At 40.7% G+C, this 144,179-nt stretch overlaps 2 protein-coding genes across 12 annotated transcripts; one reads left to right on the forward strand and one right to left on the reverse strand.

Moving 5' to 3' along the window:
• The first annotated feature begins 28,301 nt into the window (after positions 1-28,301).
• On the forward strand, positions 28,302-94,092 carry cep162 (centrosomal protein 162). Of its 4 annotated transcripts, none has more exons than XM_062981102.1 (28): positions 28,302-28,451; positions 42,663-42,755; positions 49,242-49,365; positions 52,403-52,516; positions 55,364-55,513; positions 56,604-56,790; positions 57,173-57,240; positions 57,465-57,547; positions 59,206-59,233; positions 60,215-60,337; positions 60,997-61,188; positions 64,216-64,297; positions 64,944-65,232; positions 67,041-67,296; positions 68,099-68,241; positions 69,515-69,742; positions 73,519-73,656; positions 74,645-74,757; positions 75,405-75,510; positions 76,743-76,869; positions 77,963-78,126; positions 81,539-81,643; positions 83,060-83,290; positions 84,565-85,223; positions 85,711-85,852; positions 87,518-87,616; positions 89,512-89,646; positions 91,502-94,092. In XM_062981102.1, exons 2-28 carry the CDS (start codon positions 42,696-42,698, stop codon positions 91,709-91,711), a joined length of 4,356 nt encoding a protein of 1,451 aa, XP_062837172.1. In that variant the 5' UTR covers positions 28,302-28,451; positions 42,663-42,695; the 3' UTR covers positions 91,712-94,092. The 4 variants fall into 4 exon arrangements, with proteins under 4 accessions (XP_062837172.1, XP_062837182.1, XP_062837180.1 ...); XM_016998143.2 differs by lacking the exon at positions 28,302-28,451 and adding an exon at positions 28,459-28,560; XM_062981112.1 differs by lacking the exon at positions 73,519-73,656.
• Positions 94,093-96,207: 2,115 nt separating this feature from the next.
• On the reverse strand, positions 96,208-142,648 carry mrap2 (melanocortin 2 receptor accessory protein 2). Of its 8 annotated transcripts, XM_062981136.1 has the most exons (7): positions 142,460-142,600; positions 127,247-127,350; positions 116,129-116,262; positions 109,637-109,701; positions 103,415-103,551; positions 100,534-100,633; positions 96,208-98,525 (listed from the first exon to the last, which is right to left on the reverse strand). In XM_062981136.1, exons 5-7 carry the CDS (start codon positions 103,542-103,544, stop codon positions 98,138-98,140), a joined length of 618 nt encoding a protein of 205 aa, XP_062837206.1. In that variant the 5' UTR covers positions 103,545-103,551; positions 109,637-109,701; positions 116,129-116,262; positions 127,247-127,350; positions 142,460-142,600; the 3' UTR covers positions 96,208-98,137. The 8 variants fall into 8 exon arrangements, with proteins under 8 accessions (XP_062837206.1, XP_062837217.1, XP_008119910.1 ...); XM_062981147.1 differs by lacking the exon at positions 127,247-127,350 and having other exon boundaries at positions 142,460-142,593; XM_008121703.3 differs by lacking the exons at positions 109,637-109,701; positions 116,129-116,262.
• Positions 142,649-144,179: the final 1,531 nt, after the last annotated feature.

Consider the following 144,179-nt stretch of genomic DNA (forward strand, 5'->3'; position numbering starts at 1 on the left):
GACATTTTAGTCAAAACATTGACCACACAAATGCATGATTTATGCATGAGACAATGTAAGTACTGCACTGTAATTCTTACCAAAAAGGAACCACCTATGAGTAGAGAAGCAAAGGGTGAGTGCTTAGTCCATCCTAGATGAACGGACATGACGTACCAATTCCCTCTGCTCTCTCTGCCCTGGTGCTGCTCCTGCCCTTTCTTGAATGCCTGGGCAGAAAAATCATGGTAGTAGCAGCCATAAGCCATTGGCCCCCTGAAGCAATGTTGGCACTTCCCCATATTGGTGGAATAACCCTTGATAATTTGGACCCCAAAAGCCTGTCCTCAACTTATGTGGCCAACTGATATATGAGTATAAATGGTATTTATTTCATGTCCAGGTCTTATGGAGATGGAATGCTTCACTTCCACAGTTGAATCCAACAGAAATGGGAGGGGATATAGAAGTAGGAAAGGCAGTCCAACTGTGGAGGTATAACATCTGCGGTATATTGGAAGAGAAATCACCCACAGCTCCTCTGCAAGCTGTTCTGAGCAATTTTTTAAAATAAAGATATAAATATAAAGTGTCATAAATAAAATAAAATGAACCTTCAACTCTACTTGGGGGTGAAAGACACCCACTCCCTTACTTGCCTATTCTAAATTACAGATTTCACGAGCCGTTATTTTTAAAATACCCAAACCAAACGAATTTGTTACACAAAGCAAAAACAATTAAATTAGCAATCATCAGCAGCATCTATGGAGGCCAAAATCCCCAGAAGGACATGTGCACAAGGACATTTGTTACAAGAAAGCGGCTGCTGTAGACTTAGAAAACAGTCCTTCGCCACTGGTCAAAAGGAGCAAAGGCAAATGGGTTTTGGTTTATATACAACCCATTTTTGTTTGTTTTCATTATACACCCTTACTGATTTTAACCATCTGTATTTGCTAACTTGTTTTGTTCTTTTATACTTTGGAGTACAAACAAGACCATATGTGCACTCATGCTGCCGACTCTTTGGCTCATCACACTGGCCTATGACTGAAAGGTTATGTTTACATTTGTCATTCCTCTGGATGTGAATTTCTATAAAATTTGAAATATTTAACATTGGTATATTGATGTTTTATCAAAGAAAACATAAAGGGTACACATACAGATGCTAGCAGTTTCTATTAAAACCTATGCATCCCTCTGAAATACAGTATACAGTATGATGTGAATTATTCTTCTATGGCAGCCATACCCTTCTGCAACTGAAGCTGAAGCTTGGGAGCCACTCAAGTCTTTTAGAACTCCAAATAATTATACTGGGCTCTAGATGTTATAACATATTAAAATCATATAACCTTTGTCACTCTTGGCTCATTGGGATTATGTATGTGCAGATGTCTGTATGCATGTATGTATGTATGTTTTCTGATCAATATTTCTATGTATACATATGTATGTGTATGGAATGGGAAAGGAGTTCTGATTCATTTTTTGCATTCAGATGTTTAGAATCATAAAGCTGGAAAGAGCCTTGTGAGCTATCAGCTCCAATCCCCTATGTTCAGGATTTCCAACTAGTGCATCTCAAGCAGGTAGCTCTACAGCTTTTTTTCTGAAAATCTCCAAAAAAAGGAGACCACACCAGCTCTCCAGGCAATGGAGCCTATTGCCAAATTTCTCTTACTGCCAAGATGATCCTTCTAATGTTAAATCAGAATCTATTTTCCTGTAACGTAAAATTATTAGAATGGGTTCTATCCTCTGGGGCAGCAGAGAACAGGCCTATACCAGTGACCGTCCTTGAGACATTTCAGCCTTCTCTTCACTCAGCTGAAAATGTTCAGTTCCTTCAACCTCTCATCATATGTTCTATTCTCTAGGCCTCTTATTATCCATGTTGCCTTTCTTTCAATAAACTCAACTTTTTTATATCCTCCCTCATGTAACTAGTGCAGGATATAGTGGGACTATTGCTTCCTTCCACTTGGAAACTATGCTTTTATTAACACAGGCTAAAATAGCATTCACCTTTTTTTAACAGCATCACACTGATCATTCCTGTTCAACTTCTGATCAAGGAGCCCTTGATGGCGCAGTGAGTTAAACCCTTGTGCTGGCAGGACTGATGACTTGAAGGCTAGGCTGCTAACCTGAAGGTTGCTGGTTCGAATCCAACCCAGGGAGAGCGCAGATGACCTCCCTCTATCAGCTCCACTCCTTGCGAGGACATGAGAGAAGCCTCCCACAAGGAATGTAAAAACAACAAAAACATCTGGGCATCCCCTGGGCAATGTCCTTGCAGACGGCCAATTTTCTCACACAAAAAGTGACCTGCAGTTTCTCAAGTCACTCCTGACATGAAAAAAAACTTCTGATCAACAATAATTCTAAGGGCAGTTTTATATGTAGTACTGTAGTTACCACCCATCCTATACATGTGTGTTTGGTTTTTACAACCTAAATGTAGGACTTCGCATTTGTCTCTACTGAATTCTATTTTATTAATTTCTGCCCTATTTTCTCCAGGTGTTTGGGACTTGAGTTTCCAGAGTCTCTGGGCCCTTCCACATAGCCATATAACTCAGAATATTAATGCAGATAATCCACAATATCTGCTTTGAACTGGATTATATGAGTCCACCCTGCCATATAATCCAGTTCAATGTGAATTTTATACAGATGTGTGGAAGGGGCCTATGAACACTGCTAGTAGCTAAAGTCCAAAACTCTAGATGTCCAGAGTCTGGGGATCCCTGTTCTAGTTTATCAACATCTTTTTGAATTCTGTTTGAATGTTAGCCACCACCTTCAGTTTTGTATCATTTGCAAACTGATCAGGATGTCCTCCATCCCACAATAGAATCATAGAATCATAGATTTGGAAGAGACCTAATGGGCCATCCAGTCCAACCCCCTGCCAAGAAGCAGGAAATTATATTCAAAGCACCCCTGACAGATGGCCATCCAGCTTCTGCTTAAAAACCTCCAAAGAAGAAGCCTCCACCACAGTCTGGAGCAGAGAGTTCCACTGCTGAACACCATCTAAAGTCACTGATTACAACACTGAAGAGTAAGGGCCCCAGGACAGAACCATGAAGCAGCCCACTCCACACCTCCTTCTGGTTGAAGCACAGCCATTGATGATGACTCCCTGAACATGATCTTCTAACCATTTATGGATACATTAGATAATTTAACATTCCATTTCACATTTTATTTATTTATTTATTTATTTATTTATTTATTTATTTACAGCATTTATATTCCGCCCTTCTCACCCCAAAGGGGACTCAGGGCGGATCACATTGCACACATAAAGGCAAACATAACATGCCATAACATAGAACAAAGACAGAGACAAGATGCAGGCACGGGCTGGCCTCGAACTCATGACCTCTTGGTCAGAGTAATTTGTTGCAGCTGGCTTGCTATCCAGCCTGCGCCACAGCCCGGCCTTCATTTGCAGATCAAAATATTATGGGAATCCTATAAAATGATTTGCTGGAAACCAGGTAAGTATTATCCACAGCATCCCCACCATCTTCTAAACTATTTTATTTTAAAAAGCTAAAAAAATCTGTTCTTCATTGGAAATGTACACATTCCCTAAAAGTGTAAAGCAAAGTAACAGACTCAGAAAGTTGTTGTTGCTCTTGTTGTTACATGCCTTCAAGTCATTTCTGATTTATGGCAACCCTAATGTAAGCCTATCACAGGCTTTTCTTGGCAAGATTTATTCAGATGCGGTTTTTTGCCTTCCTCTGAGCAAGTATAATTTCTCCACAGTCATCCTGTGGGTTTTCATGGGTGAATGAGTGTTTGAACCCTGGTCTCAGTGTTGTAGTCCAACCTTCAAACCAGTACACCATGCTGGCTTTCAAGACTGGGGAGATCCATGTTCAAATGCCCATTGAGCCCTCAAAATCATTAGATGACCTTGGGCTGAAGTGTGATGAGAATAAAAATGAGAAAGTGCATTTATTGCAAGGAAGACAGCAATTAATTTAATGTAATTAAAATTTGATTGAAATGAATATAAGTTGCTAACCCACGCATCAGATGATTAAAAATGTAATTAAAATGAATATTAGTTGCCAACCCTCAGTATACTGAGCAGTACAAAGAAAACTTTGTGTAAATAAGAATCAGGTCTGTAGTGTTTTAAAACCACATCACACATTGGGGGCACAGGCAGCCCTGTGTTTGATTGTAAATTATGCCTGCAATTGTAATCTATCTATCCAGATCAAACATTCTTTGGCACTGCCTTCCCAAAGATCCAGTTGCAGCAACTTTGTCGGCATCAAGTGAAATCAAACATGGCTTGCGAACAGAGGTTTAGTGATGAATAAATCATCTCAGAAAGCTGGAGAGAGAAACAAATCCTCTGATATACCGGTGTTATGGTCCTTGCCTTTATTTCTCCTACGGTTTTTCCTTTAAATTTCATTTGCAGTGCTGGGGTGACATATGTTTTGCCTTATTCAGTCATTTGGAGTACAGGTGTACTGCTGTGTCTTTTGATGGAGTGTTGCTATTCTGGAGCACTCTGTCCAAAACACAATCCCACACATGCAATCCAACCCACCGAGGATGAGTCAGACTTCATGTCATTGCCACAACAATTATTGTACACTTTTTTTGCACAAAGTTGCCGAATATTTATCATTCATCACAAAACTCGGCACCAAAAGCAACACATTTCCCTACTCTGTGTGTGTGCCTGTGAAAACCTTCAACATTATGTTTTCCTCAGCCTTAAGGAATTTCCAATTTACAAAAGCTTGTACTGTGCAGCCTTTGTCCATGCCAAATTCAATATCAAACTGGGGGAAAAACCTGTAAAAGCACATGAACTATAATAGATGTGAAAAAGCACAAAGCCATATGTATGTTTGTGTACAGATCTCAAAGAAAGACATTTGCTGAATGGGTTTCCAATACATTAATGCCTAAAGTTGAACCAATATGAAGCAAACTCTCAGTAATCTGAAAAAGTATCAGAGGGTCAAGGTTAAAAAAAATCATAGAACTGGAAGAAAGTAGATTATTAAACAGCTCTGTGCTACAATTGCTTTCTTTGTTTCTTGCTTGTTTTCATGAGTGATGAAAGGAGTCTCCTTTTTTCAACCATTTATTTCACTTGTGAATTCATTCACATTGTTCTCAATGCTCTTGCCATTTCTGTTGTTTTCCTAAGATAGAAAAAATGAGAAAACTGTCATGATGAACCAGCAGCCACAAGAACAAGGAGCAGCTGGTTTCATTAGTGATTTTGAACACTTACTCAGCAATATTAGTGAGTAATGAGTTTCCCAAATATCCATTGGTAAGACACAATATAATAAAAGGGTTGTCCCTATTTTTTGTGCGGATACAAGCATTGTATAATATCTAAGCATCAATTCAAAAACTGTGGTGCCTATGCTTTTACACAAGTTTATGTTCCTATTATCCATATCTTCTGAGATTTCATGGAGATAAGCTGCTGGAGCCAACCTAATAAATAAAGCCTAATTTGGAACAATGAATGGCTAACCAAGTACCTTCTCAAGTATTTGTCATTTGTAATAGGATTCTCAGGTCTCAGGGTCTGGACCTTCTTCTCTGGCCCTCAGGATAAGGATGAATTTCTGTGTAAGATCGCTGCCTTGAAAAATGTATTTATGTCTATTTTCTTCATTGTGTATTGGTGGTTTTGGTATGAATAGCATACTCTATGGATCTGGGACTGTGACATATCAACCTCATCAGACAGTCAGCAGCAGGAAGCAGCTGCACTCCACTTCACTGCGAGGCATGGGGAATCTGGCTCCTCATGCCTCACATTGCCAGGAGGGCAATCACATGGGGAGAAGCATTAGCACGTGTGGTGCACACGTGGTGCACGCGGCTTTCCCCGTAGATTATGGCAACACGGGAAGCCTTCCGCGTTGCCATGGCAGCATGCCGGTTCCACCCTCCTTCACCCACGGAGCCAGGGTGACATCGTCTGATAGGAACCGGTTGGCTCCATGGATGACCGGGGCTAGAATAGCATATGCTGCCAATTCTAGTCCCATATGACGAGGTCATTAATGTGTAGGATCACATAGAGTCATCCCTAAGTCTTGGGGCTGAAATCCCAAGGCCTGTGATAGTCTTGAAATGACAATCCTGTGTTGAATGCAAGATTAGTGTCTCCACATGCAATATGGTCTTTCAAGAATGATTAGTTCCAGAATTTCTTGAGCAAACAGGAAAGACAGAAAGCTGGTACGAAGAAGAAAACACCAGAGGAAATGGGGATATTGAAACAATGTGAAACTATGTGAGCTAATACTGCTGGTAAGATTTACAGCTGCCTTAACTCCCATTGTCCAGGGGATCCATTTCCTCTGATGAAAATATCTGCTATTACCACTATTGCCCACTCACCGTGCCATCATACCTTAATATTCTAAGACTGCATATAGGAGATGGGATCGTTGTATGTCTGCAGAAGAGGGCTCATACTGCAAATTGTATTGTGTTCAAAGATTATGATGCTTGGGCTCTTGTTGCTGCTAAATTGATTTTCTGATGGACCTCCCTCTATGCTCCCAATGTATTTTTTAGAAGCATATTAAAAGCATCTTTGGTGTATACCACAAAATGTAATGGTTTGTAATGTGTTAATGGACCCAAACATATAGCTTCCTGATTATATATTCCAGTACATATGGTATATCTGTTGAAAGATCTATGCCTGGTGCATTATCCTGATGTCTTCTTTGCTGTGTTCAGAAAAGAAAGCTAACCATTTGGTATGGCTCTGTTTCAACAGATGGAATCTGCATTAATAAGTGTTTTAGTACTGTATTTAATTGTTCATTTGGATGTGGTCCTAAACATTACAGGTGCTCTCATGATCCTTTCAGAATACAATGCTGGGCCCCGTTTAAAGAGAGAAAGCTGGTGACACAGTACCGTTCAAATGAAAATTCTTGTAAAAAAAAGAAAGAAATATGATTAAAAAGGAGAAGTAAAACAGTGTGTTCAGTTACTTTCCTAAAATCTGATGACTGTTTCTTAATCTGCCCTGAAAATTCCATGGAACTACGCAGTAATGGAAAACCATTTGGTAACTTTTGTAATAGGCACACAATCAGGAAAACTGCAGAATGATTTAACAGCATCCCAGTAATGCACTTTCCTGGCAAATAGATTACTGCTCTCCCCGTCAATTTAGATGGGATGTGGGGGGGGGGGGGGGGAATCAAGTCTCTCATAATGGAAAACATTTATTCTATTGACAAGGGCCAAATTTAATAATTTACTACAATGTTTAGAAATTCTGAAAATTGGTTCGCATATTATGAGTTTTAGATGCATCATCTTAAAATGTAAAGGAAGGAGGAAATAAGGTGTCAGAAACACATACACTGCATAATCAAATTGATCAGAGAAACAAAAATTATCACACCTTTCAACAGTTCACATATGAAAACTGGGGCATAAGTAAGCAACCAAAACCAGAGTGTGGTCAAGATAACAAATATTTTAAATGAGGAAGAACAATTTACTTAAGGCACCTCCTGATTGTCACGACCCAGGCTGCAGAGCACCAATAACCATACACAGAGGCCAGAATCTATCTAATATCTTTATTGAAGGAATATATAAAGTTAATAAAAACAAGTGTAGAAAATAGTCCAGAATTAGACCTTTCAGGAAAGGTCAGAAATAGTCCAAAAAAGCAATGTCCAATAAGAAATATTAAGGTCCAAAGTTGTAATCCAATAACCGAAACACCCACTTTGCCAAGCAAAGTGAGGGGAGATGACAAGGTCCTTTAGTCCATGAAACTTGAGCGAGGCTAGGAATTACTTGATACTTGAAACAAGGCTTGAACGTGGAACAAGGTAACTAAGAACAAGAACAAGGTCCGTGGAATAACTTGATAAAATCCGTGGAACAAGGCAAGGATTGATCCTGGGAAACAAGGCAAGGTCCGTAGATAAACCAAGGCTGGGAAGCAAGGCGAAGGCTGGATAGCAAGGCTAGGCTTGAGTAGGAGCGAGGCTTGAATCGGAGCGCGCTGTCCAGACACAACTCGCTCCGTAGGCTGACGAATTGACTCCGCAAAGTTACTACGCGGGTAAAACACCTAAATAGAGTCTAACTTTCCCGCCGAAGCAGTTCTCTGGGAATCAGAACCGAAAGCTAACTCTGAGACCAGATGTGAGACTCCCCAAAGATTCTCACGAGAAGCAGTCTTAATTGGCCACATTCTTAGCTGCGATCCTCGCACTCCTGCGCGAAGCTGATTCCAAACTTCTCTGTTGTTTACAAAACTCCCGGCGCAAGAACACGGGAGAAGTAGGCTCTGGGCTTGTTTGACATACTTCTGGGAGACAACTTTCTTGCAGGTGCAAGGTTCCCAGATCTGCCTGGGAAAGATCTGGCTGAGAGGAATCCAGTTCAGACTGGGAAGGTAAAAAACCCAAGTTTTCATCTTCATCAGGAATTGCAATGTCCTGAGCAGGACTACAAGGCCCATGGGTCATCACACTATCCCCCTCCTCAAGGCCCCTCCCAAACTGGGGCCCTCTCCCTGAGGCGCGAGGTCGCGGTTTGGTGGGGTAGGTCTGATGAAAGCGACGGGTTAGATCAGGAGCATGGACTGTGGAGGCGTCTTCCCAAGAGCGTTCCTCAGGGCCAAAACCCACCCAGTCAATGAGATATTGTAGGCGGCGGCGGTGAAAGCGAGAATCCAAAATGTCCTCAACCTCGAACTCCTCCTCCCCATTCATCAAAACAGGAGGGGGGGCCGGTTGGTCTGTATCAGGTCGAACACCATCCGCCGGAAGGAGCAGGGAACGGTGAAACACTGGGTGAATGCGCATTGAACGCGGAAGTTGGAGTTTGAAAGTCACGGGGTTTAATTGCGCCACCACTGGATAGGGGCCAATGAAACGGGCATCTAACTTCCGGCAAGGGCGGTGGGAGGGCAGAAAGCGAGTGGACAGGAAAACCCGATCTCCTACCTTGATTTCGGGGCCCGGCTGGCGATGTTTGTCAGCGTGGCGTTTATAGTCCTCCTTGGCTTGGTCCAGTTGCTGGAGCAAAAGTTGTTGCACCGCTGTGAGTTCCTGCAGCCAATCCTCTGCTGCGGGAACTTCTGAAGTTTCAATGACAGGGGGGAAGAAACGTGGATGGAAGCCGTAGTTTGCAAAGAACGGCGTTTCTTTTGTAGAAGCTTGAACTCCATTGTTGTAGGCAAACTCAGACAGTGGTAACAGAGAAGCCCAATTGTCCTGTTGGTAGTTTACATAACAGCGAAGATACTGCTCCAAAGTGGCATTGGTGCGCTCCGTTTGCCCATCTGTTTGGGGATGATGGGCTGAAGATAAGCGAGAGTCTATGCCCAATAGTTTTTGTAGTGCCTTCCAAAAACGAGAGGTGAATTGAGATCCACGGTCTGTGACTAAACTCTTGGGCAATCCATGTAATCTGAAAACATGTTGAAGAAATAGATCCGCAGTTTCTTTGGCCGTGGGGAGGCCTTCGCAGGGAATGAAATGGGCTAACTTGGTGAAAAGGTCCACCACCACTAAGATCGTGGTGAATCCACAGGAAGGTGGTAGGTCAGTGATGAAGTCCGCGGAAATTATTTCCCATGGGCGAGATGGGGTAGGAAGGGGGTGTAAAAGCCCTGAGGGCTTCTCCCTTCGTATCTTGGAGCGCTGGCATACTGGGCAGGTGTTGACATATTTTTCCACATCCTTGCGGATCTTGGGCCACCAAAAATCCCTTAGGATCAAATGCATAGTTTTAAATAGTCCGAAGTGTCCTGCTGGTTTGCAGTCATGACACAGACGAAGCGCTTTTTCCCTGCCCGGTCCGGGTGGGATATAAACATGATTTCTATAGCAGAGTAGCCCATCTTTAAGCGAAAAGGGAAAATGCAGACCCTGGCGAAGTTGGTCCTGCGCCCAGGCATCTGCTTGCTGACTAGCCCTGATTTCTTGAGCACAGATGGGTCCTGGAGTAGGGGAAGTTGAACCAATGGGAATGGATTTGGTGTTCCCCACCGTGAGCGTGGCAAAGTTCTCGGGTTGTAGCAGTTGGGATTCAAAGGTCTCCTTGCGTCCTGCAGCGTATTCCGGTTTACGTGACAGGGCGTCTGCTTGCTTGGTTTGGGCTGGGGTCACATAATGGATCTGGAAGTTGAAACGTTCAAAGAATAAAGCCCAACGTTGCTGCCTCTGATTTAGTTTGCGGGCAGTTCTTAGATGTTCTAGATTACGATGATCAGTGTGGACTTCAATGGGAAATTTGGCCCCTTCTAGCCAATGTCTCCAAGTTTCAAAGGCTGCCTTTATGGCCAGTAGTTCTTTTTCCCAAATGGTGTAATTCCTCTCTGGTGTGGTTAGTTGACGAGAATAAAAGGCACAGGGGTGGAGATGATCTCCCACCGGTTGTAAGAGTACAGCCCCAATTGCCACATCAGAGGCGTCCGCTTGCACCACAAAAGGGGTTCCAGGATTTGGGTGCTGTAGAATTGGCTGGGAGGTGAATAGTTTCTTTAGTTGCTGGAACCCTTTCTCTGCTTGATCAGTCCAGCGGAAAGGCTGCTTTCCACGGATGCAGCTAGTGATGGGATCGGACCAGCGGGCAAAATCTGGAATGAACTTGCGGTAATAGTTCGCGAACCCCAAGAAACGCTGCACCTCTTTCTTGTTAGTTGGCGCCCGCCATTCCAATACTGCTGAAACCTTGGCTGGATCCATGGAAAGCCCTAGAGGCGAGATGCGGTAACCAAGGAAATCTACCTCTTGTAGATCAAAGGCGCATTTTTCCAGCTTGGCATAAAGTCCATGATCCCGCAATCGTTGTAACACCATTTTGACGTGGTTCTCATGTTCTGATTGTGATCTGGAAAACACCAAAAAATCGTCCAGGTAGATTATCAAGAACCTGTCTAGATAGTCCTGAAAAATGTCATTGACAAAATGCTGGAACGTTGCGGGGGCTCCGCATAAACCGAAATTCATAACTCGGGACTCAAATAATCCGAATTTGGTCTGGAAGGCGGTCTTCCACTCGTCCCCTTCCCTGATGCGGACTAAGTTGTAAGCCCCCCGAAGATCCAGTTTGGTGTAAACCTTGGCTCCTCGAAGCCGATCCAGTAGATCCGAGATTAAGGGCAGGGGATAGCTGTTCCGCTTGGTGATATTGTTCAATGCTCTGTAGTCCACCACCAAGCGTAGTTCCCCTGACTTTTTCTTCACAAACATCACTGGGGAGGCGGCTGGGGATTGAGAGGGTCTGATGAATCCCTTGCGAAGGTTTGTCTCTAGGAATTCCCTGAGAGCTTCTTGCTCTGGTTCAGTCAGGGAGTAGAGATGCCCTCGCGGGATCGGGGCCCCCTCCACCAAGTCAATGGCACAGTCATAAGGTCTATGTGGGGGTAATTTTTCGGCTTCTTTCTCATTGAATACATCCCAATACTCGGAGTACTTCTTTGGCAAGGTGATGATGGGTTCGGTGTCTGTGGCATGGCATACCTTGGCTACGAGGCAATGGTTTTGGCAGTACGGTGAAGCAAACTGCAGTTCTCTGTTGGACCAGGAGATGTTAGGGTCGTGGAGAGTCAGCCATGGAATTCCCAAAATCACAGGGAAATGGGGAACCTCGGTGACAAAGAAGGAAATCTCTTCCATATGTTCCCTTATCCACATCCTGGTGGGTTCCGACCACTGACTTACGGGGCCCGTCTTGAGGGGGCGGCCGTCTATGGCTTGCACCACACGGGCATTCTTGAAATCATGATATTGTAATCCCAGAGAGTCGGCATACTCTCTATCGATGAAATTGTTGGTAGCTCCAGAGTCTATCATGGCGTGGATCATGACGGGTCCCCTTTTTGCTGACCATAAAGTGACCACGAGAAGGAACAGGACCCCGGTTGGCGGCTCTTGGATGGATTTTTTGACCGGGTTGGCGAGCCTCTCTACACCCGGTCGTTGGCTTCCCCCGCTGGCTGTGTGCCAGTCGGCTCAGACGCCTTTGTCTCCGTGGAGGACGCCGCCGCAAGACGGGCGGCAGGCTTCCCTTTGGCTGGGCACTCTCTGGCGAAGTGGCCCCCGTTCCCGCAGTACCAGCAGAGGTTTAAGCGTTGACGACGGGCCTTCTCGGCGGCATCTAGTCTGGGACGCACATTGCCCAACTGCATCGGCACCTCCTCGCCTCCTCTGGGGTATGGGGTTGGCGGTGGGGGTCTCCACACTGGACGTGGCTGAACGCTGGCGGGAGCGGGGGGTTTTGCCCCGGCTCTACTGCCCTGGCCTCGAACCCACTGTTTCCTGTTGGCAATCATGACTTCAGCCCGTAAACATTGATCAATGAGTGCCTCGAGGGTCTGGGGAGGGTCCACCTTGGAGATTTCTTCCAGCATTTCAATGTTGAGACCCTCCCGGAATTGTCCCCTGAGGGCTACATCGTTCCAGCCGGTGTTGTGGGCCAGCACTCGGAACTCGGCTATATACTGAGACATAGGTCTGTCTCCTTGGAGAAGGCGTCGGAGTTTGTGACCGGCTGCCTCCAAATTGTCCTCGATTCCCCAAGTCTCCTTGAGGTGGTCCAAGAAGTGTTGCGCTGATCTTAGGTGTGGAGAGGTTTGGTCGAACAGTGCCGTCGCCCAGTTGGCCGCTGGCCCGTCTAGAAGACTGTAAACCCATGCCACTTTGATGTCTTCTTGGGGAAACTCGGCAGCACGGGCCTCAAGATAAGCTTGACATTGGCGACGGAAGACATGAACCTTAGAAGCTTCTCCAGTAAACTTGGTTGGCAACGCCATGGCCGGAAGACGAATTCCGCGTTCCTTCAAACCCCTTATTTCTCCATCCTGTGCATTGAGCTTATCACGGATACGATCCACCTCTTCCTTGTCGATGGTGTAGGTAATCGGCTGGCCGCTCGGCCCAGGTACGACTCCGGTAGACATTCTGGCCGAGGTTAATTGGTGCTTAGGGTGGCGGAGTCAAACTGTCACGACCCAGGCTGCAGAGCACCAATAACCATACACAGAGGCCAGAATCTATCTAATATCTTTATTGAAGGAATATATAAAGTTAATAAAAACAAGTGTAGAAAATAGTCCAGAATTAGACCTTTCAGGAAAGGTCAGAAATAGTCCAAAAAAGCAATGTCCAATAAGAAATATTAAGGTCCAAAGTTGTAATCCAATAACCGAAACACCCACTTTGCCAAGCAAAGTGAGGGGAGATGACAAGGTCCTTTAGTCCATGAAACTTGAGCGAGGCTAGGAATTACTTGATACTTGAAACAAGGCTTGAACGTGGAACAAGGTAACTAAGAACAAGAACAAGGTCCGTGGAATAACTTGATAAAATCCGTGGAACAAGGCAAGGATTGATCCTGGGAAACAAGGCAAGGTCCGTAGATAAACCAAGGCTGGGAAGCAAGGCGAAGGCTGGATAGCAAGGCTAGGCTTGAGTAGGAGCGAGGCTTGAATCGGAGCGCGCTGTCCAGACACAACTCGCTCCGTAGGCTGACGAATTGACTCCGCAAAGTTACTACGCGGGTAAAACACCTAAATAGAGTCTAACTTTCCCGCCGAAGCAGTTCTCTGGGAATCAGAACCGAAAGCTAACTCTGAGACCAGATGTGAGACTCCCCAAAGATTCTCACGAGAAGCAGTCTTAATTGGCCACATTCTTAGCTGCGATCCTCGCACTCCTGCGCGAAGCTGATTCCAAACTTCTCTGTTGTTTACAAAACTCCCGGCGCAAGAACACGGGAGAAGTAGGCTCTGGGCTTGTTTGACATACTTCTGGGAGACAACTTTCTTGCAGGTGCAAGGTTCCCAGATCTGCCTGGGAAAGATCTGGCTGAGAGGAATCCAGTTCAGACTGGGAAGGTAAAAAACCCAAGTTTTCATCTTCATCAGGAATTGCAATGTCCTGAGCAGGACTACAAGGCCCATGGGTCATCACACTGATCTCCTTTCTTTTCCTACCATCTGAGTTAATTGAGTTAATTGAGAGCAAATGACTTTGGCATTTTAAACTCAGTTTGCAGCAACTGAAGTAAGCTGAGGACAAAGGGGGAGGAGAGAGAACCTAGACCGTTTTAGTTGTAACTGGAAAAGTGAGACAACAGAGGATGAATGAGAGTTACAGGCTTGGTTGATGAACAGAATGCCTTGGATGAGTATATCCAGATTTCAATAAGACCTTTGACAAGATTCCTCCATTATATTCTTGTGAAGAAGCTAGTATAATGTGATCTAGACAATGCTACTCTTGGGTGGTCTTATCATTGGTTGACTGACTGAACCCACAGGGTGTTACTCAATGGCTCCTTTTCATCCTGGAAAGAAATTATTAGTGCCACTAGTCGTCATGTGCAACTCATTGCCGGTCCACCACCTTCCTGTAACAAATCTGTGCCCTGCTATTGATGGGCAAAACCTGATCATGCCCTGATCATATCACGGTGCCACCACTGAGTGACAACAAGGTGTTTGGTTGTCTGTCTCTCCCCCTCTTCCCTTTTCCCTTTCTGAGTCAGTAAAAGTTAATTTTGATTTTTTTTTAAAGTAAACTTTACAGAGACTGTAAACTTCCTTTAAGCAAACTAATTTTAAAAACTTACTGAGCTATGGAACTGTAGGAAGTCAGAGTTCCCTCCCCAACAGGAGGTCCAGCTGCAAGACCACAGAGTGGCAAAGCACCACATTTGCAACATTACAGACAGCACAATAGTGCAACAGTGCGGATGATCATCTCAGTCAGTTTCCAGGATCAGTGCTGTAGCATGGGAATTTTATGTGATAAAGTCTTTTGGTGAAAGAATAAACAACATGCTAATCAAACTTGCAGATTACACATTTGGAGGTATAACTAAGGAGCCGTGGTGGCGCAAGGGCTTAAACCCTTGTGCCGGCTGGACTGCTGACCTGAAGGTTGGGTTGCTGACCTGAAGGTTGCAGTTCAAATTCGTGAGACAGGGTGATCTGTCAGCTCTAGCTTGCAGGGACATGAGAGAAGCCTCCCAGCAGGATGGTAACACATCCGAGCATCCCCTGGGCACCATCTCTGTAGATGGCCAATTCTCTCACATCAGAAGTGACTTGCAGTATGTTCTCAAGTCACTTCTGACACAATTTTTAAAAAGAGGTATAGCTAATACCCCTGAAGACAGGATCAGAATACAAAATGATTCTGTCAGATTTTATTGATTTATTTATTTGCTCTATTTCTACCCCGCCTTTCTCTACCCCGAAGGGGACTCAAGGCGGCTTACATGGAAGCAATAATTGAATGCCTTAAAAACATATAATACAAACATTAAAATTAGATTAGATTAAAAACAGTCAGAGCATGGTCCAGGATAACTCCCAGGTATTTTGGTGTGCTGCAATTCTCCAGTGGGATTCCTTCCCAGGTAATCCTCAGAGTTTGAGATGCTTGTCTGCTCTCAAGATGAAAAGCACACGTCTGCATATACAGTACTGCTTGTATATGAAGCAAAAGCTGGGTGCTAAAAATAATATCATATGAAAGCTGACTGGAACAACCTGGGGATCACAACCAGATACAGTGAAGACATTTGCCCTTGCGCTTTGCTACTCTGCTGCTAAGTACGCATACCCATCCACTGTTCAGATATCAGCCAGCACGCCAATGCCTTAAATCAAGAAATAGCTTTCTAAGATCTGCAGAGATACTCGCAGGAACATCTCAGCAAGTGAGAGTCCAAAAGTGGCAAGCTAAAACCCGGAACCTCAGTCAGTGGCTGATACCAGATGAGAAACTCCTTCCTGGGCACACAGAAGACTGGGCGACTTGGAAGGCGCTGAACAGACTGCGCTCTGGCAACATGAGATGCAGAGCTAATCTTAAGAAATGGGGCTACAAAGAGGAATCCACAATATGCGAGTGCAGAGAAGAGCAAACCACAGACCACTTACTGCAGTGCAACCTGAGCCCTGCCACATGCACAATAGAGGACTTTCTCAGAACGACACCAGATGCACTCCAAGTGTCCAGCTTCTGGTCATAGGAAATGTAGTGCAATGCCAAGTTTTTAACTTTGTTTGTGGTTTTTCTATACATTATAACTTTATTCTCAATTTGCTTGTGACACGATAAATAAATAAATCTAGAGGCTTTGAAAGTGAGTGCTTTGATGGTATATTTCTGCATGGCAGGGGGTTGCACTGGATGGTCCTTGGGATCTCCTCCAACTCCATGATTCTATACTTCTGTGTAGATGAATCTAGGATTGTATTGTCAGTAAGTTTATATGATTATCCTATTTATGCTGCTTTCATTAATTTTATACTAATTTCACTTTGTTTCATTGCTCGTTGCAAATTTTCATTTAAAAAATCATGCTTACTGACATTTCTTTCTGAAACTGTTTTCATATTGGTTTTATTGCTTTTTTGTTTTTGTACAGCAGAGAAATGTTTTGAATAAAAATGGCATAGCTACAACGGTTGTGGGGTCTCTTAAGCAGTACACATAACTTTAAGCTGAGTGAAGGCAAGTTGGCAACACTACATGATGGCTTGTCACCCCCCCCCCCCCAAAAAAAGAAGTTTGTTTATGCATCAAAATGTATAGCCAGCTGTACATATAACTTTATTGTGAGATGTTTATACACAGTGGCAATACTTCATACTTGTTCCTGCATCAAAGTATCTAAAGTTAGACCACAGCTTGGAAACGTTATTGCAACAGGTGTCATGTTTAAGAAAATAATTCATAATTTCTTTGCTCATTAGTAATGTAACTAGTGGTTAATTTCTAAATTTTTAATTGCTTAGAAATGGTGATGCATACTTTAGAAGAACAAAGATGATCTGTCTGGGATTCTCAGAAGAAAAATTTGATCATATGCTGTTTATTATTACTTTAAAAATACTGAGCAAAGTGAGTGCAAATATTTTTTTTACAGGCTGAAGAGTGACCTCAAGATGTGGGAAAGTTGTCCATTGCTTATGTTATCTTTACACCCACTTTGGAGGGCTTTGAGGCTACATTTCCCCTGAGTTATGACAGATAGCGCCACCCACCTCAGCTCTTCCTGCCTCTGCCCTAACAGAACCTCTTTGTTGTTTTATCTAATCAAATTCAGAGTCTCCGCTAGAGTTGGCTCTTCGGGCTGTTCCAAATGGTTACAGTTCTGATTTCCCAGGCTTCAGAAGAACTAAAAATAACCAAACAAGAATCTGAAAAGGAAAACCAAAATCCCAGCATGCATTTTAAGTAACCTAGTTAGAAATAAGAAAAGCTTGCCCATAGGAAACAACGATGGCAGTACTGATATCTGCATTGTGGAGAAACAAGCCAAGAGAAAGAGGAATCAAGGATCAATGGTACTTGTTTAAGAAGAACAGACTTCCAACAACAGTCTAACTGAAATGGTTTAGTTGGCTTGAAGCTTAGCAGACTGGCAAGACATTCAGCCACAGGTTCAGGAAACATGATCACTGGGTCACAAAAACTTGCACATATGGGGTCACAGTGCAAGGTGAATGTGGTGTCTGTCTGTTGTCATGGCAAGCCACCATAAATGTCACTTTTGCATCACATGTAGTGACACTGTGCATGCTCTGGATAACAGAGGTGTGGTTCAGTATGGACAGCTTTACAGATACAGAGGATTTGCAGCTATTTTTCATGTGCCCATATGTACAGGCCCTGAATGTGCCTACCAGAATAGACAATGCCCTTTATTAGAGACCAACATGGGTGAGCTCCTGGTGGCGCAGCAGATTAAACTGCTGAGCTGCTAAACTTGCTGACCTAGAGGTCAGTGGTTCGAATCTGGGGAGCGGAGTGGCAGAAGCTGCTGTTAGCCCCAGCTTCTGCCAACCTAGCAGTTTGAAAACATGCAAATATGAGTAGATCAATAGGTACTGCTCCGATGGGAAAGTAACGGTGCTCCATGCAGTCATGCTGGCCACATGATGTTGGAGGCATCTACGGACAATGCCGGCTCTTTGGCTTAGAAATGGAGAAGAGCACCAACCCTCAGAGTTGGACACGACTAGACTTAATGTGAGGGGAAAAACTTTACTTAAGAGACCAACATGACTTATTTCTGAATTTCCAAATGCAGTGTTGTTCTCCAATACAGCATAAATATGAAGATTTTGCTATCAGGCAATGATTTTGTATATATGCAGAATGGGGGAAAGAAAGACAATAAGAACCCTTGCTACACACACAGGATTTCCATCATGTTTCTAACCCAAAATTGAATGTGTCAAACACTGGGTTGCATATGCAAGGCTATGGCCCCATCTATACTGACCATTTAATGCAGCTAGCTTCAAACTGTAGTGTACAGACAACAAACTCGCGTGCAAATGCATGAAAGAAAGCCCTTAATGCAAATCAGTGCTCTGTGCTTTCTCTTATCACCATCCGAGCCTCAAACTGATTCCAGGACTTCCTATGTAAACATCTGCCAGTGAATACCAGTTTGAAACTGTATTAAATGGTCAGTGTAGATGGGGCCTATGTTCTCCTTGCCCCTGCATTTCTGATATTCCTCAAAATTAAGTCTCATCATTTTAAATATACTGTATAACATTGTCCTATAACATGTACCTATCTATAAACTTTCCAGATAAGAGGAATCTGGACTCCACCCCCTTAAGAATCACATATCCCTTATATTAAAAAAAAATAAGTAGCTACATTAGTCCATGATCAAGAGGTTCACAGGTGAGCAATACATCTATTAGGATCAAAACAAAATCCATGAGTGAAGAATCATCTGGTCTGATATCTTGTGGAATTTCAGTGAATCCTAATAAAAGTAACAGTGATGCTTGTCGGTGGGTTTTGTTTTATCTGGTCTGTGTAAAAGATGGCTATTTGAAAGACATAATGATATTATTAAGTGCCATCTACATCTAAGGTCAATCAGCACATTATGCCCATGCTGTTCATAGGCTTCCATGCTGAAGATGAGAATTTTTGTCCTGTTTTCAATTGCAGCTCTCATTTTCTAGTAGTTAGAAGAGGTTAATCTTTTGTCATTTTTTTTGATAAATTTTGAATATGTCCAGAGCCTTACAGAGTTCACAAAATTCTAGAACATTTTCATTTCTATTCTACTGCTTTGACAGCTCAGTGCTGAGTGCTTAAAAGCTATTCTCTGGCTGCTTTCAGTGACATGTTTTCAAAAGTTTAGAAATCTTCACAAGCAGAGTTTCTATGACACCAAAGCTGTTACTGATTGATCAGGGGGGTGAATAATTCTGGCTAGGACAGTCTCCTACTTATTTAGTTGCTTTTGTTATTGAATGTAGTAGCAAATCTAATCCTTGGGGGTGTACTTGTGTCACTCTTTGGGAACAATATTTTCGCTAACTACTGCCCTCTCAAGCCCCGAGAACCAGTGTTAGGCTGTGACAATAAAAATTACTAAACTTTCCGATTAGTATTTTTTTCATTTTTCAAAACTTGAGTGCCTTCCAGGAATCTAATGGAAATTCTGAGCTCAAGATGACTAGTACATATGCAGTAAGCTTTTCTCCACCACCACCACAACTCGCTCCATCATTTCCCTTAGATATAGATGCCATGTTATTTTTATCGCATAGTCATTTAAGGAAGCAGGGACGCTGGTAATGGACAACTAACACAGTTTAAGGAAAATTCTTCGTTCACTTCTGTTTATTTATTTTTCATCCAATATGAAACTTCCAGTTTTAAAAAAAGAACCACAAGGCTTTGAAAATATCTCAAGATTTATTATCATAATATCTTGTTTCACATATTTGCAAGTTCAGTTCTGAAATACTATCTGATCAGATGCCTCAGCTAGGCGCAGTGTTTTTTTTCCAGTTATGGAAATAAAATACAAAAGAAGAAGCGAAGAGATTTTTTAATTTACATCATATTGTTTTACTTTTAATATGCTAACATAAAACATCTTGTTTAACAAATATGGTTGGAAATACACATGAGCAGCACATTTATTGGGTGGATCTGGGATTTTTAAAAGCAGATTTCTCTGGGGTTTTATATAAAATAAAATCACCATTCACTCAATGGCATTCGTGCCTCTCACAAGCACGCTTGCAGATCTTAATAAACATCAAGGGGAAAACACCAAGGTCACCTCAAGGGGCCAGACACATCTGGCTGCTGCTATTTTCCCATTCAGATATTTAAAAAGACCAAAAGCAGCACCATGGTGGAGAGAGGACAGAAGGTCGGTGCTTCTTTTGGGTTCTCCTGGGCCACTCTTTTGCCACTCTACTCAGAGAAAGGGATGGCTCATTTTTGGGTAAGAGATAAGGTATAATACTTAAATCGACCTGCTACTAAATCAACCCAAATTTTTGGAGTTGTTTTTTTATAACTAAAATTTCTAGATATATACAAGTGTAGGGTAATCCTAAATGTACCAAAACTCTAAAGGTCAAGGAAAGCCTTCATCTATATCTAAATCTAATCTAATCTAATCTAAACTAATCTATCTAATCTAAATCTATCTAATCTAATCTAAATCTAAATCTAAATCTATAATAAAAGCAAAAACACGTATGTGTGTATGTAGCACGGATGTCTGCTCACACAGACAGCCTACAGCCTCCACAAACAGGCTATAGTTCCCAGGGTTCAGAATCTAGCAAGTCACTCTTTTCCACTGACATTGAGGTTACAGCGAGCGCCATGAACATGCAGCCCAACTCCTGCCAATGTCCTTCCCAAACACTACAGCCCACCACCCAAGGAATGCTTTCGTTTGAGGACCATTTCATCCTAGATTTTGCTTTTTCTTCCATCACAGGCAGGCATCCCAGGGTTCTCCATTGCTGTGGAATTTGCACCGCCCCGCCCACTGCCCTTTCCTTTCCAATCTTTCTGCGCAACAAACACAGCAGAACTGAGCTGCAACTAAACTTACTGGAGGAGTTTTGGGATTGACTCCACATGGTGGAAGTTGTAGTTCACCCTGCATCAAGTCAGAGCACTGTCACTCCTACTGGGGAATATAGAGGAGTTGTAGTTCACCTACACCCAGAATGCTATGAACCCAAATAACGATGGCTCTCAGCCAAACTTGCCATGCAGACCCGATATGCCCAGATTTGACTACTGGTGGGTTTGGAGGGGAACTGGCCTGGAAGTTAAGGAGTAGTAGGTACTGGGATTTATAGTTCACCTGCAATGAATGAGCATCACACTTGGCACACAGAGCCCCCATAACTAATACAACATATTGGAGAAATTTAGGAAAAAGGGAGTTATAGTTCACCTGCAGCCAGATAAACACTGACCCCCACCGACAATGCACTAGGACCACACTTCACACAGAAAAGCCTCATAACCTATCAAACATACTGCAGGTGTTTCTGGGAAAGGGCCTTGATTTTGGGAGTTGTACTTCATCTCCATCCAAACACCACTGAACCCAGCCAATGACGAATCTAGACCAAACTTGGCACACAAACTGAATATTGCCTGCTGCGGATACTGATAGATATTTCGGGACAATTGCCCCGGGAATCTACAAATTGCAGTAGTTCACCCCCATCCAGAGAGTACTGCACCACACCTGGTACACATGCCCAAAATGGCCAACGTATAATACTGGCAGGGTTTGAGAAGGATTCAGCCACAATTCTGGGAATTGTAGTTCACCCACTCCAAACAGAATACATAACATTAAAAGACAAATAATACCATTCTCAAATGACCTGGGCATCGCCGGGTCCCCAAGCTAGTCTATAATAAAAGTGAAAATATGTTTGTGTGTGTGTGTGTGTGTGTGTGTGTGTGTGTGTGTATGCATTTATGTTTGCAGTAACTTTGAAGACAGCTCCCACTTCCAGCGAGCTCTGTGACTTCCACCAATGATAAATCTGGACCAAATTTGGCACACAGACTCATCATGACCAACTTTAAATACTGGCAGGGTTTGGGCACATTGACTCAAAGTAATGGGAGTTGCAGTCCACCCACATCTAGAGAGCACTGTGAATTCCAGCAACTATGGATCTGGGCTGAATTTCGCACACATATCCATCATGACCAATTTTAAATACTGAGGAATTGTGGGAGGATTCACCCAGGGTGATGGGAGTTCCAGTCCACCCACATCTTTATGCATTTTCTAATGATTTTCTAAAGATTCATAAAATCTAAAAGCAAACTGACTACTTCTAATGTTTACCCTTACAAAAGACCTAACTCGGGCATCACCAGGTACTTAAGCTAGCTGAGAATAAAACACATGTTCAAACGTCAGTCTTTAATAAAGCATAGGAACAAGGCATTTCTACTCTTTAGCAAAATAGTTTCCTCAAAGAACGGAAAAGACTTAATACTAAGTCGCAAATCCTATCAACATGAAGTCATAGTCAAAGTATAAGTTCTCTGCCTCATAGTGCTGTGGTGAAACCAAATAGGAATTTGAAATACTTTGTAATACCAATGGGTGGTGCAGATGTGATATGTAAGAAAAAGCAAGAAATAGAGTGCATCTTTGAAGCTCCAGAATATAATATGAATTAAAATAAAGGGGCCCGAAATGATAAGCACACTGAATTGAATTAGCCGCTCTGTTGGATCTATGTTCTTCAATACGGCAGCCGGATGAGCAAACAGAAAGACAGTTCAGTTTCTGTACTTCGAAGAGGAGCCTGCTGTGGAATGAAAAACAAAGCCAAACTCTGGTTTCCCTTCTCCCACTGCTCAGCTCTAGCCTCAGGCTTCGGGCGACTGAGCCACAAATGTGCCAGAGGACCACCAGCTCAGTCTCGGCTGAACAAAGCAGAGACAGATGAAGCCATGCAGAGCAGCGACACTGAGGATCCATGCCAAGAAACACATTCAGCCTGACAGTACTTCTAAGATTTCTGATCTCTTTTCCCCTATGAATGTGCCAGTAGAATTTAAGTTTATTTCAGTATTTGATAACAACAAAAAATTAACACTCAGATTCCACTATTTTCATTTCAAGTATAGCTTATACAACTATGCAAAGTATATCAGAGCCCTGGGCTGCATTCCTAAATACACTTGCTATGGAATAAAAAGTAATAAAAATGTAAGATAGTATTATCTGGGTGCATCCACATTGCAGAATTGATTTGACACCACTTTAACTGTCATGGTTCAGTGCTTCTGGGAGTTGTAGTCTTACAAGGCCATTAATCTTTTCCCAAGAGTGCTGGCACTTCACAAAACTACAATTGCCATGATTCTATATAATTAATCCATGGTGGTTAAAGGGATGTTAAAGTGCATTAATGCTGCAGTGCAGATACATCCTTAGTTATCCACACAAGCAGCTAGAAGCTGTTTTAACATCTCTGCATATTCAATTGAAAGATGAAAAACAAATCCAAACCTATAATTACAAACCCAGTATCAGTGTTGTGTTTTTACAACAACAAAAATCAGAACAAAACCTTGATTGCGTGTGTGTGTGCACGCACACACGCACACACACACACACACAATAATAAAACTAGCAAATATTTGATTCTCCAGAACTTTTCTTCCAATTTATATGATACAAAATTTGTGTTACCTGGGAAAGTGTAGAGTCCAAAAGGTGTTACTACTGTTATATTGTTCTCTCTCTAGCAGATTCTGTTCTAAATGAAATTCCTTTTCTTTATCAGATTTTGATATTGATGAGAGAAAGGCCGGTAGCCACAATTTTGATTCGGGAGGGGCTGGGATTTTGGTTTATGGGGGTGGGTGGGAGTAAGGCCTTCTCAAGGACCATTCTGAAAATTTCAGGGGGGGGGTGTGTGATCGAGATGACCACCCCCCCCCCCAGGACTTTGTAAAAGATAGTTCAAAAATCAAGACTTTATGTTCTATATTCCATATATTTATAGTAGAAGGTGATTGAGATTTTTTACTGGAGTTTACTGTGACTCTCTGCACAAAAGGTGTTTGACCTTTTAGCCTGAGGCAAGAGATAACAACTTCATGAATTGTAAAATCATGCTGCTAAAACTCCACTTTTATGAATTTCCATGCTGGGTTCTCCAGATGTTATGAACTTCGTTCTTATCAAATATTTTCAATTGTTTATATCATTCATGATTCCCCTTTATGAAATGTAACTCACTTTTATGAATTCTCCCTTATTTCCATGAAATCTATCTATCTGCCTATATGTATTTGTACTCTTTGGAATCCCCGGAAAATATGTATTTTTCCCAGCATGGTTTATATTCCAACTTTATTTTATTTTTCATTTTATTTCATATAATTGTCGTCATGAAATCAAATAGGAAATATTTTGAACTCAACCTGAACCCCAGAACTTATCCCATTTCCTATGACCCAGGCTTCCCTTCCCAAAAACAAAAGGATAATCTGCCACCGCTAAACCCAATCAAATTCAAATTGCATGGACAATATAGGGCTTGAGTCGCCGAATTCGGAGTTTGCTGACCTAAAGGTGATTCGCCCCAAGGCAAACATTGTCATATCTCACCCAAAGGAAAAACCAGGACACCTCAGGAAGGCGCCCTGCAGAGCCTGTCAATATGGCTCATCACCACCCATCTTTGCTTCCATCTCTGACACCCCAAGGCATATCTAAAATCTGTATACGTGACAGAAACCCGGACACCCTTGATTGCTGCCATTAATAAATTAAGCACCCTTTAGAAATCAGTCTAGCAGGATTTAATCCGCCAGTTCCTGTCCTGTCACCTCATTGTTTCAATAACTCCCGCCTTCTCTTTCCTGATTGGCCCGAGTAGAGACAAAAGGCAGCTTCCTATTGGGCCAACGGAGCAAGGCGGGAAACGAAAGCCCGCCTCGTTCAACCTTCTAGCCTATCAACGATCAGATGGGCGGGGAAGCAGGGCGGGAAATTCAAAGGGTTGTCAGACTGAAATTTTGTATAAGTATGGCTTTATTTTGATTGTATGGTACCCTAGTAGACCGAATGATCGCTACTAGAGTCCTCTTCAGCTGAATTGCTCAATAAAGACTCCTTGGCGGATTTTCCTTCAACTTTGGCGGACCTTCTTCATTTCGGCTTCAGGTTGTATTGCGGCTCATATTTTCCTATTGGCTCCGCCAAGGTCCGTTCTCTCAGGACCGGATCGGGTCTCTCCTTAAGGGCCCCGATCCCCTAAAACGCGGTCGATAACAGGGGGGGGGGCTGAGGCCCCTCAAGCCCCCCCCCCTGCTACATGCCTGATGAGAGATAAAGTATTAGAGAAATTAGAGAAAGACTGGAAACATTTGACTGACATTTAGCAGCTGTGTGTTTGAGAATAATAAAATGGACTTGGCGAAGAAATGGATGATATTCATGGTACAAAATCAGATACAATCATTTTATAATTTCCATTTTTAACCTCTAAAAAGTAAGTCGGAAGCCACTTTCTTAGTTTTAATAGGTGTATATATACTTTGGAAATACAGTAGAGTCTCACTTATCCAAGCTAAATGGGCTGGCAGAAGCTTGGATAAGCGAATATCTTGAATAATAAGGAGGGATTAAGGAAAAGCCTATTAAACATCAAACTAGGTTATGATTTTACAAATTAAGCACCAAAACATCATGTTAGACAACAAGTTTGACAGAAAAAGTAGTAATGTTATGTTGTAATTACAGTATTTACGAATTTAGCACCAAAATATCATGATATATTGAAAACATTGACTACAAAAATGGCTTGGATAATCCAGAAGCTTGGATAAGCGAGACTTGGATACGTAAGACTCTACTGTACTGTGATTTGACCCCATTTTAATTGCCATGGCTCAATGCTACAAAACATGGTAGCTGTAGTTTAACAAAGTCTTTAGCCTTCTGTTTGCCTTAACAAACTACAGATCGACCCCAGGATTCCATAGCATTGAGCCATGGCAATTAAAATGGGGTCAATTCTACAGTGTAGATGCACCCTATTTTAGGCATGCAGCTGGCCTTCTGAATCCACTGTTGTTTGGTTTCAGGAACCTTATGTAAAATGAAGCCTCAATTCCCATTACGTACAACTGTGTAGCGAAATGGTAGCCCTTACAAAAATGTATAAATCAAGGTTTGGTTTCAGGACATTTTTCTTTTTCTTTTTTGAGGGGCTAAATTTAAAACCTTGAAAGGTTGAACCGGTGGATACAGAACCCATGGATACAGTGGGCTGACTGTATCTTTATATAATCTATTTGATCTATTTTCCTTCCCTTCTTGTTCTGGACCATTCTTTGTATCCTTTTCCTTTGCTTGCTTAGAAATAAGCAGTTTTATTGAAAACGTTAACCTTGTAGTCGTACAAGGGCCTTCGATTTTATTCATGTTTTTAATTGGGTTGCTGTGAATTTTCCGGGCTGTATAGCCATGTTCCAGAAGCATTTTTTCCTGACATTTCGCCCCCATCTATGGCAGGTATCCTCAGAGCTTGTGAGGTCTGTTGGAATCTAGGCAATTGGGGTTTATAGATTTGCAGAATGTCCAAGGTGGGAGAAAGAACTCTTGTCTGTTTGAGGCAAGTGTGAATGTTGCAACTGGCCACCTTGATTAGCATTGAAAAGGCTTGCAGCTTCAAGGCCTGGCTGATTCTTGCCTGGGGAATTCCTTTGTTGGGAGATGTTAGCTGGCCCTGATTGATTCATGTCTGGAATTTCCGTTTTCTGAGTGTTGTTCTTTATTGGGGATTTTTTAAAATACTGGTAGACAGGTGTTGTTCATTTTCATTGTTTCCTCCTTTCTGTTGAAACTGTCCACATGCTTATGGATTTCAATGGCTTCTCTGTGTAGTCTGACATGGTGGTTGTTACAGTGGTCCAGCATTTCTGTGTTCTCAATAATATGCTGTGTCCAGGTTGGTTCATTAGGTGGTCTGCTATGTCTGACTTCTTTAGTTGCAATAATCTGCAATGCCTTTCATCAGGGGTCCGCAAACTTTTTAAGTGGAGGGCCGGTTCATGGTCCTTCAGATTGTTGAGGGGCCGAATTATCATTTGAAAAAAAAATACAAACAAATTCCTATGCACACTGCAAAAAAACACCCCCAACAACAATTATTTATTTATTCATTTATTTATTTACTACATTTATACCCCACCCTCTCTCACCCTGAAGGGGACTCAGAGCAGCTTACAAGTTGTATGTACATACAATATATTATATTATTAGCATAGCACAATATTAGCATTATATATTACTATATTGTACTATACCACTATATTGTAATATTATTAGTAATATTACATTTAATATATAATATATAATTAATATTATTATACAATATTATTATATTGTATTACTATTATTAGCCACCCTGAGTCCCCTATAGAAATACTGTAATAAATAAATAAATATTATATTGTATTACATTATAATATTATCAATATTATATGTATATACAATATATTATATTATTACCATAGCACAGTATTAGTAAATGAAAGAACAATACAATATTTAAAAATAAAAACAATTTTAACCAACATACTGTATAAACCTAACAGGATTTCAATGGGAAGTGTGAGCCTGCTTCTGGCCAATGAGATAGTCAAGTTAAGTAGGATTGTTGTTGTTGTGTGCCTTCAAGTCATTTCAGACTTTGGGCGAGCCTAAGTCTAAAACTGAGGGCGGGGGCCAGGTCACTGACACTGGAGGGACGCATCTGGCCCCCGGGTCTTAGTGTGGAGACCCCTGCCTTTAATGTTCCTTGATTCCTGTTTGGGCATGGCTGTGTTTGGTGGTTTCTAGTAGACTTGTCCACAGCTGCATGGTATATAGTAGACTCCTGCAGTGGTGAGAGGAAACACTCAACAACAGGGGAATTCCAGGCAGGAAGCAGCCAGGTTTTGAAGCTACAAAGCTATTCAATGCTAATCAAGGTGATTAATTGCAAGATTCACACTTGCCTCCCACAGACAAGAATTCTTTCTCTCACAGATATATAAACCCCACTTGCCTAGACCTCACAACCTCTGAGGATGCCTGCCATAGATGTAGGCGAAACGTCAGGAGACAATGCTTCTGGAACATGGCCATACAGCCCGGAAAACTCACAGCAACTATGCCCCATACTCTTCCATATCATAAACTCTGTATATTGAAACAGTAATGAAAATCCTTCCTCCAAGGACAATCCAGATGCAGACAACCCATGTTGATAAGTGTGTATTAAGTATTAACCTCCCAGCTTTGACATTTTCCCGCGCTGATTCTGACAGGGAACACCTCCCTCTGCATTTTGATTGGTTGAGAGTGTCGGAGGGCGGGGCGGGAGAGGAGGATCGCTATACCACGTGACAGAAGGAAGCGAACGTGCTCTTGCGCTCCTCCGCCCACGCAGTCTCGCTCAGCGCTGTGGCGGCGTGACGTCACGGGGCTCGTATTAACCAGTCGCGCTATGGTGGCCGAGCGAGGTCTCTTTCCGTTTCCTAGGAAACCTGCGCGCTGACGCCTAAAGCAGGCGAGAATCCCATTGACTCTCATTTTGCCTGGTAGGTGAAACCCGGAGTGGGGTGGGTGGGCTTCCTAAAGCGAGTTCGTTCCCTAATGTGGGTGCTCGGTCTGTGGGATGCCCTTGCGGCTTCTCAGCCCTGCGAAAAAGTAGGTGGATGGTAATATTTGTGGGAAAATTGATGGCTGGGCAAAGCGAGATTGGGGAAAGCCATGGTGAATCGGGTTGCTGTGAGTTTTCCGGGCTGTATGGCCATGTTCCAGAAGCATTCTCTCCTGACGCATCCTCAGAGGTTGTGAGATCTGTTGGAAACTAGGCAAGTGGGGTTTATATATCTGTGGAATGTCCAGGGTGGGAGAAAGAACTCTTGTCAGCTTGAAGCAAATGCGAATGGTGCAATTAGCCACTTTGATTGGCACTGAATAGCCTTGCAGCTTCGAAGCCTGGCTGCTTGCTGCCTGGGGGAATCTTTTGTTAGGAGATATTAGCTGGCCCTGATTGTTTCTTGTCTGGAATTCCCCTGTCTGAAATTGGAATTCCCCAACCTCTGAGGTTGCCTGCCATAGATGTGGGCAAAATGTCAGGAGATAATGCTTCTGGAACATGGCCATACAACCCAGAAAACTCACAGCAACCCAGTGATTTCGACCATGAAAGTCTTCAACAACCCCATGATGAATTGCTTTTCTAAGAAATGATTTGAACAAGGGGCTGAAAGCAGCAGAAGGATGGGAATGCTTCATCCTGGAAAAATAACAACAGCAACATATTTATATTTTACTTTGGGACTCAAAGGGGCCACAATTTTTTTTAAACATACCATTAAAAACATACAAAAAGTACAGGGTGTTTGAAAAAGAACTCCCTATTGACAATTTAAATTAAATGGTGAATAGGGAGTTCTTTAAAGACCCTGTATCAAACTAGATCCAACTTTTCATTGGGACTTAATAGTAGTCAGAAATAATAATAATACTTTATTTATAGGCCACCATATCTCCCAAGAGGACTCAGCGCGGCTTCCAAATAAAAAGGCAAACATTCATTGCCATTTGTAATGAACAAACACAATAAAAAACAGTACAAAGTAAATGTAATTATAAACACATAAATTATTAAACAAGGAAATAAAATTAATACTTAAATAATGTAATTATCTAAACCAGTGATTCCCAAAGTGGGTGCTACCACCCCTCGGTGGGCGCTGGAGCGAGCCAGGGGGGTGGTGATGGCACCTATTAGGACACGGGGGCGGAGCTAGAGGAGTGGGCATGGCTTCTTCCCAAGAGCCCAAGACAGGGCTGAGAATCTAAACCTCCTGAGGCACTTGCTGGGACACAGAGGGCGGAGCTAGGGAAGGGGGCGGGGCCTCTATATCTCTCCTGAGAGGCCTTTTAGGACTAAAGAGTGGGGTAGGGGTGGGATCTAAACAAACATATAAGGTCCATAAAAACGAGCACTACTGAAATGCATAAAAATGAGTAAAAAATTTAAAATGATTTATAGCAGTCTGCAAGGTCGAGGTAAAATTGCCAAAGTGCCAGTAAGGTTGTCCTTAGTAAAGATGAAGGTTTTCCCCCTGACATCAAGTCTATTTGTGTCCAATCCTTGGGGGGGGGGGGTGCTCATGAACCGATACCTGTTGACACCTCCAAGGTCATGTGGCTGGCATGACTGCATTGAGTGCCGTTATCTTCCTACCGGAGTGGTACTTGTTGATCTACTCATATTTGCATGTTTTCAAACTGTTGGGTTGGCAGAAGATAGGGCTAACAGTGGGAGTTCATCCTGCTCCCCGGATTCAAACTGCCGACCTTTCAGACAGAAAGTTCAGCAGCTTAGCAGTTTAACCCACTACGCCACAGGGGGCTCCTAGGTTGTCATTACAATGTCCTAATCCTCCTCCATACGCTAAACTGCATAGGTGTGTTTTCAGTAGTTTTTTGAAGGAAAGGATGGAGGGGAGCATTTTTATTTCTTTAGGGAGGCGTTCTAGAGGCAGGGGCAATCACGGAGAAGACTCCCTCTCTCATACCCCCCAGCCGTAGTTGAGATGGGGGTGGGACTGAGAGCAGGGCCTCCTCCATTGACCACAATAGGGAAGGTGGTTTATACAGGGAGATGTGGTTTGTCAAATAGCCTGGACCCAAACCGGTTAGGGTTTTATAGGTAACAACCAGCACTTTGTATTTAGCCCGGAAGCAGACTGACAGCCAGTGGGAGTGGTTCTCTCCCTGTAAAGAGCCCCTGGCCCCTAGTAACCTGGCTGCCGAACTCTGCACTAGTTGAAGCTTCCAAACTACCTTCAAAGGCAGTCCCAACTAGAGAGCGTTGCAGTAGTCAAAGCAGGTTGTGACTAAGGTGTGGACTACCATTACCAAGTCTGGAGTCCCAAGAAAAGACTTGCAGGCACACTAAAGGAGTACTGCACGCACACACACGCACACACATATATTTAAATCTTTATATCCCGCTTTTCTCCCACAAAGGGACCCAAAGCGGCTTCCAATATGTTTAAAATACAGTACAAAATCAATAACGATCAAAGACATAGATATAAAACATAAGTAGCAATCAATAAAACATAAATAACCATTTTAAAATGATATACATTATTATGGCATCTTGTCAAGTCTTGTTGCACTTTGTGCTGCCCAGTAAAGATTAACCCTCTTGTCACTTCAGCTTAGGTTTATTCATTGAAGACTTGTTTGAATAGGAAAGTTTTTAGTTGTTGCTTGAATGCTGTTAGGGAGGACACCATTTTGCTCTCCAAGGGAAAGGGTATTCCGAAGCCTCAGACCGGCCACCGAGAAGGCCCTTTCATCACCACCAACAGTATTTTGCACGGTGGCGGAAGCGAAAGTAGGACCTCTCCTGATGATCTTAAGGTCCGAGCAAGTTGGTATGAAGAGATGCTGTCGGATAAGTAAATTGGACCTGAATCGTTTGAGGCTTTCAAAGTCAAAACCAGCACCTTGTATCAGACTCAGAAACAAACTAAACATTGTTCTTATCAGTAATTTCTTCCTTCCGTTTAAAGCTTTTTGTTTAAAAATGTATTGCCTGACGCGAGGCCACAAGAGAGTTTATGAAATACAGTAGACTCTCAGTTTACCACAAGTCAAGGAATCAGAAGAAAATCGGAGAAATAATAGTTTAAAGTTTTAAAAAGCTGTTTTTATACTGTGTTGCTTTAAGTTAAATTTGTCTGTACTGGTCTTTTTTGGTTTTATTACTGTATTTCAATATTAATATTAATATCAAGTCCATACAGAGTTTATGGTGTGGTTATAGTATTAGGCCTATTATTAATAGTAATACTCAACCAACTCCCCCGGGGAGATAGGGCAGCCTATAAATAAAATGTTGTTGTTGTTCTTATTAAGCTTTATTTGTATCTCGTCCCCTCTCCCAAAGAGGACTCGGGCGGCTTACAATAAGGATTTTTTTTCCATGTCAGAAGCGACTTGAGAATCTGCAAGTCACTCCTGGTGTGAGAGAATTGGCCATCTACAAGGATATTGCCCAGGGGACGCTCGGATGTTTTACCATCCTGTGGGAGGCTTCTCTCACGTCCCCGCATGGGAAGTTGGGGCTGAGTTCGAACCACCAACCTTTCGGTGAGCAGTCCTACTGGCACAAGTGTTTAACCCATTGTGCTACTGGGAGCTCCTATACAACAAGGATGAAACATATAGGTAATAAAAATCACACTATAATCCTGAAAAGGTCAATTCTAAACAGCAAATCAGAAAAATAAATAATAATATGTAAAAACTAAATCACAATAAACAAGTTAATTATGACTCAAAAACTACACTCATAGGTTTAAAACTATGTAATAGTGAAGTCATGTAATACTCTAAAAACATCATAAAACCTACTCTTATTGGTAAAAACAATAAAATGCATGTATCCGGGATATTATAATTTCCATTGTTCCCGGTTAACTGAGAGTCTACTGTATATGATGATAGCTGCAAATTTACTTTATTGTCTAAAATGGAAAAAATGAACTAAAAAGAACTACTCTCAAAGGAAAACTAAATTGTAAAAGCTCTAGAGCTGGCAGAAATAAACCAATTTATCTTGCTTGATAAATGAGAGATCACCTGTCAACTTTTCAAAGAAAACAGAACGTAAAAAATGTTTGCAGGTTTGAAGATTAAGTAAAATATTGAGATATAATTAAAAATGTTTTAAGTTAAGGTGGTGGGGTGAAGATATTTTCATTCTATGTCTTTAAGGTGGGTGATGGGAAGTTAATTTTAACTTTTTAATTGTTTATGTTATGATTATAATTTTTAGGTGGGGGAAATGGGGGATTTATTTTTTTTTAATGGGAGCATTGGTGGTATAAGCCGTATATTGGAAAAATTTTGACCTTTTCAAATATTGATAGATATTTGTATTGCACAAAAAGTACAATCATCCCGCTGTATCCAAAGATCCAACCATCCATGGCTTGAAAATATTTTTTAAAAATCCCAAAAGCAAAACTTGATTTTGGGATTTTATCTAAGGATCACTATTTTACTATGCCAGGTATCCACTAGAGATTCTGGACCCGAACCCCAGTGGATACTGAGGGCCCACTGTAAAAACTAAAATAGAACTAAACTAATTACAATAATTAAACAATTCAAATCTGAATAAAAGCCTATTTAAAAAGATAAAAGGCTCTCTAGGACTGGCACCCCCTAGCCAGCAGGGTGGGTGTTGCGACTTCCTTAGGAAAAGAGTTCCAATGTCAAGGGGGAACCACAGAGAAAGAAGACCCTCTCTCCCAGGATTATAGTAGACCTGAGAAAAGGCTCTCTTCTGAGGATCTCAGGTCCCAGACTGGCTTTTACAGTGCTAAAAGCTGTGGCTGCTGTTAGGTAGTGGAAGGCAGTAGGGATCCAGGGCAATAAAATTCAGAGCACCAAAAGGCAAAAATCTCACAATAGGAACTCAAAAGAGCAAAGAATTGAACATCATTAGTGCTAAGCATAGTTGAGAAAGGAAGAGAAGTGCTATCCGAAAGTAGTATGTATACACTTTATTTATATGCAGCATACATTGTTGATCAATGAAAAATAGATACTACAGCAAACTGGGCAAAATACGAGGGTTGGCATAATTTCTATATTACTTTCAAAGGGCTGAAGGTTTTCAGCCTTTATTTCACAGAGAAAAGGAGCCATGTATGGACATAACCCAGTTTATAACATTATAAATAGTATGAATAGAATTTTAAAGGTAAAATTACAAATACAGTAGAGCCGGCAGAACGTTAGATAAGCGAAAATGTTGGATAATAAGGAGGGATTAAGGAAATGCCTATTAAACATCAAATTATGTTAGCATTTTACAAATTAAGCACCAAAAACATCATGTTTTAAAACAAATCAACAGAAAAAGCAGTTCAATACATGGCAACGTTATGTAGCAATTACTGTATTTACAAATTTATCACCAAAATATCGCAATGTATTAAAAACATTGACTCAAAACATTGACTACTAAAAGGCAGACTCAGTTGGATAATCCAGAACATTGGATAAGAAAGACTCTACAGCAGTTTGAATAAAAAATATAGGTAGTATGAATAGATTTTCCCTTTTTTCTTAACATTTTTTCTTAACATTTTTCTTAACATCCAGTGATACGAGTTATTTGGTTTAAGTTTAAAAAAGGAAATAATATTTTTACTTGGGGACACATTCACCCAAAGTGATAAGAGTGAGCACTGTTGTTGTTGTTGTTGTTGTTGTTGCTGTGTGCCTTCAGGTCATTTCTGACCGTAGGACAAACATATCTGTCATCAGAGCTTTCTTGGCAAGATATGCTGAGGGGGAATTTGCCTGTGCCTTCCTCTGAAACTGAGAGAATATGACTTGCCCAGTCTCAACCTGGTTGACAGAGTTATAGTCCAATATTCAAACCACTATGATGTTTCTTAGCATCAAATTTTATAATTTTTACAATTTTATTAGCTGTGATTTTATGTGTTGTTGTTTTTATACTGATGTCACTGTATATATTTATGTATTGTTTATATGCAGCACTTGGAGTGCTTCTGTGAGTAGCCCCTAGTCCCTTCGGGGAGATGGTGGCACGGTACAAATAAAGATTTATTATCATCATTATCATCATCATCATCATCATCATCTTATAGTCCTAGGATGGTACAGTTTGCAGTCCATACTTATCTTTGAAAACAACTACCAAATTATGTGGATAATTAGCTTTCAAAAATAGACACATTTCATGAAACGTAGATTCACCAAGAGCTGTTAGTCAGGATAGTTAATGGATTCCAAAAATGTTAGATTTCATGGAAAAAGGACAAGAGATTACCCCAAAGTCCAATACATTCGGTAACAAGTTCTGACTGCCAGTGTTAGAAACGAAATGCTTGACTTGTTGGTTTGATCTGATCAATTAAGGCAGTTCTTATAACCTGTAATTCCCAATAATCAAATCTATATGCAGGTCTGCTTAGGACTAGACCCACTCAGTTTAAAAGACTTGATCTTACTGATTTCAGTAGGACTGCAAGGTTCAGGCATTTTGCTTAAAATGGAAGTGCAACTTTATAGATTTTCTGTCAAATGTGTATCTGGTATTTGCACCAGGCATGCATACAGCTAATGAAAAAAGTTAAATGCAACCTTTTTTAAAAGCAAAAAACAAACAAACAAACTATAATTTTCTTGTTATCTACAGTTCTATACATTATCAGTAAAGTAATACAACAGTATTTTATGTACTAAAAGGCAGATTGGATTACATGTCATGAGAAGTGACATGTGTAATCTTCTTATCATGTTTTTGAGACTTTTTCCATGAGCTTATTACATAACAATATCCTATTTAATTCAGTTCTTTGCACTATTTCCTGTTGCTGTCAAGGACAGAACGCCACAAGATTCAAAGTAACAGAGTTTATTAGATTACAGAACTCAAAAATGCCCGTAAAAACACAAGGGCCAGGCAATTTTTGCCTTTAGGAGCAAAAAGGGGACAAAAGTAAATGTTCAAAAGATAAACCGGATTAAACCGGAGTTTAATCCGGGTAAAAACAAACTGCTTGCTTCAGCCTAGGTATTAACAGAACGAAAGCCAAGGAACAAAAGATACAAAGAATGCAACTAATTGGCAGCAGATTCCTCTCTGCTGCCAGCACTGTGCTTAGAGTAACTTGCGTCGCTCCCACACACACACAGTAGACAGGATCTCCAACACGAGCAATTCAGCCAAGGATTGTAGAAGTAGAGTAGACCAGTTCCGTTCCGTAGATCAAAGCCAGAAGCAGACGTTTGTAGTTTTTCCAAGTCCAAGAAGGGGGGAAGACAAGCCGTGGTCAGTTCAGTCCGGGTTCTCAAAGCAGGAGATGGCGTCCGTCAGAAAGACGACGGAAGGTCAAGCTAATAAGAGTAAGCACAGGTTTGCACAAACAAATGCCCACACAATCCCTCCCGCCGTCTGACCCTGGATTCCAATCAACTTACGTCTCAGCACAGGAAAGTACACAAGTCTTCAGGGAAGCGTCCCACACACACACGGATCCCAAGCGTTTGCCCAGATTACCTTGCCTGACGCAATTTGCAATTGCTCCCAAGCCCCATTTTATGCCAGTTACAAATCTTCATCACTGTCAGCTGTCCTCCTTAACCCGGGCGTTTCCTCATCACTTTCCTCGTCAGAGCTGGAACACCTCTGACTACGCCCAACAGCATCTCCAGCTGTGGATCCCGTCCCATCCCTCCAGCTAAGCCATGGGTCTAATCCTGAAGGTCCCCATTCATCTTCTGCCCCATCATGGCCAGTGGCCCCCAATTCCTCCCTTACCCGAGTCCAATCCATCTCATCCTCCTCTGAGCTAACCAGCCCCTCCTCCATTCTCTCCGTAAACCCTTCGAAAGATTCTTCATCAGATGGTGCTGCAAATATGTCTCGCAGTCTTTTTCTCTCTCGCTCCTCGAGAGTATCTGACTCCCGAGGAGTCTTACGCCCACGTCTGTCAGTAACAGAGCCATGAGGCTCAATCATAACACTATCCCCTCTCACAAAGGCCTCCTCCCCCGATGGCGGAGAAGTGGCAGTGATACCCTCCGCTATAGCACCACGACGACTAGAGGTATCAAGTTTCAACAGCGAACGATGAAAGACTGGATGGACCTTTAAACTAGACGGTAAACGCAAACGAAACGCAACGGAAGAAATCTTTTTAACGATAGGAAAGGGACCCAAATACCGAGGCGCAAACTTTCCCCCAGCCTGTTTAATATGTTTGGAAGATAACCACACCAAATCCCCTTCTTCCAACTCCTCCCCTGCCTGCCTGTGGCGGTCAGCCTGAGTCTTCTGCGTTGCCTTAGCTTCCAACAGTAAGCGACGGGCAACATCATGCAATGCAGCCATTTCCGTAGAGCGGTACACAGGGTCCGAAGAGACCACATTGGTCGACGGCGCCACACCTCCCCGTGGGTGAAAACCATAAGTTAGCTCAAACGGCGTATGCTGACTAGATGTGTGCACCGCATTGTTGTAAGCAAATTCCGCCACCGGTAGCCACTTCACCCAAGCCGTGGGTTGATCTAAACAAAAACAACGCAGATATTGCTCTAAAAGCCCATTAACCCGTTCCGACTGTCCATCCGTTTGCGGATGAAAGGCTGAAGAAACGTTTAACTTAGTCCCCAAGCACTCATGGAAATGTTTCCAAAAGCGTGACACAAATTGCGGAGCCCTATCTGAAATAATCACCTCGGGTGCTCCGTGCAAACGATAGATGTGCTTAGTAAATAGTAAGGCCAACGTAGGGGCCGCCGGAATGGTTGAACAAGGAATAAAATGAGCCAGTTTACTAAATAAATCCACCACCACCCAAATACAAGTATAACCCCCAGACTTAGGCAAATCTGAAATGAAATCCATGGAAATGATTTGCCATGGCCTGTCCGGAACAGGTAAAGACGACAACAACCCTCTAGGGCGCCCAACAGGCGTCTTACTCTGCTGGCAAACGGCGCAGCTGTCACAAAAGCGCAGAATGTCTTGCCGCATCTTTGGCCACCAATAGCTCCTGGTAATGAGCTGCACGGTCTTGAACCTGCCAAAGTGCCCAGCCATGGGTTCGTCATGGTGGGCTCTAATCACCTCCAACCTGAGGGCCCCCACTGGTACGTAGACCTGCCCCCTGCGTACCAATACTCCGTCTTGATCTTGTAGATGCGGCAGTATGGTACGGTTACCTGCTGAGAGCAACATCAGTTGCTCCTGTGTCCACACATCATCCCTCTGAGCCTCAAGGATCTGGTCATGTAACCCGAGCTCATTATCTACAACACACAGAGAGGCAGTAGGCAAGATGGTCTGACATACAACCTGCTCATTGGTCTTAAACTCCGGCTTGCGGGATAAAGCATCGGCCCGCAAGTTTGCCTTCCCCTCTACGAACTGCACCTTGAAGTTAAACCTGGAGAAAAACAAAGCCCATCGGATTTGACGCTGGTTTAACTTCTTTGCTGTTTGCAAGTGCTCTAAATTCTTGTGATCAGATCTGACCACGATCTGGTGCCGTGCCCCTTCAAGCCAGTGCCGCCACACCTCAAACGCCACCTTAATCGCCAACAACTCCTTCTCCCATATGGTATAGTTCTGCTCGAAGGGTGTTAGTTGCCGCGAGTAAAATCCACAGGGACGCAAGGTCCCTGAGGAATCCTTCTGAGACAATACAGCCCCCAACGCGTAGCTAGAAGCGTCCGTTTCTACCACGAACGGTTTGTCAACATCAGGATGGGTTAGTATGTTGTCCGATTGAAAACTAGACTTAAGTTGTAGAAACGCCTCGTGAGCTTCCCGCCCCCACACAAATGGCTGTTTCTTGCGCAGAAGCTGCGTCAAAGGTACCGTGAGCTTTGCAAAATTCGGAATAAACTCCCGGTAGTAATTAGCAAAACCTAAGAACCTTTGTACATCCTTCTTAGTTTTCAGCTCCTGCCATGAGTTGACGGCGTCAACCTTATGTGGGTCCATTTTAAGTTCCCTACCTGACACTACATGACCTAGGAACTCCACTTCAGGCACATGAAAGACGCATTTGGAAGCCTTGGCGAAAAGCCCATTAGCCCGCAGTCGGTGCAGAACCTGCTTGACATGTTGACGATGTTCTTTCTCGTCCTTAGAAAAAATCAAGATATCATCCAAATAAATCACTAAAAATTGGTCAATTAGGTCCCTGAACACATCGTTCATGAACCTCTGGAAGACCGCAGGAGCATTACAAAGCCCAAAAGGCATGACTCGGAACTCGTGGCATCCGAAACACGTGTTAAATGCCGTCTTCCATTCATCCCCTTCCCGTATACGGATTAAGTTATAGGCCCCCCGCAGGTCAAGCTTGGTAAAGACCTTAGCCCCTTGCACCCTTGATAACAGTTCCGAGATTAAAGGGAGCGGGTACCTATCCCGAATGGTGTATTTGTTTAGGATCCGATAGTCGCAGACCAGCCTAAGTTCCCCAGTCTTTTTGGCTACAAAGAATACTGGTGCCGCAGTTGGAGAACTAGATGGGCGAATAAACCCCTTGGCTAAATTTTCATCTAAAAACTCCCGCAAAGCTTGCCTTTCCGGTACAGTCAAGGCATACAGCCTCCCTGCTGGCAGTTTCGCACCTTCTGCCAACTTGATGGCGCAATCATATGGCCTGTGCGGTGGTAATTTGTCCGCTTCTCTTTTACAAAATACATCAGAGAATTCCCCATACTCAGCAGGCACTCCCTCCATATCAGCATGAGTAACGTTTAGAGTGCAACAATCCTGCCTCTTTAAGATCACTTTACGTGTTGCCCAATCCACTTGTGGGTTTACTACAGCTAGCCAATCCATCCCCAGGATCACATCATATCGAGGCAAGCTCGTAATATCCCACACAAACGTTCCCGTTACTCCCTGCACCTCCCACGTTACTGCTGAGGTTTCCTGGTTAATCACCCCAGTCTCCAGCAGTCTCCCATCTGCTCCCTCCACCCACACGTCGCATGCCTTGCGCACTCTAGGAATGCCATGCTTCTTAGCAAACTCAATATCTACATAGGAGACCGTAGCTCCTGAGTCCAGCAGTGCCAGAGTAGAAACAAGTTCCCTTCCCCCAACAGATAATGTAATGGGTACGAAAACATGCTTCCTCCCCTCAGTTGACTGCTTGAGGAGCCCTAGTGCGTTGGACTCACGTCGCACTAGGGCTGGCCTTTTCCCGAAAGCTGGGAAGGTTTCACATTACAATTTTTGGCAAAATGCCCAGCATTCCCACAGTACAAACACAAGCCCAGCTGCCTCCTACGGCTCTTTTCCTCTGTAGACAGTTTTTTAAAGACCCCAAGCTCCATGGGCTCTTCCCCCATCACCACAGGTGCCCTGGTTACATGCATGGGTGGCGCACACATTGCTTTTGAGTGTTTACGAGCCTCGAACCTTGCGTCTAAACGCAGCACCTTAGCTACTAAGGCGTCCCAGCTTTCAGCCGGCTCCAAGCGTGCTAATTCATCCTGGAGCATATCACTTAACCCGGCAGTAAATAAAAGCATGAATGCATTCTCCCCCCAATCCAGCTGGTGGCGATACAGGTTAAACTTATTTAAGTAATCCAAAACAGTCCCCTTTCCCTGTTTCAACCGATACAGAGCCCACCCAGCGTTCTCCGTGCGGAGAGGATCCCCAAAAGTATCAGTTAACAACTTTTTGAAATTATTCAAATTGTCCTTGACTGGGTCATTTCCCAAAATTAAATTAGTGGCCCATTGTCCTGCGGGACCGGTCAACAAACTCAAAATAAAAGCCACCTTGCTAGTGTCAGTAGGAAAAGCATGAGCACTGAGCTGGGAAAAATAAAGCTCCACTTGTGCCAAAAAGGTTGGCAACTTGCACCTGGTTCCGTCAAAGCGTTCAGGAGTCAAAACATGTCCTTTCACAGCAAAAGCTGTTTGGCTTACGGTAAAGGCCGTTTGCAATTGGTCTACTTTGGCTCTTAACTCATCCATCGTCTTCCTGACGGGTTTATTGCTGCAATAAACTTTTTATGGGCGTCAGGCAATCTGTCAAGGACAGAACGCCACAAGATTCAAAGTAACAGAGTTTATTAGATTACAGAACTCAAAAATGCCCGTAAAAACACAAGGGCCAGGCAATTTTTGCCTTTAGGAGCAAAAAGGGGACAAAAGTAAATGTTCAAAAGATAAACCGGATTAAACCGGAGTTTAATCCGGGTAAAAACAAACTGCTTGCTTCAGCCTAGGTATTAACAGAACGAAAGCCAAGGAACAAAAGATACAAAGAATGCAACTAATTGGCAGCAGATTCCTCTCTGCTGCCAGCACTGTGCTTAGAGTAACTTGCGTCGCTCCCACACACACACAGTAGACAGGATCTCCAACACGAGCAATTCAGCCAAGGATTGTAGAAGTAGAGTAGACCAGTTCCGTTCCGTAGATCAAAGCCAGAAGCAGACGTTTGTAGTTTTTCCAAGTCCAAGAAGGGGGGAAGACAAGCCGTGGTCAGTTCAGTCCGGGTTCTCAAAGCAGGAGATGGCGTCCGTCAGAAAGACGACGGAAGGTCAAGCTAATAAGAGTAAGCACAGGTTTGCACAAACAAATGCCCACACAATCCCTCCCGCCGTCTGACCCTGGATTCCAATCAACTTACGTCTCAGCACAGGAAAGTACACAAGTCTTCAGGGAAGCGTCCCACACACACACGGATCCCAAGCGTTTGCCCAGATTACCTTGCCTGACGCAATTTGCAATTGCTCCCAAGCCCCATTTTATGCCAGTTACAAATCTTCATCACTGTCAGCTGTCCTCCTTAACCCGGGCGTTTCCTCATCACTTTCCTCGTCAGAGCTGGAACACCTCTGACTACGCCCAACAGCATCTCCAGCTGTGGATCCCGTCCCATCCCTCCAGCTAAGCCATGGGTCTAATCCTGAAGGTCCCCATTCATCTTCTGCCCCATCATGGCCAGTGGCCCCCAATTCCTCCCTTACCCGAGTCCAATCCATCTCATCCTCCTCTGAGCTAACCAGCCCCTCCTCCATTCTCTCCGTAAACCCTTCGAAAGATTCTTCGTCAGATGGTGCTGCAAATATGTCTCGCAGTCTTTTTCTCTCTCGCTCCTCGAGAGTATCTGACTCCCGAGGAGTCTTACGCCCACGTCTGTCAGTAACAGAGCCATGAGGCTCAATCATAACAGTTGCTGTATAATGTGCTATTAGTATCTTGTGTCAGTTCCAGATGAACAAGAGGACATGGACATTATTCTTGGTAATGAACTGCAAAAATTGTTTTGTAGAATGTTTTGTATAGGCATTTGTCAGATTTAACGTGTTTTAAAATATCATATTGTAGATTAATATGGGGAATCACTCATTTACTTTTTATTAATATAGTACACTTCGAAGACTCCTGAACTGTTTTAAGACCGTAGTTTTAGTTATATCTATCCATTTGTTTTAGCTGAGGAACAGACTGAGAAGTACTGTTAGGGACACAGTACATGTGTCAATATGTCTATATATGTAATAATGAAAGCTGCTGTAACTCAATAGTATGCAGTATTTTCACGATTTACAGATCTGTGCAAAAACATATTGGAAATGAATGGAAGACATATCCAAGCAGCACAGTATTATAAAATATGGTACCAATCTATAAATTATTTCCATGGTGTTGATTGAAGTGAGTGGCTTCTTACTACTCCCTTTTTGTCACCAACATATATATTCACAGAATAATTTAAATAAAATGCATGTTTGCATCCTAAGGAATTTTCAGTCTACCTCAAGGGTAAGAGCCTTCTTTACAAAGAGCATCTATTTTAGAGATGTGGATCTGGCTATAACTGCTTCAGAAATTGAAAATCCTTACATGGACTGTATTCAAGCTTTCACAAAGGCTGCATAGTTTAGATCTGAGTTTAAATGTTGAAATTTTCAATAGGTAAGCAAAATGGCTATCCATAGTCCAGTCTCCCTCTTGTTCTCGCCTTGTCACTATCTCTCTAGCCGCCCCGAGTCCCCATAGGGGAGATGGTGGCGGGGTATAAATAAAGTTTTATTATTATTATTATTATTATTATTAGAAGCTTTGTGTTGAACAGTGTATTCAAAGAGTATATTAGAGAATAATGACTAGAAAAATCATGTACTAAATGTAATAATTACTTGTTTTCCTTTTTCCCTTTAATGTTTACTTTGTTATTTTAGTAATTTAGAAGTTTTCATACCCAGTGACTGACCATGGCTCACAGATTTTCGAAAGAAGACTTAGATGAACAGTTTGAACAGTTTTTGAAAGAGGTAAATTGTGTTTTTTATGGAGTATACAGGCAGTCCCCAAGTTACAAACAAGATAGATTCTGTAGGTTTGTTCTTAAGTTAAATTTGTATGGTATATTTTTAAGTGTAACTCCAGCCAAAAATATATCTTTTTAAACTTTGGATAGCATAGAGAAGGGTTAACACTGCCTGTGGTGTTTGTTTTGCTGTTCTGTGCCCCTGTTCAGAAGATTTCACCTCACTTTCTGTCCCTTTGAGAATAGGATTTTGAAAAAAAATTGCTTGTTGTGGAAACAAGGATTGGTGAGAAAGCTTCAGTGCAGACCCCTTTTCCCCATGATAACACTTTCAGGAGTGGATTTCCTTTCCGAGTGGTAGATTTTTCTCACTTTCTGTTGTCTCACCGCTGTTATTAACTCTGAGTTGTTTGTAAATCGGATGGGGACTGTCTGTGTAGTGTTTTATGTTTAAATGGAAAAGTCTGCCTATATAATGGGCCAAGTAAGGGTCCTATCACCTCTTCAAGTGTTCTGCAGATACTTCAGTAAAATATTAGTACAGTGTTTCAGAGAGATTAATGCAGCTAGCCTCTGCATAGTAGGGGCAAGTAAATGGAATGATCTGATTTTGTGAAAGAGTATACATTTTCCAGTTTACATTTTATGTTCTACTGTAAAGCACGTACAGTGGTGATGACATAGCATTTCATCCTCACCACATCATTGCTGGACATGGCGCAGAAATTCTTAATGGTGCACATCATTAATGAACGAACCAGATTTAATTAACATAGCATATTGATTTTAAAGTGTTTTATTACATGTATTATTGTTAATGTACTAATAAGAAGCAATGTTACTTGAACCCATATCTGACTATATCCAGCTGTTTTATGTTTGTGATATTTTTGCAAAGCCATATATAGTTCTCCTGTTCATCAAACCAGCACTGAAAAGATACAATTAAGAAGACAGAGATTCTTTTCATTTTCTGTATTTCTTTTTATTGTAGTGATCAGACAATTGATATATCAGGGACCTTTAATGGCAATTTTTCTATGAGTGTTTTCTTCCCCAGCTGTTACTTTACTATTTGAAGTTGACAAGATGCCTGGATATAGAAGATTTCCAGATCTCAGGCTCGGCATCTGGAGAGGTTTCAGTTTCCTCAGTTACAATACTCTGAGGACCATAAGCATCATCCAGGTCCCACTTGCTGAACAGAGATGCAGTTAGTTACAAAAGAAATAGCAAGTGAGAACAGAACTTGCATCAAACACCTGTCAGTAGCTCCCAGCCCTGTTGTTTTGGGGCACTGGTGTTGCATTAATATTTGTAGTCTGCCTTAAAAATAGAACTTAACTTTGACTGTTATTTATATGCTATGCATTCAACTTATATTAAAAATGTAACTCAGTTTTCTCTAGGTAGTATAATAGCTTGAATGAGTAAAATGTACAGAATATGGTTCTTTTGTCTACCTCTTGTTTAAGAACTGTTTCATAGGTTCTATTTCAATAGAAAGTCTAGGAAAGGCAAGCAATGTGCATGTTGCTTTATATGAGTTGTCTCAGACATAAAGCCATAGTCTACACAACTTGGTATAGCTTTGACTCCAAACCATGACTTTGTTTCCAGATTTCTGGACAATCCATGGTTTATGCAACTTTACAGGAATAGCATTCTATATGAATACTATTCCAGACAGCCACTGGATAGAGAAATAAAATGTTTTGTCCATTTTGTTTGCCCCATGGTTAGCTGCCCCAAGTTGTTGTTGTTGTTGTTGTTATTATTATTATATCTAGCAATACATAACATCGGGTTGTGTTTTAAGATGCTGACAATTCATCCGCATTATTTCAGATTACAATTTAAGGTGCTGACATTTCATAAACCATGGTTTGTTAATGTTGGTGATTTGGATAGCATAACAAAGTATGTTTTTGGAAACTATAATATATCAGTTTGAGTATGTAACATTATAGATTTATATAGTTCATTATTTTCAGCCTCCTGTTCATATGTATGATGAGTTACATAATTATTTCCCATGTGGAAGTAATTTCAGGGTATGAAAAATGAACATTTGTTTTATTTATTTATTTGCATCTCTTTTATCCTGCTTTTCTCAACCCCGGAGGGGACTCAAGGCAGCTTCACAACGCAGGCAATGCCTTTAAAAACATAGTGCAATAAAAATAAACCACACCAATACATATTGTGTGCATGCCTTGAAAAACATAATAATAATAATAATAATAATAATAATAATAAGAAGAAGAAGAAGAAGAAGAAGAAGAAGAAGACAACGACGACCTGGCTATGGCTCACGAATGGGACACTGAAGATGGAGACAGAAGGCCTGATCCTTGCAGCCCAGGAGCAAGCCATCAGAACAAATGCAATTAAGGCCAAGATCGAAAAATCAGCTGATGACCCAAAATGCAGCCTGTGCAAGGCAACCAACGAAACCATTGATCATATCCTTAGCTGCTGTAAGAAAATCGCACAGACAGACTACAAACAGAGGCACAACTATGTGGTCCAAATGATTCATTGGAACTTATGTCTCAAGTACCACCTCCGGGCAGCAAAGAACTGGTGGGATCACAAACCTGCAAAAGTATTGGAAAATGAGCACGCAAAGATACTGTGGGACTTCCGAATCCAGACTGACAAAGTTCTGGAACACAACACACCAGACATCACAGTTGTGGAAAAGAAAAAGGTTTGGATCATTGATGTCGCCATCCCAGGTGACAGTCTCATTGACGAAAAACAACAGGAAAAACTCAGCCGCTATCAGGACCTCAAAATTGAACTTCAAAGACTCTGGCAGAAACCAGTGCAGGTGGTCCCAGTGGTGATTGGCACACTGAGTGCCGTGCCAAAAGATCTCAGCCGGCATTTGGAAACAATAGGCATTGACAAAATTACGATCTGCCAACTGCAAAAAGCCACCCTACTGGGATCTGCACGCATCATCCGAAAATACATCACACAGTCCTAGACACTTGGGAAGTGTTCGACTTATGATTTTGTGATACGAAATCCAGCATATCTATTCTGTTTGCTGTGTCATACAATAATAATTATAATTATAATAATAAAAAAACCCTGTCAGAGAGACAGGGTTTTGGAGCACAATACTCCTGACCTCACAATTGTGTTAAAAGACAAAGTATGGATTGTCGATATTGCAATCCCAGGGGACAGCAGGATTTAAGAAAAACAACTGGAAAAGTTGACACGATATGAGGATTTAAAGATTGAACTACAAAGACTGGCATAAGCCAGTCAAGGTGGTCCCAGTGGTGATCGGCACACTGGGTGCAGTGCCTAAAGACCTTGGCCTGCACTTAAACACAATCGGCACTGACAAAATTACCATCTGCCAGCTGCAGAAGGCCACCTTACTGGGATCTGCTCGCATTATTCGCCGATACATCACACAGTCCTAGACACTTGGGAAGTGTCCAACGTGTGATCCAATTCAACAGCCAGCAGAGTGTCTGCTGTGGACTCAACTTGTTGTGTTTCAAATAATAATAATACCTTTATTTATATCCCACTTTTCTCCCTCACGGGACCCAAAGCAACTTACAACATATTAAAATCATGTAAGCAACAATCCAAATACATCAATAATAATAACATTATAAAATAAAAAGTTTAAAACAATAATATATACAGTACTTGTCATTTATGGCAACCTTATGAATATAATGCTCTTCTCTTAGGGAAGGAATACCCAGAGTTACAGTATTTTTGCCAGCTCCTTCCTCGAAAATATAGCCTATAGTAACTGGTATTCATTGGTGGTCTCCTATCCAAGCAACTTCCAAGACAGAATGGGATTTGGTGGCTTTAGTGAGTTTAGGCCTTGAATATTTCATTGGGTCTGAACATATGACTTAACTTAGAACTTGTATTACAAGGCTAACAGCTCTTCTACAAACAGTTCCACAAAATCTTTGGTGTTTTGTGTGTGTGTGTGCCTTCAAGTCATTTCTGACTTATGGCGACCCTAAGGCAAACCTATAACAAGTTTTTCTCTCCTGTTACAATTGCTGTCAAAGACAGAACGCCACCAAATAGAGTACAACACATTTTATTGAAGTTACAGAACTAAAAATGCCCGTAGAAAACAAAGGACTAGGCAAACACTTGTCCTCAGTGTGAAAAGTAACAGAAACAGCTCCGTTTGAATTAAAACGGTTCGAAGGAATAAACCGGATTAAACAGGAGTTTAATCCGGACTAAATCAAAAGTGCTTACTTCAGCCTGGCAGTTTAAACAAACAAAAGTTGGTAAACAAAGGTCAAAATGAACATCAAAAAACTGGCAGCAGATTCCTCTCTACTACCCAAAAGCTACAGATGAGTAACTCAGGCTGTTACTCCTCCGTGCAACGAGCGAAATCCGGGTCCAGGCACATCAATCAGGGTCACGGCGGTCAGCAGGGTCCCAGTCCGGTCCAAGGTCGAAAGCCAAGTGCGGGCGTCTAAAGTTCCACGAGTTCCACCGATAGCCACAGAAGGGATAGTCCAAGGTCGTAGTCAGTCAGTCAGTCCAGCGTCAATCCAGAGTAGGTAATTAATGTCCGTCAAAAAGACAACGGAGGTCCAAGCTATCAAGATTAAACACAAGTTGCACAGAAAAACCCCACACAGTTCCTCCCGCCGTCTATGCCCAGTGTCCTTGGTAACTTACGTATCCAGCAACGAATCACACCCGTCTTCAGGAAGTTCCCCAACAAGAGCCCAAGCGTTCGTCCAGATTACCTTGCCCAACGCAATTAGCCATTGATCCTAAACCCCATTTTATCCCAGTTCATAACTCCTCATCGCTGTCAGCTGCTATCCTAATTCCAGGTGCCTCATCATCATCATCCTCATCAGAGCTAAAACACCTTTGACTACGCCCCACAGCATCCCCAGCTGTGGATCCCGCTCCATCCCTCCAGCCCGTCCATGGGTCTGATCCTGCAACCCGCCAATTGCCTCCCATGCTATCATTGCCGGTGACACCCAAATCCTCCCTCACACGAGTCCACTCCATGTCATCCTCCTCTGAGCTAACCATCTCTTCCTCCATTCCCTCGGTAAAACCCTCAAATGAGTCTTCATCTGTTGGTTCTGCAAATAAGTCCCGGAGCCGTTTCCTTTCTCGCTCCTCAAAAGAGTCTGACTCTCGAGGAGTCTTACGACCCCGTCTCCCAGTACCGGAGCCAGAAGGCTCAACCATAACACTTGCTCTGCTACCTATTTATTTCGTACATTTGTATCCTGTCCTTCTCACCTCTTGATTAATCCACATTTACAAATATGTAACTGATTGTAAGTTTGATGTAATAACCTGTATGCCTTTGTTTATTTTAAAGAAGTGGGAGCTTCTGTTCGGAGCTTGACTTTTGGTAGGCCTCTAGAAGTTAAAAATCTAAAGATTAACTTTACAAATATGCTGTTTAGGTAATCATGGCAACTAGCGTACAGTGGTCTAATTTGGTAGGTTTGGATAGCATAAAAAATTCTCACATTATTAGTTCATCTTATCCTTAGAATGTACATCCATTTGTATTATGTTTATTGACAAGAGTACCCTATTTGGGGAAAATTTTTACCAGGTCACATTCTCCAGTTATTTTAGACATGGAGGGCTTTTTGAAAATGACATCTGCTGGACTGTATTTCTGTAGTAAAGGAAGCCAATAAAATATCTCTCCTCTAGACCCTAGAGCAGTGGTTCTCAACCTGTGGGTCCCCAGATGTTTTGGCCTACAACTCCCAGAAATCCCAGCCAGTTTACCAGCTGTTAGGATTTCTATCCAAACAGAAAGTATGATGAGCCCCCCACCCACGCTAAAAAAAACAACTTTTAAAATGAGAAAGTGGCAACTCACAGACCCATTTGCTCATCCTGTTCTTTATGTTTGTATGGAGGAAATACTCCAATAAGAGATTTCATCCCCATTATTACTTCTCTCTAGATTAGTGCTGTCTAGCTATTTGTTACATAGAATAATAAAAAACTTTATTTATGTCCCGTCCCTCTCCCCTAGGGGACTCGGAGCATCTTGCAACAAGGCAAAACACTACAAAAGAATAATAAGCAGATAACACATTAAAAATTAAGACAAATGATAAAAAGAACAGAACATAATAACAAACATAGATCACAAAACATATTAAATATAACTCAGAACACAAACCATAAATTATTTATAGAAGGATTCAAGATTTCCTTCTAAGTTGCTGAATAAAAGAATATTTGGTCAAAAATAAAGAAATAGATTAGAATATGAAATAAATGTTGCCCTTTGTTTCAAAAGCATACTGGTATACTGGAAAAGACCTGTTGCTGCAGGGTTTTAAGTGCATGCTTGATTCTCCTTTGGAGTTATTTAGGCTTTAGTATATTTAACATTGACTGGATTGTGTACTTTTTGAAGGGAGCCAATAAAATAATAACTGTACCAGAATGAGTGATTCTGCTTCTGATGCAGTCTCTTTCAGATGATTCATTGGGAAATGAACCGAAGAAAAAATCCAGTATTCCTGAAACTATTGGGCCAGCTAAGAAGAAGCAGTCCTTGCCATGGTGGATATCTGAGGATGATTCGGATGATGGTAATGAATTTCATTCTGTTCTGCTATCTCTATTTTGTGTGGCCACAAGGTGTCAGTCAAAGCCTTTCATGTTCCCAGCAGCTTTTTTCAAAACTAGTAGAATGATTACAGCCCATACTATTAACAAAAAATGTTACTAGGAAAAGTAATGTTCAGTTTTGCATATGTTGTTCTTAAAATACAAATAATTTGTTTTACATTCTCATTGGGAGCTGAAATAGCATAGAATACTATGAAGTATAGCAGATAGTAACTCTTTAAGTGTTGCTGCTTATTTCTGTTGGACTAATTTCAATTTAGAGAAATCATATTTTCCATATACTGTAATCCATATAATTGCACATTTAAGTGAACACAATTTGTGTGATTGCTTTGTTTGCTCTTTTAGCTCACATGGCTGTAAATTTGGAACAAGGGCATGAAGAATTCCCCGGTTATTAGAAAGTGAATGATATTACAGAAGCACAACAATTTGAGGGCTTTAGTTGCACACTGCCTGTCAGGACCCAGGCTGCAGAGCACCAATAACCATACACAGAGGCCAGAATCTATCTAATATCTTTATTGAAGGAATATATAAAGTTAATAAAAACAAGTGTAGAAAATAGTCCAGAATTAGACCTTTCAGGAAAGGTCAAAATTAGTCCAAAGAAACAATGTCCAATATGAAATATTAAGGTCCAAAGTTGTAATCCAATAACCGAAACACTCACTTGCCAAGCAAGTGAGGGGAGATGACAAGGTCCTTTAGTCCATGAACTTGAGCAAGGCTAGGAAATAACTTGATACTAGGAACACAAGGCTTGATTCAAGGCAACAAGGTAGCGAGGAGCAAGGACAAGATCCGTGGAAATACTTGGTAAAATCCGTGAAACAAGGCAAGGTTTAGTCCTGGAAGGCGAGGCAAGGTCCGAAGGTAAACAAGGCTGGGAAGCAGGAGCGAAGGCTTGAGAACAAGGACAAGGCTTGAACAGGAACGAGGCTTGAAACGGAGCGCGCTGTCCAGACACAACTCGCTCCGGAGGCTGACGAATTGACTCCGCGAAGTTACTTCGCGGGTAAAACACCTATATAGAGTCTAACTTTCCCGCCGAGAGCAGTTCTCTGGGAACCAGGAACAAAGCTAATCTCTGAGACCAGATGTTTGACTCCTTAAAGATTCTCACGGAAAGCAGGCTTAATTGGCTAAATTCTTAGCAGCTATTCTAGCACTCCTGCGCGAGGCCGCTTCCAAACCTCTCTGTTGTTTACAAAACTCATGGCGAGAAAACACAGGAGATGTAGGCTCAGGGTTTGTTTGACATACTTCTGGAACACAACTCTCTTGCAGGTGCAAGGTTCCCAGATCTGGCTGGGAAGAACCTGGCTGGGAAGATTCCAGTTCTGACTGGGAAGGTAAAAAACCCAAGTTTTCTTCTTCATCAGGGATCACAATGTCATGAGCAGGACTACAAGGCCCATGAGTCATCACACTGCCTTAGTTTCTTTTGACTTGATCTAGATGTGTTGTCAACAAAGGACAGGGGATTCTTTCTTTCATGCTAGGTTCTTTAATCCAAAAAGGAGTTAGCTGAGGGTAGATATTTATCAGCTTTCGTTCTCCCTGCAATTCCCTATGCCACTTCTCAAACATTTGTGGAGGGGTTTTTGGAAACAGGACCGTAGAAGAAGAGAATATTTATTGAAACTGGCATTCTGTGCTCACCAATATGGTCAAGAAAAGCCCATTAGCCTGCCTTCTAGGTCTATTCAGAGAGGGTATTAATCAGGAAGATAAAGAAATATGTCAATATAGCTTTGTAGCAGCAAGAATGGTCATAGCAAAATCCTGGAAGGGAGAAAGTGAACTACTCAAGAGAGATTGGAGAGAAAAATTAATAGATTGCATACAAATAGCCAAGCTGTCTAATGGACTTCAAGGTAAAAATAATGAAGAATTTGTAAACAAATGGTGGCTGGCCTTCTCATATCTTGGAAAGAACCTAAAGGCTGACTTCAAGGATGCCGCAAGGGGAACTACTTAAGGAACTTATACTGGTAGATATTATAACGTATAGAGATATCACAGTGAACAGGGATGGAAGTCCATGATGATGGGTTCACGGATTTGGAGATGGAGGGAATGTGTTGTCTACTGTGTTTGTTAGTGTCTCTGTATGTTGCGTGCTCTGTTTGTAAATGTTTATCACTGTTTTTCCTTTGTGTTTAAGTTATAATAAATTTATTTTTAAAAAAGAAAAGAAAAGAAACAACCATGCTCTGCGAGAGGCTACATCTTTAAACAACTCTTGGTACAAATCTGCTAGTTTCAAAATGATTTTGGAAATGTATTATTAGATGGCAAATGACGTAATCTCAATCTCCCACAGTTTACATGAAAATAAACCAGCTTTATCACACTCAAGCTCTCAAAGAGACATCCATGTTAGTCTGTTTTAGTACATAGAGGAAAGGGGATGCAGGAATCCAGTAGCACCTTTAAGATTAACGGATTTACTTTAGGATAAGGGTAAAGGTAAAGGTTTCCCCTGACGTTAAGTCCAGTCGTGACTGACTCTGGGGGTTGGTGCTCATCTCCATTTCTCAGCCGAAGAGCCGGCGTTGTCCACAGACATCTCCAGGTCATGTGGCCAGCATGACTGCATGGAGCGCCGTTACCTTCCCGCTGGAGCGGTACCTATTGATCTACTCACATTTGCATGTTTTCGAATTGCTAGGTTGGCAGGAGCTGGGGCTAACAGTGGGCGCTCATTCCGCTCCCAGGATTTGAAACTGGGACCTTTTGGTCCACAAGTTCAGCAGCTCAGTGCTTTAATACACTTTACCACCAGGGGCCCCCACTTTAGGATAAACCTCCCTGGATATCAGGAAGTAGATGGTAATCCATGAAAATTCCCCACCTGCCCCATTTTCTTCTACCCACTGACTAAAGCTTTTTTTCCCCTCGTTATTATTTTAATGTCTTTGTTTTGTTTTGTTTTGCTTTTGGTCACTACTGCAATTTTCTTTGTGTTATATCCTTCTGTGATTTCCTAAGTTCCTAAGACAAACAAGTTTATCAAACAAAGTGATGAGAAGAATCCTATAAGGGATAAAGATGAATTGACGGAAGATGGTGAAGAGAAGATCCCACTTTCAAATAACCTGCCTGGTACTAGATTAAATCTCTTCTTTGTAGATATCAGTGTAGTCTTAGTTGTACTGTGGTATGAGTCAAAATTGATTCCTCCCCATTTATAGTGCTTTTCCTTTGCTTGATAATTTTTTTTCCTGATCAAATAAAGATGGTTTTAATTGTGCGAGGTAGTGCTAAAGGTAATTGGAGAACAAAGACTCCCTGAAGTGAGTTGGTCAGAACAATGGCTCTCCTTGCACAAAGCAGGTCTCAGGTTCACCATGAGCATTGTCAGGTGAAATATGACTGTCTGAAAACAGTACTCACTGCCAGTAGAATATTTATTTATTTATTTATTTGTGTATTTCTAGACCTCTTTTCACAGTTACTCTACTCAAGATGAGAAATATATTTTGAGTCGGTCTTACTTAATTGGCTGGACAATGGTTTGACTCACTATCAAATGCACAGCAATAGACTGTACTGGCCCATTTTATTATAAAAGGACATAGAGGAAAAAATGTTTATGGCAAAACTATGTTTGGACACAGTCTGCTTAATCAGATGTGAATCTGTTGAATTGGACTGTTTACAAATGTGTATACTATAAATTTCTTCTTTCTAATTAGTCTCACAGATTCTACAAGATTCTTCTATGCCACCTTATAGTATGTTACTATTTATTCTGTGTCATAGAATTCTCATTTTAGTGCAGTTCTGATAGTGGCATGTTTTGGGATGGGGTGTTGGAGTAGTGGGGGCATCATTTAGTTTTGAATCTAAGCACAACAAAATCCAGACGTACAGAGAGTATGGTGTATTGCAACTGCATACTGTGATGCACTGGAAAATCACACAGAGAGAATTCATGTTATTGTATTTCCCTTGCTGCATGTGTTTAATTGATTGTACAGACTGTTGTATCATAGTTTGTGTAATTTACAATGTTTGCTTTTGAAGAGATTATAAAGCTTATAAAACCCTATCCTATATAGTGTCTCAGTTAGAACTGCTAGATTTGGGAGCTATGAGCTATGATTCCGTTTCTGGGATTTCTGTTGTCTTAGCATTGATTCTTTGGATCTTTTGTAGTTAGAACTAGGATTTGCATTTAAACCTTTGCATTCTGATTTCAGTCACTGCAAATTCTATTAAGATCTGGGAAGGCTTTACAGACATAATCATTGGTCTATTCGTGCTTGAATGGTAATATGCAGTGTAATATATAGTATAGCAGCAGACCAATTAAATACTTTTTAATATTGTCCATTTTCACAGTTAAATTTCACTACAATTTTTTTACTTTGGCCCATTGAATTCCGTTTCAAATCAACTTAACATGCAAAATACTAATTGAAAGATGTGAATTAGAGAATATGTTGTGTATTTTTTCCAAAGCAAGTGTAGTTGTGATTTTTAAAGAAGTTAGCTAATTATGTATGATATAGTTCAACCAACAGTGTGAGAATAACAATATACTGAGTCATGCTTGAGTTTGATAAAATTATTCTTTCTTTTTTATTCCTAACCGTCTTGTAAACACTTGTTGTTGTTTTGTGTGTAGTTAGAGTAGTAAGTCCTAAACCCTTTTCCAGTGAATCTTGCAGCAAGGCATTGGCTAGATACAAAACGTTGGAAAAATCACTAAAAGCAAAGAAAAGTGTGTGTTTAAACAAAGAAGAATTGGCTGTTTCTGACAAATGTCAACATGTCGAGGGTAACAAATATACTTTGTTTTTTTTTAGTGAGATTGTTTTGATCTAAAGTTTTTTTAATGTTCACAGACACAAATTATTTCTACTAAATGAACTTTTTTAGTTTTTACTACCATAATTTAGAATCAAAATACTATTGGTTTGGCTTGGTTATGTAATTAGAACTCTTTCTTGGGCTAAAATGAATCTTATTATTTTTTTCATCTTACCAACTATGCTAATTATTAATCTTTCAACCACTTTATAATTTAATATTAATTTTTTTATTTGTTCACCTCTCCTCATGACTCAAGGTGTGGCACATCGCAGTTAAAACACATCACCATAAATACATACAATAAAATGCATATGTTAAAATACATTTCTACAAAATATAAATTTTAAAATACATAGTACAAAGATTAAAATACAATAATAATTGAATGCAAATTTAAAATTTGCAGTTTGAAATTAACTGGGTAGGCCTGCCAGAATAAAACCTAGGATTATCTAGCTCTCAGATTATAACTACAGTAGAGTCTCACTTATCCAAGCCTCGCTTATCCAAGTTTCTGGATTATCCAAGCCATTTTTGTAGTCAATGTTTTCAATACATCGTGATATTTTGGTGCTAAATTCATAAATACAATAATTACAACATAACATTACTGCATATTGAACTGCTTTTTCTGTCAAATTTGTTGTATAACATGATGTTTTGGTGCTTAATTTGTAAAATCGTAACCTAATTTGATGTTTAATAGGCTTTTCCTTAATCCCTCCTTATTATCCAAGATACTCGATTATCCAAGCTTCTGCCAGCCTGTTTAGCTTGGATAAGTGAGACTCTACTGTATTTAACTTTCAGACTAAGGATAGCTAATTATCAAACAACAAATTAGAGCTATCAGTGACTTGGGTGTATGTTGTATGTAGCATCAATTTGGAAAGCGGTTGCCAGGTTACTTTACAGGTGTACAGGAGAGTTTGGCATTTTCAAGCAAAGATTAGCTTTTTCAGGTGCATTTAAGGGGTATTGATTTTCTCATCCCAGGCATTTGTAAATCATTATTGACAGTGAAGTAGACTGTCCTGTGTGATTTCATATGTCTATCATCTACATATGTTAGCATGTGCTAAGTATATATTTTGGTATCAATATTTTATTCTTATTCCTCTGTGTTTTTAGGAAAGCATGGAACAAATGGCAGCTTCCTGAAGTCGCGAAGGCTTTCTCATTCTATTGTGGAAGTAGATGAAGATCATGTTGAAGGCATTCAGTCTTGTCAACCTAGTGGTGTTTCTGCCTCTTTAAGCAGAGATAGCCTGGAAACTAATGGTAAAAGTTCCTGGAAAAAAATCCTTCAATCCACTGTATTTTTGCTTCCATGATATGATTAAGTTATGAAGATTGAGAATGAGTAATTATAACAATCATTTTTTCCTGTTTGCTCCATTACAAAATTGTCTCAACCCATCTGTTTTTTCTAATCTTAGGTATTTTAGTTTCCATACTATACAGAACATCTTTCTTGTTTCCGGTTAAGGGAATAAATCTGGGCTCTTGTTGATGTGAAGTCTTTTATTGACTTCTTCCACTGAGATAGATGGAAATAGAAGACATACCCAAAATATGTATTTGTGCATCTTAGTGCTTCTTAATCTCTGGTATGGAGTGTATGTTTAAGATTCAGTTATGCATTCAGGCATTAATAGATCATCACTTTCTGGTTTTCTTCTTTAAATGTACTTAATTTATTTATTTATATCCCATCTTCCTCCCAACAGTGGGACTCAAGGTGCCTAACAACATATATAATAACACAGATGAAAACTCTATAAAGTGGCAATTAAACTATTTAGAAAATTGAAATATTAAAAAACATTAAAATTAATTCAAAGAGCATATAAAGACCTTGTGAGGTACCTCACAACCTCTGAGGATGCCTGCCATAGATGTGGGCAAAACGTCAGGAAAGAATACTTCTGGAACATGGCCATACAGCCCAAAAAACATACAACAACCTTTAAAACAATACTGCATGGCATTAAAATCCACCCAAGTCAGTTTTTAAAAGTCTGATGGAATATCAGTATTTTGATACAGAAGGAGAGTGAGGAAGGGAGTGGTCTGGCCTTCCTAAGGAGTAATCTCTAAAGTCTGGAGAAGCCACCAAGAAACCACCCCTTCCCTTGTTTCCACCAAATAAGCTTGAGAAAGTAGTGAGATATTGAGTAGGGCTTCTCGAGATGAATGGAGAGCTCAAAGAGGTTCCTCAAGGGAGATGTCTCTTCAAATAACCTGGACTAAGCCATTTAACAACCAATATGGAGGAATACGAAAATATTTCCTTCTAATTAATTCCAAAGTGGATACATATTACAGCACTGATTCTTACTCTTTGCATTCTGATGCTTTTACTATTTAGGTTCAGTTGTTGCTTCAGGGCCTAAAGAGAATGTTTTGGAAGTTGGACTGGATACTTTGGAGGAGCAAGAGGAAAAGGAGAGATTTTTTGCTGACCTTGAGAAAGGAGCATCCTCTACCATCGACTATTCAAGATTGAATAAGGAGCTGGACTCCAATGATTCCGAAGTGTTACAGGCATTTCTTCGGTAAAATAACATATCAGTTGTGATAGTAACATGCAGAATTCTTAAGCCAATATGACGGTACAATAAAAAATAATATGTAAATTACAATCCTACTTACCTTGTTAAAAATGTTGATGTTGCCTAGAATCTTAGATGACACTATAATAAGCACCACATCTTTCAATCTCCATTATTTTATCTGTGGAGGTGAGTTTGTTCGAAACATGAAATAATTTTGTGGAGGTTTTATTAGTATTGTGTTGTCTCTATTTAGTGATTTTTAAAATTACTTTTAGAAAGCCATGTGTTTAATTGCCAGAAAAGAGGAGGATTAGGAAGTATTTCTTATTTCTAATAATGATTGAAATATATGTTATAACAGATAATACTGTCACATTTGCAGACATCATCCAAAAGTGAACCAAGTAGAAGAAGGAAATGAAGATGAACCTAAGAATCATGAAAAATCTGGTAAAAGTATTTTAGTAGTTTTGTGTGGCCATTTATTTTGTATAACACTACACCTGACAATTGAGCCACAGAAGTAGAGAAAGCTGCCTTGCTCTGCATAGTTGGCTCGCCTTCTCAGCCAATCAGTCTGATCTGTTTCCAGCTCTTTGTACTGGAAATAGTGTTGCTGCTCCTACCTGTTTCTAATGAAAAATTAACTGTGTGTCTTGTTGCAAATACTCCAGGTGACTACAGTGAGGATTTTGAAGACAATTCAGAATCTGACCAGGACAGTAATGTTGAACAACATGTTATGCCAGAATCAAATGTAAGTCTTCAGAGCAAGTATTCTGTATTTGCTAGTATGTAAATAAAGTAACCTTCATCCAACTAAGAACTTCTTCAAAAGGTTAGGATTTAGCCTGAAGTGTATTTATTCAGAAAGAGGATCCATCATTTTCAGTGGGTTCTGCTGCTGGGGAAATGTATATAGGATTGCAACCTTAATGAATGCTTGCACAAGGACAGCAAATATCCTGATTCAAAGACAGAATTAGGGCAGCCACTACAGCAGGCATGGGCAAACTTCAGCCCTCCAGGTGAAGGCTGTTAGGAATTGTGGGAATTGACATCCAAAACACCTGGAGGGCCAGAGTTTTCCCATGCCTGCACTACAGATATAATATATGGATATTTTGTTAGCTGTCCACCTAAGGCTGGGACAAAAATATCTGTAGATAGCATTTCATTCCCTGCCCTTCTATTTGGAATTTTCTGGTAACTTAGTGGTGCTGTAATGTAGAAGCATTTAAGAATAGTGAAAGGCTTTAAAATTACCAAAGTGAGGCAATTAAATTATTGTTTCATCGTAAGACAAATTGTTAAAAGGTTTTTAGAGAAATATCTGTGTCAGTGCTTTTCAGCATAAAATGGAGAGGTTATTGAACAATTTAAACAATACAATTTTATTTTAGCATAATGCTAAGGTCAATCTTGACGATGCTGCTTCAGCCTTTTGTCTCACCTCATCTTTCCCATTAATTAAACAAGCCGTTATCCAATGCCAATAATAGGTCCATCTTGAACAGTTGTGGTAGTGACAGCTTTGTCATCTGGAGGGAAATTATTTTCTATAATTTTCCTCAATCTGACAAATGCCCAATCAGCCAGGCAGTTGTCCATTGCTGACTGCAGGATTAGGGGATAGTTGCTCAACTTTTCTAGATGACAGAAGACATGGATGTCTGGTATTAAAATATTTATCTTTAAAGCATTTATAGCTAAACGTAAGATCTTACATTCACACAAATTTCTGTGACCCAGAATGTGTACTATATATGTGTATATATAGTACACATATACCTCCTGTGTGTACTATGAGCATCCCCAAAAATATGAGCAACTTTATTCATTTTAAACTATTGTGTATATAACTTGACTAACTCCACTAAAAAACAATCAGGATACCATTTTGCTGAAGGAGCCCATGTCAAGAACAACCATTTAATCCTTTTGAATCATGGCATTTTTGTGTGTGATTATCAGAAAGTACAACAGAATTAAAGATATCCTCTTCTGAGAGTTTTGTATTCTCTCTTAAGTAACATTAAATGATTGAAATGTGTTTACTTATATTTGCAAGTAGGCTTTTTATATTTTCTATTATGATCAAGGTTGCTGTTGTGATTGTTACCCCAATAAATATTATGTTCTAATTCTAATCTAGTTTATACAAATAAAAAATTACAAAATGTACAACAAAGGTGGAAATTGTAGCTTTTATAGAGGATGATACACTACAGCAACGCTTTACTATTAGATATTCTGTCTAGGATTGCTAGGATTTATAGTCCAGCATCTGAACACCCATATGTTTCCAGGTTTTTGTGTGTACCTCTGCCAGTAAATGTGGTGATTACTTTTTCAGTAAAAAAATTAAATTTTTTCCCAATTCATCTCTATTCATGCATTTCTCTCACTTTTTAGGAAAAAAAGATTGGCATGCTGGCTAAAGGTATGAAATTCAAAAGATGTATAAAGAAACCCATGTTACAAGCATAACACACAGTTTGATTTTTATGTGTAGCTTTATTGTAACTAAATTTGTCTGAAAAGTAGTTTAAAACCATTCATAAATGTAAATACTTGAAAAGACCTGCTCTGACTTCATGGAAAATTTTGCTTAGAGATCTTTTCCCAATATCTTTCTGCTGTAAGTGAAGTGTTTACCACAGGGCCCAGACCATTATATTGCATTGCATAGCCCAACCAAAAAAAAAAATGGTGTCTTGGTTTTTAGTCCTGTTCCTGGGTTATTTGTGGCGCTGATTCAGAAAAATGCATTAGATAAACTGTGTCAGTTGTGGTTTCTAAATATGGTTATCATGATTTTTTATGAGCAAGCAGATGAAGACTAGTAGATGGCATATGTTCTGTATCTCAAAAACTAGTACATCTTTCTGTGTTAACTGACTTTGTTCTCAGTGGTGGGTTATATTATTGTTCATTGTTGTAAAACTCAGTTCCTCAAATCCTCAGTAGTTAATTGTTTATTATAGATGATCTGCTATTTATTTTTTGTCAAATTTATCATGAAATGCCTTTCTGCTGTTGAAATCTGATATAGTCAATGATGGTAGTAACAGTTAATTTTCTAATATTTCCTATTTCTGAACTTTTCAGGAATTAAGCATACCTCACAGTTGTCAGGTGAATCAGATATTTTGCAGGTAGTATTGTGGGTAGTGGTAGAGCAGAAGTCATTATAGTATTTATATAAGCAATACAGTTCTGTGAAGATCATACAACTGTAGAGATGGTTGTGTTGACTATAACACAGAGGCTCATTGATCATGTTGTGATAGTCCCGTTATTAGACAGACAGAAGAGCCAAATGTACCTCTGTGTAAGCTTTCAAAGAGATAGTTGTTCCTTTTTGGTTAGCCTAATAAAGGAATTCCCAAAATATGGACTTTTCATATCTATCTTTTTTTAGTTGCCCTCCTTGATTCCCAAGACTCAGCTCTGGAGACTCAAAAGGCCAGTGAAAATCAGGATAACATACTTACAGAACATCATCTTCCTAAAGAAGCCATTGCAGAGAATATGAGTGGAACAGGTAAGCCTGCTTTTTATTGACTACTTGTTTCCTCATGTGTTCACCATACTGAAAACAAATGAGTCAAGAGCAATCTGTCTTAGTCTCCTCTGTCCCTCTTCACCCTTTGATCACATCAACATGTAAAGCCCCAGTCTCCAAATCTAAACTCTTTGAGGCCCCATGGATTTCACTGGGAAACAATCAAGTATTTAAAATCAAAGATGCTTATGGACTTAATTGCCGCTGACTCATGCCATGATTGTTTTAATGTTTTCTCAAGAACAAGGTCATGTTTCAAAAATTCTGCTTTTTCTTGGTTAAAAAAAATAAAAGAAATCAAAATGAACATAAATAATTCATTTCTTTTGTTTTTGTTTTCCTCATCTTAGTTCTCACTAGCTTTTTGAGTTTAAATTAGTGGCTAAAGATTTTATTGATATTAATGACAACTCACAATCTTACATTTTAGTCCTAGGCAAGGAAAGAAGTATTTTTTGAACTTAGTGAGGTTTGCTCTCAGATACGTTTGCATAAGATGGTATTCTAATGCTGTTCTTACCTGAGAGTAAGTCTCAACATACATGGAGCATATTTCTATGGTTTACAATTATATTCTAGTTTCTTGAAAAGTGGGATTTTTTTGACTTGCTGTGTGTTGATCAACTTTTTCTTGTTAGGTATTTCCTGTGGACAAACTAACAGTGATATTGAAGCTTTGCATCAGGCCTACTGCCATGTTGAGCAGTCTTTAGGGGACACTGATGAGCAAAAAAATAATGCTGATAAAATGGATGCTGCAGAGAACTTAATTAACGAAGTTACACAGAATAAAGAAGACTGTCCCCCAAATACCTCCAACACTGATTCTGGTAAATTTGGAAACCTCTCTGTGATGAGGTGCCACAATTAAACACATCCACAAGATGCGGGTGAATGTCAGGATGTGGGTGGCATTCATAGCATGTTCTCTCTCACCTGCTAATCATCCATTAAGAAAGATGGGCAAGGATCTGTGTAGTCCCTGGTGACTCCCAGACAGAATCCTTATTTATTTATTTATAAAATGTAATTTGTCATGATTTTAGTGTGTTTATGTAATTGTACCTTGGAGGTTTTCTCTGTCACAGAATTTACTGGATCTAATGAAATGCAGAAACGCTTCAAGCCTAAATTTCTGACAACAAAACCTTTTTTCTCATTGTTTCAGAGTTCAACCTTATTGTATATATAGAATATACATGCTTTGCACTATCCCATACCCAGCCCTTTTTATAGCCTGTTCATGCTCATTTTAGTATTTTTGGTTATTGGTTTTTGTCGAGCATTATTGTGACGGAGTTTCAGTGCTGCTGTTTTATATTATTATGGTTTATTCAGTTGTGTTTTTATCTGTATTGCTGTATTTTACTAGGTTTTATTTTATTGTGTTTTTGTTGTAATGGATTGTTTTGCTGTTATGTCTTGTGGACATTCTGTCCCATATGTAAGCCACCCCAAGTCCCTTTAGGTAGATGGTGGCGGGTATAAGAATAAAGTTGTTGTTGTTGTTATTATTACCCCTTTATTTTTTCTCTAATTGAAGGGGTAGTATCATATTGCATACCTTGAGTGATTTTTTTTTAAATTAGGTGTTTAATGGATTGAATATAGCAACATCCTAAATTACCAATAACTGAAATAAATGCCAACAGGGAGCTCTGGCGTAGACTGGTCCATGAGGTCACGAAGAGTCGGAGACGACTAAACGACTGAGCAGCAGCAAATGCCCTAAAGGCACCAAATCCTGTCTGATCTTTGAAACTAACCAGTTGTGGTTAATACTTGAATGGGAAACTATTAGTGAATGGTGCTGTTCGTTATATTTCAGGATCAGGAACTGGCAAAACAACCTCTTGAATATTCCTTGCCTAAGAAATCCCATGAAAAGCATGTTGACAGGTGATGTGAAGATATGTACAAGCCTTCTAGAGCACTGCTTCATAACTGTGGGTCCTAACCCAGAAAAGGTCCTCTTAGCTTAATGTTGGGTTCCCAAAAATTTGGCAGCAGAAAAAGGTTTCTGAATGGCGCCCTTGTACACAGATCTGTTTGCAACCGAATACAGTATTTACAGTTGACTCTGCAGAAAATGCTTCAGCTGTATTCCACAAAAAGGAACACCAGCGTATTTAGCAAGTCTTGCAAATGTTGATTTGTTATCATTAATGGTTGATTTTGTATACCTATTTTATATACTCATATACCCAGGGGCATTTAAAATTTTCTTGGGTGGAAAGGGGTTGTTAGTGGGGGGAAAAAGAAAGAAACCCTGGGCCATACTTTTCTTATAACACAACACAGAGGACCGCCCCAACTAATCATAAATCAGTACTGTGGGAAGTGGCATTTTAAGTACCCTGAGTCTGAGTTGTTTAGGTCTTTATATTCTATATCTTGCATATAGAATATATGCATTTCAAAAGAGGGTGGGATAGGTCTACTTCTTAATATCTATATCCACATACAATCATTAGCCTTCTGCACCAGTTGTGCCCTCCAGAATATCTTCAGTGGAAATCCTGTTGGAAGGATACTCTTCATGCAGACGTACACACTTTTAGCAGCAGAGGCCTGCTAAAGAGATACAGTTTTGATATTTCTGGTCCCTCTTAAAGTCATGTCTTTAAGCCTTTCTCCACAGCTCTGCATCTCTGGTACCCAGTCCTACTGTTCAGTATGTTCTCACTCCATGAGGGCTAATTGATGGTTCAGTCATGTAAGACTGATCCTCATTGCACAAGTCAATATAATTATTCCTGTACACTATCTTCCACCATACACATTGCTTCAGAAGCACAAAGTCAAGTCAAATGAATATGCCATCCTTTTGAAAGTCTAATTTGTACTGTGGTTTGCCAGCAAGACAAAACATCTCTGGGCTTCAGAAAACTCCACTCCACGCACCTCATTCTCAATTAACAGCTCCTTCATGAGATCTAGATGCTTTCTGGCAGTTTGTTCTCTATTGGCTTTTGGATTAGAGCGCATAATCTGACTTTCCTACTCAATAGTATTCCCCAAAGGTATGGATGCTATTTTTGTTTCTGAGGCGATGACTAGATTTTTTTCAAGCCACCGTTGTTTCATTCTTCTCCCCAAATATAAATAGCTATTAAATTCCCTGCTGTTGCTAGCTTTGGTCCTCAATCACTTGCTGTGGCAGTAGCAGCCCAATTACTCAACTGTATCTTTGATGCCTGTTCAGACACTGAGACATCTTTACAGTGAATTTGATGTATAGATAATTCACTTTTCCTGCTTTTTAGCAATGCATTGTCAGTCTGATGATGCTTAGTCATTTCATTTATTAACTTGAAAGGTGTCAGAGTGACAAATGTGCTCCTGACCTAACTGAAATTGTGATATAAAGATATCTATATATGAATTAGTGTGTTGAAATGAAATACACACACATACACAAAATAAAAATTCAGTAGTTTAGAAACAGGATGTTATGATTTAACTCAGAGATGAAAATGTTGCAGTTAACTTTTTGTACTGTGGATGGAAAAGACAAATTGACACTAGAGACAGTGTTTGTGTGCCTTCAAGTTGTCTATAAATGTATAGTGACCCCATAAACTTAATAGGGCTTTCTTATGTACATAATACCAAGAGGTGTTTTTAGCCATTTCCTTCCTCTCAAATGCAGCCTACTGCACCTGGTTTTTATTGACAGCCTCCCATCCAAGTACTAACCAGAGATGCTTAGTTTTCAAAATCAGACAGAATCTGGTGCCTTTAGATTATTTAGGCTCTTTTGTAAGCAAAAATGGAACCAAAGGTAATAAGTAAGTTGCACTTTAATGTTATTTTGCCACTGGACATTGATCTTGAATGCTGTTTCGTCTATTTAGATTTACCCACCATAGAAGAACTGATGAAACCTATCAAAGCAGATTCATCAATTACCAGAGGCTATGACTTAGAACCTCTAAGGTATTACTGCAAATACATGGTTTTAGTCAATGTATGATCTTCGTTTTTATATTTTTTATATCCCCATCCAAATAATTTGTGAGACATCTTGCAGTTTCTGCTTCACTTAACTTAATATGAAGCCATTCCCTGTCAATAGAATGCAGTCAATATGATTATTAGCTAGAAATGTTAACCTTGCCATTTACATGCTTGTGTGCACCTAAAATTGAATAAAATAGTTCAATCCATGCAGTGCGCCTAGATTGAACACCATTGCCAGTCCATCAGCTTGTACAACTGTTCTTTAATGTTCTAATAAGGCAGTATCACCTGTTGCCTTTACACTGTGCTGAAGTGTAATTGAAGAAACCCCTTCATGGGACATTGCTTGTTTTATTATAAGGGACTTGTAGATAGACCAAAGAACATTATGCTTTTCTCTCTTATCCTAGTCATATGCAAGGCATTGCTTTTTAGTCCATGCAGTCCAATGTGTTCTTTCAACTATGTTTATTTAAAAATATTCTTCAGTTATCAGGCCATCTCTTAATAGAGATAACAGTAATATGTAAGCTATGAAATGGTCTTTTGGTCATCAATACTATAGAAATAAGGAAACAGCATGTATTGTCCTATTTCCCCCCCCCCCCCTCTTTTTCTTCAGTTCTCCAAAAGTCACACATGCCAACACAGATGAATCAGTGAGCCATTTCCCATTTAAAGAACACCATAATAGTATATCATATCCAGAGAAGACAAATGTTGGTCCTTTGAACCACCATAGTGGGCAAGAGAAGGTTTCTCTTCAGCCAGTAGTAAAGGAGGATAGTGAAGATACTCTTACGCAAAGAGCTGACAAAAACAAACTGACTGACAGAGTAAAACAAGATACCCGGATACACGATACTCTTCCAAATTCTTCAGCATTGCATCAAGACAACAAGCTTAATGAGGTACGCAGTATCCATAAATCTTATTTAAATAATGTAAATATGAAGATGAACTAGAACTGTATTCCACTTTGCAATAATTTAAGCAGAACTGATTCATATTGTAAATGTGACATAGTAATGAATAATATCACTCTTCTGGTGTAGCTATAACTGTTTTCGCTGCTTATATTTAATTTTATAGCCACAGGAGAGTATGGGGTCACCAAGTGGATTTATTTTTAACACAAACTAGTTGCTTGTCATATTATGTCTTTTTAAAAGTAACTAAAATTGTCATTTAATTGTTTTGAATAAGATTATACATTTCAGGACAATTTGTGTTTGCCATCTATCATTTGTGACCATCTGCTTCAGTTTGTATTGTAGTATCATTACAATGCAAACTACTTCACACTTCTTAGCTGTAAATATTTATGATATATTTATTCCAGATAATACAAAGAACCTCAGTTGCACACATGACATACTCCAGTACTCACTACATGTGATCACTTATTGATCTATTTTATTCAAACAGATTGTGTATATTATTTTATGGAAAATGACTCCCATCAACTGAACTAGGATTTGGATAGGATTTGAATTAAGACCCCAGTTTTTCTCATGAAGTACCCCACGTCACAGCACTTTCTGGTCCCATGCAATACCATATTTCTTCAATTGCGAGAGGTCATCGATTATAAGATGCACCCTAATTTCAATACCAACAACAAAAATTCATAAGATTCACCTGTGGTTCTAAGACACACCCCGTTTTTAGAGATTTTATATAGGATTAAAATATAAAAATAACATCTTATACAAAATAATATTGGTTCTATCAAACCAATACGCCTTAGATCTCAAGATGTCACATAGAGGTGAATTTTCCAACAAGTAAAATCCTCATTCCTTTGCTCTATCTATGGCATCCCAATTGCAGAGAATCCCCTCATCATTTCTGTTACGCCTCCATGCTTTCCTTCTAATTGGACTTCATGCAGCTAAACAACCATAAGTTTGACAGCTAAGTGTCTTAAGATCCCCTTAGAAAACCTTAGAATGACATGATCAACTTCAGTGAGCAACTTCTTATGGGCTTCTCATAGAAAAGCCTTTCATTTGATTCTTCCAGGCTTTTCCTCATTCTTGAGGTGCAATATGTCGCATCTGATACTCCAGTACAAAATCATTCATTAACTTACCTATCCATCTATATGGCATTCAAAGGACACAGTCTTAGTGGCTGTTAGTTAAACTACATCGCTTTAAAGGAGTGGATAGAATAATGTCCATTATTATGTATGGCAGTATTTGGATAATCCAGAGTTGTATTATCTTAGGTCTGTACCTGGCATGGACAAACTTCAGCCCGCCAGGTGTTTTGGACTTCTACTCCCAGAAATCCTAGCCAGCTTACTGGCTGTCAGGAATTTTGGGAGTTGAAGTGCAAAACACCTGGAAGGCTGTAGTTTGCAAATGCCTGGATACCAAATGCTTAATACAATGTGGTGTCCACCCCATTCATTTCTTTTATTTCAGAAATCATATATCTCATAGTCTTCTGTTCTCCTATCTTTGAAAATATCAGGAATACTAGCAGTGGTATATGAACTTCCTGTTTTTACACCTTTCTTCTTGCTTGAAGAAACATAAAAGTACTGTTTCAGAGCTCTCAGCTTGAATCTGGCCACAAAAACCTCTAAAATCTGTCAGATTTTAAGGCCATATCCTGAATGAACTATGTCTGCAGAGACACGCAAACATTTTCTTTTACTATTACGATTTCAGCCCGAGATGTTTAATAAAAAATATGCTGTTGTTCACAGATACACCACCCCAGCACTTGGAATAAAGAGGGTCTTAGTTCGGTGTTGAATAAACAATTGATACATAAGAATGCCAAAAACACAGTGGTCATTCATCGAAAGAAGTCTCTCAGTGGACCTTATAGTTCTGTTAGAAGTTCTGGATATGGAAAATCTAGTTCTTCATTGAAACACTTTTCTGTAGTTCATGAGAAAACAGGAAAAGAGGGCCCCCAAAAGTCAGTTTTGAAAGGCAGATCTCCTCTAAAGCAGAAAGGTAATATATTACTAACCTTGATATATCTTTATAAGTAAAGAATGAATGTTAAATGTAAGCTTCCTCAACATGCATATATTGTATACTGCTTCTTGAAATAGAATATTACTTTAAAACATAGTCTAACCAAAGTTAAGTAAATCTAAAGTGTTTGTAATTCAGATTTTCAGTAGAAGAAGGAAACAGGAAAAGGAATAGAGTGACAAGGTGCACTCCAATGTATAGTTATTGGGGAATAAGTCCCAATAAGAATGTCAGGGCATAGACATGTATAGAATTGGATTATATAAATCAACAAAGAGTATCTATGCAATGAATGGGACTAAGAGGTGACATCCTTCATGTACTCACACTGGAAAAATAGATTATCTAAGTAGAAAGGGCAGGATATTTTTTCTCAGCTAAGGCTTGTAATGTTGGAAAGAAATAGACGTCTCAGAATAAGCGAGGAATGGCTGGGTTTCTATAGATGTTTGTGTGTGTGTGTTCCTTACATTGCTGATCTCTATATAAATTAAACTGTGTCTTAAACAGGAGGGGGCGTCCTTTCAAATTTATATGCATAGGGAGATAATAATATATAGTGAAAAGCACAGTGAACTGTAGGAGTAATTCAAGTTTTGGCAAAAGTAGTTCATTAGCTTGCATCTAGTTTATTTTCAAGGGAGGAAGGCAAGGATAGTTATAGAAACTGCCCATTTTGTGTACATTATGTTAATTGCTGTATAGGTCCACATATAAATGTACAGTATTTAAAATCTGAACTTTTAAAATCTTGCACACACCTTTTTTTCTATGAAAGAAACATCTGGAACTAAGGTAATACAGCCAACAAAGGATCCTGTTTCAATGAAGAGAAATTACTGTGCCGCACCTGGACAGTCATCTGCAAGTAGCATTCAAGAGCAAGTTAAAGAAAATGTCTCTTTCATCCACAATCACAGTGTAAGCCATAGATCCTGCTCTTAGGATAGCATTGTAAAAGATGGTACCAGAAAAAAGCCATACAGCAACAAATGAATGTGTTCCTTGGATAGTAGAAAGACCTGCTGTCCTAGTTACTTTAAGGTGCATCTACACTCAGAATTAATTCAGTTGGACACCACTTTAACTGCCATGGCTCATGCTTGTGGAACGCTGGGAGTTGTAGTGTGCTGAGGCACCACTACTCTTTGATGGAGAAGGCTACAGATGTTGTAAAACTACAACTCCCTTAATTCCATAGCATTGAGTGATGGCAGTTAAAGTGGTGTCCAACTGCACTGGGTCTACAGTATAAATGCACCCTCAGTCTTCTCTGAGCAGTAAGAGGGAGAATGTGTTCCCTTGTCTGGACATTGGTACAGATGTAGATGGAATCTGTCATGTTAGAAATATTTACTTGCATTTCAGCATCATTTGGAGATTACTAGAGCATCCTATACTGTTTCCCCTTTCACTTCATAACAAAAGGAGATGCCCGCAGTTGGCAGTAATATTGCTATTTAAAGTTACATAGGGATAGATTTGGAGATCTGTGAGTCCAGTTCTGATCACAGAACACTTTTCTGGAAGGGAGAAATCAAGATTATTCTTGCCAATTTTCATTGTATCCCTTTGTGCAATACCCTTACTATGAAGGATTGGGGAATGGTCTGAAATAGCAAAATATGCAAGTGGCCACAGTAAGAAGATGTATTGGCAAAAGCTAGAACATCTCATAACTTTCGTAGAAGCACACCTTCCCTTTACAGTAAGATTAACTTTCCATTGCCAATAATAATTACATTCTGTAGAAGTATTCAGTGTGTTGGATGTAATTCACAGTAATATTATTGATTTCACTTCATATAATCTAAAAAATGCAAACAACTTTGATGAAGCTACAGTGTTTCCCTGTCTAGACCTTCATTAGATCAGGATCAGTTTCAGAAATATATCCTCCTTGGCTATTCCCAAACCAGTGACTGAGTAGCATGGGGTTTTATTACCCTTTTTTATATATCTGTACGAAGCGTATTCTTTTCTGCCTGTGCCATCTGCCATCTTGTTAGATAAAGAAGTTATTCTTGTCAGTGTTCAGTTTTTCTTTAGACTGCATGAGGGTCTTTCTATAGAAATCCAGCTCTTCAGAATATTAAATCAATCAGTTCCTACTATGGAACTGAAAGAGAAAATATTAATCCATCTTGGATTCTGTGATGAACAGCAAGTGGTATAAACTAGGTTTTCCTTTCAGGTTGCTTCATATTACCTCCCTCAAAATAGTGAAAGGGAGCTTTATTTACTAAAAAGAATTCAGGAAGCTGAAGAAAAACTGGCTTCAGCGCAGAACTTGATTCAGCATCTAAAAGCCACATCTTTGGAAAAAGAGAAGGAAATGGAAACAAAGATCCTTGAACTAAAAATGCAGCAGGATAAGAATCTCTTTGAGTTAAACAAAGAGAAGTATGTTCTTCAGACACAGGTATTGTGATTGTTTATATCCTATTGCCAGCTTATCAAGGGAACAGATTTTTAGAAATATAATATGCCATTCATTCTATCGCCTTTCTTTTGATAAAATCAAACTGTAAAGGCTTGTATCAATCTATAGGCTGAAATCTCATTGGGCAGTTAGAAATAATAACAGTAAGTTTTATTTAGAAATGGATAAGCTATGCTTACACATTCATGACTGATTCATATTGAGAATCCCTACATAGTCCCTAGTTTAGGCCATGTATAGGGATCATAAAAGTCCCTCCCCCAAATCCTCAGTTACTGGACAATAGCTGCTATGATTGATTACTTCAGTTGTTTGCAAAGCACGATTCTTGCTTTTACTGTTATTTATGTAGTATATATAAAGTTATTTATAGATCTACGCTCTGTGATAATTCTTAAAAATTGAAAGAAATGTCAGTGTCACTTTAAAAAAAATTCATGAACCCCTTTTCATACATTGGGATAGTTTGTATATAACATTATAAGGTCTTTGAAATAGGGACAGGCTACAAATGAAACTTCTATAAATAGTAACATTTCATTACATGCTTTTCGTTTTCATTAAGACCTCTTTCTGCTTAGCAGAAAGCTAAGGTACATTTTCTATATCTATATATATAAAAGGATAAAGTTGCGGGCGCAGTGACTATAACAACAAAACTAAACATCCCAGAAATACGAAATTTGGCAACACAATGCAAAAGGCTTGCCTCCAGGTTACAACAACACAACCACACCACAAAACCACAATCCAGACCCACAACACTCACAACAACGCATCATGCGATAACAACACAACTAAACGCCCCAGAAATACAAAACTTGGCAACACAATGCAAAAGCCTTGCCTCCCAGTTGTAACAACACAACCACACCACAAAACCACACAGGACCCACAAAACTCACAACAACGCATCGTGACTATAACAACACAACTAAACGCCCCAGAAATACGAAACTTGGCAACACAACGCAAAAGCCTTCCCTCCAGGTTGTAACAACACAACCACACCACAAAACCACAATCCGGACCCATAAAACTCACAACAATGCATCGTGACTATAACAACAAAACTAAACGTCCCAGAAATACGAAACTTGGCACACAACTAAACGCCCCAGAAATATAAAACTTGACAACACAACGCAAAAACCTTGCCTCCCGGTTGTAACAACACAACCACACCACAAAACCACAATCTGGACCCACAAAACTCACAACAATGCATTGTGACTATAACAACACAACTAAACGCCCCAGAAATACGAAACTTGGCACACAACTAAACGTCCCAGAAATACAAAATTTGACAACACAACACAAGAGCCTTTTCTCCCGATTGTAACAACACAACCACACCACAAAACCACAATCCAGACCCACAAAACTCACAACAACGCATTGTGACTATAACAAATACAACATTTGACAACACAACTCATCCACCTCCCCAATCCCTACATTCACACTTGGCCTCCAAAAAAACAAATACAATAATAACAATGACAACAACAACAACAATAAGAATCAACACCATCACAGGCAAGAAACAGCCAGGCACTGAGGCTGAGAGGCCAGTCAGTGCTAAACTGGGCCTCCAAAAAACAATACAGTAGCATCTAACTTATCCAACCTTCATAATCACTACAACAACAATAATAATAAACACCTACATAGGCAAAACAAAACATAAAGACTATTGTACCACAATAAAAATATAAACCACACTCAGCAGAATCAGACATTACAATTAACAACAAACCAAAGACAACAGGGATCTCAAGCAATTATCAATCAACACAAAAATTCAAGAAGGTAACAGACTTCAAATACTACTACTAATGTGAGTATAAAGAAGGGTGGAGGTCACAGCATCAATACAACCTAATGTAGACTGACCAACACCACCAGACTAAGCCACAGCAACGCGTGGCCGGGCACAGCTAGTGTGTGTGTGTGTGTGTATGTATGTGTGTGTGTGTGTGTGTGTGTGTGTGTGTGTGTGTGTGTGTATATATATATATATATATAAAAGGATTTAAAAAAATTGGCCTAGGACAAAACAACAAAACTACACATCCCAGAAACACTAAACTTGGCAACACAACCCCTCATCCATGCCTCTATGTTCATACAACAAAAAGAAAAGAAAAATAAAGGCCTAATCGGAGGGAGAGGAATAATTGTTTTTATCCAATTGCTGCCAGTTAGAAGGCTAAGCTCTGCCCACTTGGTCTCCTAGCAACCTACTCAGCCCAGGGGACAGGCACAGTTAGGCCTCACTTAGGCCTCTTTCCCACTCCCTATAAGATACAGATTATCTGATTTTAACTGGATTATATGGCAGTGTAGACTCAAGGCCCTTCCAAACAGCTATATTACCCATTTATAATCTTATATTATCTGCTTTGAACTGGATTATCTTGAGTCCACACTGCCAGATAATTCACTTCAGTGTGCATTTTATACAGGTGTGTAGAAGGGGCCTCATATAATCCAGTTCTAAGAAGATAATATAAGATTATAAATATGCAGTAGAGTCTCACTTATCCAACATAAACAGGCCGGCAGAATGTTGGATAAGTGAATACATTGGATAAGAAGGGATTCAGAAAAAGCCTATTAAACATCAAATTAAGTAATGGTTATACAAATTAAGCACGAAACATCATGTTATACAACAAATTTGACAGAAAAAGTAGTTCAATGCTCAGTAATGCTATGTTGTAATTACTGTATTTACAAATTTAGCACCAAAATATCACAATGAATTTAAAACATTGACTACTAAAAGGCAGACTGCGTTGGATAATCCAGAACACTGGATAAGCGAATGTTGGATAAGTGAGATTCTACTGTAATATGAAATAATTACCGTGGTAATTCAGTCCAACCCAATTCTCCCATAGAGGACACAATCCAAGCACGCCCAACAGATGGCCACCCAGCCTCTCAATAATAATAATAATAAGAAGAAGAAGAAGAATATAATACAATCCTAAGGTTAGCAGATACCCCTAAGGATCATCCAGTTCAACTTCCTTATATCATGCAGGAGGACACAATCCAACCACTTCTGACAGATGGCCATCCAATATCTGCACAATAATAATACACATCAAATCATAGCATCAGACAATTAGGAGACACCCCTAAAGGCCATCCAGTTCAACCCAATTCTGCCATGCAGGACACAATCCAAGCACTCCCAACAGATGGCCACCCAGCCTCTCAATACTAACACTACTACTAATAATAATAACAACAACAACATACAATCCTAAGGTTTGGAGTGACCCCTAAGGATCATCCAGATCAACTTCCTTCTACCAAGCAGGAGGACACAATCCAAGCACTCCTGACAGATGGCCATCCAGCCTCTAGATGATGATGATGATGATGATGATGATGATGATGATGATAATAGAAGCATAGAATCCAAGAGTTTGGAGAGACCCCTAAGGGCCATCCAGCCCAACCCTTTCTACTATGCAGCAAGACACAATCCAAGCATTCACAACACATGTACAACGTATAAATACAATACAATACTACACAGGGTCATAGACCCCCCTCTACCCTCACCACTTTCACAGTACACAAACAACCAAATGCATACTAAACATAAAGACAACCATACAACAGACATTCAATACCACCACTACCTCAACAATTTCTCACCAACACCACCAGACAACGCCACAGCAACGCATGGCCAGGCACAGCTAGTATTTTATAAAGTCTTCTTTTCTCAGCTAAATCATAGAGAAAACCAGAACAAAGAAACAAAGTGGTCAAACATCTGGGAAAGAATCCCCACTGAAGGAGAAATGTTAAAAGAGATCCAAAAAGAAGTTGAAAATCAGGAGATGCTTCTTCAAGGGTATCAGCAGGTACAACTCTTAATGTTAAGGCCCGATTTGAAAATAAGTAAACTGAACGTAATTGGGGGATAAGAAAACTTTAAGGAACAATTGAAATTAGGATGGTGTCATTGATTGGGGATAGGTAGGAAGGAATAAAGGGTTGAGCTGAAATTCTATATAGTGATGACTGAACATGATGCCATAAGCTCTTACTATATTGGAAGTTAGTTTCCCACTTTTACAAATGATTACAATTCCTCTAAAATTTTATCCATACACATAATTTTCATATGCTGTACAAAACTAAATAGAAAATGGAAAAACTCACATGACGTGGCCTGTTAGTGCAAGTTCAGAATGTCTCTAGATAAGGAGTAACGTTAAATGAAAATAGGAAATTGTCCTGAGAATGAAAGACTCTGAGAACAAAGATGAATGTGATAAATAATAGCTGAGATGAGGAAAAAATGCAAAATATTTGTCCATCGATGTGCAGGAAACATGGGATTCTTAGTGTCTGTTTAGTAAGAGACTTACCTTCTTGAAGAGGCAAAAGGAAGAAAGTTTCTGCTCTGGAAAAGCCATGTACAGTAATTGTTTGACATCCATGTAATTTCCAGACATTCATTGCCACCTATGACACAAGTTCATGAAAGCCATAGTTGTTTTGTTAGACCATAATCTTCGCATACAGATAATTTTGTTACCTGAAAATCAAAAGCTTTTAATTTGAATTTGCTGTATTAAGAGCATAGTTGTGTTATATGTGAACTTCTTTACTTGCAAAGAACAATAAAAGGGTTTGTTGCATCTTTTGGTGGAAACTGAAACACTATTAACATTATTGTCACATAACTTTTCCAAGCCAAGTGTTTTTGTAGCTGGCATATCAATAGTAATCCATCTCCCTTGGTGTCAGCACCAATAGCTATCTCTCTTGCATTTGTATTGCTGTGATGTATATCTTCCCATTTGAATAAATAACAATTAAGTGAAATAATATTTGATCTTAAAGGAAAATGAAAGATTATACAATCAGGTGAAAGAGCTACAGCAGAATAACAAGAAAAATGAAGAAAATATGTTTAAAGAGAACCAATACTTAATGACTGAATTAGCATCCCTACGGTTAGTGTATTTGATTTTCCCACTAGAAATAGTGATCATTTCTAGTAGTAGTTAATACAGAAAGCTGTTTGTTTTTGGTTTAAACTAGTTGTGCATGTATGTAACTTTCCTTTGTGGATTTGTAGGCTCGGTCATGTTTTAGCTGAATCATATCCCCAGATGTATAGGAGCAGCATTTGAAAAGCCATCTCAGTTGTAATATTATTTAGTAGAGAATGCATTATGATTATAGTTAATATCATCAAGAGATAGGAGCAATTTGAACCATTAGTACTTTTTCTGCACAAGAAAATAGCCTTACATTTTATGAATAGACTTGATCTAAATTGCAAGGGGGAATATGTTACGAAATCTGCGAATGAGCAAGAAATGAAAAGATCTGGATTGCTCAATTATTTACTTTATTCAGATTGGAGTTCATTCCTGAAATGGAAGCGATTCCAACTGTAAAGTTTCAGACCCCCTCCCCCCAGTGGTTAAAAACATTCACATAAGTAAGATATTTTCGGGATATTGTATATTTTTGAAGGAAGTTAGTTCTAGAACTGAGGTCAGCACGAACTACATAGATTGATAGTCAGTTTGGAACAGCTTTGTGTATATATTGGAAGTACAGAAATATTAATTCTGCCTTTTAAAAAATCTAGGGAACAAGTCGATAAAAATAACCTGTTATCATATGGAGCACAGAATGCTGAACCAGCTGGGAATCAAAATTTAACTGATTTACTTTCAGAACTTAGAACAGCCAAGGTAAGTACCTACTGTATGTTTTTATTTGATTTATTTGTGCTTTGAATTTTAAGTTATGTTACTTTATTTATATCTTATCCACATTGACGACTTTTTCTTCTGGAAAGGCAGTACATAAATTTTATAAATTAATAAAACTATTTTGGCAATGTCATTGCTTACTGTAAATATTGAAACATCTACCCTGTGCACCCAAATTAGGATATTACCTGATGCTTTTCTTCAGGCACCCCACTAAGTGAGGCATGGTAAGGATCTACATGAGAGGGCCTTCTCAGCAATTATACATGATGGCACATTCACATGTAGTTTTTACATCTTAGTGTTGGTTTTATCAAAGATTTTATTATGTATTTTTCTTTAATTTTATTATTATTATAGTTTATATACCATTTGCGAAATGCAAATACAAGCTGCTATCTCTGTTTTTATTCTCACCCACTTACCCTTCAGATAGCTAGGCTTGGGGAATTCAGATAGATTGCTGGTTTCCAACAGATCCACAATGTCTGTGTTTATTTATATATTAAGTTCATTTATAGATCACATCTCCTTCACTAAGCTCAAAGTATTATGCATGGCCTTCTTCTTCCCCGCTATATCCTCACCCACTGCTTTTCTGATCAGGAAGATATTAAGGGTGTTCGGTGGAAAGTTACGCTTCTCCCAGACTGATTATCATACTCTCCGTCCACCCACAAACTGGAAGCGGATTTTCCAATTATTCCTCTGATGGAGAGGAAGCAATACCCAGATAGCATCTCATAGCCACAACCTCCCAGCTTGACAACTGACTAGTGATCTTCCTCTATGGATTTAAAATATGAAGAGGACTGACTGTATCCTGTCAGCAATACAGGATGGAACATTCCTTAGACCAGAGATTCTCAACCTGTGGGTCCCCAGATGTTTTGGCCTTCAACTCCCAGAAATCATAACATCTGGTTAACTGGTTGGGATTTCTAGGAGTTGTAGGCCAAAACACTTGGGGACCTACAGGTTTAGAACCACTTCCTTAGACCATAATGAACTTCAAGTTCACTTGAACATTGGTTTCCTGCTAGTAAAAGCCAATGCCCCTGTGGGCAAGTGTCCCAAGTAGAGGAGATGATAGCATACAATTTGTTTACTAAACGCAAGCATCTGTTATATTCATTGGTTTTAAATAGGTTGTAGTCTCATGGTTTTTTATCTGTATCCCTTTGTTCTGTTGGGTCTGTGGGGGAATGAAGGCTATAGAAACCAGTTTGCTAGAAGAGAGGAAGCGTCTAAAGCAAGAAAAGCAAGCCCTTGAAGTAGATTTGGGACAAGTGAAGAAGGAAAGAGATTTGGCAAGAGCACAGATTTCTGCCATTTCAGGTAAAGCACTGTTTTGAAGAGCCCAATAAGTTTAACAGTAAGATTTGTGTTCTCTGTTATTTTACAAAAGGAATGAAAGCATATGTCCCTATTAATCTTGTATTGTGATTATGGTCCATACTGGAGAAGAGTGCGGAAATAATGGGATATTGTAGCAGCAGGATGATAGAGCCACATTCTTTACCTTGTTATCTACTAAGCTTCACTTTATGCTTACAAGAATAAGTGAACTGGTCTGAAGAACTTGTGTGTGTGTATGAGTGGGGGGGGGGGGGGTGAGAAAGGGCATATGTGCATGAACAAAAGAAAAATTAAAACTCAATCCATGAAACTGCCACAATCTTTTAAATAATAGTTTCATTATAGCGGCTTATTATCAATTCAGTATTTATCCTTCTTGCCTCATCATCTACTTCAACTGGCAGAGGAATTGTGTCTAATTCTTTCAATTTGAAATTCCAGGCATTGCGATCTCAGGCCCCTTCCACACAGCTGAATGCAATCCCACATTTTCTGCTTTGAACTGGAATATATGGCAGTGTGGACTCAGATAACCCAGTTCAAAGCAGATATTGTGGGATTTTCTACCTTGATATTCTGGATTATATGGCTATGTGGAAGGGCCCTCAGATCTTTTATTTCTGTTTTTTGAGTTTCCATTCCTCTGTTCAGTGTTTGAAAAGAAATTGCTTTTGGAGATTTTAGCTGCCAGAATTCCCAACATCTAAGAGTTGTCTTTTAAAAAATATCATTTCAAACTACAAAGGAGCCACTTTTCATATGCCATGTCTTACCATATCAAACAGTTCTACTAATCAGGCTTTAAAATAAAGGGAGGTGTGTTGTGTGTATGTTTATATATTTGTGTGTGTTCCTTTTCACCATAAAGAAGAAACCTATAAAACTTTACCTTTGTTTTCATATGTGATTGTTGATTTTCAGCTTAGCATTGTTGGTGCTGTATTTTAATTTTTAAAGATAGATTATTGAAAATAGTGAAGAAGAAAAATAATAGCAACATCTAATTTAGAAAAAAAATCCAAGAGTTAAATGTTTTCTATCAAAAATATTTAATGGAACATTTACCTCCTAGCTGAAAAATTGTATGAGATGAAGTTGATGGAGGAATCCCACAAGGATGAAATTAGTCGTTTACAGAAAAGACTCCAATGGTATGCAGAAAACCAGGAGCTCTTGGATAGAGATGCAGCTCGCCTTCGTGGAGCAAAAGAAGAAATTGATAAACTGAAACTAGAGGTAATTGAAGAAGTGCCAAATGAAGGTGTCTGTATCCAGCCAACAGGAACACAATTTCCAGACAATCGCCTAGAGTGAAGAAACAGGCTAGTTTAACAGTTTTGTGTATTTCAGTCAAAAGCTGCCATTGGTGATGATTCCTTGTGGGAACAGTCTACCCTTTATCTCAATCTACCCTTTATCTCAGTGGTTATAAAGTTAAAACTTTCTGTCTGGAGAGCCACAATATTTACAGTGGCCAATGAGCCTCTTGACCACTTAGGCAAGCCTGCAGACTTAATATAAGAGCGCTGTAGAAATAGATATGGGAGGTATTATGTGCCCTCTCCAGATGATCTTAGGGATCTTACTGGCTCATAGGAGGATATACGTTCGGACAAGTAAATTGGGCCAGAACCGTTTAGGGCTTTATATGTCAAGACCAGCACTTTGAATTGGGCTCGGTAGCATATCGGCAGCCAGTGGAGCTGGCTTAGCAGGGGGGTGGTACGCTCCCTGTATGTTGCCCCAGTTATTAATCTGGCTGCCGCCCATCGTACTAATTGGAGCTTCCGGGTCGTCTTCAAAGGCAACCCCACATAGAGAGCGTTGCAGTAATCCAAATGGGATGTAACCAGAGCGTGGACCACCATGGCCAAGTCAGACTTCCCAAGGTACGGGCGCAGCTGGCGCACAAGTCTTAATTATGCAAATGCTCCCCTGGCCACCGCTGAAACCTGGGGTTCCAGGCTCAGTTATGAGTCCAGGAGAACACCCAGACTTGGAACCTGTGTCTTCAGGGGGAGTGCGACCCCGTCCAACACAGGCTGTAACCCTATACCCTGTTCGGCCCTACAACTGACCAGGAGGACCTCTGCCTTGTCTGGATTCAATTTCAATTTGTTCGCCCTCATCCTGTCCGACACAGCGGCCAGATACTGGTTCAGGACCTGAACAGCCTCCTTAGTGACAGGTGGGAAGGAGTGACAGAGCTAGACATCATCTGCATACAGATGACACCATACCCCGAAACTCCGGATGATCTCTCCCAGTGGCTTCATGTATATGTTGAACAACATGGGGGACAGTACTGAACTCTGCAGGACCCCACAAGTCAATGGTTGTGGGGCCAAGCAGGTGTCCCCCAGTGACACCATCTGGGAACGACCCTCCAGGAAGGATTGGAGCCACTGCAAAACAATACCTCCAAGACCCATCTCGACAAGGCGCCCCAGAAGGATACCGTGATCGACAGTATCAAAAGTCACTGAGAGGTCCAGCAGAACCAGTAGGGACACACTCCCCCTGTCCAGTTCCCAGTGTAGATCATCTACTAAGACGACCAAGGCTGTCTCGGTACCATGCCCTGGCCTGAAACCAGACTGTGCCGGATCTAGAAAATCAGTGTCTATCAAGAATGCCTGGAGTTGTGCGGCCACCACACATTCCACGACCTTGGCCAAAAAGGGGAGATTGGAAATAAGCCGATAGCTGTCCAATTGAGTGGGGTCCAGTGATGGCTTTTTCAACAGCGGTTTGACCACAGCCAATTTAAGGCTCACTGGAAATATGCCTTCCTGAAGGGAAGCATTCACCACCACCTTCACCCACTCGGCCAAACCCCCTCTGGCTTCTCTCACAAGCCAGGATGGGCAGGGGTCTAGGATGCATGTGGTAGCCCTCACCCTCTCCAAGCACCTTGTCCACATCTTCAGGCTGAACCAATTGAAACAAATCCATCAAAATGGGACAAGCAGGTGCTCGTGCTACATCCTCGGAAGCTGCCGTTAATATGGTGTCAAAGCCAGAACGGATTAAAGTGACTTTGTCCGCAAAGAACTGAGCAAATGCTTCACAGCGGGCTGCTGAGTTGTCAGGGATCCCGTCCTGAGAGACGGGATATAACAAACCTGACAACTCGAAACAGCTCCGCCGGACGATTCTTTGCGGACGCAATATTAGCTGCAAAGAAAGAATTCTTTCAACATCTATTGCCACAGCATATGTCCTAAGATAGGAACATAGCCGTGTTCGGTTTGGCTCATTCGGCTCTGAGCGCCACACGCTCTCTAGTTCCCTCTTCTTTCACTTCATCGTTGCCAGCTCCTCGGTGAACCAAGGAAATGGTTTAGCTCAGGTACTCGAGAGGGGACGTTCTGGAGCAATCGTGTCTATTGCCCTAGTCACCTTATTCCAGAGAGCGACCAGAGCATTGACAGGATCACCAGCCGAGGTGGCGGGAAACTCCCCAAGAGCCGTCAGGAATCCATCTGGATCCATAAGTCTCCTGGGGCGGACCATTTTAATAGGTCCTCCACCCCTGCGGAGGTTAGGGGGTGCAGCCAGTCTAAACCTGATCAGGTGATGGTCAGTCCATGGCAACGGAGCAATGGTAAGCTCTTCCACACTGCCACCTTCGTTCCATCCCTGGCAGAAAACCAAGCCACGTTTGTGCCCGGCTCTGTGGGTAGAGCCGGATACTAGTTGGGACAGCCCCATGGTTGCCATGGTGGCCATGAAGTTCTGAGAATGGTCTCAGCATGGACATTGAAGTCCCCCAGCACAATAAGCTGTTGGGACTCCAAATCCAGGCCTGAGACCAACCCCGCTAGCTCAGGCAGGAAGACTGTAGTGCAGCAGGGTTGTCGGAACACTAACAGAATCCCTATTCTGTCCCAGTCACCTACCCTCAGATGAGCACACTCAAACAAGGTTGACTGCGGAATGGGGCACCTGGTCAGGGGGATGGATTCCTTATAGACTACTGCGACACCTCCCAGCCCTCCGGATTTTGGTTGGTGCTGCACGGTATAACCTGGCGGACAAAGCTGGGTGAGATTGGCTCCCCCAGCCTCATCCAGCCAGGTCCGTTATGAACGCCAGGTCTGCCCGCTCATCCAGGATAAGATCCTGGTTGATCGCTGCTTTTCCATTAACAGACCTGGCATTTAACAGCACCACATTTAGACCTTTTCTTTTATTTCAGGATAGGTTAAGTGTGTCCTCTCCAACCAATTAAAATCTTTTTTGGGCTGGACCTACACTGCCATTTAAAATCAAAATTATCTGCTTTGGACTGGATTATATGGCAGTGTGGGCTCATATAATCCAGTTCAAAGCAGATAATGGGGGTTATCTGATTTGGTAATCTGGATTATATGGCATTGTAGATCCAGCCCCAGTCTAGTGTTCTGTACATTGAGAATGGCACTAACTATTCTGAAATAAAATTATCCTTTTGTTTGCCAGTTTCTCACTACTATTTAAGTAACAAATTAATGCAATTAAATACATGCTGTCATTTCACTTGCACTGTCATTTTAAACTTCTGAGTTTGTTGCTCTTGTTGGTTTACAGAAAGGTATTTCATTATGTTAAAAATATTTTTGTTACGCTTGCACCTTTCTAGTATAGTTCTATATCTTTTGCATAGGTGGACAAACTTAGAAGTGAAACTGGGAGTCAGCCGACACAGCAAAAGAAACGACTAAAAGACAGAGCAGCAGATGCAGCACGAATTCAAGATCTTGAGCGACAAGTATAACAAAAAATCCTTTTTGTTCTACATTTGTTTTTCATTTTTCATAACTTCCAGTGAAGGGCAATAAATCATCACAACTGCAGTGTTGCCATGCAGACTGAGGAGAAAACCTGAGAGTATTTTAGATCCTAATGTTTTTGAGGGGGAGGATGAGCAAAGAGGAATTGCAGCCAAACGATACACATAGTTAAATAGTAGTCCCTGTGTGATTTAAGAATAGCTTTCACTCACTAAAGATTATTTCAGAAGATATTGCGCCATCACTAAGACCATTAAAATGGTTGAGAAGAAGTTACAGTCTGAAATTCAAACATGGTCTGCAGATTTCAGAGAACAAACTATTCCTTTGAGTCTTATATGTGTTTCATATACTGTATCTGTGATTTTAATTTACGATTTACTGGGGTCTGATTATTATTTAAGGTATGTGTTAATATTTATGTTAAAGAATCGTATAGCTAGCTCCAAATCCCTAGGAACGGTTTTTGTTAAGCTACTTCATGTAGGTGTAAACGTAAAGCTTTTCCCCTGACATTAAGTCTAGTCATGTCCGACTCTGGTGGTTGGTGCTCATCTCAATTTCTAAGCCGAAGAGCCAGCATTGTCCGTAGACACCTCCTAGGTTATGCGGCCGGCATGACTGCATGGAGCGTCGTTACCTTCCTGCAGAAGTGATACCTATTGATCTACTCACATTTGCATGTTAGTGCAAATGTTAGCAGAACTGCTGGGTTGGCAGAAGCTGGGCTAATAGCGGGAGCTCACTCCGCTCCCCAGATTCGAACCGGCAACCTTTCGTTCAGCAAGTTCAGCAGCTCAGTGTTTTAACTTGCTGCGCCACCAGGGGCTCCTCTCGTGTAGGTGGCTAAGAATAATATCACACCATACTCACACACAATGCTGTTATCCCATTTTAACTGCCTCCTGTGGGATTCTGGGTTTTGTAGTTTAGGAAGGCCAAAGACCTCACTGGCTGAGAACTTTAAAGGGCTTTCCCTAAACTGCAAATCCCAGTCTCCCACAGGAGGCAGTCATCACAGTTAAAGTGGAATAATCACACTAGAAAAGTGTGGTGTGGTAGCAGCATAAGAAGCTCCCCCCTCCAGTGTGCCAGAGAAGAGACCCATATTTGAACCCATTGACTACATTTGCTTTCATTTAGTCTTAAGAGGTCATCCATATCACATAGATGATAAGACATTCCAATTAAAATACTCATTCTAAAGTTTGCAATGCTACCTTGTTAATGCCTATTGATGCATATTGAATGTGTATATGGTTTCAGCCTTAGGCTTAATTACAGGAGAGCCTATTTACTGTCTCTGCAGAGGTGCGGTTAAAACTATTTTCTTTTGACTCCTTTAAAGTTTGTTTCATCCACTTACTTTAACTTGTTGCCCTGCTTTTTGAAAGGTTAAAGAAATGGAAGGAATTCTGAAAAGAAGACACCCAAATTCTCTGCCAGCTTTAATATATGCTGCTGCCACAGCAGCGTGTGAAGGAGATGGTGATGCTTCTGCCAAAACAAATACGGCTGAGTTTCTTGAAAGACGAGTTAAAAAGTTAGAAGCAGAACTTGAGGGTAAAGATGATGAAGCTAAAAAAAGTCTCCGCGCCATGGAGCAGCAGTTTCAGAAGATTAAGGTGACTAAGATTACTATGCTGTTAAGATATGTTTCTTAAATTACAAATATTGTAGTTAAAACTGTTTCTAGGCACTTCCAAATACTTAAAATATAGTAGTATTTGGTCTGAATAACATATAACATATGCCTGAATAACATATGCCTTTAAACCATTTTCTACCACTTGATATTCTAATATTAGATTTTCAGCACTGCTCTGTGAATCATAAATAAGAGGTCACCTATAATTGCTGGCTATGTGGTGAATTCAGATCTATATTCATATCAAAAGATTTACCCAGAGAATTTTTCAGGGCTCAAATGAGCATCACACTCAGCATTTGCATCTACATCCACATTTGCTTCTGCATTTAGCGGGCTTTTAAAATATCCCAGTTGCTGACTGGATGAGGACACAGTTCTTTTGGAATCTTTTTTGCTTCTTTGGAACCTAGCTGGAGAATTTCTAATCTTGCAAAAATAAAATAGGAAATCTTGGTAAACACTGTGCAACACAATGTATTCAAACAGCATCTTTTCCCCCTGAGGACTTAAAAACAGTTTCAATCATCTACCCCTTCCTTTGGACCAGTTAGGATTGGTAGAGCATAGAAAATGGTGATGCCTCTTCTCAAATTTTCAATAGAATTGTGCTATCAACAACTTTTTAGCTTATGTTTAAAATAAATGCCAAAATTAAAAAAAGAAATGGCTCTTTGCATTAAAATATGATTTTTTCAACAATGTGTTTTATTGCTATATTTATGGTGATTTCGTTCTTGTTTAATATTTTTTCCTGTTATTCTACTAAAATTTAGGTAGCTGTGGAATTGTTGCATTAGCCCCTCAGGAGACCTGGGGGGGGGGAGATCCCTCCTCCACAAATACACCTAATCCCTGCCCAAAATAATTAGTGCCAAAGGGACTCAAATGCCCTTTTGGGGGGGGGGGGGCATTTTCACTATGGTTTTGGAGACACACAGCCCAGATCATTTTAGACCCAGGAAAGGTCTTTTTAAACAACAGAAAAGCACTTTCTGCTCTTGTTTTGCATATCTCCTACAGAGCATTTGGAGGCAAAATGTTTTTTAATGAAAATAACCACAAAAATGACCTTGTGTGCCACATTTTCCCCATTCCTGAATTAGAAGATGAAACAGTATTTTGAAAATCACAGAACTGAAAACAAGCAACCATGACAAACAACAGATTTTAATCCTTAAGAGATTGCATGGTATTTTTATTTTATTTGCTGCAAATCAAAGCAAACTTGCCTGCATTCTGTCTTTCCAGCTTCAGTATGAGAAAAGAATTGAGGAACTTGAACAGCTTCTGGCATATAAACTGCCAAATGAACCACGGAAGCTTGAAGACAGCACAACCACGCTTCAAGAAGCACTTGAAAAAGAACTTTGCAATGTCAATGAAGCCCACCAGATGACTGTAAACAATCTTCAAGCCGAAATTGATTCCCTTAGAAGCCAAATAGGAGAATTAGAACGCCAGAAAAATGCAACCGACAACGCAGAACTGCAGTCTCTTGAGCACCAGGTAGAGCAGGCTCATGCAAAGGCCAAGATGGTAAGACTGAATCAGGAAGTGATTGCAAAAAATAGAGAGATCCAAGATCTCACAAAAACTATAGAAAGGCTTCAGAAAGAGAGAAGGATTATGCTCTCTGATAAAAACTCACCTGGAAAAGCTGATAATAAGGGAAAGCTTTCAGGAATTTTGAAAAGGGATCCCAGGAACACTAGAAATGAAGAGTTCTTTCCTGCCACTCTTGATGATAAAATATACAAGCCCGATGCCTTTGCAGATTGTCATGTTTCAGAAGTTCTGCAAGAAAACATGCAGTTGAAAAATGAATTGGAAAAGCTGACCCTAGAAATGAGCCAACAAAGAGTATCATCACAAGCAGCAATTGCAAATTCTGAAAGCCTTGTAAGAAGGTAATGTATAAAAATGCTATGTTCTTGTGTGCCTTCAAGTCATTTCTGACCTGGCAACCCTACAGTGAACTTATCACAGAGTTTTCTTAGCAAGATTTGTTCAGAATCCCATATTCCATTTGACACCATTTCTTTGAAATGAAAATGGGGGGATGGGGTTCAACATAAGACTAGCAGAAATAAAAGAGTTTACCACACCAGGCCAATCTATTCCACAAACTATTTATGCTTTTTAAAAAGGCAGGCATGCCAGTATTAAAGATGTAGATAATGATCACATTTAGTTTGAGTGCAGTCCTTTAGGATTCTTGTCTGTCTAGTAAGAGAAATTACTATTGAACACCAATAACAATGGGAAGCAAAAAGATTATTGATTCTACTATAGCAGGACCATCTGCAGAATTAAAGCAACTGGAAACCAAAGGGAATATAATTCATTGGGGAGGGCTGCAAATTAAAGTAACTCTTTTAACAATGATGTTTACAGAGCAAAGGAAGACTCAGAAGAATACATTTCAGCCCTTAAAGCATCCCATCAGAAAGAATTAGAGAAGATCCTTTGTCAACATGCTCTGGAACATTCTACTTCCAAAGTTGCTGAGTTAAATAGTAAAATTTCAACTCAAGAGGTAAGCAGATCTGTTGTTCTCAGTGTTCCAGATTGACAAGTGTTCTTGTTTTGTGGTGCTTTTGATCTATAAAGATTCATCATTCATGTAGCCTAGCATTAAGCTATGTTTAAATATTTGAAAGGATGTCATATTGAGGAGGGAGCAAGATTGTTTTATGCTGCTCTAGAGACTTTGAGACAGAACAATGGATTCAAACTGCAGTAAAAAAAATTCCACATAAGGATAAAGGAAAAAAATTCTGATGGTAGGAGATCTTCAATAGTGTGACAGAAACTACTCTCTGAAGGTTTTTAAATAGAAACTAGATGGACATCTGCCAGGAGTGCTTTGATTGCATGGCAGGGAGTTGGACGGAATGGCCCTTGGGGTCTCTTCCCATTCTGATTCATGATTTATGAAGAAGGCAAGTACAGTAGAGTCTCACTTATCCAACACTCGCTTATCCAACGTTCTGGATTATCCAACGCATTTTTGTAGTCAATGTTTTCAATACATCATGATATTTTGGTGCTAAATTCGTAAATACAGTAATTATTACATAGCATTACTGAGTATTGAACTACTTTTTCTGTCAAATTTGTTGTATAACGTGATGTTTTGGTGCTTAATTTGTAAAATCATAACCTAATTTGATGTTTAATGGGCTTTTCCTTGATCCCTCCTTATTATCCAACATATTCGCTTATCCAACATTCTGCCGGCCCGTTTATGTTGGATAAGTGAGACTCTACTGTAATACTTTTAAAGGATTAAATTACTGAGAGAGTATACAACAGCTCCTAATGGGATAAATTATAATTTCAGTAATTAAATAGATGCATCCTATTCCTTCACTGTGCTGGCAGATCTCTTTACCTTTGCAGTAACTTCATTTTTCAAATCTTTGGACTATCCTATTTTATTCTCTTTTTCCCTCCAAACCATTGCATGCTGCCCTGAAGATTGGGTTTATGATAAATAGCATGTTAAAGTTAACAAGCTGTGATATTTGTTTGTTTGTTTAAAGGAGAGATAAGGACATTGAGAAGCTTGGATTTGCTTTTTTATCTTTAAGGCATTCTCCTTCTTGATAACCCAGAACATTTGTCATATTTCCGTGTGGAATTGTGACCTCTTATAAAAATAGTCCGTCACCCAGACAGAGGACCATGCTTCACAAACATACCTTAGTCACAGTTTGCAATTCCTGGAATTTATATAGGTTATGTCAGAAAGGAAAAATGCCTACTAAAAACTATGGCGACTTCTGTACATCATTAGAATTTTTCAGAACTTATACTGACTGCCATTGCTGGCCATGTTGCTGAATTAGTCTGGGAGGTATTATCCAAAAAGAGTACTTTTCCCAAGCTCCAAAACAAATCAGATATGATATCTAAATGGAAAACTGAAGTTGTTCTGTTTAGTTACAAGTAATTTGCTTTTAACTGGATCAATTAAAATACAGCTGTCTGGCCCTATGCATTTATCCTTCATTCTTGCAGCCTTTGTGTTTCTATAACTGATCATGTATGTTTACTCTCATATAAATCCGAGCAAACTTAATGCATCTCTAATCAACTTAAGTTCAAGTTATACAAGCTATTTCTGCAAGATTCAAGAAGTGCTTTATTTGAAATTTTAAACCATATAACAGTTGGGAATATTTGTCCTTTTCTGTAGATTCTTATTAAACATCTCCAGCAGCAAGTTCATGAATTCCGGAGAGATCGAGAAGCCCTTGCAGTCTCACAAAAGAGAGAGGAAATTCTTCAAAAAGAAGTAACTGAACTTTTAAAGAAATGTTGGATTTCAAGTAGTATTTTAAAATTATCACCATTTTATTCTGGACATGTGTTGTATACAGTAGGCCTTGACTTATTAAATTGCCCTAAACTGGAGTATCCACTCTGACCTCTTTCTGTTCTCTTTACATTGAATTCCCTGCTTAGACACTTAAAATACATAATAGTAATCTTAATCCAGACTTTTTCATTGCATTTGAAAATAGGAACATTTCTGAGTACAGACATCCCCCCCACATTTGCAGTGTTAACTTATGCGGATTTGATTAAAATCTCTAGACATCTCTGGGGAGCCCCCAGTGGCGCAGTGGATTAAACTGCTGAGCTGCCAAACTTGCTGACCAAAGGGTCGGTGGTTCAAATCCAGGGAGCATGGTGAGCTCCCACTGTTAGCCCCAGCTTCTGCCAACCTAACAGTTTGAAAACATGCAAATGTGAGTGGATCAATAGGTACCGCTCTGACGGGAAGGTAACAGTGCTCTATGCAGTCATGCTGACCACATGACCTTGGAGGTGTCTACGGACAGTGCTGGCTCTTCGGCTTAGAAATTGAGATAAGCATCAACCCCCCAGAGTCGGACACAGCTAGACTTAATGTCAGGGGAACACTTTTACCTTTATCTCTAGTTCCTCCAGTATGATTCCGTGGTCTCTTTTTTCCTGTACATGTTGGCCATAGTCATGCTGAAAGACCTAGAAACTCCTAAGGAGATGTTCTCTCAGTTAAAAAAAGCAATGTTGTCATATACCTCACAACTTCTGAGGATGCCTGCCATAGATGTGGGCGAAACATCAGGAGAGAATACTTCTAGAACATGGCCATACAGCCCAGAAAACACACAACCCTGTGATCCCGGCCATGAGAGCTTTCGACCACACAATGTTGTTATTTATGGTTTTTTACTCTCACTGGGAGTTTTGTGCCTGTAACCCCAGCAGATGTGGAGGTAGGACTGTATATTTCCTCAGGCCCTGTCAGGACAGGAGTGCAACCAACCACATTTCAAACATCCAGAGATAAAAAAACTGCCAGTTGCCTCTTGTTGGTGGACCCAAGAGGTGAAATTGCTTTTATGACTTCCCAGCAGTTGTGCATCCAGGGTTACCCACAAGGCATAGGGAACAGCTCCCACAAAAGTTATAGGTATGCTGACAAGGATGCTTGGCAACTACCATATTTCATTACAAACTAGCCACCACTCTGTGATAGCTGTACCCCCTTTTTTGGGGTGGCAAAATTGATATTTTTGTGATTCTCATATAGTAGTGGCAGAGCCATTTGGGGCTGATTCTCCCTTCCTTGTTTCTTTCTCTGAAGGCAAGGCAGTTTTAAAACTATGAAATTGAGGTTTCTGGAGCTTCATTCTTCCCTTCCCTCCTCCCTCAAAGGCAAGGCAATTTATAAAACCTGAAATTGAGGTCCCTGGAACTCGGATCTTCTCTCCTTTCTCCAAAAAGCTCAATTTCAGATTTTGTAAATTGCCTTGCTTCATAGGGAGGAGGGAAGAGTGGAGTTCCCAGAGACCTCGATGTTATAGATTTCAAACTACCTTGCCTCATGGACTCCTTTCTCCAAGGCAAAGAGGTTTGAAAAGAAAAATGAGAAATCTACAGAAATGTAGCTGTTTATTTGAGGCTGGATCATCCTTCCTCTTTCCCCTGTCTCAGAGGTAAGGCATTTTATTTTATTGTAATTTTTTTAAAGCAGAAACTGGAGAATCAAACGCAGGTTTTTTAAATTGTGTAATAGTCGCATCCCCCTTTTTATAAACAAAAATGGAAAAATGATATTATGCAATGAAATGCGGTATGTGATTTCTTGATCTTCCTAGTATCTGAAGATAGGATTTTAACTTTGCTGTTTTATTTCAGATGGCAAAACTGTTAGAGGAACTCGGAGAGGCTAGAGAAAGGCAGGCCCCTGAGATGAAGCATTTTGTATGTCTAGAAAGAAAGATCAAACAGTTGGAAACCCGATATGATCAAAGAGAGCAAGAACTTCAGCAGGTAAATAGAACAAGGAATTCCTATCTGAAAAAGTCAGTGCTACCAATTTATGCCTTTTGGCTGCTATAGCAACCCTCATGTATTAGGATAATTACCTTCTTTCTTCAGAATGAGAAGGTGTTACAAAAGTGTTATCAGTAGGCAGGCAAGGTTGACTTCATTTATACACTGAAATGGTAAGCACTATGATTACAACAAAAGTGAAGACTAGCATCAAAACTGAACCTTATATTTTCCTCTTGTAATGAGAGACAGGTGATTCTACCAAGTGCAGCTTTATTATAGTTCTCATTTTCCCAGCCCTAAATGTATTCCTTCACAGCTGCATACCAGAATGTGAAGTATTTTTTCTGTCCGTATTTAAAAACTCAGTTTTCTTACATCTTTTAAGTGCTCAATTTTTCAAGCAGTTTCCTACTAAAACAAAGTATTCTTAAACATTTTTTTCAGAAGCTAGGAAACTACAAAAATACACTGATTTTCAGGGGCAAACTGCATTTTAGTTAATGAAGGGTGATTTTGTCAAGTTTCCTCAGCAACGAGAATTGAAATGCAAACTGAATACATACACAATTCATTCCTACATGTAATGTATATATAGATGTATATTTCACTCACAGGAATGTTCCTCTAAAAACAGGAATCCAATGCTAAAATTCTGGATTTTGCAAATGAAAAATACAGTGAAAAGGATGGTTTTGATTCCGAACAGAAGCCAGATTAGATGGCCTTCTAGTTCCTACTGATTCTTTGATTGCATGTTAATATTTTACGTATTGGGTGGACAATCTTCAGCAGAAGAAAATTGCATGCAGCAATGTTGGCCAGTATCCTGTTCGTGACTTAAGGACACCTAAGCGCCTTTTCAGACAGGACACAGAAGAGATCTTCCTTTGTATTTACTCTCTTCCGTCTCCAGACCTCTTTTCCTCTTCATCTTCTTTCTTACTAGAGGAAAGAGCAGAAGATAATTCAGAACATCAAGATCTGGCTGCTGTGAACTCATATGGAAAGGAAAAGGCAGGCACATTCCCTTTGAGAGCACACCTTTGTTCCTTCCCCCTGAGTGAGGAGCAATGAGCTGATTTCCTGCCTTCTAAACCCCCTCCTCCAGTTCCCACCAGCATAGGGCAGCAGCAGGTGCCCTTCCAGCCTTTGCCAGGCAGTGGCAGGGTGGGAAACTGCATGTGTGGAAGAGAGAGGCACTCAGGCTGTAGAGCTGTTTGTGAGCTGGGAGAGGCATCTAGCAGTAATCATTTGAAACTCTATGCCACTCCGAGTAGTAAGAGTTTCATTCATGGGTAGTTTGTGACTGCAGTGATACTGCAATTTTAAATCAGGTCCATCTTTTTTGAAGCACCCTGCATTAATGAGCTGTCCTTACAAGTGAATTGTAATTGGCACCCACACACATTCACAAGTAAGTTAAAAGAGCAAATGCCATTGAAATGACTAACTATAGAAAGACAGACTATGTTAAGCTCTACTTCTCAGCGCCTATTTATATATTTCAGTTGAGATCACACTTGAGTTATTAATTAGGCATAATTGGCCTATAACCCCAGCTGAGGTTCACACATGACAAGAAACATCTGAGCTTCACACCCCAGCCATAAATAATGCATTTACCTTACGTGAACTGTAAAATCTAAAAACCGGCCCTAATATGATCACATTAAATCCATATCCGCTTATGGAATCCCCGTCACTGCTATCTAATAATTAAAAAACAAGCATGAAAAATGTTTTTATAAATTCTGTAATTACATAATTGGCATTTTGAATAAGGTTGAGTAATTAGATTGCACCCTTTTATCAATGAATGTACTTAGAAATCAATATACTTTTCTCACAGGTAATACAGGAAACACGGCATATTGCTGAAGTGGAACAAATCCAAGAGACTGAAAAATGGAGACAACTGGCACTGCTGAAAAATCAAGAACTGGAAAAATTTCGCATAGAACTGGATTCCATGTTGGATGTTTTACGGCAGCTTCAGAAACAGGGTGTCATCATTCCAATCCATTCTTCAAACGTGTCAGAAAATTACTGGAAGATTTGATTGCACATGAATTAATCAGAGAAAGTTAATAAAAATGAAAATAAATAAACTTGAAAGCATTCACAGAAAATCACAAGTTTCACCTTTTAGGGAATCTCTCCATGTTTCTACTGTATAATTTCCTCTACTTGGTCTTTTTTAAAATGTTGTACATATTAAATTATACTCAATACAAATTGCAATGTCAATGCTGATGCTTTCCTTCCCCTTCAAGGCTAATTTTTAGAAAAATTATTTGCACTTTACTGGATGTGTTTAAAAGATTACGGTCTAGTATAGTGAACTGCTTGATTTCTGCCCTTATAGGGACTGCGAACAAACTCTGATGATGTGAGAAAGTATATTCAAACTCAGGCCCAGCTTAATTTTCAGTTTCATTATTTTATTTTTTATTTACAGCATTTATATTCCGCCCTTCTCACCCCGAAGGGGACTCATGGCGGATCACATTACACAAATAGGCAAACATTCAATGCCTTTTAACATAGAACAAAGACAAGACAAACATAGGCTCCGAGCGGGCCTCGAACTCATGACCTCCTGGTCAGAGTGATTCATTGCAGCTGGTTGCAGCTGGCTTGCTCTCCAGCCTGCGCCACAGCCCGGAGCCCATTCTGCTTCCTGTACATACTGGCTTTAGGATTCTGGCAGCTATAAAAAGCCTTTAAGTCAGTGTTCTCAACCTGTTGGTCCCCAGATGTTTTGGCCTTCAACTCCCAAAAATCCTAACAGCTGGTAAACTGGCTGGGATTTCTGAGAGTTGTAGGCCAAAAAACCTAGAGACCCACAGGTTGAGAACCACTGCTCTAGGTGTTACTACCACCACACAAAAAAGCTACAGGTATTTCCTTCCTTAGCTAAGTTTCAACTTGGTACATGTATTCATATGCCTTCATGTTGCCTGTCAAGTTACAACAACTCTGAATTTCTCAGGTTTTCTTAAGCAAAGAACACTCAGGTGGTTCTCCTTTGCCTTCCCCTCAATATATCTCAAAAATCTGTTATTGTTGACAGTCCCCCCATCAAAGTACAAACTAGGCCAGGCCTTACTTTGCTTCTGAGGTCAGATAGGATTTAGTTATGTTTAGGGGAGCTCTTTTGTGTCCTGTATTTTTGCTCAGGACAAACAACCTCTGTTATTCAGCAGGGAACTTCAGAGACTGTAGCTTTGGTTCTCCTGATGTGGTTTTTGCAACACTCACCGCATGCAATCCTAGCTGGAACATGTATGCAAGACTTGTTTCCACAGCAGTCTGTCTCAGTGCTATTAGAATGTTTACCTCTGGCATTGCCTGAAGGCAAACAATCAGGAATTGAAGATACATCCTTTTCTACAGCTGGAGACAACATAATGGATTAGATCAGTGGCTCTCAAACCTTTTCAGCCACTGAGCCCTTTTTGAAACAAAAGTTTCTTGTGGAGCCCCAAGAAATTATATATCATATTATATATCATGCATGGGCAAACCTTTGGGCATTGCATTTTAAAATTTGACAGACAGGCTGGACCAGTAGCAGATGGTGTTTGTGTGAACTAATTGGAAAAACAATTTTTTATGGACACTGTAAATATCTCATTTGTAGTGCAAAGAAAAAAAAGAACAATACAACATTTAAAATGAAGAACAATTTAAACCAACATAAACAGTATTTCAGTGGAAGGCCCCAGGTGCCATCCAGTCCAACCCCCTTCTGCCATGCAGGAAAAGCACCATCAAAGTGCCCCCAACTAATGGCCATCCAGACTTCGTAATAACAATAATAATAGGAACAATCCCAAGGGCCATCCAGTCCAATTCCCTCTTGACATACAGGAAAAGCACAATCAAGGCACACACACACCCCAACAGATGGCCACCCAGTCTTTGTAATAATAGCAGAAACCCCATGGCCATCCAGTTCAACTCCCTTCTGCCATGTAGGAAAAGCACAATCAAAGCACCCCCGGAGCAGTGGGAGGGAAATAGGGTTTTGGAAGCAAAGAAGGCATTGGGGTGGGGTCTGGGTGGCAAGGAAAAGATTCTGGGCAACAAGGGAGCCAGGGGAGAAAGGATCTGTGCCCTGGGAGGACACTGCTGCTGCTGTTTCGGCAGCTCCAAACTTTAATTTCCCTGCATTTCTCAGGAGTAAAGAGGAGGAGGCAGGAACCAGCATTATCCTTGTGTCCATGCGGCCTGCCCTGTTTTTACTGTTTTTTGGGGGTTTTTTTGATTTAATGTTTATTATCATCTATTGTATTGCTTTTAATTTATGCTATGGTATGCTGTTTTATATTCTATTATGTTGTATTGCTCTGGGCGTGGCCCCATGTTAGCCGCCCCGAGTCCCCGTTGGGGAGATGGTGGCGGGGTATAAATAAAGCATTATTATTATTATTATTATTATTATTATTATTATTATTATTATTATTATTATTATGCTGTGGACTCCATGGAGCACAGTTTGAGCGCCCTTGGATTAGATAAAAACCAAAGCAGAGGGGGAAATCCAGCAACAGCATTAAGACTCGTTTATTTTAGTATAAACATTCAAGCAGCCATGATTTCCTAACGGGAAATCCAAAAAAGCTTGTCTTAAAATCAGTCTTAATAGTGCTTCTGGATCCCTTCTTCTCCCTTTCCCTTTTTATGCTGAAGTTAATACATCCCTCTTTGAATAAATGAACTAGACCGGAGCTTCTTAAGCCATCTGATGTGGGGAATCAGCAGGGGGTGTTTTGTGCCAGGAGCAAACACCATATTTGTCCACATAGGCTACAACCATTTTCGTCATTCCTTCTTGCCAGAGACCAGCAGCTAATAATTCACAAACGAGCAGCTGTCCATGGTTTACCTCTTGTAGTAGCTCTAAAGTAGATAATACATTCATTTGATGGATCAAGGCAGTGGTCGCACAGAAATGCCTTCCTGCTTTGTCTGTTTTCAGTGTGTTAAGATAGTTTAAATAATCTACAACTGAAAGTTTGCAAGCCATTGCAGGATGCACTCTTCTGTCAGCAGGAATACCCACTGAGACTATTCAAAACTCTTCATTAAAGCATAATTTGCAGGAGGGGCTATTATGTCCTCCTGTAGCACTCCACTTGCTAGGAATACAGATTTAAGTCATTCTGAATGGTTAGCTCGCATTTAAGGTAGGTTTCAGAGGTCTGGTGAGGAGTGAAACATAGCGACAATCCTGTGGTTATGGATTTAATGCAAGATATTAGCCTAGTTCTCAAAGCCCAACTCAAAGAACTGTTCTACTTTTATCCCATCAATCCCCACTTTAGCATTCTGAACAAGAAAATGGCAGTAGTAGGGTACATGAATGTTGACTACAAAACACAGCCATAGCAAAATATACAGTACTTGATTATGTAAATTCTTCTGATCAACCTGATCATATATAAAATAAGACATAATTTAAAACTAAACTGCTTCATGGTGCAAAGGATCTGCCTTGAGTTCAATCATCTTAGAATTAATGGGAAACAAGCAGTTTTGTACAAGTGACTTTTAGCGATGATGACATGAACATTTAATGACAACATGATGATTAGTACAGTACTTTAAAATAATTGTATACCACTGATTAACATCCTCTTACTGACGAATGAAAGTGCCTTACGAGGTTTTAAATCGAACTTATATCGGTGTAACTCATTCTTTTGTCATTGCAGAAGTTGGAATTCTCTGGTAATTCTCTGGTAACCTACATTATGAGCAATCTTCCTTCCAAAACTATTTGAACTCTTTTAAACTGCTGCCACCTCCCTCCATTCCCCAACAATGCCATATATTAGAAAGATAGGTGAGCAGTGGAGCAGGAGTTCCTATGTCTGATCATTCAGGTTTTCTACAAGACTCCCATGAAGTCCCAAAGGGCGCCTGTTGCTGTGCATCCAACCATCACAGCATAGGTGGACACTACAGGCAGTCCACAAGTTATGAGCAAGATGTGTTCTGTAGATTTGTTCTTCAGCTGAATTTATAAGTAAGAACAAGTATATTTTTCAATGTAACTCCGGCCAAACACCCCCCCCCCCCTTATTTATTGACTATTACCAGTCAACAAATAAGCATATTAAAATGCAGTTTTGGGGGGAGTAAGGGAGAGATGTGACCTTGTTTATTTTTGATTTTTTAGCCCACCTTTTTCCCAGCATAGGGCCCATGGCAGTTTGTGCAGAACTTTCCAATATCTTTTCCAATTCAGTCTCTTGGCCAATATATTTTAAAATTTAAAACCACTTCATGTTCCCTCTCTCCTCATACATAAAAGCCAGTGTTAATCATATTCTGAAAAACAGCTCTAAATACTCCCTGTGAAGCCCTTGTATTAAAAGCATAACCACATTCAAACTGAATGCTCAAGTGCCTTACACGCACATAGACACTGCACATAATTCCACTTCTGGAACCTTGAGCAGAATATAAAAATTACTCATTGTACAAATGATAACTATTTTCCACTCAGGAACTTCAGATTTAAAAACACACATATACAAGACACTGTCAGGGTTCTGGTGCATATCTTTACTGGACTCAGGCTTTAAATACTTGAAACAAACTTTTACGATCTGGCAAGGTCTTCACTGAGTATAAACACACAAAACAAACATAGTTGCAGTTAACATTCAGATTCTTTAAAAAAAAAGAATATGAATATTTCAGGGAGATATGGTACTGAAACGATCTAGTATTGATGCAAATATCATGTTATATATAAAAAGGTAAAGGTTTCCCCTGAAGTTAAGTCCAGTCATGTCTGACTCTGGGGATTTGTGCTCATCTCCATTTCTTAGCCGAAGAGCCGGCGTTGTCTGTAGACACCTCCAACGTCATGTGGCTGGCATGACTGCATGGAGCGCCGTTACCTTCCTGCCGGAGCGATACCTAGTGATCAACTCACATTGGCATGTTTTCGAACTGCTAGGTTGGCAGAAGCTGGAGCTAACAGCGGTCGCTCACGCCGTTCCCGGGATTTGAACCTGGGACCTTTCAGTCTGCAAGTTCAGCAGCTCAGTTCTTTAACACACTTCACCACCGGGGCTCCTCATGTTATATAGATCCCAAAAATTAATTAGGGTCCCATCTTCAGGACTAAATCAAAGACTAAATGACATTGCTAGAACTGAAGATCTTTAATCAGCCAGGGTGGCCTAGAAATTCCTAGGAAATGTTTTCTTGGATTTTAAAAATAGGGTTAAAATTTGTGGAAAGCTGGTTTTCCTTTTAATTGACAAATTCATCAGCAGATTTTGATGGAATAACTTATATCTATTAATTACAGTCTTGGTTCAAGATAGGTTTAAAGAAACAAGCAACACACTGAAACCTATTAAACCATTGCTTCATTTTTCCTTGTTTAACCTGTTAAGTAGAACAAAGACATCAATTAGTTCACATATGAGAACAATGGGTCTGAATATTGGGGATGAGCACCAACCATCATTAGGCCCTTCCAAAAAGCCAACTTTTTCAGATCAATTTGCACCACGTCGTAAGCACCAAATCCAAATAAAGATTTGGAAATCCAGAAATTCAGGTCTTTTATTGATTATCACTGAAATTACATGGTCAGGGGAAATTATTGGCTTGGATGAAAAACTATTATACCTGTCAGTTTACAGATAAAAAGATGCAGGGCTTCTCTTTCACACACATACACTCTTAAGGTTTGCTTCTATAAAAACAAAACAGACAAAGATATTTGATTTCTTGATGAAATTGGAAAAAATCAGGCATAGCTGCTCCTTATCTGAGGGAATCAAAGTTCTCAAGTGTCAGGTTATTCACTCAGGAATCCTTTATGCAAGAGCAGCCTTGCCATTGGGTAAGGTAAAGGTATTAAGTCCGGTCGTGTCTGACTCTGGGGGGTGTTGCTCATCTCCATTTCTAAGTCAAAGAGCCAACATTGTCCATAGATGTCTCCAAGATCATTTGGCCAGCATAACTGCATGGAGCACCATTACCTTCCCGCCGGAGTGGTACCTATTGATCTACTCTCATTTGCATATTTTCAAACCGCTAGGTTGGCTGAAGCTGGGGCTAACAGCGGGAGCTCACCCCATTCCCCACATTCGAACCGCCGACCTTTCAGTCAGCAAGTTCCGCAGCTCAGCAATTTAACTCACTGCACCTGCAGTTGTAAGCGTTTTCTTGTTTCGTTGTTTTTTCTGGTGGGGGGCAGGGGAGAATGATTAGCTGCTTCTTCCTTCTTCCCATTCATTTGTGATGATAGGACCTTTTACTTGAAGCATACAAGGGGATCTGGAGATGAAATATATTCTATTAATACAGACTACCGCTGGTGCAATATAAAAGAAGAAATTCCAGACTGAAAGGAAGTTGGGTAAGTAGATGATTAGATAGATGATAGATAGATAGATAGATAGATAGATAGATAGATAGATAGATAGATAGATAGATAGATAGATTTTCTTCAGTCAGGAATATAGTGGGACGCATGAATGACTGGTTTGTTCTCTAAAATTATAGGTGGTTCAGAAATCAGCAGGTCATCTTCACCCAGGGAACTCTGGTCAGTGTTCACAAAGTTGGGGATGTTGAACTTGGTGTGGCAATGCAGCTCCTCTTCCAGCCTTGCCCTGGTATGCATGACTTCCTGGAAGTGGATGTTACTGTCTGTAACTGGCACTTTGGGGCATGGTTTTGCTCCTACGTTCTCAAGCTCATTGATGTAACAATTGAAGAGCAACCTGGACTCTTCCGCAACTTGCTGGGAAAAGATCCTGTTAGAATCCAGCGGTCGCCCAAAGTCGGCCACAAAATTGTTCATGCAAAGCCTTTTTTCAGCAGAGTCTGTGTTCCTAGAAAGCAAAGAGAGACGAATCGTGGGTAAAAAAAATCAGATGCAAGCCACATCTTCATTCATCCTCATTATGACATCCAGAATATTTTGCTTGCACGGGAGTCACATACTCCCAGGAGTGGCCACAGGAGAGGATCCAGACCAAGAACAATCCAAAGACCCAAAGACCTCAACGGCAGAGCAGGCGGAGGATAACATGGTACATGTTACAATGGCTGTGAAGGCGGAAGAAGACTGCAACAGACTGAGAAGCCACTCTCATTGTGTTAATCACACCACTGCTGGGACCTCAATCTGTGAAGACTGTGTGTTGACCGGACGTGCACCAACCTCCACACATTAAAAAAAAATCACGCACAGGCGTCTTCCAAGAAATGGAGGACCATCATCCTCGAACTACGAGGGATCACCTATGTAAGTATTTTGCTTGCCCAAAGTGTGTCTAAGGCCCCATCTACACTGCCATATTAGGCAGTTTTAACTGCACTGACCTGGATTATATTGGTCTACACTGCCAAATAAGGTAGTTAAATATTAGGAAGTGATGCCTAAATGAGGGCTTGTTCACTTGCCATTAATCCCAGCTAAATTCAAAGGGATTTGTCACAAATGAACATAGGGTTGTCTCCTCGTGCTTAAATCCAGTTGTTAATCTCATCCATATAAATTGGATTTACTGTAATTGGGATTAACAGATGTACATCACAATTCAGGATTCATGTAACTGAGAACTCTTGTTGAGCTCAAGATGGATGTAAAAATTTGTCTTATTCGGAATTTGATCATGTGTCCATCTCAAACTATATTATCTACATAAGCAATTTTTCTGATGTTTGAGGTAAGGATTGAGCCTAGTTGAAGATGCCAGCTAAACTGATATTCTATTTTCAACCCTTTTCAAAGCTATAACCTTTTCCTGCACCAGTTATGGAAACTGCCCCGAGTCCCCATTGGGGAGATGGTGGCGGGTTATAAATAAAGTTTTATTATTATTATTATAACTGTGGCCAGATATTGTTGGACTTAATGGAGGTCTGGGGAGGACGCTGATCTTCCTTTTTCTCAGCTATATAAGTGGAGCTGGATGATGCTTGGGAACTCCTGCCCCTGGTCACTGGTTGCCCAGAGGATTCACCGATGGATTTCCACCCTACCAATGTAACACTTTCTGGGTTCTTTCTGGGACAATTAGGTAGAAATGCATAATAGAAATTTCCACTCAAAGGAATTTACCCTTTCAGCCCATCATTAAAACTAACTGAAAATACCATAATTGTATTCAAGGTAAGAAGGGCTTATGTCTTATCTCTTACAACAGTGGTTCTCAACTTATGGGTCCCTACATGTTTTGGCCTTTAACTCCCAGAAATCCTAACAGCTAGTAAACTGGCTGGGATTTCTGGGAGTTGTAGGCCAAAAGACCTGGGGACCCACAGGTTGAGAACCATTTCCTTACAACGTTCTCTCTCTTTCTGACCTCAACAAGCAAGTAAACCCCTTCCACAACCACTGGACCAAACCCATACTTCATAAGGATTATATTAGTACCTAAATAGGACTTTGGGCTTTGTCTGCACAGCCAATAGTGAACAATAATAGTGTTGCAGTTCAATAACATTCGGAGAGCCACAACATTCCCACCTGTTTTACACCACTAAAATCAGTTATAAAAGTACAAATTGAGCATTCATTATCTGAAATTCTGAAATCTAAAATGATCCAAAATTCAAAATGGTCCACACGAATGGAGGAATGTTTGCTTTTTGATGGTCATTGTATACAAATTTTGTAACACGAACAAACTTATTAAAATATTGAATTTAAAATTACCTTCAGGCAGTGTATATAAGATGTATATAAAACATACATGCATTTCATGTTTAGATTTGGGTCCTTTAGCTATTCCCAAATCAAGACAGACCAAAACACTTCTGGTCCCAGACATGTTGGATAAGGGATGCTCAGCCTGTACTGATGATTCAGTGATTACAGTTTCTGGTACTTACTCCTGGTGTGATGCTCCAGTCTTTGTTAAGAGGGTGAGTACAAAAAACATAAACATGACGAAGACAGCAAGGCCAACCCAAAACCCAATCACAATGGAATCTGTAAAAGACAAGTTACTTTTTTGAGGATGAGGAACAAACATTCATCAAGATGAATGTATGTGTGTGAGTAGGGGAAACAAACTGAATCTCAACAAAAGCCGATCTTGCTTGATCCCTGCATGCAGAGTTTCTTAAACTCTGATCCTCCAGGTGTTTTGGACTTCAGCTCACAGAAGTCCCAGCCAGCTTACCAGCTGTTAGAAATTGTGGGAACTGAAGTCCAAAACATCTGGAGAAGCATTGTTTGAGAAACACTGCCCGCATGCAACACATAGGAGATGTTTCCCGTAATTTTCTGGGTTGTGGTCTATTTATGTGCACTCTGTGGCTGATGATGCACAACTTTATGAGCCCAACTTAGGAAATAATTTTTTGCAGAAAGTTTTTTTACATTTAGCCACACTTTAGGACATGGTGAAGACAAATAAGAGCCATACATCTATGATTCTCCAAACATAAAAATGAGTTATGAAACAAGTTGATCACCTAAGTGGAAAGAGAAACTGGTGTAAGGAGTGTCTGACTTCCTTTTCTCATCTACCTAACCTCTAAAAGCTTATCAACACAGTTAAAGATATTATGCATCATCTGAGTTTAGAAAAAATTTTCAGCCTAAATTCTCAGAATCTCCCACAACAAGTATGTACAAGCTAGGAGGTGCTTTATGCCTCATACTTTTACTGAAAATACCAAAAATATATTACTAAGAATGACAGGCAAATAATGCACCATCCATTACTTTTTATAAAATCCACTAGCATTTGTGGAATCTCTCCTGTTTCTGTACATGTTTTCCATTATATTCCATCACTTAATGGCACTTAAAAACTACTTTTGTGATTTTGCAACTAGAAAAAGAATTATGATTGCATAATATCTATAATTATAATTTGACTGCACCATCGTATTTCATCATATTTCCTCCCACTTTGAAGTTTTGCATACATTTTCAACAAAGCAATTCCATTTGGAAAGAATACACCCTTTCTCTGAAGGTGCCACAGTTCTCATTTCATGAGTTTTGTGTCCATGCTCAGAAGATGACATCTCATCACTGAAACAAATTATGTCTGCCTGAATCATTGGCATGCCCATGGAACAGAATGAGCCTGTTTTCAGCATCATTCGGTGTTATAAATTTCTAAGGTTTCATATTCCTAACAGCTGGTAAACTGGCTGGGATTTCTGGGAGTTGTAGGCCAAAACACCTGGGGACCCACAGGTGAGAACCACTGGTTTATGTGAAACAAGCCACTTTCCTTGCCAGGCATATAAACCTCCTGGATGGCCTTGGGCAAGTCACACACTCTTAGCCACAGAAATCCTCATAATGGATTCAGCTTCAGAAACTAACTGAAGACAGACAGGAACAACAACCACCCTTTTTTAAAAAATAATAATAATAACAAATGAGAAGTTGACCTTTACAATCTAAAAAATGTAAGACACTCCCAAGAAAATCCCTAAAGATAGCAAAATGATCTATAGTCATTGGGGGGGGGGAGTCCTTTACACACACAAAAAGGGATCCAGGGAACCTTGGGAACCAAACACAATCAAGACTAATGGGCCTCACTTTGCCATAATGATTCTGAACAATGGTTGGACAGACCTTTGCTCATTATCAATAAAGCACAGTTCTGCATTTGGATATCACAAGGTACCACTATAAATAAATATGAAAGTAGATCCTTCCTCTGGCATCATAAAGACTTAGAGTAACATGTCGCCTCTCTGTCTTTTTTTCTCCAAACTAAACATACATAGTTCCCTAGCCCATTCCTCATAGGACTCAGTTTCCAAACCTCTAATCATTCTGGTTGCCCTTCTCTGGACACATTCCAGCTTGCCAATATCCTTCCTGAGTTGTGGTGCCCATAGGGCTTGGCTTCCAGACTTTTGATAATTTTGGCCACCTTTCTCTTATTCTTCACCTAAGAAAAACCCTATGAAATTAATGAAGCCACCATATGTTGACAGGCAAATGAAGATGTGAACACAAGCACACATGCATGAAATAAACCCCTCTCTCTCCCTCTCTCCCCCTTCTCTCTGTACTTTGAATATTTGTTGAAAACTAGATGTGGCTGGACTGTTCCACCTTTTCCCTGCTTTAAACCCAATAATATAATACATATCTAATTCCTCTCTTCAACGTGCCTGCAGGAGGCCTGTCATGACAATGCTTCAGATAAACTCTAGATCAGTGGTTCTCAGCCTGTGGGTCCCCAGGTGTTTTGGTCTACAACTCCCAGAAATCCCAACCAGTTTACCAGCTGTTAGGCTTTCTGGGAGTTGAAGGCCAAAACATCTGGAGACCCACAGGTTTAGAACCATTGCTCTAAACAATAGAGTTAGATCTTGCGTGACAAGTTTTGAATTTCCAACCTCATTTGCTGCCTAATGTAGAAAAACAATTGCAATCTAGCAGTGGATGGCACAATCTTTCTTCCAGGTAGCTCCCCCCTCCAAATACCTCCTCACTTTCCCATAGTGTTTTCCCTCGTTTGCATTTAGACACCCACTGAAGCAAGAAATATAGCCCTTTTGTATTAAATCTAGAACCATTTAAATGAATCAAAATCCATTACTACAAACTGTGGTCAAGAATAATGGAAGGTAATTTCATTTTATGGGAGCAAGGTGCCATTAAGCTAAATATGTGTGTGAGAGAGAGTGAGCAAACGAAGAGAAGAGCAAATTGCAAAGTAAATTTTTGTTGTAATTGCAGTTGAAAATGCATCTGTGTTGAAAGAGGGAAGATCCAGATAAGACTTACATTTATGAGCCTTGAGGTCTTCAAAGGAAACTGGCTCATATTCATAATATTCATACTCCCAAGTGTAATCAGAATTTGATAATAAAGCATGTTTGGATGTTCTGTTGGAAACAAACCGAGGTCCAGCCATCTCTGGCCTGTCAACATAAAAAAAATGAAAATGTCAATCTTTAGCAGTTTCAAGTCAAGTCATCTACCCACTCACCATCTGCCCACAAACTAACACCTACTTGGCACTCTCATCTGAACAGCAACCCCATCTCCTCTTGTCCAATCTTCCTCATAGTCTGAAATCAGCCATGAACCAGGCAAACATAAAGTCATGCCAGAGCCAGTTGTATCCTTCATGACGTTAACTGGTTTTCAACATACAAGTTATCTAAAACAGTATAGGAGCCTGCATTTTTGTTATAAACCCCTGTTCTCCAAGGGGGTTCTCCAAACCCCCAATATCTCCAAGGAATATGGTCCAAGACTTCACGTGGCTATGTGAAATCATGGATAATAACGAATGTAAAGGAATAAAATTATGATTGACATGGTGTAATACATTGTGCAGAATTTTAATAAAAACAGAACTTCTAACAGTCTGAGTAGGTGATTAATTCTCAAAATGAGGGAGATGACAGACATTCTACATTACTGAAACAATGACACACTGCTCCATTTCTTTCTACTCTAATTTAGACGATGCAGGTTAAAACATATGATTAGCTCTCTCATAGAAATTGAACTGAGGTGAAAATGAGGGCTGTACAACTGGTTCAGCTAAACCTCAAATCCTGAAATGACAAGGGAAAATTCAAGCAGATTTGTACCAGCTTTGGCTTGAACCAGATGGTTTGGGTTGATTTCAGAGTGGAGCAACTCAATCCAAAGTGATTTGGGCCAATCTGAAGATCCATATGTCAAAAATAAGTAGGGAAAAGTCAGGCAGTAATGTCCTTAACCAGATCATAAAAGGAAGACATTAAAATGGTGTGATGGAGAGACACAGCTTTGCTCATCACTTAAATAATATGCAAGATGGGACAAGAATCTCACCAAATCATGCTCGTTTTCACAATGGCTCTAGTTATGACTATGGCTTGGCTCCGGTCGATTAACATTTGGTCATGTTTCCCACCAACTCTTATTTTCCCTGTATCGTTGTGTACTTTAATAGGTTTGTGCTTGTTTAGATTTGTGCTTGTTCAGCTGGGTAAGCCACACTCTCTCATCCTCAGAAGAGGGCAATGGCAAATCTGCTCTAAATACATCTTGCCAAGAAAACCTTAGAAGCCAAAGTCAGTCTGAATGCACACAAATATCTGAGGACTTTGGGGTAGCTTGCAATAATTTTAAAACAATAAGAATAATTACAAAATATCAGAAGCATATTTATGCTTGACTCTTCAGCTACTTTTGTTAAAAGAGCAGCAGGGATTGAACAGACGGATCTGAAAATCCCAAGGGGAAAGGAAACAGAGTAAGGTTTGAGAGGAAGAGATCTTCAAACACAGAAATGTGCCAAACCACCTCATCACATTGAGAGGGGAAAGCATGGGTGAGCATGGGTGACCATCCCTTTAAGGCAGTGCTTCTCAAACTGAGGTCCCCAGATGTTTTTGGCCTTCACCTCACAGAAATCCTAACAGTTGGTAAACTGGCTGGGATTTCTGAGAGTTGTAGGCCAAAAACATCTGGGGAACCCAGGTTGAGAAGCACTGCTTTAAAGTTTGGAATTCTGCCTCCCCATCCAACTCACACGTGGAAACTTAAAAGTTGGCAATACATTCATCTTACATTCATCACAAGGTCAGTATTACTTTTTTAAATCAGGAGAAACAACAGGATCCGCAAACCAAGAACCAAAATCTTGGAGTCAATGTATTACCCCACTGACAAGGAAGCCAACAACCAACACTGGTCACATCAGTGAACTAAACTGTCTTTATAAAAATCCTTGTCCCTTCCTATAGCGTGGACAGAAATAATAGTTAAAGGTGTTCAAAAATATTTGGAAAATGAGTTTCTCAAGTTTTATGAAACTGATATCTGCAGGAACCAGAATTGGAGCCAGTATGGTGCAGTGATTTAAGTATTGGAGTACAACTCTGGAGTTCATGGTTCATATTTTTGCTCTGCCATCAAACCTCAGTCAAATCACACTCTCTCGCTCTCAAAGGAATGATACAGAACCTCTTCTGAACAAACCTTGCCAAGAAAACCCTGTAATAAGTCTGCCTTAAGGTTGTTATACATTGGAAATGACTTGAAGGAACACAACAAGTATAAATTGCATATTCAGTAGAGGGCTATTGTCATATTATGCTGTAGAACCAGTAAAGTGTGCAATGCCAGTGTCTTATTATACATTTTTACAACTCAGTAAAGAGGCTTCTTAGCTCTTCTGGTATACATAATGTAAAGGTATAGGTAAAGTGATGTAATGTAAAGGAATATGTCATTTAGGATTGCAGCACTTGTTTCCTGTATTAGAAAATATGTTGTCAGTGGAGCAAACAAGTTCATATTCAGTGGTTCTAGGGGGAGTGAATCAACCAACTTACAAGAATTGAAATGCTGCAAACAAAAAAGTGAGTAATGATTGCACATTACTTAAATGGAAAACATTATTCTCAAAAGGTGTCTCATGACTATTGTATGCTTCAGAGTTAGATCCATTTGCAAGCAAAAACAAAAGATTTGATGTAGAAAAGCTTTCTAAGATTATTTGGAAAATGCACTGGCTGCATTCAGCAAATGTCAGTCAGGAAAGTTAATGAAACATAGCACTTCTGAAGCAAGGTAGTTTGATGGCAACAGATATGAAATACAAATCAAGGGTTTGACAGTGCTGAGCTATTACTTTACACCCTGATTAAATATTATGTCTATATTTAATACACACACATATGGTTTAGCAGATTCAAACCTTCAGCAGTTCATACATAATCTAGCAGCCAAGTCTGCATCATGTGTCACCCAACAATTTGTAAAGGCCTGTGCAACTTGGGTGCAGACTATCTGAGAGATTTTATCCCAAACAAGCTTGCCCTAGCTTTGGTTACTTTAAAAGATGCTCTTCTCTTAGATTGCATCTACACAGTGGAATTAATATAGTTTGATGCCACAGTTCAATGCCATGGAGTCCTGGGATTTGTAGTTTGGTGAGGCATCAAAGTTGAAGATTTTATAAAGCTATAACTTCCACAATTCCATAGAATTGAGTCATGGCAATTAAATTGCATGAATTCTATAGATTGTGAGTTTTCTTTTGGGGGGTGGGGTGTGTGAGAGGACAGTGGTCACTCTGAAGCTCTTAATATCTTACCAAGGGAGAATAAGTTGGTCCTTTCCTACTGTCCTTCCAATAACAAACAAAGTCATTTTATGCAGGCAGACTTTAGGCAATTGGCCAGATGCTGAGGACTTTAGGCAATTGTTGCCAGCTGCCTGCTGTTCTTTCCTTGGTCATGTCTTGTTAAGTTCCATTTCTGATTGTTTTAAATTAAGTTTATAACTCAATTCTGTTTTAATAGTTGATTTTCTTTTGTGTTTCCACTGTATTTTTCTATTATTTCGTATTACTGTGAGTCTCATCCTTGGGAGAAAGCAGTGGTACAAGACCAATAAATAACCAACAAGAATTCCTTAATGAGTACTACATGATTTTAACAAACTAAAAAAAGTTTTTTTATATTTATTTACTACTGGTACATTGATGTCTCAAAAGCCCTGCAAAGTGTTCATTCGAATGAAAATACCATCAGATGGTGACCAAATCCCTTACAGATTTGGTGTTTTAAAAAGGAAGCCAATTCAGCATTTATTGCTAAAATATGGATCATTAACCCCAAATGTGTTAGTTCTACATTGAAATAGAACTACGGAAGAGGATTTTACAAAAATAAAATGAAATCAAGTGGTCACTTGCACATTCCTGTGGAATTAGGTGACCAGCATTAGGTCAAAGGGCCATCTCCTCCCGTCCGCAAATAAGATGGTATGAAACATTTTGGTGCCTAACACCAAAGCTTTAGACAAAGTAGGGAAGCCACCTGAGACCAACTAATTAGGGACCTGCTGAATGGGCAACACACTGCTAGATGTGCAATTTAGTAATTGTTGTCTTTTTAAAATTGGAAGTAGTGGGAAATTAGGTGCTTGTGCAATTTTTTTGCCTCATTTTAGCAAATGACTTGATCAGCTTTGGGTACCAGGCAACTTGACTTCGGGCTGGGCTTTAGCACAGCGGGTTAATCACCAGCAGCAATAGATAATTGCCATCTGGAAAACTGGCAGTTCAAAGTCCGAGTTGGAGTGAGCACCCAGCTCACTATCCACCTAAGCAGTTCAAAAACAGCTTAGCGGTGAGGTATTTTACAGCACCATAAAAATGCCAGCAGTCAATGAACAAGGAGGAAAACTTCTGCAATCAAAGAGCTCATTGTCATAGTGAATGGAAAGACAGCTCCCCCCTGTGGCCAGAATTGAGCATAACCTCCAGGTGCTGAAGTTGGAAAAAATGCCAATATACCTCTATCTGTTTGTCTGCCATGTATGTCAAATGGCATTGAATATTTGCCATGTATGTGTGTGTTGTGATCTGCCTTGAGTCCCCTTCGGGGTGAAAAGGATGGAATATAAATGCTGTGAATAAATAAATAATTTTGGGTATAGGCAGGTTTGTCAGAAGAAACAAATCAGGGTTTATGTTATCTGATTGTGTGACAAGCAATACTTGCTGAAATTTGTTCTTCTACAAACTATTAAAGGGATGTGGAAGAAAACCATTTCTTGCTGTGTCTCAGAAAGCAACAGTTTTCAAGCAACAACAGAAAATCTATTGAGGGTGTACACATGGGAGAAGTAAAACTGTCCCCATAAGAATTTTTCCCCCAATGAAACTTCATGTAATCTCTGAATTTGTAGCCTTGCAGTAACTCAAAACTTCAGTTGAGCATTTAGAAATGATAGGTTGGAATCCTGCTGGAGAGTTATAAAAGTACAACTATCATTGTTACACTGCCACTACTGGCCTGACCCTTCTCCCATGAATATGTTTCCTAGTACCTGCCCATGAGCTTGTAGCTCTATTATACTGAGTTAGTGTGCAATTCCCAGTGGGTGTTTTTAGGAGGATAACTACCTGATGAATGACATTTTGCCTTCTCCACCTAACTATTCTTACAGATTTAATGGCATGCCCATTTGAGCCCAACAACCCTTGCCCCTGGCCACACACCATACTCATCCCCTTCCACACCGAAGTCAAACTAACTTCAAAATTGAAGCATCACACCAACTAAAGAACCAAGTCTGTGAAGGTAATTGGCAGGTTTTGTGTCTGCAAAGCAAAAGACCGAGCAGTCAGGCACAGCATAACACCAAGCAACACAACAAGTTTTGTGGGAGGTCAAGGGGGGGAGGAAAGATGGAGATTACTCATCCACAATAATGAGCTCCAAGGCAGCCAAGAGAGCCCCATTCCAGGAAACAAAGTTGCTTTGATAAACACTCATTAGTGTGGACTTTTGCCATAAAAGCCACATATGAAGCTTTACACAGCAGTTAAAGATCATCACACTGCAGTATAATTAGCTATGAAAGCGATGACTCCCCCATTGTCTCTCTTCCTCCTCAATCTCTCTTTCGCTCTTCTTGCCTCCCTCATCATTATCATGACTGCCTCTCTGAGGCCCCTTCCACGCAGCTGAATAAAATCCCACACTATCTGCTTTGAATTGGAATATATCGCACTGTGGACTCACATAACCCAGTTCATAGCAGATAGTGTGGGATTTTCTGCCTTGTTGGGTTTTGTGGTTATGTGTAAGGGCCCTCAGAGCCACCTGCGACTAGCAGTTGAAACAAGCCATCTCTGTGCTGATCATTCCTGTCACCACATGGGACTAAGAGATGACTGGGCTCTTGGCTGTGAATGCTCAGGAGCAGCAGCCCAAACTTTTGTGACACTGTCATCTGAAAAGTTACATGCAGTTCTCTGTTCATGTTTCATGAACCAGGAAGGTCAATGGCACAAGGAACATCATTTTGCCAGTCACGCAGAACCAAGAACTGACAACAGAAAGCCAGAAGTTCTTTCTTGATGTGTATGTTTTCATTTCGTAACAAATGGTTTAGCTGACAATCCCCTTTTCAACAGATTAATGGAGCCCCCAGTAGCACAATGGGTTAAACCCTTCTGCCAACAGGACTGAAGGTTGGCTTGCTGACCTGAAGGTTGCCAGTTCAAATCCAGGAAGACCGCGGATGAGTTCCCTCTATCAGCTCCGGCTCCCCATGCGGTGTCACGACCCAGGCTACAGAGCACCAATAACCATACGCAGAGGCCAGATTCTATCTAATATCTTTATTAAGGAAATATATAAAGTTAGTAAAAGCAAATGTAAAAGATAGTCCAGAAGCAGACCTTTCAGGAAAGGTCAAAATTAGTCCAAAGAAATAATGTCCAATATGAAATATTAAGGTCCAAAGTTGTAATCCAATAACCGAAACACTCACTTTGACAAGCAAAGTGAGGGGAGATGACAAGGTCCTTTAGTCCATGAAACTTGAGCGAGGCTAGGAAATAACTTGATACTTGAAACAAGGCTTAAAACGTGGAACAAGGTAACTAGGAACAAGAACAAGGTCCGTGGAATAACTTGGTAAAATCCGTGGAACAAGGCAAGGATTGGTCCTGGGAAACAAGGCAAAGTCCGTAGATAAACAAAGGCTGGGAAGCAAGGCGAAGGCTGGATAGCAAGGCAAGGCTTGAGCAGGAGCGAGGCTTGAATCGGAGCGCGCTGTCCAGACACAACTCGCTCCGTAGGCTGACGAATTGACTCCGCGAAGTTACTACGCGGGCAAAACACCTATATAGAGTCTAACTTTCCCACCGAAGCAGTTCTCTGGGAATCAGAAACGAAAGCTAAACTCTGAGACCAGATGTTAAACTCCTTAAAGATTCTCACGAGAAGCAGTCTTAATTGGCTACATTCTTAGCTGCAATTCTTGCACTCCTGCGCGAAGCTGAATCCAAACTTCTCTGTTGTTTACAAAACTCCCGGCGCAAGAACACGGGAGAAGTAGGCTCTGGGCTTGTTTGACATACTTCTGGGAGACAACTTTCTTGCAGGTGCAAGGTTCCCAGATCTGCCTGGGAAAGATCTGGCTGAGAGGAATCCAGTTCAGACTGGGAAGGTAAAAAACCCAAGTTTTCATCTTCATCAGGAATTACCATGTCCTGAGCAGGACTACAAGGCCCATGGGTCATCACACTATCCCCCTCCTCAAGGCCCCTCCCAAACTGGGGCCCTCTCCCCGAGGCGCGAGGTCGCGGCTTGGCGGGATAGGTCTGATGAAAGCGACGGGTTAGCTCAGGAGCATGGACTGTGGAGGCGTCTTCCCAAGAGCGTTCCTCAGGGCCAAAACCCACCCAGTCAATGAGATATTGTAGGCGGCGGCGGTGAAAGCGAGAATCCAAAATGTCCTCAACCTCGAACTCCTCCTCCCCATTCATCAAAACAGGAGGGGGGGCCGGTTGGTCTGTATCAGGACGCACACCATCCGCCGGAAGGAGCAGGGAACGGTGAAACACTGGGTGAATGCGCATTGAACGCGGAAGTTGGAGTTTGAAAGTCACGGGGTTTAATTGCGCCACCACTGGATAGGGGCCAATGAAACGGGCATCTAACTTCCGGCAAGGGCGGTGGGAGGGCAGAAAGCGAGTGGACAGAAAAACCCGATCTCCTACCTTGATTTCGGGGCCCGGCTGGCGATGTTTGTCAGCGTGGCGTTTATAGTCCTCCTTGGCTTGGTCCAGTTGCTGGAGCAAAAGTTGTTGTACCGCTGTGAGTTCCTGCAGCCAATCCTCTGCTGCGGGAACTTCTGAAGTTTCAATGACAGGGGGAAAGAAACGTGGATGGAAGCCGTAGTTTGCAAAGAACGGCGTTTCTTTTGTAGAAGCTTGAACTCCATTGTTGTAGGCAAACTCAGACAGTGGTAACAGAGAAGCCCAATTGTCCTGTTGGTAGTTTACATAACAGCGAAGATACTGCTCCAAAGTGGCATTGGTGCGCTCCGTTTGCCCATCTGTTTGGGGATGATGAGCTGAAGATAAGCGAGAGTCTATGCCCAATAGTTTTTGTAGCGCCTTCCAAAAACGAGAGGTGAATTGAGATCCACGGTCTGTGACTAAACTCTTGGGCAATCCATGTAGTCTGAAAACATGTTGAAGGAATAGATCCGCAGTCTCTTTGGCCGTGGGGAGGCCTTCGCAGGGAATGAAATGGGCTAACTTGGTGAAAAGGTCCACCACCACTAAGATCGTGGTGAATCCACAGGAAGGTGGTAGGTCAGTGATGAAATCCGCAGAAATTATTTCCCATGGGCGAGATGGGGTAGGAAGGGGGTGTAAAAGTCCTGAGGGCTTCTCCCTTCTTATCTTGGAGCGCTGGCATACTGGGCAGGTGTTGACATATTTTTCCACATCCTTGCGGATCTTGGGCCACCAAAAATCCCTTAGGATCAGATGCATGGTTTTAAATAGTCCGAAGTGTCCTGCTGGTTTGCAATCATGACACAGACGAAGCGCTTTTTCCCTGCCCGGTCCGGGTGGGATATAAACATGATTTCTATAGCAAAGCAGCCCATCCTTAAGCGAAAAGGGAAAATGCAGACCTTGGCGAAGTTGGTCCTGCGCCCAGGCATCTGCTTGCTGACTAGCCCTGATTTCTTGAGCACAGAGGGGTCCTGGAGTAGAGGAAGTTGAACCAATGGGAGTGGATTTGGTGTTCCCCACTGTGAGCGTGGCAAAGTTCTCGGGTTGTAGTAGTTGGGATTCAAAGGTCTCCTTGCGTCCTGCAGCGTATTCCGGTTTACGTGACAGGGCGTCTGCTTGCTTGGTCTGGGCTGGGGTCACATAATGAATCTGGAAGTCGAAACGTTCGAAGAATAAAGCCCAACGTTGCTGCCTCTGATTTAGTTTGCGGGCAGTTCTTAGATGTTCTAGATTACGATGATCAGTGTGGACTTCAATGGGAAATTTGGCCCCTTCTAGCCAATGTCTCCAAGTTTCAAAGGCTGCCTTTATGGCCAGTAGTTCTTTTTCCCAAATGGTGTAATTCCTCTCTGGTGTGGTTAGTTGACGAGAGTAAAAGGCACAGGGATGGAGGTGATCTCCCACCGGTTGTAAGAGTACAGCCCCAATTGCCACATCTGAGGCGTCCGCTTGCACAACAAAAGGGGTTCCAGGATTTGGGTGCTGTAGAATTGGCTGGGAGGTGAATAGTTTCTTTAGTTGCTGGAACCCTTTCTCTGCTTGATCAGTCCAGCGGAAAGGCTGCTTTCCACGGATGCAGCTAGTGATGGGGTCGGACCAGCGGGCAAAATCTGGAATGAACTTGCGGTAATAGTTCGCGAACCCCAAGAAACGCTGCACCTCTTTCTTGTTAGTTGGCGCCCGCCATTCCAATACTGCTGAAACCTTGGCTGGATCCATGGAAAGCCCTAGAGGCGAGATGCGGTAACCAAGGAAATCTACCTCTTGTAGATCAAAGGCGCATTTTTCCAGCTTGGCATAAAGTCCATGATCCCGCAATCGTTGTAACACCATTTTGACGTGGTTCTCATGTTCTGATTGTGATCTAGAAAACACCAAAAAATCGTCCAGGTAGATTATCAAGAACCTGTCTAGATAGTCCTGAAAAATGTCATTGACAAAATGCTGGAACGTTGCGGGAGCTCCGCATAAACCGAAATTCATAACTCGGGACTCGAATAATCCGAATTTGGTCTGGAAGGCGGTCTTCCACTCGTCCCCTTCCCTGATGCGAACTAAGTTGTAAGCCCCCCGAAGGTCCAGCTTGGTGTAAACCTTGGCTCCTCGAAGCCGATCCAGTAGATCCGAGATTAAGGGCAGGGGATAGCTGTTCCGCTTAGTGATATTGTTCAATGCTCTGTAGTCCACCACCAAGCGTAGTTCCCCTGACTTCTTCTTCACAAACATCACTGGGGAGGCGGCTGGGGATTGAGAGGGTCTGATGAATCCCTTGCGAAGGTTTGTCTCTATGAATTCCCTGAGAGCTTCTTGCTCTGGTTCAGTCAGGGAGTAGAGATGCCCTCGCGGGATCGGGGCCCCCTCCACCAAGTCAATGGCACAGTCATAAGGTCTATGTGGGGGTAATTTTTCGGCTTCTTTCTCATTGAATACATCCCAATACTCGGAGTACTTCTTTGGCAAGGTGATGATGGGCTCGGTGTCCGTGGCATGGCAGACCTTGGCTACGAGGCAATGGTTTTGGCAGTACGGTGAAGCAAACTGCAGTTCTCTGTTGGACCAGGAGATGTTAGGGTCGTGGAGAGTCAGCCATGGAATTCCCAAAATCACAGGGAAATGGGGAACCTCGGTAACAAAGAAGGAAATCTCTTCCATATGTTCCCTTATCCACATCCTGGTGGGTTCCGACCACTGACTTACGGGGCCCGTCTTGAGGGGGCGGCCGTCTATGGCTTGCACCACACGGGCATTCTTGAAATCATGATATTGTAATCCCAGAGAGTCGGCATACTCTCTATCAATGAAATTGTTGGTAGCTCCAGAGTCTATCATGGCGTGGATCATGACGGGTCCCCTTTTTGCTGACCATAATGTGACCACGAGAAGGAACAGGACCCCGGTTGGCGGCTCTTGAATGGATTTTTTGACCGGGTTGGCGAGCCTCTCTACACCCGGTCGTTGGCTTCCCCCGCCGGCTGTGTGCCAGTCGGCTCAGACGCCTTCGTCTCCGTGGAGGACGCCGCCGCAAGACGGGCGGCAGGCTTCCCTTTGGCTGGGCACTCTCTGGCGAAGTGGCCCCCGTTCCCGCAGTACCAACAGAGGTTTAAGCGTTGACGACGGGCCTTCTCGGCGGCATCTAGTCTGGGACGCACATTGCCCAACTGCATCGGCACCTCCTCGCCTCCTCTGGGGTATGGGGTTGGCGGTGGGGGTCTCCACACTGGACGTGGCTGAACGCTGGCGGGAGCGGGGGGTTTTGCCCCGGCTCTACTGCCCTGGCCTCGAACCCACTGTTTCCTGTTGGCAATCATGACTTCAGCCCGTAAACATTGATCAATGAGTGCCTCGAGGGTCTGGGGAGGATCCACCTTGGAGATTTCTTCCAGCATTTCAATGTTGAGACCCTCCCGGAATTGTCCTCTGAGGGCTACATCGTTCCAGCCGGTGTTGTGGGCCAGCACTCGGAACTCGGCTATATACTGAGACATAGGTCTGTCTCCTTGGAAAAGGCGACGGAGTTTGTGACCGGCTGCCTCCAAATTGTCCTCGATTCCCCAAGTCTCCTTGAGGTGGTCCAAGAAGTGTTGCGCTGATCTTAGGTGTGGAGAGGCTTGGTCGAACAGTGCCGTCGCCCAATTGGCCGCTGGCCCGTCTAGAAGACTGTAAACCCACGCCACTTTGATGTCTTCTTGGGGAAACTCGGCATCACGGGCCTCTAGATAAGCTTGACATTGGCGACGGAAAACATGAACCTTAGAAGCTTCTCCAGTAAACTTGGTAGGCAACGCCATGGCCGGGAGGCGGATTCCGCGCTCCCGCAAGCCCTTTATTTCTCCATCCTGGGCGTTGAGTCTGTCGCGGATGCGATCCACTTCGTCCTTGCTGATGGTGTAGCTCAGTGGCTGCCCACCGGGCACGGTTCCGGTAGACATTCTGGCCGAGGTTAATTGGTGCTTAGGGTGGCGGAGTCAAACTGTCACGACCCAGGCTACAGAGCACCAATAACCATACGCAGAGGCCAGATTCTATCTAATATCTTTATTAAGGAAATATATAAAGTTAGTAAAAGCAAATGTAAAAGATAGTCCAGAAGCAGACCTTTCAGGAAAGGTCAAAATTAGTCCAAAGAAATAATGTCCAATATGAAATATTAAGGTCCAAAGTTGTAATCCAATAACCGAAACACTCACTTTGACAAGCAAAGTGAGGGGAGATGACAAGGTCCTTTAGTCCATGAAACTTGAGCGAGGCTAGGAAATAACTTGATACTTGAAACAAGGCTTAAAACGTGGAACAAGGTAACTAGGAACAAGAACAAGGTCCGTGGAATAACTTGGTAAAATCCGTGGAACAAGGCAAGGATTGGTCCTGGGAAACAAGGCAAAGTCCGTAGATAAACAAAGGCTGGGAAGCAAGGCGAAGGCTGGATAGCAAGGCAAGGCTTGAGCAGGAGCGAGGCTTGAATCGGAGCGCGCTGTCCAGACACAACTCGCTCCGTAGGCTGACGAATTGACTCCGCGAAGTTACTACGCGGGCAAAACACCTATATAGAGTCTAACTTTCCCACCGAAGCAGTTCTCTGGGAATCAGAAACGAAAGCTAAACTCTGAGACCAGATGTTAAACTCCTTAAAGATTCTCACGAGAAGCAGTCTTAATTGGCTACATTCTTAGCTGCAATTCTTGCACTCCTGCGCGAAGCTGAATCCAAACTTCTCTGTTGTTTACAAAACTCCCGGCGCAAGAACACGGGAGAAGTAGGCTCTGGGCTTGTTTGACATACTTCTGGGAGACAACTTTCTTGCAGGTGCAAGGTTCCCAGATCTGCCTGGGAAAGATCTGGCTGAGAGGAATCCAGTTCAGACTGGGAAGGTAAAAAACCCAAGTTTTCATCTTCATCAGGAATTACCATGTCCTGAGCAGGACTACAAGGCCCATGGGTCATCACATGCGGGAACATGAGAGAAGCTTCTCACAAGGATGGTAAAACATCAAAAACATCTGGGCATCCTCTGGGTAATGTCCTTGCAGATGGCCAATTCTCTCACACCAGAAGTGACTTGCAGTTTCTCAAGCTGCTCCTGACACACACACAAAAACCAAATTGGATGTCCAGTTTTATTGACCAGTGCTCCAAAAATATTACGTCCTGAAAGCATTTGTAAAATCCTTCAATACAACTGTATGATACTGGACTGAGTACAATCAAAATAATAGTGTTTGCTATTTTCCATGGTTTCAGGGTGTGCATGGACATGCAGGTTGCATTGTACAGGAAGTCCTCAAGTGACAAACAAGATAGCTTCTGTAAGTTTGTTAAATTTAAGTTGGAACAGGTACATTTTTATGTGTAACTTCAGTGTGTGTGTGTGTGTGTGTGTGTGTACATACATACACACATACATACACACACGCTTTAGATAGCATAGGGAAGGGCTAACACCCCTGTAATGTTTGTTTTGCTGTCTGGCCCCTGTTTGGAAGATCTCACCTCGCTTTCTGTCTCTATGATAATTGGATTTTGGAAAATTTGTCTTGCTGTGGAAACAAGGATTGGTGGTGAAGCTTCATCTGATGATAAGTCTTTCAGGAGTGACTTTCCCTTCCAAGGAGTAGATTTCTCTCACTACTTGTCTCACCCATTTTTAACCATGAATCATTTGTAAGTCATATGCTTGTAACCAGAGCTGGCCCTAGGTATTTTTCAAGCGTAGGCGAACAGAATTTTGGCGCCCCCCCCCCCCCCAAACCAATCACTGAAAAATAAAAGCGTTGGATAAGCGAAAATGTTGGATAATAAGGAAGTATAAAGGAAAAGCCTATAAAACATCAAATTGCATTATGCTTTTAAAAATTAAGCACCAAAACATCATGTTTTACAACAAATCAATAGAAAAAGCAGTTCAATACATGGTAATGTTATGTAGGAATTACTATATTTGCAAATTTAGCACTAAACATTGAACAGGGATATAGGGCAGTGTGGACTTAGATAACCCAAATAGCCCTCAGTATTAAAAAAAAAACTCTAAAATCAGGACAATAAATAAAGAACAACACTCTGAAAACAGAAGAAATCCAGACAGTAAACAATCAGGGACAGCTAACTCCTCCCAAAAAAAGATTCTCCCAGGCAAGAAGAAGCCAGGCCTTGAAGCCACAGGGCCATTAAATGCTAATCAAGGTGATTAATTACAACATTCACACCTGCTTCAAAGAAAAGTTCTTTCTCCCACCCTGGACCTTCTACAGATATATAAACCCCACATACCTAGCTTCCAAGTTCCTACAGACCTCACAATCTCTGAAGGCCCCAAAGGTGGGCTTGCGCGGTGCGAAGGTGGGTCTGCGCCGGCCGGAAGGCCCAGCGCGGTCGCTGGAAGGCCCGAAAGAGAAGGAGGTGGAGAGTGGTGCCCTCCTCCCAGGACGATGGTGCCCCCGGGACGATGGCGCCACAGGCAAATGCCTATTTCGCCTTATGGTTGGACCCCCTCTGCTTGTAACTTGGTGACATGTCTGTATTTTGAAAATGGCAGATGTGCTACTATGCTTAATCTTAGTCTTTCCTTTATTATGTACAACAAACCTGCAAAGTTATGTTGTAACCAAACTGTCTTCCGGATAAGTGTCCATTTAAAGGGTTAACACAACCAGTTCAGAAGTAGCATTATGTAGGATCATGAGAGAGACATTTGCCCACTGAGGCATAGTTGAAACTAGAAAACAACTGGATATTTTTGAACCAAAATTTAAAAAGCACACATGTCCCTGGCACAAGTGTGACAGCAAGGGGACAGAGACAAGGAAAGTATGTTAAAAGTGTTCACTACCTACGTCTGACTCCAAGGAAAATGCAACTTAGAAAAAATGTCCAGCTTCACCGCTTAGCTGGCAAAGGACAATCTGAGAGCAGAATATCAACACAATGTTAGCAGAACAAAGAACACGCCATGAACAGTTGTGACAGAGGAAACTGTTCTTCATTTTGGTCCTGACTGAATGACACACAATTCAGTAACTCTTACTCACACACCCCTCAGTTACACACACACATGTTTCTTGTATAATTACATAATATCTCTATATATAAAAGAGTGATGGCATCAGGGCAGCAGACAAAACAACAGAACTACAGGCCCCCCAACCTCGAAATTTGACAACACAACCCATCATCCACGGCTCTAGGTTGATACAACAAAAAGAAAAGAAAAATAAAGTCCTAATTACAGGGACAGGAATAATCGTTTTTATCAAATTGCTGCCAGTTTGAAGGCTAAGTTCCGCCCACTTGGTCTCCTAGCAACCTACTCAGCCCAGGGGACAGGCACAGTTAGGCCTCAGGCCTCTTCCCCACTGCCTATAAGATACAGATTATCTGATTTTAACTGGATTATATGGCAGTGTAGACTCAAGGCCCTTCCACACAGCTATATTACCCATTTATAATCTTATATTATCTGCTTTGAACTGGATTATCTTGACTCCACACTGCGAGATAATTCACTTCAGTGTGCATTTTATCCAGTTGTGTAGAAGGAGCCTCATATAATCCAGTTCTAAGCAGATAATATAGCATTATCTCACTTATCCAACATAAACAGGCTGGCAGAACGTTGGATAAGTGAATATGTTGGATAATAAGAAGGGATTCAGGAAAAGCCGATTAAACATCAAATTAGGTCATCATTATACAAATTAAGCACCAAAACATCATGTTATATAACAAATTTGACAGAAAAAGTAGTTCCAAGCGCAGTAATGCTATGTAGTAATTACAGTAGAGTCTCACTTATCCAACACTCACTTATCCAATGTTCTGGATTATCCAACATCGTAGTCAATGTTTTCAATATAATGTGATATTTTGGTGCTAATTTTGTAAATACAGTAATTACAACATAACATTACTGCGTATTGAACTACTTTTTCTGTCAAATTTGTTGTATAACATGATGTTTTGGTGCTTAATTTGTAAAATCATAACCTATTTTGATGTTTAATAGGCTTTTTCTTAATCTCTCCTTATTATCCAACATATTTGCTTATCCAACTTCTGCCGGCCTGTTTATATTGGATAAGTGAGACTCTACTGTACTGTATTTACAAATATACCACCAAAATATCACAATGAATTTAAAACACTGACTACAAAAACATTGACTACTAAAAGGCAGACTATATTGGATAATCCAGAACATTGAATAAGCGAATGTTGGATAAGTGAGATTCTACTGTAATATGAAATAATTACTGTGACAGAATAATACAGAACAATATAATCTCTAAAACCAGGACAGTAATAAAGAACAACATTCTGAAAGCAGGGAAATTGGAAATTCCACAAAGGAAACAATCAGGGCTAGCTAACATCTCCCAAGAAACGATTCTTCCAGAAAGGAACCTGAGAAGGGAGTGAAGCAGTGTGTATTACCAAAGTCATTATTATTATTATTATTATTATTATTATTATTATTGTGTTGCTGTGAGCTGTGAAAATGAATACAATCTGGCTCCAAGTATTCAAAAACACTAAAATCTGAATATATAAAAATTACTGTGGTATAATAAAACAGAACAATACAATCTCTAAAATCAGAACACTAAATAAAGAACAACACTCTGAAAACAGGGGAATTCCACACAGGAAACAATCAGGGCTAGCTAACACCTCCCAACAAAGTATTCCCATCATCAAAGTCTGGCAAATTCTCTGTTTTCTCAGGGCCACAGACAGTAGAAGCACATAAAATATCACAAAGAACACCACTCTGAAAACAAGGGAATTCCAGACAGGAAACAATCAGGGCCAGCTAACACCTCCCAACAAAAAATTCACTCAGGGAGGAAACAGCCAGGCTTTAAAGCTGCAAAGCCATTACATGCTAATCATTTCCCCTAATTGCAGCATTCATACTTGCCTCCAACAGACAAAAAAAAATCAGAAATATTGTATATTCACAACCTTTAGGAAATAATATCCCGATTGCGCAGCGTGTTAAAGCGCTGAGCTGCTAAACTTCTGGACCAAAAGGCCACAGGCTTGAATTGGGGGAGCAAAGAGAGCCCCCACTGTTAGCCCCAGCTTCTGTCAGCCCAGAAGTTCGAAAACATGCAAATGGGAGTAGATGAATAGGTACTGCTCTGGCAGGAAGGTAACGGCGCTCCATGCAGTCATGCCACATGACCTTGGAGGTGTCTATGGACAACACCAGCTCTTTGGCTTAGAAATGGAGATGAGCCCCAACCCCCAGAGTCAGACACAACTGGACTTAATGTCAGGGGAAAACGTTTACCCTTTACCTTAACTACCACCAATTCCTCAATACTTTATTTCCCATACCACCAGACTTGGCCACAGCAACGCGTGGCCTGGCACAGCTAGTATCTAATATAACATCAATTCCCAATTACACTCATCTCCCCACACACACACACACCATTGTGTTTACTTCCTGTTCTTTGTGTTGAAAACAATTGTATGCAATTATATCCTTCCTTCCTAATGAGATATTGTTGCTGTTAATGGAGTTTAAATGTTCCTGTTCTCTGCCTGCATTGAGATGTATCCAAACTAAGTAAATTACAACAGAAACAACATCCAAGACAAATTTCTCCTGGGACCGTTTCACCCCAAACCATTGGTAGCAATATGATCCCATTGTAACTGCCATGGATACATTTTAGGAAATCCTGGGGTTTGTAATTGGGTGAAGAATGAAAGCTTTGGCAGAAAATTCTGAATACCTCATGAAACTATGGCAACCACAACTGCATGGGATATTGCCATAGCAGGTAAAGTGGAATCATGGTGTTATAATTCTATAGTATGAAATACCCTCTGCAGAGGTTGGCCCACTTATACTACTCCTTCTACTGTGATGTAAAGTTCTTACTTGGAAAAAAGCTTTCTCCTGATATAGTTCTTTCCCACTATAATCTTGTCTTATCTACTTAGAGTGCTGGCTGTGAACGCTCTGGGAAGAGCAGCATTGAGAGCTTGCTTTGGATGCCTTCCCAAAATAAGAAATGATGTCAGCCTAACCCACGCATGAGCAAACTTCAGCCCACCAGGTGTTTTGGACTTCAACTCTCACAATTCCTAACAGTCAGTAGGCTGTAAATGAAGCAGTAAATGAGTGGTGGGGGAGATTATAGCACCTTTAAAGTAAAGGATTCACTCTCTCCTTCCACAAGCATTCTGTCTAACATCTCCAGTATTGTTAAATATTGTCATATTTAACATCACTATTGGTTTCGGATAAGTCAATAAGAATGAAACTTACTGGCAAAAAGGAAAACAGGAGAGGTGAGGCAATATTGAAGGGGAAAAAGTACAGAACAGGGAGCATGTGCATTGAAAGATCATTCGGCTGGGTTTGCAAAATGAAACCTTTCACTTAGAAACATGCATTGAGTAGAAATATTGATGCAGAATTAGTACATCTTTCATTAGAATCTGGTATTTCAGAAATATAGGCAAAATCAGTGGTGAAATAATGAGTTCCATTCAGAGTTAAATGCTAGTGCAACTGAGAAAAGAGCAATGGTTAAACTGAATAGTTTCTCCCAGGCTTTATCTAGACTGTCTGATTAATCCATGTCAAGCCTGGGGCAATAATGCTTCAGACTGAACCTGGAGGAGATACACACTCTGTAGGGCAGAGTACATGGTTCAACTGGACCAAAACTGGCGTGACCCCACTGGACTGTCACCTTCCCTCCTCTGTTGCCATCATCATAACTGCTAGACAGCCAAAATGTTCCTGGCCGTCATGGATACCCTGTTCTCAAATCAGATGTGCCTATATGGCCAAGGAGAAGGAAGAGTGGTAATTACAATGGTTACCTCAGGGCATCAATAAAACCATTCTTTTTAGTTAAATAGCATATTATCAATATGAATACAAAAGCACTCCAAATCAGGTTTGTCCAGAATAATAACTGACCCACAGGGGAACTTCTTGAAGACATGAAGCGTATCAGATGTTCAGCACTGTGCATGTCATCAATACAGTTATATTAATTGTTTGCAAAAGAGACAACTCTTGATTCACCTAATAACTCAAGTTTTAATGGAAAAGAGACATTTTTGTTTCTGTTTAATCACAATAGAACAAGAAAGCACAAGGTGTCCATGAGTGAATGAAGAAAGCAAGACCACCCTGGGCAAATCAAAGTAAGTTCCCAATTAGTCTTAAGGATCAAAAAGGTCCTAGCCTTGCTGTAAAGTTGTGGTTTGCAACCTGTGGATTCCCAAATGTTTTGGCTTTCAACTCCCAGAAATCCTAACAGCTGGTAAACTGGCTGGGATTCCTGGCAGTTGGAGGCCAAAACACCTGGGAGGACACAGGTTGAGAACCACTGCACAAGGGATATAACTGGCATGGAAAGTAAAAAGAATCAAGTCAGATCTGTTATGTCTGGAGATACCATTTTAAATAGCAAGGGCACATGGTGAGTGTGTGAATATAGTTTTCAAAGGAGATTAAACAAATGCATAGGGGACAAGACTTAAACAACAATGAATCAAACCAAGTATTTCTAAGAATAGCGTCAGTGTAGCATTCATTGAATACCAGCAGCTAGGGAACAACAACAGAACAAGTGTTAATGCATTCAAATCTTTTTGTTTGAGCACTGTACGAAACAAATAGCTTGGTTGCATAAACCATTGGTCCTATATAGCACAGAATTTCTTCTGTTTCTAGAATATAATATATTTTGCTACTTGAGGATAGGTGCTACTTAATCAGAAACATCTTCAGAGTCCCAACCACTTGTGTGACTAAATACATAAATAATCAGAACTAAAAAAAAATATATAGGAAGCATAAGCATAAAATCATTCATGAATATTACATTAAAAAGCACCCCAACTTTTTGAATGGTTTGCTCACCATCCTGAATGGCTTAGGCTCCTGCTTCAATACGATGCCCGACATGGGAGGCCTGCTTCCTCCATTAACTTTATCATTTAACTTTTATGTGGCTTATTAAAATCAAATAAAATATTCAAATTAACCAGATATTCCCCTTGGGGTTGGGCAAATGACCTCTTCTCTATATGTACTCACACTCACTGTCTATAAGTGCATTAAGTTTACATGGTTTATTAAACCTTTGTGCTTTCAAACATAATGAGTGCCTGGCACATTTCTCCCCCAAAGAATAGGGCATTACTAGGAAGCAAGATAAAAAGAGACGTAATTGGGTTATGTGAATGGTGTAATTACAGTAATGGCACAAAGGAGGGTCAGAAGAGAAAAAGTTTATTTAAAAGCCAAGCACTTAAAATAGCTCTCACAAACTGAAATTGTGACCTTTCTTTTTACAAGAGAAACTATTTCTCTCTTGGCCATTAGTCACAGAATAGATAAAGATAGCATCGCTGTTCTTCTCGGGTGAAGAAAAGACAGCCTATGGGGTAATATGAAGGTCTTTCAAAAGCAATTCTTAGGCTCCTGTAACCGCTTTAGCCAATTTTCCTATCCATCCCCATGCTATTTTGGGCCCCATACAGGTCGTTTTGAATCAAAAAGTAAACCAGAAATTGGCTTCTGGTTCACTTCCTTATTTCTTTAGTGAGTTGTCTTTACAAAAGGTCACTGTTGGGTGGAGAATGGCCTAAGGAATCCAACAACACAATTGCTTGGAAATTTTCTTCAACCTCATGTCCTAATTGTAGAAAAGATCATCTGATCCTAAAATGTGGAAAAATTACAATATCCTCTACATGACAGCCTAGCTAAAGAATCACTGGATTCTGGACATTGGGGAAGCGTTGTGGTTCCCCAAGGCAATGGGGCCCAATAAAATCCCCAGCTCATGTCAGTTGCCCAACCCTTCTGTTATTTTAATAATCTTCTAAACTATTCCCACAGTCACAATCATCATCATCATCATCATCATCATCATCATCATCATTATGATCAAGAAAAGTGATCAAGCTAAATCAAACAAATTCTCCCAATTATAACTGACCCACTGAACAAAAGGCAATTTTTTTTTCCATGTCAGGGATGACTTGAGAAACTGCAAGTAGCTTCTGGTGTAAAATAATTGACTGTCTGATTAGATTTTAGGGGTTAACATATATCTGAACCAAATGTCCTGCAATTAAAATGAAGTATCTGCAGAAGGGAAGAAAAAGAAGCAAAACAGAAAGCACCATCTCTCACACAGAATTACACCTAAACTTTAAAAAGGCAATCTAACTCAGCTAAATCTTATGAAGAATCTTGGGTTTCGGAGTATTTGCAGACTTCATTACTGAAAATGAGGTCGGAGAAGGAATGTGTTGGGATTCATAATTGAGGTACTTCTAAGAGATGGAGCCTTACTCCAAGTCTAATGAGAACACAATCAGATTGTGTAGTGGCCTCCATTTCTGATATCGGGGCTCAAGCCAAATAATCAGAAAAGTGTTTAGGACTTGCTCCCATCTGCTTAATGACTTCGGTCCTATATATCACAAGACTGGGCCACTTCAAACTAGATTTATTATTTTGAAAAGGAATTTACATTCAGGATGTTTATTCAGGCATAAAGTTCAAAATATGTGCTTATTCAATTTCATGGTAAGCTGTGTGAAACTGCTAGCTGACACTGTTGAGCTCTGTTACAATGCAAGGATTTTTCCAGTTAGCAGTTAAATATGCTAATTAAATTCATTCTAGCTGGCCTGAAAGAAACATTGTTTGAAACTCGGTAACAGTGATACCTAACTCCTAATAAATAAAGTTGGGTTTAAAATTCAACACATGTGGAATGTGCCATGTGAATTTCCTAAATATTTCATGAGTTCTTACAGTAATAAAACCTTTTTAAACTACTGTTCCACATCTGTTCAAAGAATGATTGGCTATCTAACATAACAATTCCTAGGTTAGTATTACTGCATCATCTTAAAGTGAGCAATGCTCACAGCAAAGTTCCTAAAAGCTTACTTGAATCTGCCAATGTGTACAGATATCATTAAAATTGCTCTGTTGCTTACAAATATAGCTAGGTTGATTTAATTAAGACCTTGTACATGACAGTGGATGCTGGGTCTATACTGCCAAATAATCTGTTTTCAGAATGCAATTTAATTGCATTGAAATGAATTGTATGCGTCTATACTGCCATATAATCAGTTCAACGCAGTTAAACTGCATTCTGAAACTATATTATATGGCAGTGTAGATCCAGCCAAAGAGTTGGTGTCTCAGTCAGTAGGATGGTAAATGCACTTCAGAAGAAACTTTGAAGGAGGTATCCAAGGTGCTGAAGCTTTGCCACAAAAAGAGTTCATCACCTTAGGGTAAAGGTAAAGATTTTCCCCTGACATTAAGTCTAGTCGTGTTCGACTCTGGGGGTTGGTGCTCATCTCCATTTCTAAGCCGAAGAGCCAGCATTGCTGTAGACACCTGCAAGGTCATGTGGCTGGCATGACTGCATGGAGGGCCAATACCTTCCCACCGGAGCGGTATCTATTGATCTATTCACATTTGCTTGTTTTCGAACTGGCAGAAACTGGGGCTAACAGCGGGAGCTCACTCTGCGCCCCGGATTCAAAACGCCAACCTTTCGGTCAGCAAATTCAGCAGCTCAGTGGTTAAACCCACTGCACCACTGGGGGCTCATTGTCACCTTAGAAAGCTCCCTTAAAATATAGAATAAAACATGGAGCAGATCCAATATTCTTTATATAGTTAAATAAAGTTTTTTCTCAGGTAAGTACCTAAAGGGTTGTAGCCTAACTTACAACTAATTGAAACTCAAGCTGTTTTAAGTGTAATGTACAGAAAAATAAGGATGCTGTATTTCCATTGGTTTCTCCTTTCAATCTTCCTATCAGCGCTTTCCTGCAAAACAATCCAAGCAGATTCCAAAAATGAACAGCCATTTTGCCACAGTTTTAAAAAGAGGGAGCGAGAGTCAAAGCAGCCATTAAAGAGACACTTTATTAAATGAAGAAAAACTAGCACATTTAGCTTCCCTCACAAAAAGCTCTGCAGAGTTATCAAATGGCTGTTCTTTCATTAGGCTGTGAATAATGGCACATTGCAGAAGAAGCCTTTTATCTATGCCACTGTTAACTCTCCCACAGTTTTTAGATGTGGGGAAACTATCATTTGGATAACTAGCCATATCTGGTACAATATGACATTCACCGTGGCATCACTAGGGTTGGTGCCATCCAGTTCAGTAATTCATGGTGCCATCCCCATGGACCACCTCCTCCTATACTATACCTATTGTAGCTACAATACCAGAAAAATAGACAAAACCTGAGGCTCTAAAAACACAGCAGCAACAAAAACAGGCTGACCTAAAGGTTGGAAGTTCAAATCCGTGAGGCGGGGTGAGCTCCCGTCTGTCAGCTCTAGCTTGCAGGGACATGAGAGATGCCTCCCAGCAGAATGGTAACACATCCGGGCGTCCCCTGGGCAGCATCTCTGTAGATGGCCAATGCTCTCACACCAGAAGAGACTTGCAGTATGTTCTCAAGTTGCTTCTGACACGATAAAAAGAAGCACATACAGATAAAACCATTTGCTGTGAAGCACTACTACAATTGGGTAATACTGACAGTTCTGACTAGATCTTATACACATCAGAAGGTTAAAAAAAATAAATCATCATAAAGGTTTTAGCTTTGTAGGTATATTGATATAGTACATGTAAGTTGGGCTTATAAAAAACTGTGCGTAGTCACACCAAACTACAGGAGATCTTTTAATAAAAAAATACTTTTCTGCTGAAACCTTGAAGAAAAAAATCATATAAATTTTAGTGTCACCCTCTATGTAATTTGCACCTTTATATACCCTCATGTTGCCATGGATATCTATTTGATAAGAATTGCTTCAACATATGTTGCAAAAAAAAAAAAAAAAAAACCATAAGAATTGCTTTGCATTTCCTGCCACAGAAAAGAGTGGTTGTCACCAACTTCTATTATTTTTCAAAGGGAACAAACATATCCATGGAATATAGGCTGCCATAGCAGCTATAACCTCCAGTGTCAGAGTCAACATGCCTCTCAGTTAGAAAAGTAAATTCGCAACTATTTGGTCCTACCTTGAAAAGATGACTAACTATGGTGATTTTCTTCCCATTATACTGTTCCTCAGCTGCATTCTCCCCATGATCTAATGCTCGTGAAATATTATGAAATAATTGCTCTGTGGAGAAAAAAACACATTTTTCTAGTGCACGCGCACGCACACACACACAAACCATGTTTTCTGTGAATAGATATGAAACAAACCCCATGCCCAAGGGATACACTCCAAGACCCCCATGAATACTTGAAACCTCAGATAACAATGAACCCTACATTTTGACTATATCTGGGACAGGAACAAACCATACAACCACATTAGACGATTTAGAAAAGTCCCACAAACACTTTGGGTGTATTTTGTAGTGTGTGGGTGATTTAAAGTGAATTAAATGGAATCTATAGATCCCAGAGAAGGGTGTTGTATTGTAGTGAACTGATTTTAATGCTACACACATAAACATTGTTTTAGTATTTTTCTAGGTCTCTTACACAGAATCAAGTTTAAACAGAAAAGCAATGTTTTGTGGAAATGGACCTTCATGTCTTATTTATTTATCAGCTCTGAAGCCCATTAGCAATCCAAACTCTGGAACCAGCACCTCCCTCCCCTGGGTCATGTACTTTGATCTACCATTTATTAAGCTCATAAACGCTAGCTAGGCACTGCAAAGAAAACAACTGCAGTAATAAACAAATTGTGCCTGCAAGCGTACTCATCCACTTGCCTTTTCAAACACAAGCAGATGGAGGGAATCAATAATAATAATTTTAAAATTTGCTTTGCGGCTATCAACAGTATGGCTTATTCTGAGAGTGTAGCAGGACTATGGCAATGGAGCAATGCAACATTTGAGTGAAACAATATATAATTTCCACATTGACACCAAGTATCTGGCCTGGCGTCAGAAGACACTTCAAGAGCACTTTTCTTCTGTAGGCTCTTTATTTTCCTTTCCCTGCTATAAAGCTACTGTGATGTAGAAGATTTGGGTTTCAAATGTCCCATAGCCTCTCAGCCTAAACCTCCCCTCTTAGGATTGTTGGAACAATAATATGCTGGGATAGGAATCATGCAGACCTCCAGATTTTGTTAAGTCTGCAACTCCCCGCAATGCTATGCTGTGTGGGGGCTGATGAGAGTTGCAGTCCAAGAACATCAGAGTTGATCCCAACTTCAATACAGAATCATGGAATCATAGAATTGGAAGAGACCTCATGGGCCATTCAGTCCAACCCCCTGCCAAGAAGCAGGAAATCACATTCAAATCACCCCCAACAGAGAGCCATCCAGCCTCTGCTTAAAAGCCTCCAAAGCAGGAGCCTCCACCATACTCCGAGGCAGAGAGTTCCACTGCTGAACAGCTCTCACAGTGAGGAAGTTCTTCCTAATGTTCAGGTGGAATCTCCTTTCCTGTAGTTTGAAGCCATTGTTCCGTGTCCCAGTCTCCAGGGCAGCAGAAAACAAGCTTGCTCCCTTCTCTTTGTGACTTCCCCTCACATATTTATACATGGCCACCATGTCTCCTCCCAGCCTTCTCTTCTGCAGACTAAGCATGCCCATCTCTTTAAGCCGCTCCTCTCAAGGCGTGTTCTCCAGATCCTTGATCATTTTAGTCACCCTCCAATGAGTACATTCTAGCTTGTCAACATCTTCCTTAAATATGGTGGATACAAGCCTTGAACATGTTGGAGGAACAGGTCAATATTAAACAAAGTTATTGTGCCAGATCCTAATTAATCTTGGGAGCTAAGCAAGGTCAACCCTGGTTAGTATTTGGATAGGAGACCACCAATAAATTCCAGAGACTTCAGGCTGTATTTCAAAGGAAGGAACTGGTAAAATCACCTTTGAGTATTTCTTGAAAAAAATCCCTGTGAAATTCATGAAATTGTCATAAGTCAACAGATGACTTGAAATCACATTACAGAATGGAGGTGAAAATACCAACAATTTTCTGCTGCTTATAGCCACTCTGATTGTCCTTGCAGTCGCTATCAACCCTGCCCATCCTCTGGATTTATTGTCCAGGGAAACAAAACTCACATAGTGTAAATCTGCAAAGAATACAATAAGAAATAAATATGCTGCATTGAGGGAAGGGTTAAACAATGTTGGGTTATCTAGCAATCATGCATGCATTTTCAATGTGGGATGGTTTGTGTAGTTAGTTTTGTTTGTTGCTTAGTAACCTGAAGCCAAAGCTGCATTCCAGAGTTAATGGCACCATTTTGGGGTTTTTCCATGTGATGTGGGAAATGGGAGTATACTTCCTGGAGACATACAGGAAGTGACATATGCCTTTAGAATTTGGGGCATAAAAGGGGAGACTTTCTTTTGTTCTCTCTCTTTGTCTCTTCCTGCCTCTTCCTGCTTCTTCATCCAGCCATGCTGCTTTGCTGTTACTTCTTGTTAGGAGATATGTAGTATCCTGAACTGTATTCTTTTGGAACTAAGATGTTTTTACCTGTATGATCATCATCATATAAGATTGTGAGTAAACATATTTTTGCTATTTTACTTTTGATGTCTCTGATGCTTATTTTATGCGCATGACTCTTTAAAGGGAAAGGGAGGCTGGCTATTTTGTTTTTTCTCACCTCTACTCACATAAACCCCTAGACTTCTGTTTTGTTTTTTTGTTACTCTGCACCAATATCTAACCATATTGGTATCATAATCCTAACAGGTTATGAATATATTCCTAATAAACAAGGTGGCAATAAAGATTTTTACCCATCAACAGTGAAACAGACAAACTCTAAGATCCTGCTGAGAAGCAGATTAGGCACCTGGCATCAAAAACCCTGGAGTCTCTTCTCAGTTTGCAAGAGGTGTTTGATTTTCTTTTGGAGAAACAGCACAAATCTGCTTATCATTAAACTCAGGGGTTTTTATTAGCAACAGTTCAAGAAACAAGCATCAATAAACTCAGTCTATTGTGAAAAACATAACAGCAGCAATCCCAGCAGTGAGACAAGATAGGTTTACAATAGATCATTCTCTAGCCAATCTTTTCCCAGAATCCTTTGACTGACAGCATTTTCTGTATCTGAGGACATGTTGTCCTGACCAGATTTTGATTGAAAACAAATTAAGTCCAGAGGGCAGTCAGTATGCATCATAGTCCCAGCCATGATGGATCTGCTCTAAGCAATGGTTTCTCATTGTGGATTATACATCCAGAATAAATTCCAGCCATTGACTTCCATTTTTAATTCATTTGTTGATTTATTTTATATCTTAATTCAATTTCCCCACTCCTTACAACATACTGGAAGGTTGCAGTCCTTTTCTGAGGAAAAGAAGAAGTGCATCAGTATTTGACTCCACCACTCTTCCTTTCTCTTTGCCTCCGATTTGCCTCCGTCTCCTTCTCATCCAACAACAAAACCCACCAACTTTGTGCTGTTTATTTTCCTCCCTTCTGAGGGAAAAACTTAGCACTGCAGAGGCAAGAACTGAGGCACTTCTTTACTAGTTCCCTCTCTCTCTAAAACAGCCAATCTAATGTTAAATGTTAACATAACCCGGAGCCCAAGATTCCACCCCTCCCCTGAAAAAAGGTCCAAAAGCACTTAAAATTTCATCCCTGTCCTCCATGACTCCAACCTCCCCAGACTGCGTTTCCAATGGAGACAAGCACTTCCAGCATCCTGGCTAGTTCTATTGCCCCCTTGCCACAGGTTGGTTTGGTAACTTTGATGGCTACTCTGCTGCAGCGTTGCCTGTGCCCTCCCTCTCTAAGGTTTAGACTCAGAGCCTCTGAGGGCCACACCAAAGCCTTGGGAGGGCTGCATCCGGCCCCTGGGCCATATGTTTTGCAGGTCTGATCTACACTATTAAATAAATGAAGTTTAACGCCATTCTAACTGCTGTGGGTAAAATACAATGGTATCGTGGGAGATGGGAGTTTGGTGATGTCATGGATTAAAATGTTGTATGGTTTGAATGGAATTGTACGAAAGATGTATGGATTGGGCCCTAACTGAGCTGAAGACACAATTCTAAAATATGGAGGCCTTGAAAACAACTACACTCAGGAATTATAATTAAAAGTTGCTGATGAGAACTGAGACAAATGATTATCTGTTGAGCTTTTGGCAAAAAACAATGTGTTCACATTATCAAGGACAATGGCTCTTTAAGTTAAGGAAATGTTTACAAGGTTCCTTATGTTATGAAGGAAGTCAACTCAAGGCTCCTTATGTGTACCAACACCAATTAAGAAAAAGCATCTGTCAGGAACTGAGATAGAGCCAGTATGTTTCAGGCTGGAAAAACATCTATCATTCATTTACAACTTTGGAACAACATCAGCAGAATATCCCTATGAAAGATTCAATCTAATAATTCTCAAGTGTGACAGACAGCTGTGCTGTTCACTCGCCATGCTCTGCTCCTTGGGAAGGAGAGAAATGATGTACCCATGATCTGCTATGGGAAAGCAAGACTTTTCTCAAAGGAAGAGAAAGGAGTGTGATTTTGGAGTCATTATATGTTTGCAGGGTGTCGGTTCTGCTGTAGGAAAAACACAGATCTGATCTTCAGTATTGTTTTTAGGAAAAGAGGATGCCTTTTTGAAGTACTGGAAATTTTGGAACTTGGCAGGCTGCAGGGAAAGCAGGGTCTGGCATAAGCAGATGCTTCTCCAAGGAGGGAGAATATCTGTATGAATGAGGAGAATGAATGTGTATATGTGTGTGAATGCTGAGTAAAAATGTCATTCCCCTTCCTTTGTTTGTTAGCCAATGTAACTGTAAGTTGTTTGTGGATTCAGTGTAGTTATATAGAATCTGTATGTCTGTATGCCCAATGTTGTTCTTTTTGTTTCTGATACCCTTTCTGTTACTGGAAAATTGCAATAAAAAGAACCTATGTTTTAAAGTTATTGAAAAGTTATTCATAACATTGAGACACTTGCATTATTTGACAGAGAAGGCTAAGTATCTTGTAAAACCAGGACTCCCATGAATCCATAAGATTCAGCCATGGCAGATAAAGTGGCACCGTGATACATTAGTTCAGCAGTGTAGATGCGCCCAGGGATGACCAAATGAAAGCCTTCTCCCAAGGATTTTGAAACACAGGCAGTATTTTGAATACTGTAGTCACACCATCCATTTAAATCAGCTGTTTATTATTGATGTAAAAATTTCAATTCTGTTCTTCAATGGATATAAGAATAATGGAGACATGCTAAACTAGGGCCATGCCCTGCTCAGACATTCTATGGGAAAGCAAACGGGCCAAAAGCAGAGCATAAAAAACAACAACAACAACAACAACAATAATAATAATAATAATAGCCTTTAATATGAGGTTCATCTACACCGTAGAATGAATACAGTTTGGCTCAACTTTAACTGCCATGGCTCCATAGTATGGTATTCTGGGATTTATAGGTTGCAAAGGCACCACTCCTTTTTGTTAGAGAAGGCTAAAAACCTTATAAAACTGCAACTCCCAGGAATCTATAGCATTAAGATAAGGCAGTTAAAGTGATGTCAAATTGCATTAATTCTACAGTGTAAATACCCTCTCAATGGAATTCTGGCCAGGAAAATAGGGATAATCTCAATATTGTGACTTGTAATGTAATGCTTCACTAGTTTTCTTCTGAGGGGTAGAAAAGAGTGATATCAGCCATTTTCTTTCCACTACAAGAAAGACTACAAAAAACCAAGTAGCTTTAAAAGGGTATTTGCAATGTGGGACTTATTCTGTGTACCATTTACATGTGGATGTTTTAAACAGAAATCTTTTTTTTGTGCAAGAATCAGCATTTTTGAAGGAAAAGATAATATTTCAATGCAGAAATATTAATTCATATGGGGAAATTTTTAGAAGAAAATGCTGTTTTCTATGCAAATCAGCCATGTATTAATTTTAGGCAGAACAAATTCCCAATTACAACCCCCTCCCCTTTTTTTGGACACATAAAACATAAAACAAATCTTTCTGCAGAGGAATTCATATCTCCACATTGACATATTATGTTTCCATGCAGAAAATGCAGTTTTCTGTTCAAAATGGTCATGTGCAAATTATGCACAGAATAAGTACCAAACTGCAATTTTTATTGTCATGGTTTCTTTCCTTCAATTGTGTAAAACAAGTTGGGGACCTCAAACTGAGGATGCTTTGCTTCAGTTGGGAGGTAGGCTGAGGGTGCATCTACACTGTACAATGAATGCAGCTTGACACCACTTTAACTACCATGGCTCAATGCTATGGAATCATGGTGTTTGGGGAGGTCCCAGCTCTCTTTTGTAACGAAGGCTAAAAACCTTGTGAAACTGTGACTGCCATGCCATGGCAGTTAAAGTGGTATCAAACCAGGTTAATTCTACACTGGAGGTGTACCCTGAGCCTCCCAGATGGAGTTGCAACTTTAAGCTTCTCTGCCTAAATGTTGTTGCTGGTAAGGCAACACTGAGTGTGTTTCTTCTGCACTTCAGGGTGAGCTTCGTGTGGAGCTATCCAGCGTGCTGCATGCCGTATTAAAGTCTGGCTGCTGTTTTGCTTAGCTTTGCCTTGTTGTTAGTTGAATCTTGTTTTTCCTGATGTTGTAAACTCTCGGTTTTAAACCTTGCACATAGGAATCCACATGGTAGATTGCCACAGTCCCTTTCAGTCCAGGTTTCAAGCTCTTCCTTCAAGAAAATTAGAGATAGGACTGTAGATTGACTTATTAATAGGTATTACTAAAGACACTGAACCCCAGAAGCAGACCCTCCTCTGTGGATATGTAGACTTCACACATACCATCCAATGTTGCAGAAATATGAATAAGTTGCAGAAGAATCTGCAATTCTTATAATACCTTGATGTTTCAAAATGATGGACCCAGTTTCAAATCTGTATATATCACAATGACAAAATGTTGCAATACTCTAAAGTTACAGTTTAATGAGTTATCAAATTTTTGCTAATCATTTCAAGTGAGAAACAAATCCATAAAATAACTCCACAAATGGAGAATATTTCATTGGGTCTTTTGAGGAGCGCCACCTTGCAAATGGCTGATGCTAGGGGCTGTTTGTACACTGGGAGAGGTATCTAGCTGTAATCCTTTGAAGCTTTATGCCCTAACATTTCAAGTGACAAGGGTTTCATTCATGGGCAGTTCATGGTTGAAAAGATATAAAGCACTCTCAAATTGGGTCGGTCTTTTGTTGAAAAACCTAGCACTTCACATAACATGAAACAGATGAGATTCATAATTCTAGTAAAAAGACTTGGTTTTGAATCAGTAGGAGTGTGTGGCCAAAACAAACCTGGGAATGTCTTTTAGCCACAGACAAGTATTATTTGTCCAAGGATACAGCAGATTATTATGTTTTAAAGCCCCATCATCATAAACTCCAAAGTACATATGAAAAACTAAGCCAACACTCTCCTGGAGTCTTGGTTTGTCTGAAATGTATGAAAAGGAACTAAATTACTGTGAAATATTCGCAGTCATGTTGCTTATTTTTCTTACCACCCAACAAGATCCATTCATCGTTTTGTTTTTAAAAGCATATAATTTTGTTTCCATGTTAATTGCTACTGAAGCAATCCAACAACATCTGCTGCATCCCCGCTTCCTGTTTGCTTGGTTTGCTGTTATCTTCAGCCAGAAATCTTCATTTTCTTTCTGCCAGGGAGGATAACTGAAAACTATTATGCACTTTCAGGATTTTAAAGAAATCATTTGCTGTGGGGGGGGGGGGGGGGTTCTGGAAATCTAATTAGATGTGATTTGCCCTCACATTTGTCATATGTTGAGCTGACTGTATCGTTTGGAATAATTTGCTTTATTATTCGAAACATTTTAAAAATTGCTGCCTTGTTGACCCCTGTAGATGGAAATGATTATGAACAAATAATTATGAGCTGCATAATTATGAGCTGTTAGTGATCTTTCTTCCTTCAAGGCCACCGTCCTGAGCAGCCCGCCTAACATTTCTCTCTTATCCATGTCATACTGGTAATTCATATACCTAGACCTCCTTTTACAAGGGATCATCTCTGTTCACTGCTTCAAAACTCTCCTTTTCCACAATGTCTTCAGCATAATCCCTTAGTCCTAATACCAAGGTATCAACAGAATTCCCTTTCAAGAAACTTGCCTTTTCCCATTTCATTTTTTTGCACATTGCAAGGTACATTGCAATGTGCCCAGCGCCAGACAAAACAACAAAACTAAAGACCCCCCAACCTCCAAATTTGACAACAACCCCTCATCCATGCCTCTAGGTTCATACAACAAAACATCATGTCACCAACCTCCATGGGGCCTAAAAAACACAAACACCCAAAACGCGTTTTGGGTGTTTGTATTTTTTAGACCCCGTGGAGGTTGGTGACACAATGTTTTGTGGTATGAACCTAGAGGCTACAATGCTATTCTGTGCTACTCAACCTGGCCAACAAAGGCTACCCCTAGGTAGAAATTGCCCAGGCTTTGAAACTACGAGGATATTCACTCCTATTCCAGCTAGCCAATCAAGGATTCCCCTAGGTATAACACAGCCACACATTGAACCTACAAAGCTATTCAACCAAATTGCAACAAATTGCAATTCAACCAAAGCAACAAAGGATTAATCTTCGTAGAAGGCAGCCAGGCTTTGAACCAGCAATACTACTCAATACTACTATTGAAGCCGACCAACCAAAGATTCCTCTAGGTAGCAAGAAGCCAGGCTTTGAAGCAACAACACTATTCATTGCAATTCTAGCACCAAAAAAAAAAATTCCCCTAGAACACAAGTAACCAGGCTTCCAAGCAGCAAGCCTATTCCATTGTATTCCAGCTCACCAAACAAGGATTCCCATAAGAAAAACATGGCCACGCTTTCAGGCTCCACGGATATTCACTGCTATTCCACCAGCCTAACGCATGGCCGGGCACAGCTAGAAGTGCTATAAAAGAAGAATGTGTTGCATATCGAATCATATTCTAAGTACTACTCGAGACACAGCATCAAGACAAATTGAGCAAGATGCCGTGACATGGCAAGAGCAGGCAGATCCAACGGGCTCAAGGAGAATTTTCAGCTCCTCAAGATGCAGCCCTGAAAACATAGGAAAATAATTCAAAGAGTGGACAGAGTTTCACTCCCGTTTTTACTTGAGGAGGTTGTAGGCAGGGTTCATACCCTTTTTTAATGCAAAACTGCTCGTTCACAAAACCAAAACATCCATGGAGAGTCTACACGGAAGTATATAAATCACACATTTTTACTGGATTTTGCCCCTGCTGCCTGGGTTTTTAAAAACATCTTAAATTATATTTTGTTCACTTCTGCAATACAGATCCAGTGGTATCCTACAATCCATGATGCTTCACCTCAAGGAGAAACAACATAATGCCCTCAAGATGTCATGGACTAAGAAAAACTTCCCCAACTCTTCTGGTTGGAGCAGAGGAGATCTGCAGATCAAAACATTTTGAAGTCTATTGCATGTTGCCTGCAATACCTGTCAATCAGCTTACTAACCAGAATAAATTGTACTGCTTTGCACTGATAGTATATTTTTGGCAGAGATGCCTATTCTTGTCCTTGCTCCATTATCTGGCCTGTTCCGCATCATTCATCTAGTACAGATTGTTCCACTATGGCTGATGTTTTATCATAACACTGCTAAAATAAAAGCACAAAACAAGCAGTAACAAAATGACTTTGCACTGGTCTTCATGCCAGCACATCCATCATCATCATTGACTTCTCAGAATTCAGCCCTGAACATTCATTTTCCAAGAAAAAGCTTCCTATGCCTAAATATGTAGGTGGGAAGCAACATTACAGCTGAAATGTAATCACACAAGACAAGGTTTCTATGCCAACAGAAGATCTCCCTTTTGTGTATAAATCATGGTATCTACCTGTATGAAGCAGATAACAGAGGATCAAGGTTTGATTGTATGGAAATAAAGTGAAAAAGTCAACTCCAGACATCTCCACATTATTGCTACCACCATCAGCTCCCTACATACAGATTTATGCTTATCATTAATTTCAGTATTCTTAACTCTAATACCATCTTGATTGGAAGACCTCTGTCAAAGGCCAACAACTAAACTACCTCAGTATTATCAAGCCACCACCACAACCTTACTTCAATAAAAAGAACCATCTCTCCTGGTGGATGATATCATCGCAAGAGTATGCTCCAACATAGCATAGTCCTAGATGTGTTAAACCAGGGGTGAGAATTGTTTGGCCTCAAGGCCATATATGGCCTGCAAGGACTCTTTTGCCTCAGCTCCAAAAAAATCTTCATAAATGTTGAGGAGCAAAATACAACAAAAATCAATAACTCACGTTGGTTTATCTTAAAAGAGCCACAATCATCCAAATCATTCACAAAACCCACAAATGAAAACCATAAATGCCCGCTGGTTTCATTTTTGCTCCAAACAAGCCAGAAAATGAAGCAACGGGGCACATTGTGCAGGAGGATACATATCATAATAAAATAGCAAAACTGGATTCTCAGAATTTATTCTTCTTATGACCGATGAGGAATCCCTTTAGATTCTCTTACACTGCTTCTATCTCAAGCCAATCCTTTTGCTTCAAAACAATACATCCAACTTGTTAATGTCATGCCCAAGCTCTCTACACAGAAAAGAAAGCTTGCATGTCCAGATAATAGACTCCTCTAATTCTGGATTCCTGTATTTGTGATTCAAAGACCCAGGTCGCCAGTAGGACCAGTGCTTAGAGAAGTAACTTTTTGGACTACAATTCTTGGAATCTTTGAGCCAGCACTGTATGGTGGCTTCAGTTTGGGGAGCAACAGCCTGAAAACATAACAAGTGCAAGTTCTGCATAGAGCTATATGCATGGCATTGATGCTCCAATGCAATCTTCCTTGATGCAGGAAAGACTAGTATAAGGGAAACAGCAGGCTCTCTGCTGATGATTGCTTTGGTACTGTTTGGGCTCTTTGGATTTATGTGAAGTCAACATGAAAATACTCATCATTTGATCTTGATTGCCATGAGATGGGATGCATGAAAACAGGTGCATAGTTAACCCATCACATAATGACCATGCCTTGTATCCATTATATAATGATTGTGACCAGTTCAGAGTATTTACCGTGACTTGAAACAAAAACCAAAAAGGTTTTACTACTATCATTGAATGCCAAGATTAATATGCATCAGGAATATCTTCTGACTGTCTTTAATTGCTCCATAGGGCATCATTAAGGCAGAGAAGGCAAAACTGAGGATGAAAGAGAAATGCACTGAACCTTACCTATTCCATCCAGAGGGAGATGAAATATTCCTGAAATATAGGATGCTGCCCAAAGCCAAAGCATAGCGGTAAATTATAGAGTACAAATGAAGTGCACAATATACATTTACTATTGCAACCCAGACCTGGCCACCGAAGCTGCTGCCTGGAGGCTAGGAATCTACTTTTGATTTTGGCACCGCTCCTCCTGCAGCTATTCCACCTGAACTGGAGCCGTGCCAGGACTGACCGTCTGGCCTGATCTGGGGAGACTTCCCATTCAACTGTGCACAGCTTCAGGTGATAAAATCAGTAGTGGATTTTCTTCTGTTGCAAGGAAACCTGAGGGGGCATAATCATGATTTCCAGAATAGTATGTGCCTCTGAAAGACGTATTCCCCTTTTATGTCTCAAATCAAAGGGCAGCATTTATACAAAAATATTGGCAGTGGGAAGAAAAGCATTACAAGAGCAGAGCATGATTTCCAGCAGACTCTGGGGCAACCTGAAGTGTGTTCAGTGTCTTCCAGAGGACAATTTAATAAAGTCCACACAATTCCATTTTAAAATGGTTACAGATAGAATGGAATAACTTTATTGCCATGGTACTATTGCACAACAAAATTAAATGAGTTCCCCAGCACACATCACAAAACAACACACCCATCCCTGCACACTCCCGCTGCACCGCACAGCCCCCAATGCCAATAAATGCAAAACCACGGAGTTCATTATGATAGGATGAAAGCTGTCTCTCAGTCTGTCGTTGTCTTTGTTATCCCGTATCATCTGCCAGATAGCAATAATTCAAAAAAGGAATATGTTGGGGGAGATGGATCCCCAAGAATGCTCTGGGCTTTCTTAAGGCTATAGGAATTATAAAGTTCTTCCAAAGAGGGGAGGGGGCAACCAATGATTCATTGTGCAGAAGTGGTGACCCTCTGGAGCGCCTTCCTATTTGCCACTATGCAGCAACCAAACCATGCGCAAATGCAGTCGGTTAGGACAGTCTATATAGCCCAGCGGCATTCAGATGACGAGCCTAGGACTTTAACACCACATCTTTCTTTATCTCTCATGGTCCCTCTCCACATTTTATTCCTACCAAAGCTTTAGAGTACAGCTCCCATAATCCTGTACTTACCATAACTAGTGGGGATTCCAGATACTGTATTCTGAAAAAGCTACAAATCCCAGGGAAGTTCTAGAGAACTCAAAAGCATGCTCACAAGTCTTTAGAGGCATTTTGGATGGTCCAAATAAGGGCATTGCCTTCCTGTGAGTTGTGTGTGTGTATTCTGGTATTTACAGCATTCATCTAAATCTGGAAGGTATAGTTCAAATCCAATGCCTGGATCAACTGATAGTTGTACAATCTACTGGCAAATTAGTCCACTTTAATTTACCAGAATAAACAACAGAAAGATAAAATTCTTCTTTTAAAAAAGGAATCAGAACCAGAAAAGAAAACATTTTGAAAATAGCAACGTGCCCTTCCACACAGCCATATAAGACAGAATATCAAGGCAGAAAATCACACAATATCTGCTTTGAACTGGGATATCTGAGTCCACACTGCCATATATTCCAGTTCAAAGCAAATAATGTGGGATTTTATTCAGCTCTGTGGAAGGGGCCAACAGTTCTTTGCTCCAGTAGTTTTTGGCCAAAGGCATCCTTCACCTCTATTAAATAGCAAATCCCCTTATTCCAATTGCTGGAAGACAACAAAATCTTCCTTCTGAACATCATTCTGGCCATTGTCAGAATCTAATAGTATATTTATTCAGTATATTTATTTCTCACACATGTTAAGCCACAACTGTTCCATTCCACATAGCCATATAACCCAGTTCAAAGCAGATAATGTGGGATTTATACAGCTGTGTGGAAGGGGCCCCTGTGAGAGAGAGATAACACATACCAAACTGCTAGGCAGAATGAGAAGATTGGCTATCAATGTAGCAGGACAAAGCCAACAAAACTTGTGGCTTGAAATCTGATGATAAGGATGAAAGAGGGCTTATTTAGCCTTATCTTGGAAGTGAAACACCTATATATCATGGATTAGAGGGGGAAATTTGGTAATTTTTTGAAAGACAGGAAACCCTTGATTATCCTTTTGCAGAAAAAAGGAGAATATAGTAATCGTGGGTTTTGAAAATTAATAGGATTGGCCAGGCAGAAGTGTAAAAACGGTATTTTAGATGGAAAAGTTATTTTAAACAGTAAGACATATAACCACAACTAAAAAAATTGGAAATCAATATAAATTTCTTGTTTATTTTTCTTTGCTCTGTTCTCTTTAATTCTTTTCTGTTTGTTTCTTTTTTCTATTTACATATATACAATGGTGTTAATGTATTTAAAAGTTCTCAATAAAAATATTGAAAATACATGGCACAAAACACCTTTTACTAGGAACTGTTGTGCAGAGATGGCAGGTATTGCATTGTTTTCTATCTGGGTGACTATAATGGCGTCTGTTGTTGAAGGTTTTCATGGCCGGAATCACTGGGTTGCTATAAGTTCTCCGGGCTGTATGGCCATGTTCCAGAAGCATTCTCTCCTGATGTTTCACCCATATCTATGGCAGGCATCTTCAGAAGTTGTGAGGTTTGTTGGAAACTAGGCAAGTGCAGTTTATAAATATATCTATGGAGCCCCCGATTGGTGCAGTGGCTTAAACCCTTGTGCCGGCAGGGCTAATGACTTGAAGGTTGGGTTGCTGACCTGAAGGTTGGCAGCTCCCTATGTGGGGACATGAGAGAAGCCTTCCACAAGGATGGTAAAAACATCAAACATCCGGGCATCTCCTGGGCAACATTGCCAATTCTATCACACCAGAAGCATCGCTCCTGACATTAAAAAAAAAAACTAAGCAAGGGAGGTGGAATGATGTCCATGGTGGGAGAAAGAACTCTTGTCCGCTTGAGGCAAGTGCAAATGTTGCAATTGGCCAGCTTGATTAGCACAGAATGGCCTTGCAGCTTCAAAGCCTGGCTTCTTTCTGCCTGGGGGAATCCTTTGTTGGGAGGTGTTAGCTGGCCCTGATTGTTTCATGTCTAGAATTCCCCTGTCTTCTGAGTGTTGCTCTTTATTTACTGTCCTGATTTTAGAGTTTTTAAAATACTTGTAGCCAGATTTTGTTCATTTTCATGGTTTCCTCCCTTCTGTTGAAATTCCCCACAACCTTGTGGACAATTTCAACAGAAAGGAGGAAACCATGAAAATCAAGAACAACACTCTGAAAACAGGGGAATTCCAGACACGAATCAATCAGGGCCAGCTAACACCTCTCAACAAAGAATTCCCCTAGGCAGGAATCAACCAGGTGGTGAAGCTGCAAGACTTTTCAATGCTAACCAAGGTGACTAATTGCAACATCCACACTTTCCTCCAACAGACAAGAGTTCCTTCTCCCACCCTGGAGATCATTCCACCTCCCTTGCCTAGTTAACTACAACAACCTCTGAGGATGCTTGCAATAGATGTGGGCGAAACGTCGGGAAAGAATGCTTCTGGAACACGGCCATACAGCCCGGAAAACTCACAGCAACCCAGTGATTCCGGCCATGAAAGCCTTCGACACTGAAGACTGCCGATAAACTTTAGTTGACGCAAAATACAGTTGTGAGATCCCTTGCAAGAACAGGATATTCTTCCTCCACAACAGTCTCACCCCTCTGGGAAGCCGGCTGCAGGGGAAAGCTGGGACTGATCAAGTGGGTCCCCCCCCCACCCTTACCCCCAAGGGATCCCTGAAATCGCGGCTCCTCTTCCCGCCCCATCACTGAAGCGGACCTTTCCATCGGATGAGTCAGATCCGCTTCCAGACGGTGCCTGGAGGCGCTTCTGTGCACCTACACTGGCGAATTAACGCGGTTTGGCACCACCAGTGCAACCCAAATGGAGAAACTGTTCCTAAAACAGCAAGACTTGTTGATGGTTAAGGATTAGGTTAAGCCAGGAAGCGAGAAGCAACGCACCTGTCCGGGTCTCCTTCCCGCCTCCTGGTCCACTTCTCCGGGCGCCTGTCATCTGCCTTGGCCACTCCAGGCAAACGAGCAGCCGCTGGTTTGCTTGCTGTCATTCATTCATTCATAAGGCGCAGGGACGCGCCCTCCCAGCCAGACGCATGAATGAAGGGGCTCAAGCTCCGCCCACTTTCCACATAGGCGGGAGGAGAAGGTTGCTCTGGTCACGTGGTACCGCCTTGCGAACAGGGCGGGGCTATTGGAGGGGGCGTGGCAGCCACAGGGTTCTTAAGGAAGCCCCGCCCTTCCAACCAAAAGTAGGAATGAAGGGGATTCAAGCTCCGCCCACTTTCGACGTAAGGTGGGGAAAGGTGGCTTTGGTCACCTGACAGTGACACTGCCCTCCTTGAACTGGGGCAGAGCTGTTGGAGTGGGAGGCGGTGGTGGCTGCATGCACACTGTAGAATCAATGCAGTTTGACACCGCTTCAATTGCCATGGCTCATTTTTATGGAATCCTGGGATCTGTGCTTTGGTGCAGCATCGGCACTCTTTGTCAGGCAAGTCTAAAGACCTTGTAAAACTACACCTCCCAAGATTTCATTCCCTTGAGGTTGGTGCTCATCTCCATTTCTAGCTGAAGAGCCAGTGTTGTCAGTAGACACCTCCAAGGTCATATGGCCGACATGACTGCATGGAGCGTCGTTACCTACCCACCGGAGTGGTACCTATTAATCTACTCACATTTGTATGTTTTTGAACTGCTAGGTTGGCAGTCGAATCACTGACCTTTCAATCAAAAAGTTCAACAGCTCAGTGGTTTAATCCGCTGCGCCATCAGGGGCTCCTACATTGATTATATTGCTACTATATACAGTAGAGTCTCGCTTATCCAACATAAACGGGCCAGCAGAACGTTGGATAAATGAATATGTTGGATAATAAGGAGGGGTTAAGGAAAAGCCTATTAAACATCAAATTAGGTTATGATTTTACAAATTAAGCACCAAAACATCATGTTATACAACAAATTTGACAGAAAAAGTAGTTCAATATGCAGTAATGCTATGTAGTAATTACTGTATTTATGAATTTAGCACCAAAATATCACGATGAATTGAAAACATTGACTACAAAAATGCATTGGATAATCCAGAACGTTGGATAAGCGAGTGTTGGATAAATGAAACTCTACTGTGTGTGTGTGTGTGTATAACAACCTTCATTTATCCAATGTTCTGTATTATCCAATGCAGTCTGCCTCCCGCCCAAATCCACAGCTGTTTAGCACTGGGCAAGAAAGGATCACAGATTTTTAAAAATCTTCACAAGACTGATCTTTTTACAGATTTAACTTTTGACAATGTTGTTACTGTAAGTTCATTTTATGCAATTCTCTCTTTAGTTGAAGCCATTTTTCTAGTAGTCAATGTTTATGTAGTCAATGTTTTCAATACATTGCAATGTTTTGGTGCTAAATTCATAAATATAGTAATTACTACATAACGTTACTATGTATTGAACTGCTTTTTCTGTTGATTTGTTGTAAAACATGATTTTTAGGTGCTTAATTTGTAAAATCATAATGTAATTTGACGTTTAATAGGCTTTTCCTTATTCCTTCCTTATTATCCAACCTTTTCGTTTATCCAAGTTCTGCCGTTTATGTTGGATAAGCGCGACTCTACTGTATATATATATATATATATACACACACACACACACACACACAC

The sequence above is a fragment of the Anolis carolinensis genome, chromosome 1 (assembly GCF_035594765.1).
Source record: "Anolis carolinensis isolate JA03-04 chromosome 1, rAnoCar3.1.pri, whole genome shotgun sequence".
NCBI classification, from domain to species: domain Eukaryota; kingdom Metazoa; phylum Chordata; class Lepidosauria; order Squamata; family Dactyloidae; genus Anolis; species Anolis carolinensis.

What these genes read in the sequence shown, in the direction of transcription:
- cep162 (XM_062981102.1), top strand. Translation starts at nt 42,696, where the DNA reads ATGGCTCACAGATTTTCGAAAGAAGACTTAGATGAACAGTTTGAACAG. An exon ending in AAGACAACAAGCTTAATGAG is followed by an intron (nt 65,233 to 67,040) that starts GTACGCAGTATC and finishes TGTTGTTCACAG; the next exon opens with ATACACCACCCCAGCACTTG. An exon ending in GAGAGCAAGAACTTCAGCAG is followed by an intron (nt 89,647 to 91,501) that starts GTAAATAGAACA and finishes CTTTTCTCACAG; the next exon opens with GTAATACAGGAAACACGGCA.
- mrap2 (XM_003215685.4), bottom strand. Translation starts at nt 142,563, where the DNA reads ATGACAGCAAGCAAACCAGCGGCTGCTCGTTTGCCTGGAGTGGCCAAG. An exon ending in CGGGAAGGAGACCCGGACAG is followed by an intron (nt 103,552 to 142,459) that starts GTGCGTTGCTTC and finishes TTATGTTGACAG; the next exon opens with GCCAGAGATGGCTGGACCTC. An exon ending in AGACCTCAAGGCTCATAAAT is followed by an intron (nt 100,634 to 103,414) that starts GTAAGTCTTATC and finishes TGTCTTTTACAG; the next exon opens with ATTCCATTGTGATTGGGTTT.